Here is a 123,076-nt window from a genome sequence, read left to right as displayed (position 1 = left end):
AGTTATGTGATCTACCCATCTAATCTTCAGCATTCTTCTGTAGCACCACATTTCGAAAGCTTCTATTCTCTTCTTGTCCAAACTATTTACCGTCCATGTTTCACTTCCATACATGGCTACACTCCATACAAATACTTTCAGAAATGACTTCCTGACACCTAAATCTATACTCGATGTTAACAAATTTCTCTTCTTCAGAAACGCTTTTCTTGCCATTGCCAGTCTACATTTTATATCCTCTCTACTTCGACCATCATCAGTTATTTTGCTCCCCAAATAGCAAAACTCCTTTACTACTTTAAGTGTCTCATTTCCTAATCTAATTCCCTCAGCATCACCCGACTTAATTCCACTACATTCCATTATCCTCGTTTTGCTTTTGTTGATGTTCATCTTATATCCTCCTTTCAAGACACTGTCCATTCCGTTCAACTGCACTTCCAGGTCCTTTGCTGTCTCTGACAGAATTACAATGTCATCGGCAAACCTCAAGGTTTTTTTTTCTTCTCCATGGATTTTAATACCTACTCCGAATTTTTCTTTTGTTTACTTTACTGCTTGTTCGATATACAGATTGAATAACATTGGGGAGAGGCTACAACCCTGTCTTACTCCCTTCCCAACCACTGCTTCCCTTTCATGTCCCTCGACTCTTATAACTGCCATCTGGTTTCTGTACAAATTGTAAATAGCCTTTCGCTCCCTGTATTTTACCCCTGCCACCTTTAGAATTTGAAAAAGAGTATTCCAGTCAACATTGTCAAAAGCTTTCTCTAAGTCTACAAATGCTAGAAATTTAGGTTTGCCTTTCCTTAATCTTTCTTCTAAGATACGTCGTAAGGTCAGTAGTGCCTCACGTGTTCCAGTATTTCTACGGAATCCAAACTGATCTTCCCCGAGGTCGGCTTCTACTAGTTTTTCCATTCGTCTGTAAAGAATTCGTGTTAGTATTTTGCAGCTGTGACTTATTAAACTGATTGTTCGGTAATTTTCACATCTGTCAACACCTGCTTTCTTTGGGATTGGAATTATTATATTCTTCTTGAAGTCTGAGGGTATTTCGCCTGTTTCATACATCTTGCTCACCAGATGGTGTACTCTTCACGCAGTATCGTATCTCCCATTTCATCTTCATCTACATCCTCTTTCATTTCCATAATATTTTCCTCAAGTACATCACCCTTGTATAGACCCTCTATATACTCCTTCCACCTTTCTGCTTTCCCTTCTTTGCTTAGAACTGGGTTTCCATCTGAGCTCTTGATGTTCATACAAGTGGTTCTCTTATCTCCAAAGGTCTCTTTAATTTTCCTGTAGGCAGTATCTATCTTACCCCTAGTGAAATAAGCCTCTACATCCTTACATTTGTGCTCTAGCCATCCCTGCTTAGCCATTTTGCACTTCCTGTCGATCTCATTTTTGAGACGTTTGTATTCCTTTTTGCCTGTTTCATTAACTGCATTTTTATATTTTCTCCTTTCATCAATTAAATTCAATATTTCTTCTGTTACCCAAGGATTTCTAAGAGCCCTGGTCTTTTTACCTACTTGATCCTCTGCTGCCTTCACTACTTCATCCCTCAAAGCTACCCATTCTTCTTCTACTGTATTTCTTTCCCCCATTCCTGTCAATTGTTCCCTTATGCTCTCCCTAAAACTCTGTACAACCTCTGGTTCTTTCAGTTTATCCAGGTCCCATCTCCTTAAATTCCCACCTTTTTGCAGTTTCTTCAGTTTTAGTCTACAGGTCATAACCAATAGATTGTGGTCAGAGTCCACATCTGCCCCTGGAAATGTCTTACAATTTAAAACCTGGTTCCTAAATCTCTGTCTTACCATTATATAATCTATCTGATACCTTTTAGTATCTCCAGGGTTCTTCCATGTATACAACCTTCTATCATGAATCTTAAACCAAGTGTTAGCTATAATTAATCTGGATAGGCATTCGAATTCAAATCCAGAGATACGTAAACCGGCGGAATGCGACGCGGCGGTCGGCAACGTCTATATAAGACAAGTATCTGGCGCATTTATTAGGTCGGTTACCGCTGCTACTGTGGCAGATTGTCAAGATTTAAGTGAGTTTGAACGTGGTGTCACAGTCAGCGCACGAGCGATGGGACACAGCATCTACAAGGTAGTGATAAAGTGGGGATCAACGAAACATCAAATTTTTGACACTGCTGCGTCCAGAAAAAGATGCTGCAAGAATGGGACCAACAACGACGGAAGAGAATCTTCAACACGACAGAAGTGCTACCATTCCTAAAATTGCTGCAGATTCCAATACTGGTCACCAACAAGTGTTAGCGCGCAAACCATTCAGCGTAACGTAATTGATATGGGCTTTTGGAGATGAAAGCCAACTCGTGTATCCTTGATGACTGCACGACACAAAGCTTTACGCCTCCCCTGGGTCCATCAACACTGACATTGAACGGTTGATGACTGGAAACATGTTGCCTGGTCGGAACGACTCGCGTTTCGATTTGTATCGAGCGAAAGGACGTGTACGGGTTTGGAGACTCATGTATGGAGACTGCATGTCACCAGGGGACTGTTAAAGATGCTGGAGGCTCTGTAATGGTGTTGGGCGTGTGTAGTGGAAGTGATATGAGACCCCTGATACGTCTAGATACAACTCTTACAGGTGATACGTATGTAAGTATCCTGTCTGGTCACCTGCATCCATTCATGTCCATTGTGCATTCTTACGGACTTGGGCAATTCTGGCAAGACTATGCGACACCCCACACGTCCAGAATTGCTACAGAGTGCCTCCTGGAATACTCCTCTCAGTTTAAACATTTCCGCTGGCCATCAAACTCCCCAGACATGAACGTTATTGTGCATATCTGGGATGCCTTGCAAAGTGCTGTTCAGAAGAGATCTCAACCCCCTCGTACTCTTAAGGATTTATGGACAGCCCTTCAGGATTCATGGTGTCAGTTTCCTCCAGTATTATTTCAGACATTAGTCGACTCCATGTCACGTCGTGTTGCGGCACTTCTGTGTGCTCGCGGCGGCTCTACACGACATTAGGCAGGTGTACAAGTTTCTTTGGTTCTTCAGTGTATGTGCGCTCCACATTGAGAAGGTACTGCTGTATAACCAATGCGGCAGATGCGTGTAGCCCGGAAATCTGAAAGTGCAGAATTATTGGCAGCTGTGACAGAAGGAACATCTTCATTTTTGTAAGATTCATTCGATATTTTTGGATAAACACTGATTTCTGAATGAGTACCTATTAAGAAAAGTGCACCAGACTTTCTGTCCTTGATAAATAATTAAGTGGAGTCCACTGAATTCTTTTCACATTTCAGGCACTATGAAAAACCCTGACGAGTGCCTGCACTTGCTGACACCCATTGCTTGCGTTCGGGTACACACAAAGGCTTGTGTACTGCCTCACTGCATTGGCAAAACTCCTGTGATACCAATACCGTTTTCTGTGTTGCTGGTTGCTCTTGTCTCGAATCCTGTTATTGTCGGGAATCCTCTTCAGCCTAGTCTGACTAGTTTATTCATCAATTGTTTGGTAGATGGCTCTGCCTGTGGGCCTTGTGTCTGTGATGCAGCAATGCGTGCGACAGGGCTCCCTACTGTAGCGGCGGTCGCAATGCGTGTTCCAAGGCCACCCACCGCAACCTCATCCACAGCGGCCCAAGTTGTATTACCCATGCGTACAATCACAACCACATCCTCTTTGTGTACCAGTTTGTCAAGGGAGAGAGCCATAGAAACACAAAGGACACCCTCACGTTTTGTGGCAGTCTTTAAAGACAGAAAATTTTTAAAGGCTGTTCTGATACCAGTTCGGTACCTGCCATTGTACATAACCAGTGAAGCACTTGGGATGGGAAATCACTGAAACACGTTTTACTCTCAATATATTTTGTACCTTTGATTTACGAAGAAGCACAAAAGGCTGGAGTACAGCTTCTTTCAACACATCATAAGACTGTCAGTGTAAAACAGCGTCTAATTGTTCGAGCACATTAACTATAACTACGATATAATCAATGTAAACCCTTTTGTGTCAGATACAAGTTCATGTAATCGAAAAATGGCCTCCACTTGTGTTAATCAGTGTTGCACCCTGGTAGGCCAGAAAGGTGGAATTTTTATGTTGTTTTTTTGTAGTCATTGCTTTAGCCTACACTGGTACTCGGAGCAGTTGTCTGCAGCATGGTGTTGCTGGCGAATGGTAGGTCCTGGCACTCCATTCCACAACTGTAGTTGTGTTGGGATCCGTTGTGCTGCACTACAGATTGAATAGAATGCTAAGTACTGTTCAATATGAGGTCACCATTCCAGGGGAACTCTACATTTACTTGGCTAAGCACATGACTATGATAGTAGTCAACATTTTATTGCATTTACTCTCTGTACATAGAATAATGATACAACGCACACAATAGAAACTAGCTGGCATGGTAGCTCAGCGTGTTCGGTCAGAGAGCTGGGTGGCCTCTGTTATAAAAAAACTGAGTGACAGGATAAACAACGAACTTCAACGGATGTCATGCGACGTTCACTACGACCAAATACAACGAAAAAAAAGTGGTTAGCGCGGGAATGCGATACAGAAGGACACGGTTTTGTGCACGGATGGAGGCAAAAATTTTTTGTCCTCCTCATATATGCAACACGTTCTGAGATTGTTATTCGTGTAAGTTAAGATTTTCTGCAATATTCGTTATTACTTACATGTAAGAGCGCACTTCCTCAGTAATGATTTCGCAATTTCTGTGTGTTGAAAAAACGAAATATGAAATTGCTGTGAGTAAAAAGCCGACAGTGACCTTTATATTTTTTTCTTGTCAGAAATAATTCACCATTTTTTCAGAATATGTAGCGATTTCCGAGTTGCGGTTAGACAGGAATCTACGAGCACAACTTAAATTACTGGGAATGTAACTAGCACCAGTCATCTTCATAATCTTGCTTGTCACAACTGTTTATCTGCGATCGAGTCCTCAACAACAGTAGACAGAGATGAAAGATCTCCGCCATAATATTTTTAGACTATAGCACCATATACGAAACATTTTCATTCCTGAGATGCATGTTATTAACTTCGACGAACTGCAGGAGCTCTTGAAAACGCGTTTCTTCAATTTTGTTTTTAAGACCCAAATCGTTGACGTATCATATATGGAAGTGGGCCGCTAAAGCATTTGGATCTCTAGGAGCGAGTTATAACCACATTCTGTTTATCTTCTTATTCTTTGAAACTCTCAGAATCAATTTTTCGGGTGTTTTTATAGATGTATTAGTACAATGTGGTACTACACACTATTCCTAACTCATTTTCCGAAACGTAAAATCCAAAATACGATGTCAGTGTCAATTAGAATAAGATGACATAATGCTGCATTTACCACAATCTGCGGAATACTGTCAAATACGCTATCGTTGTTATGCGTGGATGGAAACATGCGGTCAAGGAAACTGTAAAAGTTTCTATGCATTTCAGCTGAGAATCATGGAAATGGATATACTGCGCCTGGTACTACTGTTAAGGAGGAGACAATGAAGGCGGGCACGTCAGCTCGATGGGATGTGGCGTCATGCGTTATGGCAATGTAGACGCAATTTTCGGTGCTGGGAAGAATAGCGCGCCTGTGTCGTCTGCTAGCCGCTTTGTGTTCGTGGCGCTGTGCGCACTGCAGTGTGCATGCGCGGATCTGCGCCGCTTGCTTTTGATTGGCTAGCGCGACGCGAACCGACTACAGCGTTTCGGTGCTCTAGGCCCGAACGGTATCGCTACCGAAATGCTACTGAATAATGCAGGAGCTCTAATTCGAGAACTAGGCCGTTCGGTGCTCTTGAGTACCGAAATGATCGGCACAATGGCGTAAAGATACAGAATAGGCACCCCGGTCGTCTGCGCACGCCCGAAGCACCTACATACGGGGGAGAAATCGTATTCCGCCTTCTAGCGATCGCACGCGTGAATCGTGTGCAAGTGGTTCGACTAGACGATACGCGCCGGCGGAAATGGTCCATCATGGGTAATCATGCAAGCTCACACGTCCCGTGCAGAAAGGGCTGAATATCCTATTCTCATGCATATCAAAGTGCTTCGCAGATGCGCGGACGACCAAGTGGGGAGCGCAACTGTCAAACAGCGGGAAGTTCTTTCTGAATTGCTTAATGAAACGTAGTTCGTTCACCTCATAAATAGTTAACGGGTGGAGCATCTGCTATAAGCATTCACTGGAATTAAACGATAAGACGCTTGTATTCGGGAGTTAATGTAAACCTGTGATCCAGATCTATGTGGAACTGATCTTAAAAATATGTTCTTGTTCACTCGCATATTCGCTCGTACATAGCCATAATGTTTTTTTCTCACGAAAGAAAAAAAACGTGAGTTAATCTAGTAAATTAACACTGGCAACACAAAAGCAATATTTCTATTGGTTTGTCCGTGAATTCCAGCTTTTATAGTGAGGTCGTTTACACATGTAAGTAACTTAGTTTCACGTATCTCACACATGTAACTAACTTAGTTTCACATAAACTGCACGAAAACAACTAAATACAGCGTCACAGTGCCCGTTTAAAATACAGGGAAATATAGTAATCATTACCATTCTTGATAATCACGACAAGTAAATTTTAGCCGTCGGAAGTTGACAACCAAAAAATTAGACATGTTGAACAGCCGACTAGACAGGCATTTACCATGTAAACGCTTTTTTGTAGTTGGGCCGTCTGTCGCGTTGAGCGCTGCAATAGATAACGACTTTCTTGTTCCTGTCGAGGTCCCATGTGATTCGGTCTTTACAATGTAATAGGTGTGTGATTAAGGAAGCTGCGTGTGATAGTGTCCTGTACAGCAGACACATGTTCTGAAATTCTGTACGTTATGAGATGAATAAAATATATTTCACATACACAAAGATTACTGTTGTATTAGCGTCAGTTTGTATCTTTGAACTCAGTGTAGCCAACATGTAACACAGTCTGTCAAAATATTTTGACAGTGATAGCGAGCCGTGTTGTGCTTATCATTATAAAAATGAGGGTAGATTGAGATACAGCGAATTATATGCGTTCGTTGACAGACACGTTATGAATTTCGTTGCAGGCAACCATGAAGATCTCAGAACAATTCCGTGTGAATTGTAGATACCTCATTTCTAACAAACAAATTCAACCTAGGTAGTTCCTATTGCTTAATGCGTTTCCAACACCGAGTTTCATTTAGCAGTGAAGAGGAACCAAACAAACATAAAAATTTGGCATAGTCCGTATTGGTGTAACATGAGCAGGAAACGCATCCATGATTATGTGTATATTATAGGTTATAATTAATTCTGATTGTTGAAGAAGCAAATGAGGACGAAGACTTTCGTATTATTCCTGAGCTGTATTGTGATCACAAGTGTTTTTTTGATAGCATTCGGAAGCCAAAGACCTTCTATTCAAACAATAGTGAGTGAAACGCACAAACAATTGAATAACTTGAAGAATTTTAAGGTAGGGATACAATTCCATTATGACAGTTTCTATCAGTAATATCATTGTCAGATGGGAACAGCGTTCTAATGAAAATTTTTCTACCGTTTTATCGCTCATTACTTCCTTTGATCTAATTGAAAAAAAAAACTGAACAGTGGTTATTCCTTTCATACCTTATCACAATTAACACTGAAAAAAGAAGTATAAACCCCTCGCAATGAATGTCCTTAAATACAGTTATAATATAATACTTTATTCTCATAAACAACTGATTCCTAAATGAGCATCTCGACTCGTAGAACAAGTATTACTGTCTGCAAGAGCTACAGTGGTTTTTCTCTCATTAGATTGAGTTAAAATTAGGTAGTCAGCCCTCTAGAACTGTGCCAAAAGTTGTGGCCTGTGGCAAATGAAGATAAGAGAGCAACAGGAGTTGACCACGAATTGCAATTTAGAGAGTGTGTGTGTGTGTGTGTGTTTTTTGGGGGGGGGGGGGGGGCGGAGGTGTAAATTATACTCTGTAAACATTAACATATTTGTGTATGATTTTTGCCTCAGTTAAAGTATTAAGGTAACTGAAGATAGTGGTTGATAGTTAGTTATATGCTATAAGACAGATGAACTGTGGCACAAATAAATTTTACATAAATTCAGTTGGGCATTTATGATTTTAAATATATCACTGTAAACTGCATTTGAATGTCATTCATTATTATTGCTTAAAAGGTTTCTCAGTCTGGAAGGTATCAGGAGCAAATATCTTTAGCTAGAGATTGAAAGGTAATGCGTGCCTGTCATATTTTTGTTTCACTGACAGGTCTGGTGAGAATTTAATTTGCCTTGGTAGTGTTGTGGTCATATATCTCTTGCTGAAGGAATCTGGATTGTCCTTAATGTGAAGGAGTCACAAAAATACATACTTGCTTTAAACAGTCATTCTTCCCAATTTTGTAAATAACAGCCTGCAGTGCTCCTGTCTCCCATACATCATTCTTACTGCCTTCTTTTGCAGTAGTAGCACATCCTTGCAGCCTGATGGCTGTGGAAGAATGGACAATATACAGTTAGCAGATATTAGTCTGTAATTACACTTTTAAATCTCCTCAAGAGTCATACTGCATGTGACTGTTTGTTGCATACATTCTCATAATTTCCACAGTTATTGGGGTCGTGAAAAATAACATATAGAGTGAGAATTTTTTTAAAAAAGTACATGTTCACATACAGTTATTAATTTCATATAGTAGTGCATTGTTTAGGCAGTCAGATTTGCTGCTCCTCTTTCAGAGAATTCATTCAAAGTTTTTGTCATGGATTTGTGTCATATTTCCTTGAAATTCCACCTCTTCAATGCACTGCATTTCATCGGTATTTTTATAACTGAACATTTTAATAACCACTGCTGAAAATCTGTGTCTTGTGTGATGGAGAGTTGACTACTTGGCGTGTCTACATTTTCCTGGGTCAACTGAAGAATAGGATACAACTCATGGGCTTTGAGCAATAATGTCTTATTTTAGTCACCAATATGAATGTGTTATTAAGATACAAATGTAGTGTATGCTTTTTGTCGCTTTTGCCAATTTTGTCATTTGTGTATATGATTTGAATCATACTTTTTTCTGATAGTGAGTCATTCCAACTGCTGTTCCTCTGCAATTTATTGTCATATCTTGTACTGGATAGGTCAACTGGTGAATTATGAAACTTATGACCTATAGTATATGTCAACTGAATACAGGATACATATTTCACGTTTGCTGTTCTTTCTGCCTTCTCTAGTGCTAGTATCATATTCTTCAGCTGATACTAGTACTAGTAAAGGCGAAAAACCAACGTAGCCTACATAAAACTGCATATTTGTCAACTGAGGTACTCCATACCAGTGTTAAGTACGTCACCTTTTTGCTTTCGGTAGTGTTAGTATCCTGTCCTACATTTGACCTATGAAGATCAACTGAAGACTGGATATTGGCCTTTTCTAGTGTGAAAAAGTGATATATCTAACATTACATTTGAAATGTGGTTATACATGATAATGTCCAAAGTCTGTTTTCTCTGTACTACAGTAGTTTGTTACTGAACATTCGTCTGTGCTTTTAAATTCATGTAGTTCATTATCCATGCTAACTTGTGACATCATTGGTCAAAGCTGATGGGTTGTATCCCATCCTTCAGTTTTCCCATTTTCCTTATTGGAAGTGTCGTAATTGTGGATATCACTCCGGTTGCTAAAAGTTTCGTGATTCTTGACATAGTGACCGAGAATTGTCGTTGCTCCTAGATTTGTTAAGATGGGTGTGCAGTGATCTAGTTTCCTGCATGTTTTTGTCCACCTGCTTAATGTTTTGGTTCATAACACTGATTTTTCTGGTACCATATACAGATAAATCAATAAAGGAAGCAGGTATTCAATACAATTGTAGTACTCAGATTCTTGTGCTGATAACCTGAATGACATCAACATTAAGACAGGAATTTTGCTGGGGAGGAGTGAGATTACGTAATACATTCTTAGTTGAATTTTGAGTTAGGGTCGATGCTGAGATGACTCCTTGACAAAATATGCCCAATTCCTTCCCCATCAGAGATAATATGGTGTTAAATTATAACAGAAAAGGACAGCAAAAGTAATAACAATAAACAGTTTTCATTCTAAAGCAACTGACCCAGTGTTGCACTTGGTCTACATATGTTTAAAGTGATGTTTCTTTTCAGTGTGTTGTGGGAGTTAAGTGGAAGACTTCTATTAACTGAAAGGATTTTTAGTTGTGTTGTTCACAGGCAAAATAAAATATACAAGACACTTATCCAGCAAACTCTTTATTCCATGGAAGCAGTAATGCCTTGGTAGGTCGCTGGAGAGTTGGCACCAAATGTGCACACACAAGTCATCTAATTCCCATAACGTTTGGGGAGGAGGACAATGAGTTCTGATTCCACATTCAATCTCATCCCAGATGTGTTTGATCGGGTTCACATCTGGCGAGTTTGGGCCAGCACATCAATTGGAACTCACCACTGTGATCCTTGGACCACTCCATCACACTCCTGACCGTGTGACATGCTGTATTATCTTGTTGAAAAATGCCACTGTCATCAGGAAACTTGATTGTCATGAACAGATGTATGTGTACGACACCTCTTGGCTGTTACAGTGCATTGTGCAAGCTCCACTGGACCCATGGATACCCACACAAATGTTCCCCAGAGCTTAATGGCATCCCTGCTAACTCGTCTCTGTCCTACAGTATAGAGGTCGAGGAGCTGTTTCTCTGGAAGACGACTGATTCGTGCCCCCGTATTGGTATGATGAAGAAGGATCAGGATTTAGCAGACCATGCAGTGTTCTGCCACTGCACCAACACCCAGTTCAGAGAGTCACGTTCATTTCAGACGTAGTTGCTGCTGTGCTGTTAACATAGGAAAAATTCATGCATGGGTCATTGGTTGTGGAGGCCTGTTGTTGGGAGTGTTTGGTGCATAGTGTGTTCACACACACTTGTACTTTGCCCAGCATTAAATTCTGATGTTAATTCCACCACAGTTCACCATCTGTCCTGTTCTACTAGTCTGTCCAGCCTACAGTGCCCGAGATGTGTAATGAGGGTTGGCTGTCCAATCCCACGACGTCTGGATGTGGTTTCACCACATGGTGAAGACAATCAGCATAGCATTCCTCGAATACCTGAAAAGTCATGCAGTTTCCGAAATGCTCGTGCCAAGCCTCCGGCACATCACAATTTGCTCTCACTCAAACTCAGATTGTGCGTCTTCTCCATTCTACATAGGGACAACACACTCACTGATACTACATCTACCATGCGTGTGTCGTGGCTAGCAATCATTCCTCACCAGGTGACGCTGCTGTCCCCTGGATGGGTTTACTGTGATAGTCGGTCGGTGTTCATAATGTTCTGGCAGATCAGTATATATGTGTACACTTGAAAGTAATTTCTATCCATACATATTTAAAATTGCAAATAACAGACTTCATACATTTAAATATTCTTTTGTGAAGTATAAGCAGTGGTACTGTAAAGGTGACCTGAAAGATTATCTAAAAGTTTTGGTCACAGTATTTGCGTTTACATTTCCAGGAAGTTTGTTATAAAATTTAACTCTTATGTGAAAAAGTACTGTTTTGACTCAGGGATGTTTTGATTTGGATCATGTGTAATTTTTTGTTTTATCTTATAATGTGGTCATGAATAACACATTCTTTTTGCAATCTGCTGTCATTGCCTATTGGTTTCCTTAGATGTTCAAGGAGGAATACCAGAGATATTGACAGAATTACACTTGATCCTCTATGTTTATATCTAAGCATGATTCTGGTAGCCTTATTTGCAGTTGCTTTAGAGTTTCTCTAAAATGTCACCCCATATTTAAGATGAGACTGAAACTAGGCATGATATGTACTCTACTGTTTTCTCATACAGCTGGATTTTAGTGAGCAAAGGAGGTGGCAGGTATTGCTCAATTTTGTGCTAAGATGTACACCATGCGTATTCCATTTTATATTGCATTACAACCGTGATCTGAAGAATTTGGTTTCTTTACTTTTACCAAATGGTTTATCATTAATATAAATAGGATGTATATACCCTTGATCAGAGAATTGTGAAATTTTAGTGCAATAGTTTATTATTATTTATTAAAAGTTGACTGTTCTGTGCCTATTTGCTAAGTTGTTTTACGATGGTTAACTTATATAGCTCAACCCTAGACCAAGATATCAATAACCCCCCCCCCCCCACCATCCCTCCCATAACTACAAAAGCTTGTATTCCAATCTCCAGTTAAACCATACAGCTTAACCTCAGACAAGGATACCAACAACATAAGCCACTAGGGTATGGCACCTCTTCATTCAGTGTGCCCTCTACAGCAACATTTCACCTCCACTCCAAAACACACATCATGACTCGATGATGTCACACAATGCATCACAAGTACGTCACAGGTCAAAGGGAACGGGAGGTATCCTATAACCAAGTACATCCTCAACATGTCATCCCACATTGTGACATGCAGGTACTTAGTCATGAACTTTGTTGTCATATCATAGCTAAAAGGTACAAAATACAGCGGTCGTGTGTTTGTTTTTATTTATTTATTTATATTTTTAGCTATTTATTTATTTTTTTATTGTTTTGTGCTTTCACTTATGAAAAAGTCTACTCCCCAGACAAGCGCCTTTGGAACACAATTTACATTTGATACCGACACCTGGACGTGCATGCTCGCTACTCTCTGGTGGGTTCGTGCGTGACTACCATGGAGCGCCAGCCTTTGCAGCCTCTTTCCCCTTCCGTGCTACGTGTCTATCCTGTTGCCATTCTTTTTTCTCCTCCATTGGGGAACATGTCTGGGATGTTTTTGGAAATGCTTTCTACATATTCAGTGGCTGATATCAGAACAGTCTCTCCACTGTTTTTCATTCCTTTTTTTTCTTTCTTTGTTCCCCGTTCCTATCCTTCCTCTGTTTCGGTGTTCGAGGTTCCTCTTTTTCTTCTTCCTCCCTGTGCACTCCTGAAGGCCAGCTCACGCGCCTGACGTGTAACAGGTGCCTGGGAAACGTGTAATTCCCAGCCCTGCATAGGGTTTGCGCGTACCGCTTGATATGGACCAGGCCCAGGGAGGGGTGATTGCCTGAGCTGCTAGCTTTCCAAATTGCCACTTGGTCCCTCTGTCAGGTGTTCGGGAGATGGGACCTGAGGCGTGAACAATTACCTAAGGTGGGTGTGCCCGCTTCAGAGGGGGGTCTCCAGTTGGAAGCAGCACGCCATTGGAGACACGCAATCATGGGGATTTTCTTGCAATGAGCCAATCATCTTCTTCACAGTCAATGTCTAGCAAATGTAAATGGAATGAGGCTAATGATTCAAAGACCCTCCCAGTTACACCACAGTACCACAGTTCCTCGTGGTTTCATGTGCTGAAGATGGTCAGTCCTTTGCTCCAGTAAATCCGTTTCTTATTCAGAAAGGTGTTGATGCAATTGCTGGCCCTGTGAAATCCAGCTGTTGTTTGCAAAATGGCACTTTGCGTTTGGAGACTATTTCCAATTCTCAATTACGACAACTACTTTCAGCTTCGCTCCTTTATGGGTATCCTGTTCGTGTCGAGGCCCATCGCTCACCAAATTCTTCCTGTGGTGTTATTTACACTAGGCTGCTTGATGGTCTGACTAAAGCAGAAATCTGAACATAACCTCTCTGCTCATGGTATCATTGCTGTCCATCAGAAAGATAGAGGCATCCTTAGTGCCTACATGCACACTTTTTTTCACCTTTGATAGAGTGGTGCTTCCATCATAGATCAAAGCATGGTATGAAATTATCACAGTCCGACCGTACATTCCAAACCCAATACGCTGCTACTAGTGTCATCATAGAATTGCACTTGAATGTTCTGTCAACACCCGGCCAAATGTGTAACCTGTGCTAGGGATGCTCACAGGGACAATTGTCTACCTCCTCCCTGTTGCATCAACTGCAATGGCGACCATGCCGCCTCCTCCCAAGATTGTCCTGTGTATCTTGATGAGCAGGCTGCCCAGGAGATCCAGGTGAAGGAAAAACTGCCTTACCCGGTTGCTCACAAGTTGTTGACAGTCAGAAACCATGTGTTCTACCATCTGGCACTTACAGTACTGTTCTCGCTACATCTCACTCTGCAAAGGACGTGGCCACACAGACTTGCAACCTCAAATTAAGCACTGCGGTTGTTAAATTACCCAGCATCATAGTAGCATCCCCGTCTTCTCCTTCAGCTGTGCAACAAGCCACCAGACTTTCGCCTCACGGGTCGAAGTCACCTGCTACACAACTGGCATGCTGGAAAGGACAGAAGAAATACTCCCGCGAACAACCATTTGTCTGCCATGCCATGCGTGGTAACCCATCCTATGCCTCCTCCTTTGATGACTCCTTTGATCGCAAGTATGGGGCACATCCCTCTTCTCTGTTACCTCCCGGACTTCTCTTTCGGCTCTTACTGTGGCCGCCTAACTTCATGTTACCTGCAACTTTCCTGGTGGGTGTAAACCCTTCACTACCTCACCATCTTGGCCTTATTTGCTTTCTAAGGACTCTCCAGCCTCACTCTGGCACCTTCAGTTTCACGACCTTCGCATAGAACTTCATGTAATCTGCTCCGACTCTCTCAGCACCTTCCAAAGCCTCTGTGTGCTGTACATCGTCCATCCCTTAGTGTAACAGGTCTGGGAAAGCTGCCATTTGCTCACTCTGATGTAGCCACTGTGATGTTTATGTGGGTTCCTGGTCAAGTCGGTCTAACAGGAAGTGAGGCCACGTATGCTGCTGTACCTCAGCTTGCTAGTTCTTGTATGCCCTCTGGTGATCTCTGTGTTGCCGTCTGTCAGCAGGTTCTGTTGATTGGGATTGACATGTAGATTTTTGCGCCAAAAACAAAAAAAAAAAAGTTTTTCTGTCCTGGGCTGTGCAGAGCAACAGAGGGAGAATGCCAATGCCTCTGTATATCTTATGGAGCAGGATCCTCCAGGCTCTGCATCCTGTAGCAGTAAGTTTTGAAGGCTGGCACTTGGCAGCTGCCAAAGTTTCACCTCTTCATATTTCCCTCCTCTGCTTTCCTCATTATGAGTCTCCCCCAGTGGAATATTCGCGACCTTCAATCCAACAATCTCCCCGCCCGAGGACGACGTTCCATCTCATGGGGGAGTCATGCTGCTCATCTGGGATGACATGCGTAGTCAACTTGTCTCCCTGACTACCCAGCTTCAAGCTGTTGCAGTCTGCGTTTTCCTTACTCACTTGACCTTTTCCTTTGTACCATTTATGTCTCTCTGTCATTTGGTGTCAACAGAGCAGACTTCCCCCAGTTTATTAGGTAACTTCTCCCTCTGCTTCTCAGTGACTCTAGTGTGCATGATCCACTTAGGAGCTTGCCCAGAACCTGTCAGAGAGATGCCCTCTTGGCTGACCTTCTCAGTCACCTTAACCTCATCTGCCTTAACACAGGAGCGCCCATGTTACTTTCAGATTCTACTTAGACATATTCCCATTTGGACCTCTCCTTCTGGTCTGCCTGGCTTGCCTATCATCTCGAGTGGTCTGTACTGTTTGACATATACTCGAGCGACCATTTCGTGTGTGCTACCTGATTGCTGACTCCTACCCCAAGTACATGCCACCCAAATGGCGGATTTCTAAAGCCAACTGGAGGCTTTACTCCTCCCTAGCAACCGTTGACAAACATTTCCCCAGTTGCAGTGACCAGGTAATATCTTACAAACATTATCCTTACCACCGCAAAGCGTTCCATTCCTCACACTTCTTCTTTGCCGTGCCATGTCCTGGTCTTTTAGTGGCCTGAGGCATGCTGCAACGTAATTTGCGCACGGAGATGTGCTGTCCGCATTTCTAACCGTCATTCTACAATGGCCAACTGCATTCTTTATAAGCAGTTGCATGCGCAGTGTCATCATGTTCTTCAGGATAGCAAGAAAGCTAGCTGGATTTCCTTTACTAGTTCTTTTAATAGTTCCACTTCATCTTCTGTCATGTGAGCCAACCTCTGACGGCTGTCTGGGACCAAGGCTAGCTCCCAGTTTCCAGCCTGACAGTAGCAGATGATGTCATAGTGGACCCTACTACTATCTCCAACACCTTGGGCCACTATTTTGTGCAGATCTTGAGCTCCACCCACTTTCACTCTGCCTTCCTCCATTGGAAACAAATGGAGGACACTCAGGCGGTACTCTTTTCTTCTCAGAATCGCTTGGGAGCTAGGTCATGCTCTTACTTCAGCCCGATCCTCCGCCCCAGGGCCAGATGATGATCACATTCAGATATAGCAGAACCTTCGTCTTGCGGGCGAACACTTTTTCCTTCATACGTACGAGGGCTATCCACAAAGTACATTACGTTTTGGAATTAAAAATAAATAAAGTATTGGAAATTTTTTAAATTATATACCGATGAAAGCCACACTTCAATACTACTTTTCTACATAGTTGCCATTTAAATTAAGGCACTTATCATAGCGATGGACGAGCTTGGAAATTCCTTCGTCATAAAATTCGGCCGCCTGCACCTTCAACCACGTGGTTACCTCTTTTGGGACAGAAAAGGTGTGATTTTTGTGAATTTCCTGGAAAGAGGCACTACAATAAACTCTCAAAGGTATTGCCAAACTCTGCACAACCTCAGAAGAGCAATACAAAACAAGCGCAGGGGAAAGTTGGGCTCAAAGATCTTGCTGATTCACGACAACGCCCGGGCCCACATGGCAAATGCCACTCGTGAAGTTCTCAAATCTTTTAAGTGAGAGTTGTTTCCTCATCCGTCGTACAGTCCCAACCTGGCACCGAGCGACTTCCACTTATTCCCAGCAATGAAGAAGTGGTTGGCTATGCAGCGTTTTGATGACGACCCACAGCTTCAAGAAGAGGTAACCACATGGTTGAAGGCGCAGGCAGCCGAATTTTACGACGAAGGAATTTCCAAGCTCGTCCATCGCTACAATAAGTGCCTTAATTTAAATGGCAACTATGTAGAAAAGTAGTATTTAAGTGTGGCTTTCATCTGTATATAATAAAAAAATTTCCAATACTTTATTTATTTTTAATTCCAAAACGTAATGTACTTTGTGGATAGTCCTCGTACAATTGCTGTGGGCAGAGGGTACATTTCCCAGACACTGGTGTGAAGCTGCTGTCATACCCATGCCTAAGCCCAGCAAGGACAAGCTCCTTCCTTCTAGTTATCACCCCATTTCTGTCACCAGATGTGTTTGCAAGGTGATGGAACATATGATTCATGCCCAGCTGGTATGGTGGCTTGAGTTTTGCAAATTACTAACAGTTGCACAGTGTGGATTTCAAGTGCGCCGTTCTGTGGTGCTTTGTCAATCCATGTCATGAATGGTTTTCTGTGGAAATACCAGTCAGTGGCTGTGTTTTTCGATTTGGAGAAAGCCTACAACACCTGCTGGAGGACTGGTATCCTCTGTACTCATTACACATGAGGCTTCTGCGGCCGCATGCCCTGTTTTCTTGAGCAATTCTTAAAAGACCGAGTTTCCAAGATATGTATGGGTTCTGCCTTGTCGGACACCTTTATCCAGGAAAATGGTGTGTGTGTCTGTTCCGTCCTGTGCGTTGTTCGCTTTGCTGTAACCATTAGCCCTATTATGGCCTGTCTCCCGCTGGACATCTCTGGCTCCCTTTTCTTTGTTGAGTTTGCCATCTATTGCAGGTCTCTATGGACTTGTCTCCTTTGAGCGGCATTTTTAGCGATGTCTCAATCATCTTTGCTAATCCACTGACAAAACCATTCGTATGACTTTCTGGCAGCGCAATTAGTTTCTCCCACCGTCTTTACATCTTGGGCCTATTACTCTTCCATTCGTTGAAACTACAAAATTCCTGGAGCTCATGCTCAATAGGAAATATGTCTTGGCCCTCATATGTGTCTTACCTGGCCTAATCGTCCATCCCGTAGTGCAACGGGTACAGGAAAGCTGTCACTTGCTCACTCTTGATGGAGTCACTATGATGATTATGTAGATTCCTGGTCAGTCGGTCTGACAGAAAGCGAGGCCGCTAATGCTGCTTGTACCTCAGCTAGCTAGTTCTTACATTCCCTCTGATGATCTCTGTGTTGCCGTCTGTCAGCATGTGGTGTCAGTTCGACATCACCATTGGTCCTCCCTTCATGGGAACAAGCTCCAGGGAATTAAGCCTCCCCCATCAGCTTGGATGACCTCCTGTCATCACGAGGAGATAATTTTAGCTAGGTTGTATATTGGGCACTGTCTTTTTAGCCGTCGCCATTTGTTAAGTGATACTCCTCCACCGCTGTGTGCGCTTTGCCCTCAACCTCTAACGGTTCACCATTTTCTGATGGAATGCCCTTTTTTTAACCACTTACATTCTCGTTTGAGTTATCAGCCATTTTACCGAATGACGTGCGGGCTGTCGACTGCGTATTACTTTTTATCCTTCATAGCAATATGGCGAAGGACATTTAATCTTTAGTTTCATCTCTCTGTCATATTGTATGGATCTTTCTCCAAGTCCCTGTTTTTATCTGTCATTCCTTTTTTTGATTGAGGTTAATGTGTAGTTGTTTTTAACTCCTTTTTTTTTTTTTTTTTTCTCTCTTAGTGTTCTACGGTTCTGACATGGGTGCGTATGACCCTTGTTGCTTTTGCACCCTAAAACAAAAACTCACTCACCCCAGACAAGCACCTACAGAAGAGACTTTCTGACACTACACTTTGTTTGATACTGACATGTTTCTCTTTCTTAGAAACATTTCTTTCTTTTTTGCTGTTGCCAGTTTGGATTTTATGTGCTCTATAATTTCTCCACCATCAATTACATATTTTTGTTTGACCCTTGACAGAGCTGATGGAGATACTGATCAAATTGAAATAGTGAGTGCTTGAAAGATAGATGCAAACCATCTCATGAAAGCTTACTTCGTAAGTTTAAGAATCAGCTTTACATGATGAATTAACAAATATTCTACAGTCCCCTATATCTCTCTTCTGTAGGGATTGCAATGATGATTAGTGCTTTAGGGCGCACAGGGATTGCAAAGACAAGATTAGACTGATTACAGTGCACACAAAGGCACTTAAACAGTCATTCCTCCCACAAATTGTATATGAATGGAACGTAAAAATGGAAAAAAGCTGTACTTACTGGTACAATGGAAATGCTTGTCCATTTTGCACTTTGTATCAGTGGCAATTTTAGGCCTCTGTATTACCATATGCCTGCTAGATTTGTTGCACTTGGTGATTCCTTCCTTGGTCCATAAAACTCCATATCTCCTGTGTTGCCCAAGGATTTGTTACCAGTAAGTTCAATCAAATGCTTCGTGAACACAAATGGGAATCCCCCTCGGGAAGATGACATTCTTTTCGCAACACACTGTTGAGGAAATTTAGAGAACTGGCATTTACAATTGACTGCAGAACAATTCTGCTGCCGGCAACGTACATTTCCTGTAAGGATCATGAAGAGAAGAGAGAGAAATTAGGGCTTGTATGGACACATATAGATAGCCATTTTTCTCTTGTTCCATTTACAAGTGGAACAGGAAAGGAGATGATTACTAGCGGTACGAGGTCCCCTCTGCCGTGGCTTTTGGAATATGTACATACATGTAGATTTCTGCTGGACTTTTAACTTTTGCCTATTTGATCCTCTGATGCCTTCACTGTATCATTGCTGAAAGCACTCAGTTTGTCTTCTATTTTATTCCTTTTGCATGTTCCTGTCAGTGACTGCCTGATGCTCTCATCGAAACTCTCAGCAACCTTTGGTTCTTTTGGTTTATCCTTAATTTCATACCTTTCTGCAGTTAAGCTTTACTTTGCCAGTCATAACCAATAAATTATGGCCGGAGTTCACATGTGTCAGTGGAAATGTTTCACAGTTTAAAATACAGTTTCAAAATCTCTCTCTCTTTAATATAATCTATTTGATACCTTCCAGAATCACCAGATCTCTTCCCTACATCCATCCTTCTTACATAATTCTTAAACTAAGTGTTACAAATGATTACATTATGCTCTCCGCAAAATTCTGCTACTTGTTTCCCCTTTCATTCCTCTTGTCCAGTCTGTTTTGTCCCTTCTCTTTTTTTACTATTGAATTCAAATCTCCCATCATAGTTAAAATTTCACCTCCTTAACTATCTGAGTAATTTCTATAGTTTAATTACACATTCTCTCAATCTCTTTCCCTTGCGAAGATAGTTGGCATATAAACTTGTACTGCTAACGTGATGGTGTTAGCTTTGTATTTCTCTTGGCAGTGACAATGCATTCCCTTGTTCATTGTAGCTTACCTGCATTCCTGTTTTTTTAATTCACTATTGGACCTATTCTTTCATTACAGTTATGGTATTAGATTTTTTGATGATAACCTGTTACTCACCTGACCAAAAGCCCTGTTCTTCCTGCTAAACACTAATTTCTGTTGTATCTAACTTCAATATGTCCATGTCCCTTCCTGTATTCTCTAGCCTACCTACTAAATTATGGGATTGTAACATTCTACATTATGACCTGTATAATGCCAGTTTTGTTTTTCCTGATGACAACCTCCTCCTGAGTAATCCCTGCATGAAGGTGTGAATGGGAAACTTGCTTACCGTACCTTCAGAATATTTTACCCAATAGGATGCTATCATTATTAAGCCACACAGTTGAGGTTCATGTCCTTGGGAAGCTTAATGGCTGTAGTTTCCCCTTGCTTAGTTATTTGCAGTAACAAAAGAGTATGGCAATGGTTTCTGATGTCAGAAGGGCAGGTCGGTCAATTATCCAGACTGTTGCCCTTGTAACTACCTTAAAGGCTTCTGACCCACCTCAGGAGCCAAATGGTTGTTTGGCCTCTCTAGAGATACCCCTCAGACATTGTTGCACCTACTGAATGGCTATCTGTATTGTTGAGGCATGCAAGCCATCTCGCTGTGGCAGGGTTGGCGTTCTGGTAGACGAGGGAATGGAAGAAGGTTTATTGGATCAAACAGTAAAATGCTGAAACCCTAGCTAGAAGGTTCCACGTCTGAGTACAAAACCACATATTTAACATAAATATAATGCAACTGCATAAAAACTGTAGTTCTCTTTGTAAGCAACAGTCAAGTTATATTCTGTGTCCCTGTCAAAAGTTTGCAAGTGCTCCTGTTGTTTACGATACAGTAAGCTCATCATTGCAAAATAATGTTTATTTTAAACAATTAAGTGTGAGGTTCTCCACATGAGTGCTAAAAAGAATCTGTTAAAATTTGGTTACATGATAAATCACACCCATTGTTGTTGCAACTGAATGCTTTGTGATTACAATTATGAACAACTTAAATTGGAGCAATTGCATAGAAAATGTTTTGGAGAAAGTTAGCCAAAATATGTGTTCTGTTGGCAGAACACTTAGAAGACGCAAAAAAAGTCTACTAAAGAAATTGCCTGCCCTACACTAATTGTCCATTCTCTTCTGGAGTATTGCTACACAGTGTGTGATCTTTACCAGATAGGACTGACAGAGGACATTGAAATGGATATGATACACAAGTCAGGGAGGTAATCATTAAAACAAAGGCACTTTTCATTGCGATGAGATCTTTTAATGAAGTTTTGTTCACAAACTTTCTCCTACAAATGCGAAATTACTTTTACTTTTATCTTCATACAAAAAATGACCTTCATATTAAAATAAGAGAAGTCAGAGCTTGCACTATGTTGATTTTTGCCACATGCTATTCTAGAGTGGAACATAGAGAAATAGTCTGAAAGTGGTTCCTGACCCCTCTGCTGCCATGTACTTAAGTGTGATCTGCATAGTAGTCAGGTGGGTGTGGATTTATTCTGTCTCTAATGGTTTGGTAATGCTGCAATTACGGTCCTCCTCCCACCTGTACTTTCACTTTGTGCTCTCTTTTCCTGCTTTGACACCAATTTCCGTATCCACTCCCAAAATGTCCATATGTTGATTTCCTATTCAGCCCACGTTAGAGTTCTACTTGTATACAATTGTTGTTAATTGTTTCTCTCACCGAGTACATTAGCTGCCTTTTATTTGTGATCTTTCCAATAACTTGCTGTTTAAAATATATTTGCCTTCATTGCTTGAAATCTCTTATTTGCATGCATTGAGATTATTGTAACTATTTGCTGCCAGTAATTGAACCTGTATGCATCTTTTAAACCAGGTGACACTCTTAATGGTTATTTCATACACGTTTTCCACATTCTTTTGCATTACTCACTCCTGCATGATTAAACAATACTGTCTTATATCTATCAGTTTCTGTGTGTCACTCTCACATTCTTCTTTGAGCAATTGCCCCCCCCCTCCCCCCCCCCCCCCCCCCCACACACACACACCGAAGACTTTAAGAAATAACCTTAGTAACCTTAGTTTTGCAATTTTACACAAGTGTGTGTGTGTGTGTGTGTGTGTGTGTGTGTGTGTGTGTGTCATTTATCTTGGCCACCCTAAATAACTGTTTGTCCTGATGCAAATTACAAAATGTTTCAAGCAAATATTCTTTAGCTGTCAGGGGGACATCAATCAGCATGATTGCCTTCGTTGTAGCTTTGTTTTTTACAAAGATATGAACAGTGGTATGACGTTTTTAAATGGCACCCTGTCTTCCTCTCCTAAAGATTACTCAAAAGTGTATCACAGTGTACCATTCACTGAAACACAATGTTATTAATTACATAACACAACATTAACATTGACGCCCCCAGCACTTAGTGCAGCGTAGGTACTCAGGGTAATGGAACACATCTACATACTGACACTGACAGAGGACAAATGTAAACATAAGTAGAATGCACACCCGTCATTCCGTCAACCATCTTCAGTTGAAGAGTTGTGTGAGTAGAATGTACACCAACGTGGAGAAGGTAGAAATGCTACTTATCTATGGGGAATGTAAGTTAGCAGAACAATAATTGCAATATTGTTTTCTTATGTACAGGTAAATTAAGTATAGTAGTTTAGTCCTTTTAAATACTGTTGTGTAGAGTAGGCATACTCTAAAGGCTGTCCTTTCTACAAACTGCATCGACATAACGTTTCTTTTATTATTGTTGTTGGAGGTAGGCGAAATGCTAATCAGGCAGCGGAACTGTACAGAGGGCAATATCCTGACAAGAACCCACCTTCCCGACGAATGTTTTCTCGTCCTGTTGCGATGCTTCAGGAAACGGGAAGTTCAACCCATGACAACGAAATCGTCGTAGCACTCGCACAGACGAAGCTGCCAAAGTTACGGTTCTTGCTTCCGTTGCTATGAATTGACATGTGAGCACACGGCAGCTTGAACACGAGATTGGCATTCCTAAAACCAGTGTACATCGTATTCTTACACGTCACCGGTTCCATCCTTACCGTGTACACCTACATCAAGAATTGCATAGGAATGATTTCTAGAATTGTGTACAGTTCTGTCAGTGGGCACAGCAGCAAATCCTCGCCAACCCGAACTTCTTCTCCAATGTTCTATTTACCGATGAATGTTCCTTCTCAAACAAAGGACAGATAAATACAAGGAACATGCATTATTGGTCCAGCGAAAACCGACGATGGCTTAGACAGGTGGAATATAAGCGTCAGTGGAGAGTTAACATCTGGTGTGGGATGCTTGGTACTAGAATTATTGGCCCTTAATTCATCAAAACGGCACTGTGTATGCCAACTTCCTTAGACGAATTCTTCCTCCTCTTCTGGATGAAGTGCCACTAAGAAACAGAATGCTTATGTGGTATCACCACGATGGATGTCCAGCACATAATGCCTTGCGTGCACGTCATGTTCTGAACCGAAAGTATCCTGCCAGATGGATTGGTCGAGGGGGAACAGTTAGTTGGCCTGCTAGGTCTTCTGATTTAAATCCTCTGGACTTTTTTCTTTGGGGGATGCATTAAAGATGTTGTCTATTACGATACTCCAACAACTCCAGAGGACACGCAGGAACATATCGTGCTTGCTTGTAATTCTCTTCAGCAGGCAACACTGGAAGAAGTAAATAATTCTTTCATTCAATGAGTGCACCAGTGTATCAGTGTCCTGGGTCACCACTTGTGAGCACCTTTGAACGTTTTACTCCTGGACAATGGTATAGGAGAATCAAAGTCAATTTTGTGTTATGTTTTTACTCGGTTTTAATTTGTTTTCTGACAACTCCTGCAAGTGGACGAGTTTGTGATCACGGGCTCAAAGTCAGTGTTGTGTTATGTAATTAATAACATTGTGTTTCAATGAATGGTACACTGTGATACATTTTTGAATAGGTCTTTAGGAGAGGAAATGAATTACCGAATAAAAAATAGAGGGTGCCATTTAAAAAAGTCATACCACTGTTCATATCTTTGTAAAAAACAAAGCTACAATGAAGGCAATCATGCTGATTGATGTCCTCCTGGCGGCTAAAGAACATTTGCTTGAAACATTTTGTAATTTGCATCTGGACAAACAATTATTTAGTGTGGTCAAGATAAATGGGACACACTGTATATCCCATCCACAGAAAAATCTTCCTTTTCTGCCTCAAAACTGTTTTTGTGTACTGTGTAGCTGTACATTTTAATCAATAATGCTCTTTTTGTTAAAGGAAAACCTTGAAAATGCAGAGTCTATGCGACTTGTTGCTGATGAAAAGTATTTGAATCTTTTGGGATTTACTGAAAGTCCACGTCTATACCCATCAGAAATATGGAAAAACACATCGTTACCTATTGTCGTAACATATGTAAGTTTGTCCAGAAATACTTTTTTTTACTTTGTGCTATTATCTGCGGAATGGTACCTTGCTGTATTAACATCTGGGTGCATTTATTAAATTTTGCCTTCCAGGTTTTAGGAGGACAGGAACAGCAAGGCATAGGTTTCATTCGTAATATAGCACACTTTTTGCCCAACCACACTATACTTGTGTACAATTTGGGTCTTGGATCTTATGGTTTGCAAATGGTAATGTAATAAATTGATTGTGTTTAAATTCTGGCGTCTGGCTGCTGCCACTACTGTACCTCAGTATTGTCAATATTTTGTTATTGTGCCAATTTTTACTTATTAACAGATCCAAGGACACTGTAATAGCAGCCGCTGTACAGTCATTACTTTTGACTACAGTGCATATCCATCTCATGTGGAAGAAGAAAGGCTTTGTGCATTCAGACCATTAATAATTCAGGTAAATTACTGCATTAATAGAATCTTAGTTGTAATGCAACTGTTTCGATAAGAACAGTGTTTTATGTACAGTATTTTATAAACTAAGCAATGAGGTGAATTCGTTAAGTCGGATGATTTTGGTTTCCCTAACTTGTTCCCATGATTGTGAGGAGGGTTCTTTTCTAATGTTGTGTCTAATTTCCTGCCCCTTTTAACTTGTTTCCACGATTGTGAGGAGGATTCTTTTCTAATGTTGTATCTAATTTCCTGCCCCTTTTTCTGTACCCATCTGAGATTGTGTTCCCTCACTAATGACCACAACAACAATATGTTGTTGAATCTTAAACTTTCTTATTATTTTATAATCTGAATGGCCACATTGTAATTTAACTTTTATTTTTGGGAAATTACTAAGTTTAATATTATCATTACAGTGCGCAGTTTTGTTATTGATAGTGGTGAGGTACAATGAGTGTGTGTTTGGTAACAGTGCAAACTGGCCATCCTTTCCAAATTAAATACAAGCATCTCCATGTTGTGTGACCAGTTTTATCAGACAGGACTGCCCACATTGAGATGCCACTCCAAACCTCCCCCCAGGATGTTTGAAATAAGGCCCAGCAGCTGAGAAGATGGTACAGAATTGTGTGGGTGACATCCTGGTGCAAGCCTTTCAATTTTGGGGCTTCGTCTGCTTGCATGCCAGGTTTCTGAAGTGTATGAAGTGTAACTGTTTTACTAAAGGTGGAATGTGCTGAGAAGTCAACTGAGGTGTTCGTTACAGGGTTTTGTGATGCAATGGTGTTGTGATATGTGACTCATTGTGTCTCTGTATTTGAAAGTTGGTGTATGAGTTGAAGGCATTTTAAAGATGATATTGGATTTTATTGGAGACCACAAGCTCGACAACTGCAGTATTAGTATTGTTAACAAGAAAATTGGCAGCATTGGTCATAATAAGTTTGAAATAATGTATTACAGCACATTGATTTTAGTCGCTGTGTGACGATCTTCAGTGCTAAAAATGTAAAGACCTAAAATGAGACATGAAGACCATTTAATGAACATGGGCATAAGGTCACATTGAGCACAATATATTCTGATGTGTGGTTCATACCAAATATTAAGTCTTGTTAGATTAAGCAAATAAAAGCACATATTACAATTTCACCAAGGCGTCAGTACAGAAGAGCAGCTAATGAACAAATTTTGAACTGAGTTTGCAGCTTAAAATCATGTGCAGCAAAGCTTGCTACATGACACATGCACTACAATATCCTCTTTATTCAATTAACACATTACATATGATGTGATTTATTAAAGTCTCATATTGCTGTATATTTTATATTATTTTTATTCTCATTTCTCGGGTTACAAAGTGTCTGTTTTTAATTTTTAATTGGTTTTTACTGTTCTCTTGTATAAAATCTTGGTCCCCACTTTTTTAATAAAATATATTCGGTGTAATGTGTTGTTTGAATAAAGAGTGTACTGCGGTACCTGCGTCATGTGTTGAGCTTTGCTGCATGTGATAGTAAGTTGCAACCTCTGTTTAAAAAATTTGTTTGTTAGCTGCTATGTTCTTCTGTATAGATGCTAAGTTGAAGTTGTAATATGTGCTTTTATTGGAGGAGTCTTCGGGACTTAAATATTTTGTATGTACTCATCAGAACTGTATTGTACTCGATATGCTTATGCTGTGTTTTATTATATGGTCTTCATGTCTGATGTTATGTCTTATACTTCTTTAGCACTGAAGATGGTCACACAAGGACTGAAATTGATGTGCTGTGTAATAAATGAAGTTTGGTGAATTTTGACTGTTGACTGTTGGAAAGTAGTTGAATGTGTTGTAATTCCAAAATTTGGAGGTTGTTGTGTGTTTTTGATATGTAATTGCTGTGAATCCTATTATGAAATATAATGAGGTATTGACCCAATGTGTTAGATGCCATAAATTTGGAAAAAAATCTGTGGCAGATTTAGTTGGTGCTGTTGGGAATGCAAGTTATGGAGATCGATTTGCAGGTGTAAGTGGTTTGAAAAATTAAGGCTTGCTATCTGCAGTATTGTTTATTGACCTGAAATTACTGTTTATCATTCTTCTGTATAGTTGTTTGCACTTGTGTGAGTATCACAGAGCTGAATGAATGTAACTATATAGGTTAATTGGAGATGATCAAATTTTTTTTTTTCAAAATTTCTCATTATTTTATAATTTTACATTTATTGATTTTGTGTTGTTTATGGGTGTCATGGAGATTAAAATTAATGAGAGGTTAATTTTTATTTTTTTTTTACTTGGCTGGCCAACATGAGCTTCAAAAACCCTGAACTTGTGAGAGTACCCTGTTAGTTACATATTGTTTTTTGATTATTTTTAATATTTGTATTATTAGGAAATTATTATCATTATCATTGTTGTGTATTTATTATTGTTGTGTGTATGATGTCATAGGTCATAGTCGACAAATTGGATTTTTATGAGTTGCTTGTGTCACCATTTTAATGACAACATAGATCAGAGCTATGCCCGGTACTGAAAATTTCTGTATTTCTGTAGAGTGTTGTGTGGTGTAATGTTAATTTTTTATATTGCTGTTGTTGATGATGTTGGTGGTGGTAATAGAAGGAAGAGGCTTAAATCCAATGGTGATGCAGAGCTCAACGAATTGTGCTAGTGGGACCACCTAGTGTAATCAGTCAGATGTACACTTGACAGTGCGAAAAATGACCTTGGTTGAAATTTGAATTACCTGCCGTGTAACATAGGAGCCAATCATGTTATGGGGTGCACAGATCTGCTCATAAAAATAAAGAACACTTGGAATTGAGTCATTCTCTGGAACGACTTAACTGGAATATATTGAGATCGAGATACACAGCATCAGATGTTTTTAATATAATGTAATTGAATAGATAAAAACTCTACTCACCAAGCAGTGGCAGGAGAACACACACATAAAAAGAGGTTTTATGCATGCAAGCATTCAGAGACAGTGGCTCCACCTTCTGGCAGAAGATAACAGGAAAATGTGTTGCTAAAGTAATAAAAACTGGACTGTAGAGCAAATGGAAGGAGGTCGTTTGGTCAGATGAATCTCTCTTCACACCATTTCCAATTTCTCAAAGTGTCAAACGTAACAAGGGTCCAGTGATGATTTGGGCAGCCTTATCATGGTATTCCATGTGTGCCCTGGTTGCTCTGCAAGATCACCTTACTGCTGAGAATTATGTGACCATTTTGGCTGATTGGGTCCAACCCATGATACAGTGTTTGTGTCCAATGGTGATGCTGTGTTCCAAGATGACAGGGTCCCCTGTCACATAGATTGCACTATCCAGGACTGGTTTTGTGAGCACTAGGATGAATTGTTGCATCTGCCCAGGTCACCACATTCACCTGATCTCAGTATTATTAAGGTTTTGTGCTGAACTTTGAAGAGAAGTGTGCACAATCGATATCCACTTCCATCATCGTTGCCAGAACTTGTCACTATATTCCTGGAAGAATATATAAGATTCCCTTGGAAACTGTACTGAACCTGTATTTATCCATTTTGAGGTGACTGGAAGTTGTTTTCAGTGCCAGTGGATTTCCTACACGATATTAGACATGGTAATGTCTGTGTTTTTGTTGTTTCCATTTTTTTTTATCCAACCTCTATATTGCCGCACTTTGTGCGAAAATTCTGTGCTTCAGCTTCACTTTCTTGAAAGATAATGTTGAATGCCTCCAATCCATGTATTTTTGTTTTGATTCAGGTGTGGCATGAACCACACGTTTTGCCTCCAGTGACAGTTCAGCTTAAAACATTCACATCTTCATTGCTGTACTGTTGAAGGAAATTCGAAGCACTGGCTATTAGATTGATTTTGTACCAACTGTACAGCATTTTCGGTAGCCAAGGCAAGGACAGCTTTTGGTAGTTAAGCATTCTGTAATAATTTCATAAAGAACAGTTCTTGAAACTTGAGATTTTGTAGACAAGTACAAGATTGGGAACTGTTTTTGAACTTTTGTATTAATTTTCTGCAGCAAGTCTTCAGTGATTACAGATGTTCATCTGCTTCACACATGAACATGATTATTTAGTTATCCATAAATGCGCAAATTCAATTTTTTATCATTCCATTGCTCATGTGCACAGAAAAAATCACAGTTGGTGGGACTATCAATTAACTGATGATTTTAAAAAAGCATAAACAAATATAAACACAGATGAACCTTCCATTACGGTGTCTGAGGGTAACCAATAAAAGCAGCAGCTACTCTGCAATTCAACATAAAGTATGAGAAAGAACTTCTAGCTTTAGCCTATTGTAGCTCACTGGAGTCATTCCTGCTTTCAAATATGGTCATCAAATGCTTGCACAAGACTATTGCTAATATCAGTTACACCTACATCTATACTCTGCAAGCGATGGGTACTTACTTCCGCCCTTTCTTGTTACATTCACAAATGGTGTGTGTGAAAAATTGCTGTAGGTAAATCTCCATATAACATCTAATTTCTCTACTTTTCTCATCGTGATTATTTCGTGAGACATATGTGGGAGGTGGTGATATGTCGGCTGACTGATCTTAAAAAGTAAACTCGAGATTTCAACATAAACCCTGTTCGTGATGCACAACACCTCTATTGTAACATGTGCCAATGGATTCTATCGAGCATCTGCATAAAGCTTTCCCACCGTGTGAACAATCTTGTGACAACCATACCACTCTTCTTTGGATGCTAGGAGATTCCAGTGGCACCAGAGGCATCACAGCTTTTGCCATTGCTGCTGCAACTTCACCGCAGTTTAGGGCAGTGGCCTAAAGGATGTTGACCGTGGCCGACGCAGTTTCTAGCTGTTGCTGGACAGCAGCCAGTTCCCTATCTCTGCACACAACAAACACAGTGCCTATCAATTTCCTACTGTTTTAAAAACTATATGAAATCACAAATATATGTACAAATCAGTGCAAGTCACAGAGGTTGCATAGATTAACTAAATAAATTGGCACTAGCACTTACAGGAGTGGAAAACTAAGCTACAATTAACTCAGTCTACACGAATGATTGAAAAAATACACAATTGTTTGCGGTAAAATAAATAGCACTATTAAAAACAAATAAATACACAGCTACAGTTCAATTTTACTCAGTAGTACTTCAGAAAATTACTAATAAATTGATGTATAGAAACTATATGCTGCTGCTCTTGGACTATGTGCTGTTCTATGACTGGAGCTCTACTGTTGTTGAACATTGTTTACATTTGTGTAATATGGTCTTGCTGGAGACTATCTCCACTATAGGAATCATCATGGATTCTGCAAATAACAATGTTGTGAAACCCAGACTGCTGTGTTGTTTCACAAGACCCGGAAGGCATTATATACTTACAGCCAGGTCAAAGCTGTAATCTTCAACTTCCATAAGGTATTCAGTACAGTCCACACTGTTGTCTAGTGAACAAAATAAGAGCTTACAGAGTGTAGACAATCTCTGTTATTGGATTGAAGAGTTCCTAGCAAATAGAATACAGCACTGACAGCCCAAGTTCAGGATTTTGTTCAAAAACTGAATGCTGCTAGATTTACTATTAGAACAGTATCTGCTATAAGTGAGGGTCCAACTCAAAAAGTAGTCTCCTTTGCTTATTTTATTCACTTCTGGCATACATCATTATATTCTGGGATAACTCTTCTCTTTCACAAAGGATATTTTTGGCTCAGAAATGCGCAGTTTAGGCAATATGTCCTGTAAGTTCGCGAACCTCTTGTCGACCCGTGTTCAGGAATATGGGAATTTTGACACTGACCTCTCAATATTTATTTTCTTTAACACTTAGCGTGCTGCCGACGTAATATTACATCTTCAGAATGAAACAGAATTGTGTGGCCGATATAATATTATGTCTTGGCAGTTACAATGTTTCTCTGTGGATTCAAATGTATATTTACGACTCCTGCGAAGTCTAAGTGGTCTGCAGGCTTCATAGTTTCAACTGCGAGCACTTGATAGAAGCATCGAACTCGGTGGAATACTTTGTGTTTATGAGAGACTTTGTTATTGTATCTTACTTCGTAGACATTGTCTGGCATTGGCAGCCTCTCAGTTTCATTTGTTTTGAGTGTTTTCGTGTTGATTTTCTTTTCGATATGTGCAGTGAACAGGATAAACGTTTGGAGCAAATGATTTATGAAGTTGTTGACGAGTTCCTGCATATGGCGAAATAGGGCTGTCTGATGATGATTCGGATTATACATCATCTGAAAATAGCGGTAAGTCAAGATTTGTTTCAGATTTAGTCACTGCAGATGGTTCTTTTATTAGCTTCCCAGAATTTTATATTATGAATTATGCTCCTGCAAGTACTTCAAGTAATGAATCATATCATGTTTTGCCTTCTACATCTGCGAATACTCACAGTAGAAAAAGAAGTAGAAGTGACTGATGGTGGCTGGACAGATGTTGACAAAATTCCTGACATAGCTGTATACACAGGACCTCAAGGATTGGTACAGAATGTATCTATTAAAGAATAAGTGGATTCTTCAGATATATTCTTCTATTTCTTCAACAATACTCTCATAACAACAATGGAACAGACAAATTGTTATGCCAGGCAAAAACTTGCTAAGCTGTGGTCTGACAATAATCTTCTGCCTAATTCTAGGTGCAAACAGTGGAAAACTGTAACAATTGCAGATATGAAAAAAATCCTTGCTATTTTGCTGCATATGGCAATAACTGAGAGGCCAGACATGAAGAGCCACTGGAGTACTGATCCTGTCGTCAGCTGTAATTTTTGTCCCACTGTTTTGTCAAGAGATAGATTTATAAACATTTTATCTATGTTTCACCTCAATGATAACACAAAGGCAAAAAAGAAAGGTGAACCAGGTTTTGATGCACTTCATAAAGTTAGACCTCTCCATAATTCATTGAGAGAGAAATTCCAAAACTTTTACATTACATATGTAGTATTGTGGACAGTTGGGAATGTGAGTCTCACAGGAAGCATGCAAGGGATAAGTCCCTGCAGTCGCGCTATTCATCTGTGTCCTCGGTGGCTCAGATGGATAGAGCATCTGCCATGTAAGCAGGAGATCCCGGGTTCGAGTCCCGATCGGGGCACACATTTTCAACTGTCCACTTCGAGGTATATCAACAACACCTGTCGGCAGTTGAGGGTTTCAGTTAGTCACCATTTATTTCAGGGAAAAGCTGCATGGTCATCAACAGTATTCTGTTCTTCGAGAACAGTTACTGTTTTCACACAGTAATAACAGTCGGAGGAATTTGTCCCTACAGAGAAAGAGTAGGCTTGGCTTCAAGGTTTATATGGGCAATAAACCAAACAAATATGGTTTGAAGCTGTACATTGTGGCTGAATCAAGACCAGGATATATCTGGAATTTTGATGTATACCATGGAAGAGGTGAGACAGTAGACGATAGTGCTTCTAACGTTGTGAAGCGTTTGACCAATAAGCTTTAAAATAGGCACGAGTTATTCTTGCCTGTCGTAAGAGGCAACTAAAAGGAGTCTCACACCTTTCGGCCTTTATGTGATGATCCCCTGTAGGGTTTGATCACCATTTTTCAAAATTTTCTTGAAGAGCGAGCCAATAGGGGAAGGGCACCTTACATGGTGCATTATGTCCAACGTGCATTGAGATCTTTAGCCCACTTTCTTGTCGTGACATTACAGTCCCACTCATCCTCCATCTCTTGAGCAAGGACACCTTCCTGGGTGCGTTTTCCTCCACCCACTATGCAGTGTTGTTTTCTTCGCCGACGATGGCCGTGGAATTCTTTGCACCTCGTATCCAGCACGGTATCCAGTCTGTTGTGGTGGGGCCGCCATGTACCCTGTTGGTTGTAGCCCCCTGACTACAAAGGGATCACTGGGCTGTTGCCTGCGCCATTAACTCCCCATGTATGGCAAGGAGTAGGTGTACATCACCCTGGGGCATTGGGACTCCCAGCAATGGCCATCCTGCCAGGTGGCCTTTGCTGCAGCTGGGTGGCACCCGTGGGGAGGACCCCTGGTTGGAGTGGATAGCATCAGGGTGGATGACACGTGATGAAGCGTACCACATCATCACTTGCTGGTGATCAAATGCCAGCAGTCTCTAAGTGTTCCAAGTCTCGGTACAATGCAAGGAAGTATGATCGTAAATCATTCCCCTCCCTGGCCCCAACAAGGGAGGAACGCCAAGCTAAAGATGGTAGCAAATCTTATTCACCCAGGTACCTCGTATGTACGAGAGCTGATGGGGACTCCTTGGCTCAATGAAGCCTCAGTTTTTTGTAGAGCATTTAGAGGAGAAGTTTGGAGAGGTGGAGGGCTTGTCCAAAATATGATCAGGGTCAGTCTTGATAAAAACGGCATCCTCTGCCCAGTCCAGGGCATTATTTGTTTGTGACAAGCTGGGGGATGTTTCCGTTACCATCATGCCTCACAAGAGATAAATATGGTCCAGGGTATTGTATTCCACAGGGACCTTCTTTTGCAGTCTTATGACGAGCTGCGCGCCAACTTAGAGCGACAAGGAGTTCATTGCGTCTGGTGCGTACATAGGGGTCTGAGGGATAATCAGGTTGCCACCGGTGCCTTCATCTTGGCCTTCGAGGATGACGCATTACCCGAGAAAGTCAAGGTGATAGTCTACTGCTGTGATGTCAAGCCATATATCCCTCCCCCATTGCGGCGCTTTAAGTGCTGCAAGTTCGGCCATATGTCTTCCCGCTGTACTTCCAGCATCACATGTCGAGATGTCCATCCAATCCCAATACTCCATGTACCCCGCCTCCTATCTGTGTCAGCTGCAGAGACCATGCTCAGCAGACTGCAGGATTTTACAGTGAGAAAGGAAAATCTTCTTCGACTCCTCTCGTCAGACCCTCAGACGTAGTGGATATAGCCTGTTCTGGTGGTAGCAGGTGTTCCTGAGGCGCAGACTGCCTCATTGAGTGTTTCATGCCTTCTCAGTGTCACAGTCATGTCATTCTCCAGTGGAATTGCAGTGATTTTTTTCCTCCACCTGGCTGAGCCACAGCAACTGTTAAGCTTTATACCTCCTTTCTGCATTTCCCTCCAGGAAATATGGTTCCCGGCAATGCAGACTCCTGCCCTTTGCGGCTACAGGGATATTACAAGAACCATAGTGAATATAATAATGTGTCAGGTGATGTTTGCATTTATGTCCTGAACTCGGTATGTAGTGAACCTGTGTCCCTTCAAACTCCTCTTGAAGCCGTGGCTGTCAGGATATGTACAACACAGGAAACAACTGTCTGCAACGTATATCCAGATGGTGTGGTACCCCTGAACATATTGGCTGCACTGTTTGATCAACTCCGTAAACCTTTCCTACTTTTGGGAGATTTTAACACCTATAACCCCCTTGTGGGGTAGCACACATCGTGGCAGAGATGTCGAAAATTTACTGTCCCAATTCGACCTCTGCCTCTTAAATACTGGGGCCGCCACACATTTCTGTGTGGCTCTTGGTAGTTACTTGACCATCGATTTATCAATTTGCAGCTGAGGACTTCTCCCATCTATCCACTGGAGAGCACATGACGACCTGGGTGGTAGTGACCACTTCCCCATCTTCCTGTTACACTCCCGGCGTCTTGCTCACAGATGCCTACCCAGATGGACTTTAAACAAGGCAGACTGTGTTGACTTCACCTCTGCTGTCACTGCTGAATCTCCCCCACATGGTGCCATCAATGTTGTGATTGAGCAGGTCACTACAATGATCATTTTTGCGGCGAAAAACTTGATCCCTCCTTCTATAGGGTACCCCCAGCAAAAGACAGTCCCTTGGTGGTCGCCGGAAGTCGCTGAAGCAATTAAAGAGCATTGACAAGATCTGCAGCAACCTAAGCAGCACCCTTCCTTAGAACAGCTAATAGCCTTTAAGCGGCTCCGTGCACACGTTCACCTGCTTATAAAATGACGGAAATAGGAATGTTGGGAGAGGTACATGTCGACCATTGGGTGCCATGTCACCTTCCCAAGATCAGACGTCTTTTTGGGTACTAGAACTGAACAGGTGTCCCTGGCATTAACATCAATGGTGTGCTCTCTACCAATGCAAACGCGATTGCCAAGCACTTCACTGAGCACTATGCTTGAGCCTCTGCGTCGGAGAACTACCCCCCCCCCCCCCCCCCCCAGCCTTTTGCACCCTCAAACAGTGGATGGAAAGGAAAGTCCTCTCATTCAGTACTCGCCTGTGTGAACCCTCTAACGCTCCATTTACAGAGTGGGAGCTCCTCAGCACCCTTGCACATTGCTCCGACACAGCTCCTGAGCCGGATCGGATCCACAGTCAGATGATTAATAAACATCTCGTCTGATTACAAGCAACATCTCCTTGTCATCTTCAACTGAATCTGGTGCGATGGCGTCTTTCCATAGCAAAGGCAGGAGAGAACCATCATTCCGGTGCTAAAACCTGGTAAAAATCTACCTGATGTGGATAGCTATCGGCCCATCAGCCTCACCAATGTTCTCTGTAAGGTGCTGGGACGTATGGTGTGTCGGCGGTTGAGTTGGGTCCTGGAGTTACGTGACCTACTGACTCCATGGCAGGGCAGCTTCTCCCAGGGTCACATTACCAATTATAATCTTGTGTCCCTTGAGTCTGTCATCTGAACAGCCTTTTCCTGATGCCAACACCTGGTTGCCATCTGTTTGACTTATGTAAAGCACACGACACGACCTGGCGCCATCATATCCTTGCCACATTGTATGAGTGGGGTTTCCGGGGCCTACTCCCGATTTTTATCCGAAACTTCCTGTCGCTTGGTACGTTCCGTGTCCTTTCAGTGCCTTCCATATTCCCCTCGTATTCACGAGAATGGCATAGTCCCCTCGTATTCAGGAGAATGGCATTCTGCAGGGCTCCGTATTGAGTGTATCTCTATTTTTAGTGGCCATTATGGGCCTAACACCAGCTGTTGGGCCGTCAGTCTCCCCTTCTCTGTATGCGGATCACTTCTTCATTACATATTGCTCCGCCAGTACTGGTGTTGCTGAGTGGTGCCTACAGGGAGCGATTCACATGCCGCAGTCATGGGCTCTTGCCCACGGCTTCCAGTTTTCAGCCATGAAGTCATGTGTCGTGCACTTACGGCACCATTGTACCATTCATCCGGAACCGGAACTTTATCTTAATGACGATCCGCTCACTGTAGTGGAGACGTATCGATTCTTAGGTCTGGTTTTCGACGGCCGATTGACTTGGCTACCTCACCTTCATCAGCTTAAGCGGGAGTGCTGGCAGCACCTCATTGCTCTCCGCTGCCTGAACAACACCAACTGGGGTGCAGATCGCTCTACGCTGCTGCAGCTCTACAGAGTTCTTGTTCAATCCCGCCTTGACTATGGGAGTCTGGTTTATGGTTTGGCGGCGCCCTCAGTGTTGCATTTACTCGACCCAGTGCACCACTGTGATATTCGCCTAGCGACGGGAACTTTTAGAAACAGTCCGGTGACCAGTGTCTCGGTGGAGGCCGGAGCCCCTCCATTGCGGATCCAACATGCACAACTGCTCACCAATTATGTTGCACACGTTAGTAGTTCTCCTGAGCATCCGAATTACCGTCTCCTTTTCGCACCTGCGGCAGTTCATCTTCCGCATTGGCTGCCCAGATCACGGCTCACGATTGAGTTTGGCCTTCTTCTGAACTGGAGTCCTTCCCTTTACCACCTCTACTTGAGGTCCATTTATGCACACCTCCATGGTCTACACCTCGGCCGAAGCTTCATCTGGACCTTTTTGCATGGCTCTAAGAACTCCGTTAACCCCACTGCTCTCCGCAGTCACGTCCTCTTGATTCTTGATGTGTTCCAGGTCTCTGAAGTTGTTTACACCAATGGCTCAATGGCTGATGGTAATGTTGGCTTCGCCAATGTTCACAGAGGCCATATTGAACAGCATTCCTTGCCCACTGGCTGCAGTGTATTCACTGCAGAGCTGTGGCCATATCTCGTGCACTTCAGTACGTCCGTTCCTGTTCTGGTGAGTTGTTTCTTCTCTGTTTTGACTCTCTGAGCAGCTTACGAGATATCGACCAGTGCTACCCTCGCCATCCTTTAGTGGTGAACTTCCAGAAGTCCGTCTCTGCCCAGGAACGCTCCAGTCATTCATTGGTGTTTGTATGGACCCCAGAACATGTCGGAATCCCAGGCAATGAACTTGCTGACAGGCTGGCCAAACAAGCTACGTGGAAACCACTCCTGGAGATGGGCATGTCTGAAACTGACCCATGTTCTGTCTTACACCTCAAGGTTTCTCGGCTTTGGGAGATAGAGTGGCATAACAGTATGCACAACGAACTGTGTGTCATTAAGGAGACTGTGAATGTGTGTAAGTCTTCCATGAGGGCTTCTCGCAGGGAATCAGTTGTCCTTTGTCGACTCTGCATTGGCCATACGTGGCTCACACGTGGTTATCTCCTCCGTCACGATGACCCACCTCAGTGTCACTGTGGCTCCCAAATGACAGTCGTCCACCTCTTGCTGGACTGCCCACTTTTAGCCGCTCTGCGGCTGACTTTTAACTTTCCCAGGTCCCTACCTTTGGTGTTGGGTGATAATGCCTCAACGGCAGCTTTAGTTTTATGTTTTATTCGTGAAGGTGGGTTTTATCATTTTATTTGAGTTTTAGCACATGTCCTTTGTCCCTGTGTGTCCTCCACCCTAGGGCTTTTAGGGTGGAGGTTTTAATATGTTGCAGAGTGGATGGCTTCTCCTTTTTTATTCTCATGGTCAGCCAGCCATGGTAATCTGCTTTCTTCTCTTTAATCTCTTCTCCCTGTTTCTTGCATCTCTTTGTGGTTTTCTTGGCCTGTTTTGTCCATTGTAGTGTTTATTGTCCTTCTATTGTTCTTCTGGATCTTCCTGTCTCCTATTATTGTGCCGTACATCATCTTTGTTTTCTTATTTCCCTTGGGTAATTGTTCTACTGGGAACAAGGGACTGATGACCTCACAGTTTGGTCCCTCCCCCCCTTCCCCCGCCCCCATCCCACCCTTTTAAACCAACCAATAAGCTTCTGGGTAAACGGCACACTGTGTATGTTGATCGTTTCTACACAAATGTTCAATCAGCTGAAGGTAATACTGGTCTTGTTGGGGGCAGTGATGAAAAACAGGAAGGACTTCCAAAACTGCTAAAAGAGATCAAAGCTGAAAAAAGGAGAACAGGTCTTCCGTTGCAAAGGGAATGTGCTCGCCTTGTGCTGGAAAGGTAAGAGATATCTGGATGATCAGCACAAGGCACACAGGTAAACTGCAGAGTGTCAGAACAAGAAGAGCAATGGAGGAACTGAAACCTGCAGCAATTGTTGACTACAGTAAAAAAAAAAAAAAAAAAAAAAAAAAAAAGCTGGCTTGGACCTATTTGATCAGTGACTATCGTATGGGGCTCTAGATCACAAGACTGTGAAGTGGTGGAGGAAACTAGCTGTACATTGCATAATAATGGCAGTACCAAATGCCTCCATACTGCATAACATAATCAAAAAGAAAAAAAAGAACTTGCCACTTCTCAGTCTATTCTAGAAGTATGTGCAGGATTGGTGTTGTTTGCTGGGGATTCGACAGAGTGCTTTCCACGTGGATCATCAAAATTAGCACAACTCTCAGAAAAGCAGTTCCCTAATCATGTCAACATTCCAGTAGGGAAGAAAAAAGGGCAATGGAGGTGTGTGGTGTGTAGCGAAAAGGAGAAATGTTCAACATCATCCTGGAAGAAAGGACACTTCATATGAGTGCACTGAATGTAATGTTGGGTTGTGTATCCCCCCTGCTTGAAAGTTTATCACACTGTTGTCCACTATGAATGCTAAATCGTGTACTTAACTTATGCTTATTGTTGTTTTTCTTTATTTCAAATGTTTTGTAAATATTTTTAGAGGGTAATAACATGTTTCATTGTATATAACAGTACTGTAATTCTTTTTCAATTTTTTTCCAGTGGTAAATATCACTGACTTGAAATTTCATTGGTCCCTTCAAATTTTAAATTATTGACCCCAGAATTCCAAGAATTAGCAGCTTTCACTCAGTTAATGCTAGGCAAAAATCAAATCTGCAGTTGGATCACACCTTCCTTGACTCTTGTGCAGAAAGGCATGCAGCATTCTGTAACATCCATTACAGGTTCATTTACCAGGTGTGAAAGCATCACACAGATGTTCATCCAACTGGAGTGGCAAATGCTACTGGAGAGTCATTGTGCATCACGGTGTGGTTTACTATTAAAATTCCGAGAACTTGCATTCCGTGAAGAATCAGTTGATATGTTGCTTCCTCCTACATATATCTCATCTAACAGAAAGATCATGAAGGTAAAACCAGAGAGATTAAAATTCATACACAGGTATTTGCAATGGGTCAAACTGGTCAAGTTCGAGGAGGATGAGAATTTGTTGTGAGAAAGTTATATATATTAATTGAAAAAAGTAAAATGTGAGATTCATCGGTATAATGTTAGTGGAAAGCCTGAGCCATGTACAGCAGATAAAGTTCAGTAACTGGTGAAACATATGAAGCCAATAGATTCGAATGAAACACAGGGAAACAATGGAAGGCAATCTGCTGTGACACAGCCATATGTGAGCTGGATTTCAGCATATAGGTAGAAAGATTAGAGTTCACAATTCCATTGAGATTAAGGAAATTAGAAATTCTGCACTAGGTCTGTTGAACAAGGATGGGGGATGGAACCGCAACCTTCTTATGAGGGCAGTGCAGTAAGTATCTGTGCTTGAAGGCAGATGGCACTGCCAACACCAGTTGGTGTTTGCATTTTATGCTGCAATCTTTTAGACACCACATATTAAAATGACTGTGATTCACAGGTCAGTTTGGATTTAAAGCCATTCCACTAAGTTGTGCTATGTATTTTTGCCAGTTGGAGAAAGTGCAATATTGTTTGGTGTTTAATATTTTTGGTTTTGTATGGGAAAAGTATGACAAGATAAAAGCGAAATTGAATGCTTTTATGGCTACCCTTCACTGTCAGCGACAAGAGTTAAACATCATTTCAACAAATTTAACTGTGGCCTCATTATCAGTTTTTGATGAGGATTGTCTAGGACACTTGGCAGATGTACCTGCTGAAGAAATCAGTAATGTAATCCAAAACATGATTCTCACTGATTATCGAATGAAAGTGTACAAAATAGAAGTGGCCATAGATGTGTTGATATATTATGTGACTGGGTGCTGATAAAACAAATCACTGAGTATTGGGTTCTGTGATTGCTGACAACAAGCAGGCGCAGCTTTCAACTGCAGAGCTTTGTTTGCAGCAATTTGAGTGACATCTGCAGGACTTTTGTGTTAAGTTGTCACTGTCATAGTAGCTGTATTCCACATTTATTGTCCAAATCAAGCAACAATCAAAGCAGTTGTTAGCTTCATGTGAATCTGCCTTAAAGAAGGTGAAGACTATCCCTTCAGGCAGAAAAATTATGGTGATATTTTTTGGGATGTGAAGAGTGTCGTACATAGACTTTTTAGAAAAAGGAAAAACTACCATTGTTCAAGGCTAGAATGAGACACTGGACAGCTTAGAAAAAAAAGTGTTTCACTTTGACATTGTGCTAACACATTGGTCTCAAGTTGTTGCCACAAAACTGCATGAATTGTGTTGTGAAATGTTGGCACATCCACCCCATCTCCCACAGTCATCTGACCTGGGTCCTTATGACTTTCTCTTCTTCTTCTTCTTCTTCCCAAACATAAAAGAATGCCTTGCAGGTAAAAAAGTTGTGCTCAGATGAAGTGGTCATCATTGAGAGAGAGGCGCCTTTTGATTAGCTTGACAATTACAAATTTTTGGAAGTGTTAAAAAAGTAGATGGCCATTGGCAAAGTGTAGACCCTTAAACAGGGACTGTATTGAAAAACAATTTGTTTTGGAAAAAATGACGCCTTCACTCTTGTCCTGGGTTCTTACAGAACCAGATTCTGTCTGAACACAAAGCTGAAGGCAGCTGGCAGGAATAATGTTGTGTGTAAATTCTAAACAAGAACCTGGGAAGCATAACAAGAATCTGTGAGGACGTCTACACTAGTGTTGCGTTGCTGTACATCCCCCATATGGTACTGATCCCACTTTACTAAAGCAGTTGTTGTGCAACTATCATTGAGATGTACTAAGTATTACAAGCAATATGTGGCCTGCACTGTTGGAGAAGTTGTGTCTCACTGCAGTTTGATATGAAGTAGCAGCCAGAAAAGAGAAAACTAAAGCAACTCTATCATAAATTGTTCATTTAGTTACCAGAAAGCACTTTCACAATTGAAGGCAAAAAGGAATTTCACTAATAAATGCAAAGAACTCGTAGCTAATGGTACTAGAAATGTGGTATGCTAGATCCCAGCTCATTGAAATTTGGATCATACTAGGAAGACTCCCCTGTGGCCCCACAGATGAATGGAATAGCTCCAAGTCACTCAACTGAGTCTACCAATAGCAGGCATTGTCTGTGGGGGGAGGGGGGGGGGTGTTAAAACTGAGTTTTCGAAAACTTAGTTTTACAAGTTGCACTTTGTATTTTTTATTATGTTTGGTTTTGCTCTTCAAATGAACAAGGGTATCATCTGAAGATGCACTTTAAACTTGGCTGACAGTGGCTAGGATTGCCTTTACAGTTGGCTGACAGCTCTAAAGATTAATTTGCCTGTACTATAGTACTTAAACTTATGTTTAAAGTGCAGTAGTAAATGATGACATTGACGGCGCCAAAAATGAAAGTGACAGTCAGTTTCATCTATGGTGCTGTCAGTGTCATCATTTACTACTGTACTTTAAACATAAGTTTAAGTACTAAGGTACAGCCAAATTAATTTTCAGAGCTGTCAGCCAATTGTAAAGGCTAGATAACACTGTCAGCCAACTATAAACTGCATCTTCTGACGATGCCTTTGTTCATTTGAAGAGCAAATCTGGTCATAATGAAAAATGCAAATTGCGACTTGCGGCTGTTTTTGAAAACTCAACTGATTCTGTTCCAGTATCAAAGGAGTAGGACTAATGACCAGAGGTGGCCTTTCAGTGTGGAGTCTATTCAGTGGAATAAGGGTCAGAGCAGACCTGGAGGACTTAGCAAAACCTATGATCAGTGCACACGCGAAATTGACAAGTTCTGTTTTGCAGTTGTTAAGTATTTGTAATGTTTATATTTTGTCTGTAGTTAAGATGTGTACATATATAGGGTGGTCCATTGATAATGACTGGGCCAAATATCTCATGAAATAAGCGTCAAATGAAAAAACTACAAAGAACAAAGCTTGTCTAGCCTGAAGGGGAAAACCAGATGGCGCTATGGTTGGTCCGCTAGATGGTGCTGCCATAGGTCAAACGGATGTCAACAGCATTTTTTTAAATAGGAACCCCCATTTTTTAATTACATATTCATGTTGTACGTAAAGAAATATGAATGTTTTAGTTGGACCACTTTATTTGCTTTGTGATAGATGGTGTTGTAATAGTCACAAACATATGGCTCACAATTTTAGACGAACAGTTGGTAACAGGCAGGGTTTCTAAATTAAAATATAGAACATAGGTATGTTTGAACATTTTATTTCCGCTGTTCCAATGTGATACATGTACCTTTGTGAACTTATCACTTCTGAGAACGCATGCTGTTGCAGCGTGATTACCTGAAAATACCACATTAATGCAATAAATGCTCAAAATGATGTCCGTCAATCTCAGTGCATTTGGTAATACATGTAACGACATTCCTCTCAACAGCGAGTAGTTCGCCTTCCGTAATGCCCGCACATGCATTGACAATGCGCTGACGCATATTGTCAGGCTTTGTCGGTGGATCACGATAGCAACTATCATTCAACTTTCCCCACAGAAAGAAATCTGGGCATGTCAGATCGGGTGAACGTGCGGGCCATGGTATGGCGCTTCGACGACCAATCCACCTGCCATGAAATATGCTATTCAGTACCGCTTCAACCGCATGCGAGCTGTGTGCCAGACATCCATCATGTTGGAGGTACATTGCCATTCTGTCATGCAGTGAAACATCTTTTTGTAACATCAGTAGAATATTATGTAGGAAATCAGCATACATTGCACCATTTAGATTGCCATCGATAAAATAAGGGCCAGTTATCCTTCCTCCCATAATGCTGAACCATACATTAACCCGCCTAGGTCGCTGATGTTCCACGTGTCGCAGCCATCGTGGATTTTCCATTGCCCAATAGTGCATATTATGCCAGTTTACGTTACCGCTGTTGGTGAATGACGCTTTGTTGCTAAATAGAACGCGTGCAAAAAATCTGTCATCGTCCCGTGATTTCTATTGTGCCAAGTGGCAGAACTGTTCACAACGTTCCAAGTCGTCACCATGCAATTCCTGGTGCATAGAATTATGGCACGGGTGCAGTTGATGTTGATGTAGCATTCTCAACATCGATGTTTTTGAGATTCCCGATTCTTGCGCAATTTGTCTGCTACTGATGTGTGGATTACTTGGTCATCATCATTTGTTGCAGATTGTGGTTGACGTTTCACATGTGGCTAACACTTCCTGTTTCCTTAAATAACATAACTATCCAGCGAATGGTCCTGGCTGTTGGATGATGTCGTCCAGGGTACTGAGCATCATACATAGCACACGCCTGTTGGGCATTTTGATCACAATAGCCATACATCAACACAATATTGACCTTTTCTGCAATTGGTAAACGGTCCATTTTAACACGGGTAATGTATCACGAAGCAAATACCGTCCGCACTGTCGGAATGTTATGTGATACCACGTACTTATACGTTTGTGATTATTACAGCGCTATCTATCACAAAGCGAAAAAAGTGGTCCAACTAAAACACTGATATTTCTTTACGTACTACACGAATATGTAATAAAAAATGGGGGTTCCTATTTAAATAAACCGGTTGATATCCATTCGACCTATGGCAGCGCCATCTAGCAGGCCAACCATAGTGCCATCTGGTTTCCCCCTTCAAGCTAGACGAGTTTCGTTCTTTGTAGTTTTTTCGCTTGTTGCTTATTTCGTGAGCTATTTAGCCCGGTCACTGTCAATGGACCATCCTGTATATTGCTTTTGGTAGGATACATAAATGTAAATGTAGCCTCATTCACAGTAAAGGAAATTGTGCACATGTGCAAGGAGTGTTACCAACATTTGTGCTCCATTTGTAATCTGATGCAGGACGCCCTGAACAAAGCCGGTGGCGTTTTGTTTCTGGAGAATGACCAGCGCCTGGTAACGAGTCGCATTGAGCCACTCCTGCAGGCAGCCCTGAAGGGCGGCGCTGTCTTGAGCTGGGCCACGCACCACGCCACTTCTTCGCTCACACATCCCAAGATGTTTGACTACTTTCGCACGACTGCAGAAAACTTCCTGTTCCTGCGCATGGTGGAGATGAGTAGGCTGCTGCTGTACAACACGGCGGAAGTGCACAGGGAGCTGATGCTGCCGTGGGTGCAGTGTGCCCTAACACAGGACTGCATTCACCCAATTGGTAAGCATGTCACAGGGTTAATCCTTCTGCACAAAACTGATGTTGCCCCTGTTGCATTTTTACTTCTAACATTGTCTGCAGCTGTGGAAAATCTGTTATTTTATGAGCTGCACCTCTCACTGAGACATCCTGCTTAATTTAAGCTCTGAAGTTGACTTTTTTTCTTATAATTGTTTAATTATATTATGGTGTTTAAAAGTGTGATCCCCTGCTGTTATGGTCTTCAGTTCGAAGATCGGTTTGATGCAGCTCTCCACATTAGCCTTCATCTGCAAGTGTCCACAAAGCAGCAGTACATTTAAAGGAAAGATATTTACATCATTGTCAAAGATATTAACTGATCTATTTGGCAAAAACTGGTAGATTTAAATTTACAGATTTTTATGTTAAATCTTCAAAATTATTCTAAACATATAAGATATAACTAACTATGTTTGAAATAATGAATTTTAATGGTTACAGTTTTATATGAGAGCATTTAAATTTATAAAATGAAATTACCAATACCCCACAGTGTTGAAGAATTCTGGATATGTCTCAGTCTTGATTACATCATACAGTCTACTGATACAATCTTCAGCGTTCTTCAGTAATGCCACATTTCAAAAGCTGCTGTCCTCATTTTGTTTGCACTGTTCAGCATTTACCTTTCACAATGATATAAGTTGCATTTTAGGCAAATACTTTCAGCAAACACTTCCTAAAACTTAAATTCATTTTAGAGGCCAACATATTGTTCATTTTCAGGAAATATTTTCTAGTTGTTGCCAGTCTGAATGTTATATCCTCTTTACTTATTGATTTCATCCATCATAAACAATGTTTTTTGAAAGCAGCAACTGTGTCGATAATGATTTAAATAGTAACGTACTGCTCCAGTTATGATTTTCAGGCGTGACATCTTTCAAGAATTTATTCCTGTTTTAGTGCTGTAGTAGTTTACTTAGCTACTGAGTATTGTGTTTTATTTGAATCATTCTTTACTTCTATTAGTGTCAGTTATTTTTCTCCCCAGATAGTAAAACTGGTTTATTACTGTCAGTTTCTCGTTTCCTAATCAGATTTCTGAAGCATTGACTGATTTAATTTGACTATGCTGCATATCCTTATTTTATTTTTCTTGATTTTAAGCTTATAACATCTTTTCATGACATTATCTGTTACATTTAAGTGATCTTTTAAGTTATTTGCCTTCTGTGGTAGAACTAGAAAGCCTTCGACAAAAGTTCAAGTTTTTATTTCTTCTCCTGATGCCATAACTCTTTTTCTACATTTATTCCACTATACGAACTGAATAACATGTGGAATAAGCCACAAGTCCATCTAACTCCCTTCTCAGTTTCTGCCTCCTTATCACGTCCTTTTACTTATACAAATGTGGTCTGAATTCCATACAATTTGTAGGTAACTTTTGCACTCTGTATTTTACACTGCTACCTTCAAAATTTCAAATATTGTGTTCTAGGCAACACTTTCAAAAGTTTTCTCTAAATCTGCCTCACTGATATGTGATGTGGTGGAACCACAACACACAAAATTAATTACTGTACAATCTCATGGTATGTAGTGATTAGTATAATCAGTTCATGGGTTGTCAGCATTAGTGCATGATAAAAGTATAAATGGATTTTTCATGTGGGATGCAGGACATCATAGGAGACAGGGGAGCTGGCATTTAAATCTTTCCAATTTTCTCACTTGTGGAGCATTCAGTAGAAAGTTAGTGCTGAGTGCTGATGTAGGATTCAAGCCTGGAACCCTGTCTTTGGCAGACAGTGCTGTTACCAACTGGTCTCTAAAAGTTTCAAAGCAGTGCACACACAATTGCGGAGTGAAAGATTCATTCTGTTTGAGAACACCCAGATACAAGTGTCCAGTTTGTTTACAAAGAAGAGAATGAGGGTTCTCTAATCTAAATTGACGGAAGTCTGTAGAGGTCAGTCGACTTCAGCCCACTCATGTTTTCTGTCTGTTTGCTGCCAGTCTCTGTGATCTAATTCAGAACTTTGCATATGTAGTCGTTCTGAAGTGAGTGTTGTGCTTTGTTGCACATTAATACATCTGTTGATGAGTGACAAAGTGGTTCCTGGGCCATCACTGGCAGTGCTGGACACACTTTCCACTCACCTGAGTAAGGAAAGTGATAGTACTTTACAGAGTGGGGCAAGAAAATGAATGTTGTGAGTGAGAGAGCAAAAGTAGAGATTTGTCCCACCTTCTCTTGGCTGATAGGGCTACATAGAAGCAAGCTTCAGTACTGTGAAAAGAATTCAGAAATCTTACAAAGATAATTCTGGGAAACCACGATAAATATCTGTCAAAAACAAGTACATTCAATTCAAATTATTCAGTTTGGAAGTGCTTTGAAGCAGCCTCCCCCTGTGTCTGAATTACTTCAGAGTTGTAACTTTGTTTCTGTGTGTAAAATTACCATTACTGATTGCAGGAATTCCTGGTTCTGTTTCCCTTGCATGGAGTCTTCTGAAACCACATGTGCAGTTGTGTAGGTTAGTGTCTCAGGTATTATAACGCAATCCAAATGTTTACTCTGATGGGCAGTCAATTATGAGTGATAAACCAAAAATAATTTCCTGTGATCCATTACATGACGACAACAGAAAAAGCAATGGCTATTACTGCCACAATGCGAGTTTTACTTTGGCTCTTTTTAATTTTGAATTGTTCATGGGAAATGATTTGGGATTAGTAGCAACAAACACCATTATTCCACATGAAACCATCAATTTCAGACTATGTGCTGAAAGTCGCTGGGCAGAGCTCGCTTCATCTTCTCCCTGCACCCCCCTCATAATTCTATTTTCTTCTTGTGAACAGCCTGTGTGTACTCTGCAAGCCACCATAAGGTGCATGGCAGAGGATAGCTTATGCCACTATTAGTTATTTCCTTCCCTGTTCTACTCGCAAATAGAGCAAGGGAAAAACAGCAGTATGTATGCCTTCTTATGATCCCTAGTTTTTCTTATCTTGTCTTTGCGGTCCTCATATGAAATGTATGTTGGTGCCAGTGAAATCATTTTGCAATCAGCTGCAAATGCTGTTCTCCAAATTTTCTCAGTAGTGTTTCACAGAAAGAACTCATATTTCCTCCAGAATTCCCATTTGAGTTCACAAAGCAGTTCCGTAATACGTGATGATTGAACCTGCTGATTACAAATGTAGCAATTTGCCTCCAAATTGTGTTGATGTCTTGCTCGAACTTGACTTGTTTGGGATCCAAAATAATTGAGCAGTACTCAAGAATGGGTTACATTACTGTTCTATACACTGTCTCCTTCACAGGTGAATTGTACTTCCCTAAAATTCTCCAAATAAACCAAAGTCAACCATTCACCTTACCTACTTCTGTCCTTATGTGCTCATTCCATTTATATCACTTTGCGGTCCTACACTTGGATACTCAATCAGTTTGACTGTCTCAAGCAGCACACCACTAATAGTGTATTCAAAGATTACAGGATTGTTTTTCCTGTTCGTCTGTATTGACTTACATTTTTCCACATTTAGAACAAGCTGCCGTTCACCACACAAAATAAAAAATCTGTCTGAGACATCCTGTACCCTTCGACACTCACTCAACAATGATACTTTCCAATATACTACAGCATCATCAGTGAACATTTGCATAGTGGTGCTCATTATATCCGTCAAATCAGTTGTACGTATAGAAAAGAAGAGTGGTCCTATCAAACGTCCCTGCTTCACAGTATTTAAGCATCACCAAGGGATATAGCTTATTTCATGAACAAGATGCTAGAAGAAGTAGAAAACATTTAACGGTTTATCACTCAGTAGTTCATATACAAGTATGTCCAAAATACGTAATTATAAAATTTCTGAAACTAAGGATATACATGTGCATTTTCAACTTTTCGCAGTGTAATGAATAGTCCATTAAACTTCAGACGTGCAGACGCGCAAACAATATTTCTTTCACTGATATTTCGGCTGCGTATCATCCAGCCATTCTCAGAGTGAGTCGCAGGACTGACAAGGTGCCAAGTGCGGCCTTATATCCTCCACCACAGCTCTACGTGCCTGCGAGTTACAGACGCTGGTGGGCAGTAAAGAGATACGCTTACACATGTGCCACCTGTGGCAAAGGCATATGGACGTTCGATTCGCTTATTGATGTATGTTCGGTGGTGATGACATAACGATGACTTCTCTGCAGTTGAATTATTCCAAGAGCTGGATTCCATGCTTTGTCCAAATTAAAACCATTATCTCTATTTATTATTGTTAAATCTTCAAATTTAATACATATTTCAGACAACACTGAGTAAGTTGACCTGTATACAAGTCGGCATTCAATTAAACACTGAGTCTCAGTCTAGCAGCCACTGCTCAGCTGGCCGCTTAGGTGGCGCAGCTGCTGCATGGCTGGCAGACAGCGCCGCACGTAGAGGATGTGCGTACTTGCGCGGCGGCACTTTGAATAATCGGCGAGTCACAACACTTTTCCTCCCTTTGAAATTGTTGCACTGGTCTTGATGGAGGTGTCCTGGAGATGGCTAACGTCCATAGGCGTTGTTTGACTCGCCGTAAAGTCTCGAGGAGGAGGCTTCCCGTACGGACGGAAGTGTCCCCGATGATAACGGGTCTTGATGACAGGAGACGTAGGGGTCGAATCTGCTGGGGCCCCATGCACCAATCTGCCCATTGCAGCAAGTCCAGTTGATCTGACAGGAGACGTGGGCGATGTGTCGGTGTCCGTTGGAGGAGGAGGCGAGTAGATTTGCTCTGACAGAGGATGGTCATCCGGTTCCTGCATGGGCACATCTCCTGGTGGCGTCCGTTCTTGTGCTGGCATCACGATGACGGTGAGAGGGCTGCGTTGTGAGTATTGAGAGATGCCAAGATCCCGAGCATCAGGTAGAGCCAAAGGTTGTGTGGCGGCATTCGGAACAGGCGTTGATGGCACCCGAGGCCGAAGCTGGTCCGAATGACGCACTGCAACACCCGTGTCCGTCTGGATTTCATACAGGTGTCTGCCACGGTGTTGTAAGATGCGGCCCGGGCTCCATTTTGGCTGCCTGCCATATCCCTGTACCCAGACGAGGTCGGCGGCGGTGAACCAGCCAAGTGAAGGCACCCGCGGCCGTGAGGTGGGAGGCCGCAGAAGATGAAGTAGCGTGCGGGGCTGTCAGCCATGTAAGAGCTCAGCTAGGCTGTGATTGCCCATGGGGGTGAAACGGTAAGACGCCAGGAACTGGAGAAGCGCATCATCAGCAGCAGAAGAAGTCAGAAGTTTCCGCATCTGAGCCTTAAATGTGCGGACCAGTCGTTCAGCCTCACCGTTGGATTGGGGATGGAACAGCGGGTTCGTGACATGCGTAACGCCGTGACAAGCACAAAAATCCGCAAAGTCGGAAGAGGCAAATTGCGGACCATTATCAGTAACAAGAGTAGAGGGGAGGCCTTCCAAAGAAAAAATGCGGGCGAGAGCACTGGTGGTTGCCGCAGTGGTAGGTGACATGCAACGGACAATGAAAGGAAAGTTAGAATAGGTGTCAATTACGAGGAGCCAATAAGTACCTAAAAAGGGTCCCGCAAAGTCAGCATGAATGCGCTCCCAGGGCTTCTCAGGCGAAGGCCATGGTGACAAAGATGACTTCGGGGCAGCGGCCTGTGACGCACAAGGGCTGCAGGCAGCGACCATGTGTGCGATTTCAGAGTCGATGCCAGGCCAGTACACATGACGGCGCGCCAGAGATTTTGTGCGAGACACACCCCAGTGCCCCTGGTGAAGGAGGCGCAAGACCGAAGCACGCAAAGACGCAGGTACCACAACACGCGGCGAAGCATTGTCAGTGGAGAGGAGGATAACACCATCCCTAGCCGTGAGGCGGTAGCGCAAAGTGTAGTAGTTCCGCAACGGATCAGAAGTCTTAGCGGACGGGTGATCTGGCCAACCCTTCTGAATACAGCGTAAAACCCGGGAGAGGGTAGGGTCAGAACCTGTAGCAGCCGCCAGCCTGTCCCAAGTGATGGGGAACCCGTCCACAACCCGCTGCTCGGCAACATTCAGGTGGAAACACAAAAGTTCGTCCCTTTCGAATGCCTGATCAGGACCCATGGGAAGGCGAGACAAAGCATCAGCATTCGCATGTTGAGTCGTTGGCCGGAAATGAATCTCATAATTGAAACGGGACAAGTAAAGAGCCCAACACTGGAGGCGGTGTGCAGCCTTGTCGGGAAGTGATGTTGATGGATGAAACAAGGAAACAAGTGGTTTGTGATCAGTAACAAGATGAAATTTTGAGCCATAGATAAAAACACCAAACTTATGAAGGGCATAAATGATGGCCAAAGCTTCTTTCTCAATTTGAGAATACTTCTGTTGGGCATCCGTGAGCGTTTTGGAGGCATAAGCGATGGGTTGTTCCGAACCGTCAGAAAAACGGTGCGCAAGGACTGCACCGACCCCGTATTGAGAGGCGTCTGTGGCAAGAACAAGATGTTGGCCAGGTCGATAAGTAGCCAGGCACGGGGCCTGTTTCAGCAGAGTCTTTAATTTCCGGAAAGCCGCGTCACATGACGCGGACCAGTGAAAAGGCTCGTTTTTATGCAACAGGCGATGCAACGGCTGAGCCACCGACGCCGCAGGCAGTAAAAACTTGTGATAGTATGCTATTTTCCCCAAGAAAGCCTGCAGTTCCTTAACAGATGTAGGGCGAGGAAGGGCATCAATCGCAGCAACAGTGTGTTGAAGCGGACGAATACCATCCCGAGTGTGTTGAAACCCCAAGTACGTGATAGATGCCTGAAAAAATTGGGACATCTGAAGATTACACTTAAGACCGGCAGTCTGTAAGACATTAAAAAGTGTGCGGAGATTTTGAAGATGTTCTTCAGTGGTGGAGCCAGTGACAACAATGTCGTCCATGTAATTGATACACCCCGGGACAGGGAGCAATAATTGTTCCAAGAATCGCTGAAAGAGAGCAGGGGCGCTAGCAACCACGAATGGCAAGCGTTGGTATTGATAGAGGCCGAAAGGCGTGTTAAGGACCAGAAACTGCCGGGAAGCAGCGTCGAGAGGAAGTTGATGATAAGCTTCTGACAGGTCAATTTTAGAAAAATACTGTCCTCCAGCGAGTTTAGTGAACAGTTCTTCAGGACGGGGCATAGGGTAAGTGTCGATGAGGCATTGAGCATTTACAGTGGCTTTGAAATCGTCACAGAGACGAATATCACCATTGGGCTTAGCAACGACAACGACAGGAGAGGACCACTCACTGGAAGTGACAGGAAGCAAGACCCCTGAAGCAGTGAGACGATCCAACTCCCATTTTACCCGATCACGAAGGGCCACAGGAATGGGCCGAGCCCGAAAAAACTTAGGCCGAGCAGTGGGTTTGAGCGTGATATGAGCTTCAAAGTCGTTTGCACAGCCTAACCCAGGAGAAAAAAAGGGACGAAAATGTCGTCGACAAGGAATCCAGTTGAGCATAAGGAATAGCGTCAGAGACAATATTGACAGAGTCATCTATGGAGAACCCAAAAACGCGAAAGGCATCGAAACCAAAAAGATTTTCTGCGTTGCTCTGGTTGACCACAAATATGGGAACCGTGCGAACGACGGACTTGTAAGATACCTCAGCATTAAACTGTCCCAAGAGAGAAATCTTCTGTTTATTGTACGTCCGTAATTGCCGAGTGACAGGGGACAGGAGTGGAGAACCCAGCTGAAGATACGTCTGAGAATTAATTTTAGTGGCAGCAGAACCGGTATCCACTTGCATGCGAACATCTCGACCAAGGATTTGGACAGTGAGGAATAACTTCCCTGAAAGGGAGGAAGTGCAATTGACAGACAACACAGAATCAGAATCAGCATCATGTTCATGAACATCATGTATATGGTCGGATTTACAAACGGAAGACACATGATCTTTCTTTTTGCAATTGTGACACACAGCCCAACGTTGGGGACAATCCTCGCGTGAATGTTTCGTAAAACACCGCGGACATGAAGGAAGTTGCCGGGGATTTTGCTGCAGTTTCTTAGTGGGTTGTTAACGGCTAGGCTGAGGCTGCGCGTGGGAGCGCACTGCAGCCACGTCGGCCGGCGGGGACGCGCCGCACGCGTCGTCAACAGTGCACAGAGGTTGTATTTCCCCAACATCACCCCACGCTTCTATTTGCGCCCCAGCGGCGCGAGAAATTTTTTAAAGACTGCGCAATGGAGAGTACTTCATCTAGAGTCGGATTCGCCAACTGAAGGGCACGTTGCCGAACTTCTTTGTCGGGCGCCGACTAGATAATAGCATCCCGTACCATGGAATCGGCATAGGATTCTTTGTGAACGTCAGTAACAAATTGACACTTTCGACTGAGGCCGTGAAGTTCAGCAGCCCAAGCGCGATTGGACTGATTTGGTTGTTTTTGACAACGATAAAAGGCAACACGAGAGTCTACCACATGCGTTTGCTTTTGAAAATAGACAGACAGAAGGGAGCACATTTCAGCAAAGGACAAAGACGCAGGATCCTTCAAAGGAGCCAATTGCGACAACAACCGATACATTTGAGGTGAAATCCAGGAAAAGGAACAGAGACTTACATGGTTGTTCGTCCGTGACATGAAATGCCAAGAAGTGCAGTCGAAGACGTTTTTCATAATCAGACCAGTCTTCCGCCGTCTCATCGTAAGGTGGAAAAGGAGGTACAGCCAACGACGAGAAACGCCCCGCATTTGACGCCGCGACAAAATCGCGAATTGCCGCTGTTAGAAGCGTTTGCTGTTCAAGGAGATTTTGCAAGAGCTGCTCGACAGTAGCCATGGAACCCTGTGAGTCAACAGTGAAAAGGAAAAATCCACTACCTCGTCGCCAATTGTTAAATCTTCAAATTTAATGCATATTTCGGACAACACAACAACACATATGAGTCACTGAGTAAGTTGACCTGTGTACAATTCGGCATTCGATTAAACACTGAGTCTCAGTCTAGCGGCCGCTGCTCAGCTGGCCGCTTAGGTGGCCCAGCTGCTGCATGGCTGGCAGACAGCGCTGCATGTAGAGGACGTGCGTACTTGCGCGGCAGCGCTTTGAATAATCGGCGAGTCACAACAATTATATTATTAGCTAATCTAATCTGTATAGCTTCCTCGAAGACAGAATCTGAAAAGGAAGAGGTGGATGTTAGAATCTTCACATCACTGTTATTTGTGGAATGCCCTGTATCAATACAATGTTCGGGCACAGCTGACTTGTCTGGCTGTGATAAGGTGTTCCACACATCTTGCATGAACTGTGCATGTTGTTTGACCTATGTATGACTTCCCACAATTTCTGCAAGGAGTCTGATACACACCTGCCTTACAAAACAATAAATCCTCCTTTACAGAGCCGAGTAAAGCTGCAGTCTTTGTGTGAGGCCAGAAGATTACCTTAACACAGTGTTTCTTGAGAATACGATCTATCTTCAAGGAAAGAGCACCCACATAGGACAAAAGTGCACTTGATCTGAAGGAATTACTATCTTCTTCCCATTACATACCTGCATTCTAGGTTTTACATTGAGTACTCTATGAATTTGTTGTGGAGAAAATCCATTTGCTTTAAAAATGCTCTTGAGGTATATGAGCTCTTCTTGCAAATTATCTTTGTCAGATATACAGTGCGCCCTATGCACTAAGGTCATAAGGACACCTATTCTCCGTGAAGGGTGAAGGCAGTTATCAGCATGTAGATACAGATTTCTATGTGTAGATTTATGTTATACGGTGTGTCCTAATGTGCCATAAACTCCTAAAGTTCACAAGATGGGTAAGGATTAGTGTCTAGAATCTCTGTCTATGAGGCCTATAACGAGCACTATTGTTTCACCAATGTATTTTTCTGCCAAATATTTAGCTTCCTTATTAAAACCAATGGTAGGAAAATGTAGTCACCACATTCATAATTCTATGGATTTTATTCAGAGACTCAGCAATGTCAGGCTAAATAGTACAGATGTGCTCGTTAGTTTTGACGTGATATCACTACATACCAAAGTACCTTTAAAGGACTCTTTTATCTCTTATCGGCCAACATTTTGATAAGAACATGACGGCCTTATTTCAACATGTCACCTTATTTTCATTTTAATGGCGAATTTTTTGAGCAGATTGATGAAGTTGCTGTGGGAGGCCCCCTCTCCCCTCTGGTAGCTAATTTATTCGTGGAAGACTTCGAGGGCAAGTCAGTGGACTTAGCAAGATTTAAACCAACGGTCTTCTGAAGGTACGTGGATGATACGTGTGTAGTATGGCCATGCGGCATGGATGAATAATATTGATTTCTCGAGCATTTGAATTCTGTCCATGCTAGTATCAGATGTTGTTCGGTATAAAGTTGATGGGACATTAGGACATTCCGTATATCGTAAATCCTTATATATAAAATTATTGTGTCACAGTGTTAGTTGCCATACTCCTCCGAAATGGTTCAATCGATTCTGATGAAATTTTACATGTATGTTTGGTAGGTCTGAGAACTGGTTTGCAATCTTATTTTTCATACCCCTAAGTGATAAGGGTGGTCCACCCCAAAAAAAAATTTTATTATTTTTTGGACAGAACTTTTTATTTTTCATGATGTGGCATTAAAAAATACACACAACCCTAAATTTTCACCCTTCTACCACCAACCCCTCTTTTTTAATAGCGATTTTAGTAATTTAAGTAAGGTGCTCTCTCCTCGAAGGTAGGCCGTATTCTCGAGAAACACTGTGATAAGGTGATCTTTTGGCTTCCCACGAAGACTGCAGCTTTACTTGACTCTGTAAAGGAGGATTTATTGCTTTGTAAAGTGAGTGTGTATCAGATTCCTTGTGGAAATTGTGAGAAGTCATACATAGGTCAAACAACACGCACAGTTCATGAGAGATGGGTGGAACAACGGAGATACACACGCTTATCACAGCCAGACAAGTCAACTGTGGCCAAACATTGTATTGATACTGGGCATTCCATGAACTACAGTTATGTGAATATTCTAACATCCACCTCTCCTTTTTCGGATTCTGTCTTCAAGAAAGCTATAGAGATTAGATTAGCCAATAATTTAATGAATGGAAATAATGGTTTTAATTAGGACATGCAGAGAGGTTGTCATGGTTTCGTCACCGCTGAACATACATCAGTAAGTGAATCGAATGTATGTACACCTTCGCCACAGGCAGCACATTTGTAAGTGTATCTCTTTGCTGCCAACCAGGGTCTGTAACACACAGGCATGTACCGCCGCGGTGGAGCATATAAAGCCGTGCTTGGCTACTTGTCGTCAGTCTTCTGACTCACTCTGAGGATTGCCAGACAATACTCGAACGAAATATCAGTGAAAGAAATTTCGTTGGCTTGACTGCATGCCCGAAAATAATGGACTAAGGTTACATATTTTAAGAGTTAACAGAATCTCCTGTATATGACTGCACCAAGCTGCCACATATGCATGACATGGTATGTTTTCTATGAGGCAGTTCAAGCATCTTATTGGCAGTTGAATGCATTAGTGAGAAAGAAGGGTGGAAGAATGCTGTGTTAAATGGCAGGCTAAATTGTATCGAAAGCACTTGCCTGTAGCGGGTGCTGTCGGTGTCAGTTCTACTCGTTTTGGTGTAGTAATCAGTGGCAGGATGATAAATGGTACCCAACACAAACTGCTGCTAATTACATTTTTCACTGGAAAATACAGATGTGTTCATTTTCTTTTACAATGTGCCTAGCAGCGGGTTAACTTTTATTGAGCTTTTTATGGATTTGAAAGCTTATTAGCTACTTAAATATGTATTGGCCCCCTTACAGGTCTCACAGGCAGTAATTTGGGTATATGGGATATTATTTGTGTACAAATGCAGTAACTTTTGCTTGCAGAGAGATTTTATCAAGTGGTATGTTGTGCACCATTTTATTCACAACGTGGCTCGGTTTCCGAGTTGGTGGTTAACTTCTGTCTTGATAACACACTTAAAATTGCTGCGACTGAACTGGGCAGCAGTATTCTTTACAGTCAGGATTCTCACCGATTCTTAGCAGTTCTTTTGCAATTTGGCCCGATTTTCCACTCGGTGGTTAGCTTGTAACCTCGTAGTGCATATGAAATCGTCGGAGAATCACATTCTGCCATGTCATCTTAAGTACCTGTGAACCCTCGCTTTACCCACTATGAACATCAACACAGAGAATGCAACACTATGTGCCACAGATTCTGCAGTTTTACCGAGTTGTCAGCCGTCGCTGATCCTTGCCACGAATTTAGACTTCAGTATCCAATTTATTGAGTGTATATCGTCACCTGCAAGAGATTCACCAACCAGAGCAGCACCAGTGGATGGGCCTTATTAAGTGCGAATAGCAAATCTTCTCAACTGCAGCTGTACAAGGGGAGTTCCTTTCCTAAAGCTTGTACATTTGACTAGAAATGATGTGAAATTTTGAGTGCATGTATGTGTATTGGAAGTGCAATTTCTTTTTCTATTGTTCGTGCAATTCTCTTCAGTTTGCATCACACAGTGCTGCTGTGACAAAACGAAACAAGATGGCTGCTGTGTTGAGTAATGTGGCCGTGTACCCAGTGATGTGTCTTTTGCATCTGTGAGGGAAATGTTGAATGTGTGTGGGGCCAATGTGTGACAGCATGTCACGCTATGAGAAAGTGTAGGAGGCCGTCCCCTTATGATCAGATAGCACCAACAAGCAGCACATCAGTGCAAAGGTGGAAGCTTTGGTGTTGTCTGATAAGCGCATTACCATCCAGGCAATTGTCAGAGAGATTGATATTATTGCAGAATTAATGGGCAATATCCTTCACATGACAAGTGCCAACCCAATAAGTTCCTCATTAGGTAACGATCATTTCAAGGGAGTGGATCGTGGCATCTGATATGGAAATATTGTGAAAGTGCGAGGACAAGGAATATGAGTTTTTCAGGTATCTGATCACAATAAATGGCTGTTGAGTGCACCATAATTACTCAGAGCAGGTTGAGTTAGTTAGTTTTCTGTATGTCCCTTGTACCATAATTGCAATCTCTCACTAGGATGTGTAACAGTTCAGTTTTACAGTTACAGCAAACTGACTCATTTTACAGTTACAGCAAACTGACTCAGACAAAAATATAACGTCATGCTGGAGATTTGCATGAGCTTTTCAGATATCTGTTTTTATATGTAAACAGATAAATATATATAGTGATTTATAGTGGATTTAAAATTAGTTGCGACTTTTGACAGTTTGAATGTTGGGTAGCACAGTTGCCAGCGGGTGCTGAACGCGGAACCTGTCGAGCTCGCTTGACTGCCTGAACAGCAAGCCGTGCAAGCCGGCATACCTATAATCTTTCTCAAACGGTTTTAAAGGAACTATTCGGGAATAAACTCTGATTCTTGCAAACTTTACAACTTTATTCATGAGCTTCATGATGAACTGCCTATCATTTCATTGATGGTCATAGTTAATGTGATATTTCGATATCAGAGAAACTACTGTGCCAAATTATTAGAGTTTGTAGCAAAAAATATGGGTAGCCATCAATTTGCAGTTGTCGCATGTTGGATCATACATAGCTTCGTATGAAATTTAGATAACGTATTGAATTATTCTTTAAACTTAGAAGGATATCGCTATCTCTCTCCAGTGTCGAGAAAATGGAATGTACGTAAAGGGCTCTGTCACAAACAAACATGGGAGTGAAAAAGCCAGAATAAAATATTAATAAATCTCTCGTATCTCATAAACGATCTGAGATACCGAAACAAGTTTTTGGCAAATGATACTGTGCAAAGAGGAGAATATTTTGACATGTGAGTGATATGCGAAACCTCTATCTAACATGATATTCAAGCAACTACAGTTTTTTTGGTGAAATAATGTTACATTTAAAGACCATCAATAGCTGGTGAAATGAGATTTGCTGTGAGTTTTGCAACAGTATAAGTGAAGAAGTTGCAAGTTTATTTTGATACTGAGTACTGTTTTAGGATTCTGTCACAATTTCAACTGCATTACACGAATACATATCTCAGCCACTTTACTTGTCACCTAGGCTCATATATTCTCAGTCGGATTTAAATGAGCATGACGTGGAGGAAGCCTGATTAAACTATGCCCTTTAGCATCAGCCAGTTCGTCGACCTAGTAGTGTAGAGATTTTAGCTTGTACAAAAGTTCTGTTAACTCTGCCTTACACAAGTTATGATCACGTTTAATTAACAGGGCATTTCTTTGTACCCAGTACAAAATATTCGCTTTTCTCCGTGCATTGTTGAAGCTTTATCTATCACATCGGACTTAGTATGGCGCATTGCTCATTACTATTGTCGAATTCGGAGGAATATTATGCAGAACAACATTATCTTCACACCCAGTGTACGGGTTCTTGGACAACCACCTTTATTCAGATGTGCTGCACTGTGTTATATTAATGCGACGCAAACACAAAACACTAGTTCAATATGTGATTACTGCAGAACATTTCAGCACCAGAAAATATCACTTTACAACAAGAGCTAATATGCGTAGGTGCATTTAATGCACAGCATGACATTGTAGTGTTTATCCACAGTGTGGCAACAGGGCTGCTTTACCCATCAAACTGCTCGCAGCGTAAAGCTGGCTCGCCATTGGTGTTACCTGGGCAGAGGCATCATGTGCTCTCTGGAGAGGCAAGCATCAAAAGTTGCAACTAATTTTAACTGAATTATGTACGTAACTATTTGCAATATCTCTTCTTTCTCATAAAACACACACTTCCTTCTATGATATAGAAGAAGTTGTCAAGCAGATATACTTTCAGAAATGAATGAAAGTAGCATACAGTGGAAACATCCAGATTTTGCTCCAATGAAGAAGGAAAAGAAACAGCCTTGTTTTCGAAGAAGGTTATGCTGTCTGCCATCTAGATTGTTGAAGAGTTACCGTCACATACTATATAATAAAGGTATAGGTCATCATGTTACAGTATTACTGAAATCCTCTGACTAGAGATCAAGCATACTGGTTGCAAAGAGTGTGCAACACCTGCATGTCAATACACCCGCTCGTACTGCTCAAGGAACGGTAACGCTTGTTCACATGTAGACTTTGGTATCTCACCACATTCAACCTGTTCACTGGGTCTAGCAACCATAGATCACTTCCTCTTTTCGAAACTGAAGGAATCGCTGTGAGGACAACACTTCATGAGAAGTGATGAGTTGGCTGCTGCAGTGAGAACCATTTTTCAGAGTTAAACTCCGGAGGACTACCAGCAATTGTACCATACAACAAGTTGTACATTTTTAGAGAAAGTATGTAAACTTGCAGAAATCTTATGTAAAGAATGACTAATGAAAGGGCCAAAGTTGTTTTTAAACTGCAATCTCAGATTTTCTCAGCGCGATTGGTTAATAATGTGCTTCTGGATGTTCTGCCAAGTTGTGGTTTCCATTCTACGCACAATATTTTAACAGCTGATCCAGCCAGCTCCTTCAGGTGCTGCGAGTTTTGCTGTTATGTATACCGCTGCCTGAACTCCAACCAGAATGTGATCTACACTCATGCTGCTGTTTGTAGCAGAGTACGATTCTCGACACCTGCCATGCCCTCTGATGCTCCTTTGTTTTTCAGAGCTTGCACTGATATATTTCTTGAAACACAACTTCTCCCAGTGTTTTCAGACTAGTGAATGTGATGACTGGTTAGATTTTAATAAAGTAAGTTCCTGAGCCAAAGTGTTATTTATTAGAATTTCTATTTTCTTTATTGTGATAGGCCACTTAATTATGATGTGTCTGATTTGCTTGGTTGTTTTAGTTGGGTATGTCGCTGATGTTCCTTGTTTCCTCCTCGACTGTCCTTATAGTCTGTCCTATGTAAGACATGCCACATTCACATGGAATACACACACACCTGGCTTTTGGAGACAGATTGTATCTAACATTACAATGAATATTTTTTATCTTAGTTGAAGGAAGCAAAATGCACTGGATGCCATGTTTCTGTAGGAGGCTGCTGATCTTTCCAGGCATTGGGCAAGCATAAGGTAGATAAACAATTTTTAGCATCTCTTCCTTGGTCTCTGTCTCAACCTCAGCCTCTTCCTCAGAAGTTCTTGATTTTGACTTCACTGCCTGTTCAGTTTGATGATATGAGTATGCATTCCTTCAGAACATAAGTCTTAGGTGTAATTCTTGGGCAAGGTTCTCCTTATCTGAAAGTGTTCAAGCTCTGTGACCAGAGTCATTAGCACTGAATTTCTCTCTGACGGAGGGTGACTGCTGGAGCTGTGGAGATAAAGGTCAGTGTGTGTAAGTTTTATACATACATTGTGACCCAGGGATCTGTCCTTTCTTCTCTTAACTAACACGTTGAGGAAATGTAGTTGACCTTCTTTCTCAAGTTCAAGTGTGAAGTTTACATTTTGGTAGATGGAGTTTAAATTTTCTGAAACTCTTGAAGCTTTTCCACTCGTGTGGCCACACTACGATCATGTCTGCCACATAGCAATAGAAATGTGTTGTTTTAACTAAGTGGATTCCAGTGCCTTTTCTTCAAAGTGTTCCATGTATAAGTTAACCATGGTGGGTGGTAACAAACTACTTGTTGCCAAGCCAGTGGATAGTTCATAAAATTTTCTGTCAAATAGGAAATAACTAGATGTAAAAATGTGACTGAAAAGTTTTGTATAAGAGTCGTCAAACATTTTCACGATCAGTTCCAAGTAATCAAAAAGTGAAACTCTCATATAAATGGGAAGACTGTATCGAAACTGACCATAATATCTTTATCTTAGAGATGCAATTGACTTAGGTGGTACGCAGTCAGTGGAGTTGCAGATGTGGTGTTCATACTTCCCCACATATTCGCTGAGAATGTGTTTTAGGTATTTTGCCATCCGATGTGTAGGTGTGCCAACATGACTAACTATTGATCTTAGAGAAATTCTTTCCTTTTGTGCCTTAGTGATGCTGCAGATGTTTTAAGATCCTTAATGATGATATGTGGCAAGCCTGACTTACTGAGAAGACTCGTGATCTCCCTTTCGCCTTTATCTGTTGGGACACATCTATATGACTGTATGCAATGTTATTCAAAAGATTGAAAATGTTTTTATTGAGTCCACACTTGACATGAAGACCATAACATTGTCTTTGTCGGCTGGTGTAACTGCAGTTTCATTGTCCTCCTACAGATTTCTCAGTACTACTCTTTCTCCCTTGGAGATGCTTGAACGCGAAGGTTGATGCTTGAACGCGAAGGTTGATGCTTGAATGCGAAGGTTGATGCTTGAACGTGAAGGTTTTGTGCGGAACCTCTTCTGCTGCTTCCGGTGCGAGAGAATCTAGGAGGGTTGTCCATTAAGTCCTTAGAAAAAGATAGAAAAACAGATTGTCAGGAATTGTACTTTCTTAACATAATCCCCTTTTAACTGTGTACACTTTTCCAAGTGTTGCTCCAACTTTTAAGCCATTCAGAAATTAGGATTTCAGAAGATTTTTGAAATAGACATCTGTTTAGGCAATGACATCCTTGTTCACTGTGAACAGTTGACAGTTAGGTCATTTTTTCAAGTTTGAAAACACAAAGAAATCACTGGGCATCAATTCCAGTGAATACAGTGGCTGTTGCAATAATTCAGTCTTTTATTCCACAATTTTGGGCATCGAAACTGCACAGGTGTGTACCCGTGCACTGTGGCCTTTCCTTTTTCCAGTGAGGATACTTTCTGTGATATGTTCGCTCAACCAGTACATTAATGATGCATAATAATGCCCAGTTAGTGTTTGTCCATTCATCAAGTAATTGATGTAGGTGATTCCACGTTCATCCCAAAAAACTGTTGCCATCACCTTGCAGCCAATTTCACCATATTTGCCTTTTTGGAGCCTGTTTGCTTTCAAAACCCCACTGTTTTGGTTGTTCCTTAATCTCTGTAGTATAGTTGTGTATCCGTGTTTCATTCACAGCTGTGTATCAGGTGCCAGAACCACAGCAGCATTTCAATGGAAAAGTTCCCAAACAGCCTCACCGTTGATCACACGATTGCCTTTATTCTCTGCTGAAAGCAAATGTTGCCGAGATTTTTTTCACACCCAATTTTTTGTGCAAAATTGTAACAGTGTCTCTTGCAATGTGCCTGTGAGTTCAACTACTTCTCAGACTTTGATTTGTCAGTCACTCTAAACCACATCACGTAATTTGTCAGTCATTTTGAGGGTGGTCAGTTCCACCAGATACCTGAACACGGTTCATCTTTTGTGGATGTAAGGCCACATTCCAACTCATTTACCCAATGTAAACAGTTGCAAATACAGGAGCAGAGGTGCCATGAACTTCATCTAACTCAGCTTTGATTTGTTTTTGGCATTAAGCCTTTTTAATAGAAGTGGTCAATCACGGCTCAAAACTCACTATTTTCCATGTCGCACAATAAACACAAGCTTGTTGCTTCAGTCTACTGGGACAATGAAACCATGTGATGCATAAGGCTGCACCTTTACCACCCCTCTAGCAACAGTTGACATTTACTACCAGCAAACTGTTTTGATATTATGAGCACAATCACTTGGATTTTCTAAGGACTTATTGAATGACCTCGTACAACTGTTCCATGGTGTTAATATAATCTGATATTGATAGCACTTTTGGGTTCTGTATCTGAATTGGTAAAAACGGAACCCTTATAGGATCACTTAGTCAGTGTGACCTTTTCCTTAGGAAGGGAAAGAGGTATCAAGTTAAAATTGATGTCACATACTAAGGTGTACTCTCACTTGGCTGTGTAAAAAATTTAAGCTTCTAAATCAATTCAATAAAAAAATATGGCCATTTGTGTCACACATTTTGATACTTGCACTCATCAAGAACCTATAGGGTACTTTTCGTTGATCTAGAATCATGAAATTTGATAAGAAGCAAGGTTTAATACTAGAAGTAAAGGAAAAAATCCAAAACATATCACCTTTTGTTGTTGTTGCTGTTGCTGCTTGTGATGATGATGATGATGATGATGTTGATATTGTCCCTCTGTCTGTCCATCCAGCCAACTGTCTGTCCATCTATATGCTCTGGAACAGGTATAAGTATCAAGTTGAAATTTGTCTCTCATACTAAGCTCTACTATCCGTTGGGGCAGTGTAAATAATTCAAGCTTCAAAGTCAATGCAATCAAAAGGTACAGCCATTTGGGTATGTCACATACACTCCTGGAAATTGAAATAAGAACACCGTGAATTCATTGTCCCAGGAAGGGGAAACTTTATTGACACATTCCTGGGGTCAGATACATCACATGATCACACTGACAGAACCACAGGCACATAGACACAGGCAACAGAGCATGCACAATGTCGGCACTAGTACAGTGTATATCCACCTTTCGCAGCAATGCAGGCTGCTATTCTCCCATGGAGACGATCGTAGAGATGCTGGATGTAGTCCTGTGGAACGGCTTGCCATGCCATTTCCACCTGGCGCCTCAGTTGGACCAGCGTTCGTGCTGGACGTGCAGACCGCGTGAGACGACGCTTCATCCAGTCCCAAACATGCTCAATGGGGGACAGATCCGGAGATCTTGCTGGCCAGGGTAGTTGACTTACACCTTCTAGAGCACGTTGGGTGGCACGGGATACATGCGGACGTGCATTGTCCTGTTGGAACAGCAAGTTCCCTTGCCGGTCTAGGAATGGTAGAACGATGGGTTCGATGACGGTTTGGATGTACCGTGCACTATTCAGTGTCCCCTCGACGATCACCAGTGGTGTACGGCCAGTGTAGGAGATCGCTCCCCACACCATGATGCCGGGTGTTGGCCCTGTGTGCCTCGGTCGTATGCAGTCCTGATTGTGGCGCTCACCTGCACGGCGCCAAACACGCATACGACCATCATTGGCACCAAGGCAGAAGCGACTCTCATCGCTGAAGACGACACGTCTCCATTCGTCCCTCCATTCACGCCTGTCGCGACACCACTGGAGGCGGGCTGCACGATGTTGGGGCGTGAGCGGAAGACGGCCTAACGGTGTGCGGGACCGTAGCCCAGCTTCATGGAGACGGTTGCGAATGGTCCTCGCCGATACCCCAGGAGCAACAGTGTCCCTAATTTGCTGGGAAGTGGCGGTGCGGTCCCCTACGGCACTGCGTAGGATCCTACGGTCTTGGCGTGCATCCGTGCGTCGCTGCGGTCCGGTCCCAGGTCGACGGGCACGTGCACCTTCCGCCGACCACTGGCGACAACATCGATGTACTGTGGAGACCTCACGCCCCACGTGTTGAGCAATTCGGCGGTACGTCCACCCGGCCTCCCGCATGCCCACTATACGCCCTCGCTCAAAGTCCGTCAACTGCACATACGGTTCACGTCCACGCTGTCGCGGCATGCTACCAGTGTTAAAGACTGCGATGGAGCTCCGTATGCCACGGCAAACTGGCTGACACTGACGGCAGCGGTGCACAAATGCTGCGCAGCTAGCGCCATTCGACGGCCAACACTGCGGTTCCTGGTGTGTCCGCTGTGCCGTGCGTGTGATCATTGCTTGTACAGCCCTCTCGCAGTGTCCGGAGCAAGTATGGTGGGTCTGACACACCGGTGTCAATGTGTTCTATTTTCCATTTCCAGGAGTGTATTTTGATACTCACAAACTCACTCATCAGAAACTGGTGGTCTATCACAGGATTGAACCTCAGTCTAACTGCTGACATCTTTCTTCATTTTAACCTAGCCTTCTTTTCTCAATGATGCAAGGAGTTGCCAGAAGCAACACTTGCTTCAGATTCCATGCTAAATTTTAGGCCCCCTTTTTGCAGTTGGATAACTGTGGTAGGTTAGGGACAAGCAAGTCGCCGAAGTGGCACCCTGTAGAAAGATTTGCAGCAGCCCTGTGAGCCACACAAAATTACACAAAATTATTATTATTATTATTATTATTATTATTATTATCATCAGCAGAGTGCAAGTCCTATTTGCACTTTTCTGATATTTTGGAATGGGTGCAAAATTAGGCCTTTAACAAGGATCATCATTGTTTCCTTGTCCAAATGTTTGTCAGTGAGATTAATTACAGTATGGCTCTTTGGATCTTGTCTTGGCTTTTTGCACAAGTGATCGAATTTTGCTTCCTGGCATGCAGATGTTTCCAACTGCATTCCCAAGAATGTGCAGTGTTGAGTCGACATGTAAAGGCGAAGGTGAAGAAGCTCTTCAGAAGTAACTTCTAGCATTTGTTGGGTGTCACGAATTTTCTCTCACGCAATAGCCAGACTTCCGTAGTGTATAATCCTATTTGCCACTGGCATGTTAACGTGAGGTTTGACTTTAACCAACATAGGTACAACTCGTTCATCTTGACACCTTGTTAGGAAGGTCAACATACTGAGAAGTCAGCCATTTTTTTGGTGGAGCTTATCCAACTCGTGTGTTCTGGAACATCATCTACCTGTAGAGCGAAGTGGTGGATCCTTATGTTTTCTCTGCACCATTGATTAATAGTGTCCTTCCAGGTGTTCTCCTGAGTTGTTTTGATTTTATGCACAATACTTTGGCAACTGACTGAGCTTCATTCTTCAGGTACTGTGAGCTTGCTGTTTCGAGTACTTGCTGCCTGGGTACCAAACAGATTGTGAACTGTTGTCGGTCTCATGCCACTGTTTATAGTGGAGTTCTTTTTCAGAGCTTGCGCTTTACATGTTAGGTAAGAGAAGAATGGGCAAATCCCTGGGTCACAGTGTATATAGAAAACTTATGCACACTGATCTATCTTCACGCATCGAGTTATCACCATCTGTTACAAAGAAATTTGGTGCTCTGTACTAATAGAGCTTGACCACTTTCAGATATGGGGAGCCTCTCGAAAGAATTGCAACACTTATGAATATTGTTCAAAAGGAGTGGGTACTTGTGTCATCAAATTGAACAAGTGAAGCAGTCAGAATCAAGAACGCCTGAGGTAAGAGCAGAGACTGAGATTGAGGAAGAGGAGCCAAAAATTGCTTACCTACCATATGCTCACACAAGATCTGGAAAGATATGTGTGGCAGACTATTGGAACAGCTGAGGAGAGATGCTAGGAGCACCAGTGACATACGTGACTGAAAAAACCAAGCAGATCACCTCTCATTGAGCACTGCCTCAGAAAACCTATAAACAGGAATGGCAGTTTCAGTTTAATTAACCTCTTGGGGTTCAGCACTCAGTTCATTAGAGCATCCGTGGCCATCACATCCACCAAAGCTGGAAAAGGCCAAGAGAATTTGCATTCACAGAATATCACTGCAGGCTCTGACAAATGAAAGAGCATCAAAGGGAGTCAAACTGCTGTAAATACAGGGTTGCCACAGGTTCTGGAAATCAGGGAGTATCAGGAACTTTCAAACACATCAGGTAAATTTGGGAGGGGGGGAACTGGAGAAATCTCATTGTGTCTCAATGGATGAAATGGTTGTCTGCTGAGGTGTCGTGCATCGTCACTGCGTGGATGCAGCAGAGTACATGCTTTTCCCTTCCTACCCCCCCCCCCCTCCTCCGCCCCCCCCCCCCCCCCCCAGTTTGCAGTCTGTGCTGCCACCATGTCTTGCCACTAGCCTAGCAGCTGCTGATGAGAGGCAGGAGGCACGAAGAGTGATTTGCTTGGATCTGATTCTGAGATTAGACACAGTGGCCGGAGACAGTGGTCGTGAGTGCATGAGTTGTATGAGAGTGATTATGTGACTGTGTGTGTGCTCTCGTTTTATGAAATAAGTTATGACTGAAAATTTAATTGTGAGAGTGTGATTGTCTTTTCTATATGCCTGTCTGTGGCTTGGCAATCATCTTCACAGTGAGTTGCTACCTATCCTCATTATTATTGATTCTCAGAGTATTCGTGCAAGTTTGTTGCATGGATTGATCACCATGGTCTAATTCCATCGCCATGCTGTCTGCGGCTCGTGAATAGTGGGCCACATGACTGGATGTTTGCGATAGGCCAAAACTGCAGTCCATTTCTGTGGGTATCTGTAATGGATCAGGCGTACCAATCTGAAGCCACTCAGTTCCCACTAATGTTTAGGCCCTGCCCGTCGGATGTAGTCTCGCCGATATGCCCGCAGGCCAGGTCTGTTTGTGTGTGAAATAATCCCAGCGGATTTTCATGGTTTATACAAGGACCCAGGACTGGGGTGCTCCTCGGCAGGACAGAGGCCACAGCCAATGGATTTCAGGAATTACGACTGTCTCACCACAAGTACATTGTACAGTGTGGTGTTTTATAGACATTTTATTTGTTGTAGTACATTTTGGCACTTAAAAAGTAGTTTGTGTGTTAGAAAGTATGGATGTTGGCAATTTGTACACTATATACTCATATATTTCTCTAAAGAAAAATCACAAGACACCTGTAAAATAATAGATATAACGCAGTGGTTAGTAACCGACAATAACGAACATAGTAGAACCGGATTTTATTTGCGTCACCTATAGTGTTGGTTTACACAATTCTTCCCCACCTAATACACTTCTTTCAAGAGGCCTTCATTTTTCTGATGTTATTTCTGAAATGTTTCTGGAATATTTTAAGTCTGTCTTGCAACTCCAAGGAAGTGTGTATTTTTGTCACCAAATGTGTTTCTTTTTATTGGATTAAAATAACATCAGGGGTCTTAATGAAACACACATACCATTTGCAGCTGCAAAGACTTACCCTTGAGATCTCAAAATTTGTTAGGGAAAAATTCTAAGGCTTGTCTGGAAATCAGGGAATTTCACTTGAGGAAACTTGCGGCAATCCTGAAACAGTGGCATGAGACTGCCAGTAGTTTACAATCTGGTTGGACACTATGATTTTTAAATTACTCAACACTACAAACCGTACCAAACACACTTTGTACTAAATCATTTTGGACAGCAGGTTTAGACCTTTCCCCGCCCTTCCTCTCTCTCACACACACACAAACTGCTATTTGTCTGTAATTTTAATCTTACACGTGTCATATCCTATTTAGTATTCCGCATAAGTTTGATACTGCTTTCTGTTTACTTCATATTGTTGCAGTTTTGACAAACAGTACTACAAGCAGGGTTTGCAGCACAAAACTTTTTTTTTGTTGTTTCAGGAGCGCAGTCGGCAGGCTGCCGGTTCAACAAGAAGCCTCAGTACCGTTACACGGGCTGCCATCGGTATGACGGATCAGCTTTCAACATTGTTTTAGGGCTTCATTTCCACTTTGATGAATCTTGCTACATCTATCAAGGGCATGATGTTTTCTTTAGAAAAGCAACACTAGACACTGAAGTAAGTGTTGCAGATTCAAACACTACAGATACAATGTCTGGTGCATAAGGAGATAAAACAGACACAATTATCGAGAATTTCCTCCACATTTGTGGCTGCTCTACTGCCTTGTCCTTTGTTGCTACACTTTTAGTCATATAAAAATTACACATTGTGATCAGCACAAAGTTTGTATTGAACCCAGTGGTCATAAGCATGTGCCACATCTTTGCCGTTTAAGTTGCAATGTCCTTCTGTGATGCATCTCACTGAAGGGGTCCACATTATGTGTAAACAATATATTGCTTTAAAAGACTGAAGAGAACATCAGCGGGAGTTGATGTCTATACTTGAAGTATTAATATGATAAAAGACTAATTTGCAGGTATATATTTACTGCGTATCACCTGAACATTTTTTCTGTAATTGCTCACATACCCTGAAAAATTATGTCAAAGCAGAAATGTCTCCTCTGCACATAATAGGATAAAGTTAAACAATATATTCCCAAGAATAAATTGTAATTAATGTTATGAACTATGATACAGTCAAAATTTCAGATTACTTATATGTGTTTAAATGACGAGTCTATTTCTAGCTGCATTCTTGAATTTTGTAAACTTTAAATTTATATTACACCTGTGTGACATCTTAAGATGTGGTTAAAGAATGCAATTATTTGATGTGGCTGTAGTTCCTGCAAAATTATGTTCTGGTCAGAAATGTGTTTTATTAAATGGAGGTAATGAGATACGATTATCACTAGAATATAAGATGTTAACAAATGTTTTCACTTGCAAAATTATATAAAATTATGTATATATTCTAAATCATTGCTTGCAGTTATATAGGGCATCAAATATTGTTACTACCAAATAGTTCTCATTGAGGGAACAGAAGAACTACAGGTCATACCCAAATTGTTACAGTGTTAAGAATTGTAAATGTATTTCGGAGTTGTTTTTTGATGCTGCTCCATTTCAGAGTAATCCATTACTTTCAAGATAAGCCATGTAATAAAAAAGAAAAACTGTTAAATAACCTCGTGCGTAATTTGTTGAGAGCAAAATTATGTGCTGTGAACATGTACTTTAGTACACTTCCAGTGTCTTTGTTGTGCCTGTTATATTTATTTAATGATTATTTTTTTTGGATTATAAATGCTCTCTGCCCTTTCTACATGACATTTATGTAAAGTAAATGAGAAGTTGCAGATATTCCTGCTATCTACATCCATTCTCAGTTTTGGAATTATGTGTTGTGAGAGTACAGTTTGATGTCACTTTCTGTCAGATATATGTGTAGTATGTTTGCTGAAGCCTACTGCATTGCTTTTTGTGGCTTTGAGACCATAAAACAATTTTAATGAAATTTAATGGTGTCATGTCATACACAGTAATTTTGAAACCTGCTTCCTGTATCCATAATGAAGACAGAACTAAGCTAGTAATAAATAATGGCTTATTAGTACACCATACAGGAAACTTAGCTTGTTGGTTGATCACAGAAGAGACGGACTATGAATCTGAATGTATATCTGGCTGCTACTTCCATTTTTCGGGCAATTATTACGACTCTTCTGAACCATGGACCTTGCCGTTGGTGGGGAGGCTTGCGAGCAGGAGTATGTTTAATAATGAATAAAAAAATAGGAACGCGGGTAAGCTACTACAAACAGCATAGTGAACGCATTACTGTGGCCAAGATAGACACGAAGCCCACGCCTACTACAGTAGTACAAGTTTATATGCCAACTAGCTCTGCAGATGACGAAGAAATTGAAGAAACATATGATGAAATAAAAGCAATTATTCAGATAGTGAATCATCATCATCATCATCATCATCATCATCATTTAAGACTGATTATGCCTTTCAGCGTTCAGTCTGGAGCATAGCCCCCCTTATACAGTTCCTCCATGATCCCCTATTCAGTGCTAACATTGATGCCTCTTCTGATGTTAAACCTATTACTTCAAAATCATTCTTAACCGAATCCAGGTACCTTCTCCTCGGTCTGCCCCGACTCCTCCTACCCTCTACTGCTGAATCCATGAGTCTCTTGGGTAACCTTGCTTCTCCCATGCGTGTAACATGACCGCACCATCTAAGCCTGTTCGCCCTGACTGCTACATCTATAGAGTTCATTCCCAGTTTTTCTCTGATTTCCTCATTGTGGACACCCTCCTGCCATTGTTCCCATCTACTAGTACCTGCAATCATCCTAGCTACTTTCATATCCGTAACCTCAACCTTGTTGATAAGGTAACCTGAATCTACCCAGCTTTCGCTCCCATACAACAAAGTTGGTCGAAAGATTGAACGGTGCACAGATAACTTAGTCTTGGTACTGACTTCCTTCTTGCAGAAGAGAGTAGATCGTAGCTGAGCGCTCACTACATTAGCTTTGCTACACCTCTCTTCCAGTTCTTTCACTATGTTGCCATCCTGTGAGAATATGCATCCTAAGTACTTGAAACCGTCCAACTGTTCTAACTTTGTTCCTCCTATTTGGCACTCAATCCGTTTATATTTCTTTCCCACTGACATTACTTTCGTTTTGGAGATGCTAATCTTCATACCATAGTCCTTACATTTCTGATCTAGCTCTGAAATATTACTTTGCAAACTTTCAATCGAATCTGCCATCACAACTAAGTCATCCGCATATGCAAGACTGCTTATTTTGTGTTCACATATCTTAATCTCACCCAGCCAGTCTATTGTTTTCAACATATGATCCATCAATAATATGAACAACAGTGGAGACAGGTTGCAGCCTTGTCTTACCCCTGAAACTACTCTGAACCATGAACTCGATTTACCGTCAACTCTAACTGCTGCCTGACTATCGATGTAAAGACATTTAATTGCTTGCAAAAGTTTGCCTCGTATTCCATAATCTTGTAGAACAGACAATAACTTCCTCCTAGGAACCCGGTCATATGCCTTTTCTAGATCTATAAAGCATAGATACAATTCCCTGTTCCACTTGTAACACTTCTCCATTATTTGCCGTAAGCTAAAGATCTGGTCCTGACAACCTCTAAGAGGCCTAAACCCACACTGATTTTCATCCAATTGGTCCTCAACTAATACTCGCATTTTCCTTTCAACAATACCTGAGAAGATTTTACCCACAACGCTGATTAAAGAGATACCTCTGTAGTTGTTACAATCTTTTCTGTTTCCATGTTTAAAGATTGGTGTGATTACTGCTTTTGTCCAGTCTGATGGAACCTGTCCCGACTCCCAGGCCATTTCAATTATCCTGTGTAGCCATTTAAGACCTGACATTCCACTGTATTTGATGAGTTCCGACTTAATTTCATCCACCCCAGCCGCTTTATTGCACTGCAATCTATTGACCATTTTTTCCACTTCCTCAAATGTGATCCTATTTCCATCATCATTCCTATCCCATTCTACCTCGAAATCTGAAACATTACTGATCGTATTTTCACCTACATTGAGCAACTCTTCAAAATATTCCCTCCATCTTCCCAAGGCATCCACAGGATTCACCAGCAGTTTTCCTGACCTGTCCAAAATACTTGTCATTTCCTTCTTACCTCCCTTTTGAAGACTGCTAATTACACTCCAGAATGGTTTTCCAGCAGCTTGACCCATAGTCTTCAACCTGTTTCCAAAGTCTTCCCACGATTTCTTCTTGGATGCTGCAATTATCTGTTTGGCTTTGTTTCTTTCTTCAACATAACTTTCTCTGTCTACCTGGGTTCTGGTATGTAGCCATTTTTGATACGCCTCCTTTTTCCTTTTACAGGCTCAGATAGTGAAGGGAGACGAAAATTTAATAGTCATGGGTGACTGGAATTCGGTAGTACGAAAAGGGAGAGAAGGAAACGTAGTAGGTGAATATGGATTGGGGCTAAGAAATGAAAGAGGAAGCCACCTGGTAGAATTTTGCACAGAGCACAACTTAATCATAGCTAATACTTTGTTCAAGAATCATAAAAGAAGGGTTTATACATGGAAGAAGCCTGGAGATACTGACAGGTTTCAGATAGATTATATAATGGTAAGACAGAGATTTAGGAACCAGGTTTTAAATTGTAAGACATTTCCTGGGACAGATGTGGACTCTGACCACAGTCTATTGGTTATGAACTGTAGATTAAAACTGAAGAAACTGCAAAAAGGTGGGAATTTAAGGAGATGGGACCTGGATAATCTGACTAAACCAGAGGTTGTACAGAGTTTCGGGGAGAGCATAAGGGAACAATTGACAGGAATGGGGGAAAGAAATACCGTAGAAGAAGAACGGGTAGCTCTGAGGGATGAAGTAGTGAAGGCAGCAGAGGATCAAGTAGGTAAAAAGACAAGGGCTAGTAGAAATCCTTGGGTAACAGAAGAAATATTGAATTTAATTGATGAAAGGAGAAAATATAAAAATGAAGTAAATGAAGCAGGCAAAAAGGAATACAAACATCTCAAAAATGAGATCGACAGGAAGTGCAAAATGGCTAAGCAGGAATGGCTAGAGGACAAATGTAAGGATGTAGAGGCATATCTCACTAGGGGTAAAATAGATACTGCCTACAGAAAAATTAAAGAGACCTTTGGAGAAAAGAGAACCACTTATATGAATATCAAGAGCTCAGATGGAAACCCAGTTCTAAGCAAAGAAGGGAAAGCAGAAAGGTGGAAGGAGTATATGGAGGGTCTCTACAAGGGCGATGTACTTGAGGAAAATATTATGTAAATGGAAGTGGATGTAGATGAAGATGAAATGGGAGATATGATACTGCGTGAAGAGTTTGACAGAGCCCTGAAAGACCCAAGTCGAAAAAAGGCCCCGGGAGTAGATAACATTCCATTAGAACTACTGGCAGCCTTGGGAGAGCCAGTCCTGACAAAACTCTACCGTCTGGTGAGCAAGGTGTATGAGACAGCCGAAATACCCTCAGACTTCAAGAAGAATATAATAATTCCAATCCCAAAGAAAGCAGGTGTTGACAGATGTGAAAATTACTGAACTATCAGTTTAATAAGTCACGGCTGCAAAATACTAACGCGAATTCTTTACAGACGAATGGAAAAACTGGTAGAAGCCGACCTCGGGGAAGATCAGTTTGGATTCCGTAGAAATATTGGAACATGTGAGGCAATACTGACTTAATCTTGGAAGCTAGATTAAGGAAAGGCAAACCTACGTTTCTAGCATTTGTAGACTTAGAGAAAGCTTTTGGAAATGTTGACTGGAATGCTCTCTTGTCAGATTCTGAAGGTGGCAGGGGTAAAATACAGGGAGCAAAAAGCTATTTACAATTTGTACAGAAACCAAATGGCAGTTATAAGAGATGAGGGGCATGAAAGGGAAGCAGTGGTTGGGAAGGGAGTGAGACAGGGTTGTAGCCTCTCCCTGATGTTATTCAGTCTGTATATTGAGCAAGCAGTAAAGGAAACAAAACAAAAATTAGGAGTGGGTATTAAAATCCATGGGGAAGAAATAAAAACCTTGAGGTTTGCCGATGACATTGTAATTCTGTCAGAGACAGCAAAGGACTTGGAAGAGCAGTTGAACGGAATGGATAGTGTCTTTCAAGGAGGATATAAGATGAACATCAACAAAAGCAAAATGAGGATAATGGAATCTAGTCGTATTAAGTCGGGAGATGCGGAGGGTATTAGATTAGGAAATGAGACACTTACAGTAGTAAAGGAGTTTTGCTATTTGGCGAGCAAAATAACTGATGATGGTCGAAGTAGAGAGGATATAAAATGTAGACTGGCAATGGCGAGGAAAGCGTTTCTGAAGAAGAGAAATTTGTTAACATCGAGTATAGATTTAAGTGTCAGGAAATCGTTTCTGAAAGTATTTGTATGGAGTGTAGCCATGTATGGAAGTGAAACATGGACGATAAATAGTTTGGACAAGAAGAGAATAGAAGCTTTCGAATTGTGGTGCTACAGAAGAATGCTGAAGATTAGATGGGTAGATCACATAACTAATGAGGAGGTATTGAATAGGATTGGGGAGAAGAGAAGTTTGTGGCACAACTGGACTAGAAGAAGGGTTCGATTGGTAGGACATGTTCTGAGGCATCAAGGAATCACCAATTTAGTATTGGAGGGCAGCGTGGAGGGTAAAAATCGTAGAGGGAGACCAAGAGATGAATACACTAAGCAGATTCAGAAGGATGTAGGTTGTAGTAGGTACTGGGAGATGAAGAAGCTTGCACAGGATAGATTAGCATGGATAGCTGCATCAAACCAGTCTCAGGACTGAAGACGACAACAACAACATTATGACATTTGCAATTGGTAATGGTTGTTGCAAGTGAAAAATAGCAAGTTCCACTATGGTTTGTATCCATATTAAAATGTAGGTAACTATATCAGAATGCAAGTTATCTTGACAAATTTCGATCATGGAAGTCTTCTCAGGTTATCAGCTGAGTCAAATCGTCATTCTGTGACAGTGTTTTGACAAGTTTCCCCACTCATCATCTTCAGGTGAAGTGTTGGGTTCATGTCCAGTTTGTATCTTTATACATGCTACACTGCAGGCCCCTCTGCCTCATCTGCAATGGCGGGCCATTTACACACCTCAAGAAGGGGTGTCGCAGATGTTGGTTGTGGGACTCCTGCCGTATTTCAGGGTCCTGGCGTCTTATCCTGGTGCTGCCTGGCTATTCCATCCACTGCCTTCGCCACTTTCACATCGGAGCACTCTTGATATATTCCTGCTAACACTACATCCCATGCAGAACTCAGTTGGAAACTCCTATCCCAGCTGACAAGATCATGAACCTGTATCTCCACTGCCTCTTTGATGATCCAGTCCTAGAACCCGTTTGTCTGGCACAACACCTCTGCCTGTTCAAAATCAAACATATTACCTTCATTGAGGCTGTGCTGTGCCAGCACAGATTTATCCATTTGGCCGAGGTGAGTGCTTCTCCCATGTTCTGAGCGGTGCTGTAAAATACACCATTGCATCTGGCCGAATATATTGCCTGTCGTGTTCGCAAATGATGCTGTAGACTCTAGGTGCCCATAGTCTTAGTTTGTCTTTCATTGAGCCAAGCATGTTTTTGAATTTAGCTCTTTAGCGGAAAGCGGTTTTTAAGTTGTTGTTCAATATCCTGGCAATCTTGGCCATGGGCAGCACAGCATATGGAAGGAATGCCAGACACTTTGTCTTCTTTCGGATCGTCATCATTCTTCTTCTTCCTTGGCTTATCTGGATCTCAGAGTAGCCTTTCTTGCAAAGTATTTCTCTCACATGCTGGAAACCCGTGGGTAGACTCGCATTGTGCTGGATGGCGACAGCTGTTGGCATTTAGGTACAGAGGTACAGGTCTGCATCACAGAACAATGCCTTGCCTCAGCTTATAGCATGAGAAGACTTGATCATCAGTGTAGGTAAATGGTTAGGTAAATATAGTCTCAGGCCAGAGGAAGAAATAGAGCAGAGCCTGTGAACACTTAACCTTATTTTAGGCAGCAGTGTAAATAAAAGACCAGACTATATCAGAGAGAAGTATCGTGATACATCACATGTACAAGACTAATATGATGTGAGAAGCATATTATGAAAAAAACAGTGGAAGTGACACTTGGCATCAGAGGAAACTACAAATCTAAACATGAAATCATTGTGTAGAAAGTACTCTAACAGACATAACAACTGAAATCTCCATTTTAAACAACCTGCTATGTCGCTGCCCAAGAATATATACCATGTAAAAGCAAAAGACTAAAAATCAACTTCAGAATGTAGTGCCGCATTGTGCCAGAACAGGAAATGTGGAAGGGTGAGGAATGAAGAATTTGGTCAAAGTCTATGCATCTATCAATATATGTAAGCATATTGGTTGGGACAGAAAAATATCGTTCTATTTTAGGCCCAAGTTCGGTGTTATTTTTTGCCAAAATCGATGTTACTTGTGCCAGAGTCAGCATTATTGTTTGCTGGGTACAATGCTACTTTTTCACACTAAGCACCATTTTGTTGCTAAATTCTCAGTTACTTTATTTTGTCTATTTTGGTGTTATTTTTCTTTAATTTCAGTGCTTTTTTTGCCAATTTAGTCAATTTCTGTGTTATTTTTTCTGGTTTATGTTTTATTTTATTTTTTTGCAAAATTCAGAGTTGTTTTTTTTGTGAAATTTGGTATATTTTTTGCCAAATTTGGCATTATTTTTTGTCAACTTCAGTGTTACTTCTTGCCAGATTCATTGTGTTTATTGCCTATTGCCAAATTCAATAGTTTTTACCAATTTCACTGTTCAGGGATCATGCTTTTTGTTACTGACGCCCCCTGTAAATTTTCTGCAAGAAGCTCAGATCCCCTCCCCCCTCTTATTCAGGTGTGGTCCGTCGGCAGCAGCCTGGTCAATCAATCAGCTGTCAATCAGACAAGGATTGACCATTGTATTAGGATGTTTTTATAGACCACCAGCATCCTCAACAAATGTCGTAGAATGTTTCAGGGAAAGTCATGAGTACATAGGAAATAAATATCCAAATTATCCATTAGTTGTAGGTGGAGGCTTTAATCTGGCATCCATTGACTGGGAAAATTATGCCTTTATCACAGGGGGCAGAAGCAAAGACTCATGTGAAGTTATTCTAGGAGTGCTCTCAACATACAGCCTTGAGCAGTTGGTTAGAAAACCAACTCTAGATGGGAACATATTAGATATCTAGGTGACAAACAGACCTGATCTTTTTGAGGAAGTTAATCTAGCAGACGGTATTAGCGACCATAATGTCGCTGTGGCTTCTATGTCAGTGGAAGTTGCAGCATAGAGTTTTCTTGTTTGGGAAAGCAAATAAAAGTGTCATTAATGAATATCTTCATAGTTAGCTCCAAGCATTCACCGCGGGACACAAAGATATTGAGCATCTTTGGTCAGAATTTAAAGGTATTGCCCACCACGTGATAAAAGGTTGGTGCCTAGCAAAAACATAGCGGAGGGAAAAGATCCACCTTGGTACAACAAACATATTAGGAAGTTACCGTATTTACTCGAATCTAAGCCGCACTTTTTTTCCAGTTTTCGTAATCCAAAAAACCGCCTGCGGCTTAGAATCGAGTGCAAAGCAAGCAGAAGTTATGAAAATGTCGGTACATGCCGCCACAACTAACTTCTGCCGCCAAATATATGTAGCGCTACGCAGGCATGTTTTGTAGGCACAAGGATAAATACTGGCGCCAAAATCTCAGCGTCAGTAAATAAATTTAAAAAAAAAGTGGAAGACGAGCTTTTTTTCCTCCGCCGCGAGTTTCGACCACTGCATTTTCATACAGTATCCAACGAAGTAAATACAAATTCCGTATTGTTCATCTTCGAATGTAGCACAATTTCAGTGTACTACGAAAATCTGACTGGCAAGACTGTTTGGGATGTTTGTCAATATGGCCAACTCTACGTTCTGAATTTTTTCCTATCTGTGAGAAGAGATGGTTGCTAATAGGAACCTGATGAAATTTGAATCATATACAGTATTCTCTTCACCATAAGAATTATACGAATATAAACATTTTGCCATGTATTCTTTCGTGTTTGCTGCTATCTCATTTAAATCCTGTCTGCCTAATAAACTACGAAACTAGAGTGAGACAACAGCAAACGCGGAAGAATATACGTATCGTGTCATGTTTATATTCGTATTATTCTTATGCCTAATAGTGATACAGTCAGAAATGAAGCACGGCAAGTGACTAGATTTTTAAAACTAAAATGACCAATTTCTGTGCAGAATTTGATGTAATAAAGAAGCGACCGCAAAGATTTTCAAACGGAGAAATATTTTCGCCTAACTTTCGTTCAGAACATGTTCTGTCATACGCAGTCTATTATTTGATTCTTGTTGATCACTATCAAAGAAAGCAGCAGTGTAAGTAACAACAAATTGTGATCTCTTGCCATTGTTTCGCTAATGAGACGATTCCTCTTTTTTTTTTTTAATTGTACGTGGCGGTAGCGCGCACAAAAGCAAGCCGTGCTGCGAGCCGCGACAGGCCGTAAACACGCACTATCAGAATGCGACAAACAATGCATGACACAGTGCAGTAATGCATTTTCAGCTTAAGAGTGACGCAAACACCTATAACAAAGAAAACGGCAATTATCAGATCAAAGCAAAATAAGCAATCGATTCAAACCAGACGAAGCACGTGAAAAAGGAAAGGCACCCGTATAAATACGGACGGAGCGCCTGACGCATAGCAATGGCTACGTGGTAAAGCTTAACTGCTAAGCTTAGACTCGAACCAAACTACTGTAGCTGTATCGTCATTCATTCGACCTAAATTGTGTCTCATATTACAATGGACAAACTTTGTTTAGATTTAGAGGTGCGGCCTAAAACTTTTCTCTCCCCTTGAATTTCGAGTCTCAAATTTCAGGTGCGGCTTAGATTCGGGAAATTTTTTTTTTCCTTTATTTCGAGTCTCATTTTTCAGGTGCGGCTTAGATTCGAGTGCGGCTTAGATTCGAGTAAATACGGTACTGAGAAAACAGAGAATTTTACACAGTCGTTTTCAACATAGTCACCCTGCCCCTCCAACAAACAGAAATTATGCAAAATGAAAGCAGCTGCCAAAAGGTGGATGAGAGATTCTTTTAATGAAATTGAAAGCAATATCTTATCTGCAGATTCTAAAAATAACCCCGAAAAATTTTAGTCGTACATATACTCTATGAACGCTACAAATAATTCAATACCTTCTCTTGCTGACAGTACAGGTAAAGTAACGGATGATGATAAACAGAAGGCTGAAATTCTAAACCTAGCTTTCAAAAACTCGTTTGTGGTAGAGGACTGCAGCACCATTCCCCCTTTCAATTATCGAACAAACGCAAGGATGGCTGACATAGTGGGTATTGTATCTGGGATTGTAAAACAGTTAAGATCCTTAGATGCCAGGAAGACATCTGGCCCAGATGGTATCCCCGTAAGATTATATGTTGACTATACTACGAATATAGCACCATTCTTATCCATCATCTATCAGAGATCACTGGAACAGCGGAATGTTCCACGGGACTGGAAGAAGGCACAGGTCATAGCAATCTATAAAAAGGGTAGAAAATCGGATGCAAATAATTACCGGCCAATTTCACTGACATCGATTTGTTGTAGAATAATGGAACATATTTTGTGTTCAGACATAATGACCTTTGTAGCCTCTGAAAAGCTCATCTGCAGAAACCAGCACGGTTTCAGGAAACAGCAGTCATGCGAGACAAAGCTGGCCTTCTTTGTGCATGATATACAACAGGTTCTAGATACCGGCTCCCAGGTTGATGCCATATTTCTCAGCTTGCGAAACGCATTCAACTCAGTTCCGCACTATTGCTTGCTACAAAAAATGTGCACTTAGGGTCTATCCGATGACACATGCGGTTGGATAGAAAGTTTTCTAACAGACAGAGAGCAGTATCTCGTCCTGAATGGCGTGACTTCAACAGAAACAAGTGTAACTTCAGGTGTGCCCCAGGGCAGCATAATAGGTCCGCTGCTTTTTATGATTTACATAAATGATCTGGTTGATAGTATTGACAGTGGCATTAGACTGTTTGCTGATGATGCAGTACCGGTAGTCTACAGAAAAGTAGTATCACATGAAAGTTCTGAACAAATCCCCGATGAGGATTTGCAAAAAATAAATACATGGTGCAATGACTGGCAGTTATCTCTCAATATTAGTAAGTGTAACCTACAGCATATAACAAGGCAAAAATCTCCATTAATGTATGAGTACAAAATAAATTCCCAGTCTTTGGAAGTGGCAACATCCGTTAAGTATCAGGGTGTGACTCTTTGAAATGATCTCAAATACACTCCTGGAAATTGAAATAAGAACACCGTGAATTCATTGTCCCAGGAAGGGGAAACTTTATTGACACATTCCTGGGGTCAGATACATCACATGATCACACTGACAGAACCACAGGCACATAGACACAGGCAACAGAGCATGCACAATGTCGGCACTAGTACAGTGTATATCCACCTTTCGCAGCAATGCAGGCTGCTATTCTCCCATGGAGACGATCGTAGAGATGCTGGATGTAGTCCTGTGGAACGGCTTGCCATGCCATTTCCACCTGGCGCCTCAGTTGGACCAGCGTTCGTGCTGGACGTGCAGACCGCGTGAGACGACGCTTCATCCAGTCCCAAACATGCTCAATGGGGGACAGATCCGGAGATCTTGCTGGCCAGGGTAGTTGACTTACACCTTCTAGAGCACGTTGGGTGGCACGGGATACATGCGGACGTGCATTGTCCTGTTGGAACAGCAAGTTCCCTTGCCGGTCTAGGAATGGTAGAACGATGGGTTCGATGACGGTTTGGATGTACCGTGCACTATTCAGTGTCCCCTCGACGATCACCAGTGGTGTACGGCCAGTGTAGGAGATCGCTCCCCACACCATGATGCCGGGTGTTGGCCCTGTGTGCCTCGGTCGTATGCAGTCCTGATTGTGGCGCTCACCTGCACGGCGCCAAACACGCATACGACCATCATTGGCACCAAGGCAGAAGCGACTCTCATCGCTGAAGACGACACGTCTCCATTCATCCCTCCATTCACGCCTGTCGCGACACCACTGGAGGCGGGCTGCACGATGTTGGGGCGTGAGCGGAAGACGGCCTAACGGTGTGCGGGACCGTAGCCCAGCTTCATGGAGACGGTTGCGAATGGTCCTCGCCGATACCCCAGGAGCAACAGTGTCCCTAATTTGCTGGGAAGTGGCGGTGCGGTCCCCTACGGCACTGCGTAGGATCCTACGGTCTTGGCGTGCATCCGTGCGTCGCTGCGGTCCGGTCCCAGGTCGACGGGCACGTGCACCTTCCGCCGACCACTGGCGACAACATCGATGTACTGTGGAGACCTCACGCCCCACGTGTTGAGCAATTCGGCGGTACGTCCACCCGGCCTCCCGCATGCCCACTATACGCCCTCGCTCAAAGTCCGTCAACTACACATACGGTTCACGTCCACGCTGTCGCGGCATGCTACCAGTGTTAAAGACTGCGATGGAGCTCCGTATGCCACGGCAAACTGGCTGACACTGACGGCGGCGGTGCACAAATGCTGCGCAGCTAGCGCCATTCGACGGCCAACACCGCGGTTCCTGGTGTGTCCGCTGTGCCGTGCGTGTGATCATTGCTTGTACAGCCCTCTCGCAGTGTCCGGAGCAAGTATGGTGGGTCTGACACACCGGTGACAATGTGTTCTTTTTTCCATTTCCAGGAGTGTAGATTGATCAGATTACACAAGTAAGAGGTAGGGCAAACTCTAGATTGTGGTTTATTGGTAGAATCCTGAAGTAATGCAGCCCTTCAACAAAGGAAATTGCTTACAATACGTTAGTTCATCCAGTCTTAGAGTAGTGTTCGTCTGTATGGGACCCTTACCAGTTGGGTCTGATTCAAGAGATTGAGAAATTCCAAAGAAGAGCGGCAAGATTCATGACTGTTACATTTAGCCATCACGAGAATGTTACAAATCTCATTGAAAGTTTGAAGTGGGACACACTTGCAGATAGACAACGCACTAAGAGAAGGGGCTCCTCACTAAATTCCGAAATCTGATCCTCACCGAGGATGTAGAGCATATATTATTACCACCAACTTTCAAATTGCACAATGATCACCATTCAAAGATAGGGAAATTAGAGCTCGTACTGAGGCGTTCAGACAGTTGTTTTTCCCTCGCGCGATCCGCGAGTGGTACAGAGGGGGGGAGAAATATGACTTTAGCAGGAATTGTGCCCTCTGCCGCACACCGCTTGGTGGCTAGTGGAGTATATATGTAGATGTAGATCAAGGTCAATTCAGTCTTCACACGGCTAACAGAAGGGCTGGTCATGGTGCTATACCCCCACAAAACTCATACTTACGTGCATAGTTGCTACTCCTCTTTTATCTAGGTCACTCTAGTACTGTAATATCTGCTATAGTCGGGCTGTTCCCTGCTTCACTTACTGTGACAAACTGATCATCTTTGTCAAAATTCTTACACAAATCCCCTTTGCCTTCAATCATGTGGCTTCACAGTACTTGTGACATGGTACCCCATTCCTAATTTGTCCTGTACCATGTGGCCTACACCCCTTCCAAGGCTATTACTTAGCAGCAAGACTCTTTTCTTCCAACTTTCTTTTGTACTAACCTACACTTAATTTCTTTGTTAGAAGTCTGTGCACTCTACAGTTACCTAGGCCTGGGTGAGGCGTTTCCACTTGTACTTCAGGTAGTAAGTCAAATTTATTACATACTGTAAAGTCAGATGCAGTTGAAGAGCCTCCTGTTCAATGATTCTCTTGTCTTTTTTGCAGAGCCTACAGTTCCGTGGGAGTGCCTTGTTGATTCCCCATTCCATTCCCCACTACAGTTGCCTCAGTGAAATTCCAACCCACAGTCTACACAGACCGCTCTCTGTCTGACTACCCTATGGTGACATCTGTGCTTATCACACATGCAAAACAGGTTACATGTTCAAAAATAGAATTAAATTACTTGATTTTCTTTATTTATGAGCGAAAAAAATGTGGCGTACAGGCTAGTATTTCTAGCATACAATGTAAAAAGTTAATTATTTTCACTTATAAAAGAACTCTGCAGTCATTTAACTGCAGTATCTGTTAATTAACAAATTCACACTAGAATGTACCTTTTAACCACTACTTGAGATTAGACGATTTTTATTATCAGCAGAATGCAGCCTACTATGTGTGATGCGATTTTATGTGATCGCTTAAATACGAAACCTCACACAACAAAAGCTTTAGTTTTTTTCAGATGAAAGATTCTTAGAGGAAGAAAGTTACATATAAAATATGCTTCACACAATCACTTTACCGTATGATAATTGGCTATTTGTTACTAACAACACAAACACAGCTACAGAAGGGCACCAGTGCTGCCAACATTCTCCTTCAAGATTGTCTCTCCTTGTTCTTAGAATATGTGTCTCTTCCAGCTTGGGTTATGAATGTCTTTCCTCAGCCTATCCCACTCTGCTCTCTGAGAAATGAACTATTGTTACTTACAAAAGCTAGTCTAGTGTGTGCACTTTTGTGTGTGTCTTTTGGCAGTATTGAAATTTTGCCATCTGAAAGTAAGTCCTTGCCAGCAATTCTATTTCCTAATTTATATGACAGTGTAATAACTACAAATAGCATAAACTGAACCAGATCAGTAATTTAGAAAACCACTGATAAGTAAAAATAGTGTAAAAAAAGGGGGAGAATAGGACAGGACCAAAAATATTCCCACATGTGGATCTGAGGTTAGAATAGGCCCGAGGTATTCCTGCCTGTTGTAAGAGGCGACTAAAAGGAGTCTCACATGTTTTGGATTTTTGTGATGGTCCCCTGTAGGGTTTGATCCCCATTTTTCAAAATTTTCCTGAAGAGCGAGCCAGTTGGGGAAGGGCGCCTTACATGGTGCATAGTGTCGCATCCTTCGTTGACGTGGATCTGCGCTTCCCCTCATTCTCCAGCTGTTGGGCGAGGTCATCCTCGTGGGTGCGTTTTCCTCCATGCTCTGTGCAGTATCGCTTTCTCCACTATCGACCATAATGGACTTCCTTAGCTTGTTTGCACCTGATATCCAGCATGGTAGCCAGTCCGTTGTGGTGGCGTCGCCATGTAACCTGTTTGTTGTAGCCCCCTGACCACACAGGGATTGCTCTGCTGATGCCTGCGCCGTTAGCTCCTCACATATGCCAAGGAGTAGATGTTCGTCACCCTGGGGCATCGGGACTCCCGACAATGACCATCCTGCCAGGTGGCCTTTGCTGCAGCTGGGTGGCTCCCGTGGGAAGGGCCGCTGTTCGGAGTGGGTGGCATCAGGGCAGATGACAGGCCATTTAACTCGTACATCATCTCTTGCTGGTGGTCAAACACTTGCCGTCTCTAAGCGGTATAACTTCAATGCTAAGAAATGTGACCCCAAATCCCCCCCCCCCAATCCCCCCTCCCCCCCCCCCCCTTGTCAATGAACCTCAGTTTTTTTGTGGAGCATTTAGAGGACAAGTTTGGGGACATGGAGGGCTTGTCCAAAATGAGGTCAGTGTCGGTCTTGATCAAAACAGCATCCTCTGCCCCGTCATGGGCACTACTCGCGTGTGACAAGCTGGGGGATGTCTGTTTCCATCCTGCCCCATAAGAGCTTAAATATAGTCCAGGGTATCATGTTTCACAGGACCTCCTTTTGCAGTCTGATGATGAGCTGCATGCCAATTTAGAGCGACCAGGTGTTCATTTCGCCCGGTGCGTCCACTTGGGTCCGAGGGATAATCAGGTTGCCACCGGTGCCTTCATCTTGGCCTTCGAGGGTGACACATTGCTGAGAAGGTCAAGGTGATAGTCTACTGCTGTGACATAAAGCCATACATCCCTTCCCTGATGCGGTGCTTTAAGTGCCGGAAGCTCAGCTATACGTCTTCCCTCTGTACTACCCTCCCCCAACCATCAGGGACTTCAGTCCCCACTTCTGAGCCAGAGAAGTATAAATCTTCTTTGGCTCCTCTCACCAGGAAGGGATCCCTTGGGTCACACCCTTCTCAGGTTCCTACCAGTGGCAAAGCTGACACCTGCCAGTGGCTGAAGCAACCACAAGTAGCTGGTCATAGGACTTCACGGTCCTCCTCAGTCCCTGAGACTGAATCGGTGAAGCCCTCCCAGCTGGACAAACCTAAGGACCAGCGAGAGAAACCTAAAACGAAAAAGCCCCCCCCAAGAACCAAGCCACTTGGTGGCATCCACACCACCACTACCTACAAGCTCTGTGTCTGAGGATGAGGTGGAGATTCTGACGTCCACTGAGGACCTAGATCTTACTGGGCCCTCAGATACAATGGATGTTGATAGCATAGGTACTCATCTGGTCGCAGCAGGTGACCCTGAGGCGTAGACTGCCTCATTGAGTGTTTCATGCCTTCCCAGTCTCACAATCATGTAATCCTCCAGTGGAATTGTGGCAGTTTTTTCCAGCACCTGGATGAGCTATGGCAACTGTTAAGCTTTACACCTGCTCTCTGCATTGCCCTCTAGGAAACCAGGTTCCCGTCAATGCGGACCCCTGCCCTGTGCGGCTATAAGGGATATTACAGGAGCCATAGCGACTATAATAGTGTGTCACATGGAGTTTGTATCTATGTCCTGAACTCAGTATGTAGTGCTCCTGTGCCTCTTCAAACCCCTGTTGAAGCTGTGGCTGTCAGGATAAGGACAACACAGGAAATAACTGTCTGAGATGCATATCTTCCTCCAGATGGTTCAGTACCCCTGAACGTATTGGGTGCACTGATTGATCAACTCCCTAAATCTTTCCTACTTTTGGGAGATTTTGATGCGCATAACCCCTTGAGGGGTGGTGCCATGCTTACTGGCCAAGGTAGGGAGGTCGAAAATTTACTGTCCCAACTCGACCTCTGCCTCTTAAATGCAGGTGCCCTGACACATTTCAGTGTGGCACATGGCACATATTCAGCCATTGATATCTTGGTTTGCAGCACTGGCATCTCCCATCTATCCACTGGAGAGCACATGATGACCTATGTGGTAGTGACCACTTCCCCATCTTCCTGTCACTCCCCCGGCATCATGTCTACAGATGTGTACCCAGATAGCCTTTAAACAAGGCAGACTGGGAAGCCTTAACCTCTGCTGTCACTGCTGGATCTCCCCCACATGGTGCCATTGATGTTGTCATTGAGCAGGTCACTGCAACAATCGTCTGTGCGGCGTAAAACGCGATCCCTCGTTCTTTAGGGTGCCCCCGGCGAAAGACGGTCCCTTGGTGGTCACCAGAAGTGACTGAGGCAATTATAGAGCGTCAGCAAGCACTACAGAGCACCTAATAGTCTTTAAGTGTTGCTTGCTCACATTCACCATCTTATAAAAGACTGAAACAGGAGTGTTGGGAGAGGTATGTGTCTACCATTGGGTGCCATACGTCACCTTCCCAAGTCTGGATGAAAATCGAATATCTTTTTGGGTGCCAGACCGCAACAGGTGTCCCTGGCATTAACATCAATGTCGTGTTATCTACTGACGCAACTGCGATTGATGAGTGCTTTGCTGAGCACTATTCTCGAGCCTCTGTGACGGAGAACTACCCCCCAGCCTTTCACACCCTCAAACGGCGGATGGAAAGGAAAATCCTCTTGTTCACTACACGCCGTATTGAACCCTATAATGCCCTATTTACAGAGTGGGAGCTTCTCAGCACCCTTGCACTTTGCACCGACACAGCTCCTGGGCGTCCGCCGCTCGTGGTCTCGCGGTAGCGTTCTCGCTTCCCGAGCACGGGGTCCCAGGTTCAATTCCCGGCGGGGTCAGGGATTTTCACCTGCCTCGAGATGACTGGGTGTTTGTGTTGTCCTCATCATTTCATCTTCATCCAGGAAAGTGGCGAAATTTGACTGAGCAAAGATTGGATAATTGTACGGGCGCTGATGACCACGCAGTTGAGCGCCCCACAAACCAAACATCATCATCATCATCACAGCTCCTGGGCTGGATCGGGTCCACAGTCAGATGATGAAACATCTCTCGTCTGACTACAAGCATACAACACGACTTGGCGACATAATGTCGTTGCCACATTGTATGAGTGGGGTCTCCGGGGTCTGCTCCCGATTTTTATCCAAATCTTCCTGTCGCTCCGTACTTCCATGTCCAAGTCAGTGCCTCCCATGGTTCCCCCCATATTCAGGAGAATGGCACTCCACAAGGCTCCATATTGAGTGTATCTCTATTTTTAGTGGCTATTAACGGTGTAGGAACAGCTGTAGAGCTATCAGCCTCACCTTCTCTGTATGCGGATGATTTCTCCATTTCGTACTGTTCCTCCAGTACTGGTGTTGCTGAGAGGTGCCTACAGGGAGCCTTTCACAAGGCACAGTCATGGGCTCGATCCCAAGGCTTCTGGTTTTCAGCTGTGAAGTCGTGTGTCTTGCATTTCTGTTGCCGTCATACCATTCATCCAGAACCAGAACTTTACCTTAATGACGATCCACTCACTGTAGTGCAGACATATCAATTCTTAGGACTGGTTTTCGGTGTGCGATTGACTTGGCTACCTCAACTTTGTCAGCTTAAGCAGAAGTGCTGGCAGCACCTCAATGCCCTCCGCTGCCTGGGCAACACCAACTGGAATGCAGACCGCTTTACACTGCTGCAGCTCTACAGAGCCCTTGTTCAATCCCGCCATGACTATGAGGGTCTGGTTTATGGTTTGGCGGCACCCTCAGCATTGTGTTTACTCAACCCAGTGCACCACTGTGGTGTTCGCCTAGCGTTGGGAGCTTTTAGAACGAGTCCGGTGACCAGTGTCCTGGTGGAGGCCTGAATCCCTCCATTGAAAGTTAGGCATGCGCAACTGCTCGCCATTTATGTTGCACATGTTCATAGTTCTCCTGTACATCCAAATAACTGTTTCTTTTCTCCAACCACCGCAGTTCATCTCCCGCATCGTCAGCCCAGGTCAGGGCTTAAGATTGCAGTTCGTGTCTGGTCCCTTCTGTCTGAACTGGAGTCTTTCCCATTACCACCTCTCCTCGAGGTCCATTCATGTTCATCTCCATGGAGTACACCTAGGCACCAGATTCTTCTGGACCTTTCGCATGGCCCTAAGGATTCCGTGAACCCTGTGGCTCTCAGCTATCGCTTCCTCTCAATTCTGGACATGTACCGAGGCCATGAAGTGGTTTACACCTATGACTCATGGTCACCTAGGCTTTGCGTATGTTCATGGAGGACATATTGAAAATCACTCCTTGCCAGATGGCTGCAGTATTTTCACTGCAGAGCTGAGAGCCATATCTCGTGCTCTTGAGCTCATCTGCTCATGCCCTGGCGAGTCATTTCTCCTGTGTACCGACTCCTTGAGCAGCCTACAAGCTATCGACCAGTGCTTCGCTCGCCATCCTTTGGTAGCATCCATTCAGGAGTCCATTTATGCCCTGGAATGGTCCCGTCATTCAGTGGCGTTTGCGTGGACCCCAGGATACGTCTGAATCCCAGGCAACGAACTTGCCGACAAGCTGGCCAAACAGGCTAAGCAGAAACCGCATCTCCAAAAGTGCCCTGTGTTTCGTCTTACGCTGCAGGGTCGTTCGGCTTTGGGAGACGGAATGGCATAACAGTACGCACAACAAACTGCATGTCATTAAGGAAACTATGAATGTATAGAAGACTTCCATGTTGTTCTCTTGCAGGGAATCAGTTGTCCTCTGCCAGCTCCACATTGGCTATACAGGACTAACGCATGGTTACCTTCTCCGTCGCTGTGGCTGACAAATGACGGTTGTCCACCTTTTGCTGGACTGCCCACTTTTAGCCGCTCTGCAGTGAACTTTTAACTTTCCCAGCACCCTGTCTTCGGTATTGGGCAATAATGCCTCAACAGCAACTTTAGTTTTATGTTTTATTTATGAGGGTGGGTTTTATCATTTGATCTGAGTTTTAGCACATGGGTCAGTCCACGTCAAAGGGACCAATATTAAAAAGTGTTCCTACTCGACCACTTCCAAATCAAATGAAATTAGGTGTGGAGGTTCTACATGGTCTTTTATGGTTATATACCAAATTTCAGTTCAGTATCTTCAGTGGTTGAATTCTTAGGGGCTTTTAAAGAGAGGCTACTCACCTCCGCATCATGTACGGAGGCACAAATGTGCCAACTTTGCTAGGCTTTTGTAAAAGTTCTAGCAAACATTTGGTCATTTGCTTTAATATATGTAGACAACTTCTTATGCTGAATCACACCATGGCAAAAATTAGGGATTTAGCCATACCTAAATATGGATACAAGCCTCTAAAGTGGCTAAAAATTCGTCGCACTATTCTGAGAGCCAGGGTTTGACCGACCACTACTACTTTTTGTGCAAGCCAATCACGCCAAAACTTCAGATGGCTACTCCTACCTATGATGTCTATAAATCAATCAAATTTAATTATCGCTGGATGCCCATATGAAAAGATATGCATATGCAAAGTTGGCCAAAATTTTCTACTTGCAAATTTTAGGGTATTTTTGGGGGGGGGGGGGGGGCGCCAATATCTCAACTGTGTCTTTTTCAATCCTCGTTTTCTTTCCACAGCTGGATAGAGGAATAGAGCATCTTTTAAGCTTTCAAAGCTATATTGTTTAATTTCTGGATCTTTCATATTCATGAGTAAGAATACCTATCAAAAGTAGGGAAAATGGATTACTGATAAGTACAAAAATTAATACAGTTTGAAGTGTAAATCAAAAAAATGTGTGATTGAAGTGTCTTTTAATACAATAAGATTTTCCTGTGTTTTAGGGAAAGTAACTACACGAATAAGAAGTGTTTTTACATTATTTTACACTGAAGAATATAAATATAATAAAACCTCAGAAAGTGCCCTGAAGATTATAAAATCTAGAAGATAATAATGGAATGCTATGTTACTGTAGAAGGTTTTAGCTCTACAATGCATTGTCACTTGGCTGCCATTGGTATTTTAAAGCACCAGTAGTTTTTTAAGGCTCTATCCTTATAGCAGTGATATACATTGCTGAATCACCACTTTCAGTTGCTGCTTTCATTATTGGCAATTTTCACAGTGTCAGTCTTTTGTGTGGTGTAATCTTTGATGTTGACACTGTACAATCTTAGTGTTGAGTACTGAGTGTTTGAATCAGTGATTATTGTTGTAGCTGAAAGTAAGCACTAAAACAATATGGTTTGATAGCCTAATTTGTATATTTTATATAAAAGCAACACTGAATATTGTCTGAAGACATCACCATTTTATCATTGCAAAAGGGAACTACAGTTAGTTAAGGAAATGTCACCAATTGACCAGGAGCTGCTTCAGTGCAAGTCTGGGCTTGATTTTACTGAAGATGCCCAAATTTGTACCAGAATGCCTTGCTGACGACAAAATTTCAATTCCACAGAATTTCTGCAACCCATTTGGCAAAGAAAAAATAACCAAGAAGGCCTGACATCAGTAAACACTGCAATGGCTGATAGGTTGCAGTTACTGACTAATAAAGTTTTTAAACCTGGTCTGAAAATTTGTACCAAATGTTGACACGAAATGCCCAAAAAGAATCATCCCGCAAGGATAAGCAAGAATCACCATCCACTGAAGCCATGGGTGTTGTTGATGCTTGCTTTACTGCTATAGTTCAATTCATTTATCTTGGCGGCTCGCGCATGCCCGCCTAGACGCGGGAGATTGCTGCGTTGCCAGTTGCACATGACGCACGCACCAAGAGAAGCATCGCCATAGTATAGCATAGTTTGCACGCTTACATTTAGGGGGGAGCGCGCAGTTCATGAAGTAAAGCCACCACGGCCGCAGTAACCCTTTCGCTGCTACAAAGACGTGCTCCCTGCATTCCGCGCTGTGGGCGATTTTGTCACTGCACTGCTCGCCTGTGCAGACACACTGTGTTCCGACTGCTTTGACACTCTTTATCATTCGATTCCACAAAAACTATTTGGCTCAAAAATTAGATTTTTACCTATCTTCTTGACTGATACCTTCCCCGCATAAATGACTTAATTTTGTTTCGATGTTCAACGCAGTTATTATGCAGCATTAAATACAGTAAACCATTGCACGAAATTTTGAAGAGTTTGCAGAAGTTAAGTCCATAGAGTATACTTTCCGGATGGTCGATTTTAGTTGCCACAATGTTGAGAATGAAATGTGGACAAGATACCTATATATTTAATTTAATTTAAGTACCACATAAGTGTCGTATGTAATATTGAGAAATATTCCACCTTTCGCGACTGTAACGAAAGTTTTACTTACACTGGGCACGTTTGGCTTTATTTTAAAGCACTTCAATCAATCAAAAGGAAGTAGACAAAATACATTAAACAAAACTGTGGACTTACAAAAACATTAGGACTTGAATATTCCGTCTGTCAGTGAAGTGCTCAGAGCTATATCAAATATAATTTTGTGTGTGGCACACACAAACAGCATTTATTTGCTAAAACACTGATGAGCCAACACAAACGTTGAATATTGTGCTACCGCAGCACAAAACTACGAAAGGTGACTTGGCAATGGAGGACACAAAATACAGTCCTCTTATGATGCTTCAAAAGAGAGAAACGCGTCTGGTCTAAATAAGTCGCTTATTACAGTTGCAGAAGAGGGATATATTTCAATACCATTGGTAAAACTGCGACTGTGGAACAAAAACAAGAAACAGAACATGAATACCATTGTGTATGTGCCGTAGCTTTCACCGATGGAAGTGCTTTAAAATAAAGCCAAACGCGCCCTGGGTAAATAAAACTTTTATTACAGTCGCGAAAGACGGAATATTTCTCAATATTACATACGACACCTATGTGGTACTTAAATTAAATGAGATATTGTTATACAGTAAATATTATATGAAATTTAGGTATCTTGTCCACATTTCATCCTCAACATTGTGGCAACTAAAATCGACCATACGGAAAGTATACGCTATGGACTTTTACCTCTGCAAACTCTTCAAAATTTCGTGCAATTGTTTACTACATTTAATGCTGCACATCAAAACAAAATTAAGTCATTTATGGGGGGAAGGTATCAGTCAAGAAGACGTGTAAAAATCAAATTTTTTGGCCCAATAGTTTTTGTGAAATCGAATGATAAGTGTGTCAAAGCAGTGGGAACACCATGTGTCTGCACAGGCGAGAAGTGCAGTGATGACAAAATCGCGCACAGCGCGGAATGCGGGGAGCACATGTCAGCAGCAGCGAAAAAGTTGATGAAGAGGCAAAGCACTCGAAATTTCATTCAAACGAATAAAATTCGTGAAGTAAGGCACTCCAATATTGTTTTAAAATAAAGAGAATATTAAGCACCGCACAAGGTTTGAACTCATAATCTTTCGCTTAGCAGCCGAACACCTTAACCGTTCCGCCACCTCAGCTCATCAAACAGTGTAACACCATAAGGAGTCTAACACTCACGCAACTACTTATAAACACTGTTGGTATGACAATGAATTACTCACGTTTCGTCGAAGTACAATAGGAAATAAACAATTACCGCTGTTCTTTATTGCGAAAAAGCAGTTCGTGAGATTGAAACAAACACCTTTCCTTGCTATCACCTGAATTAGGAGTCTTATTGCTTGTTTGGTTTAATTAATTAATAGAATATGAAGCAGTTGGTATAAAGAATGCTTTTTCCAAACATTCTATAAAAGAAAGTCTGCTATCAAGACATTGCTTTTGTTCTATTACTTTATTTATCACTGAACGTTTCTAGAACTGAAGACACTCGTCCGTGCTCTGCACTGCAGTCGAGATCTGGCAACGTCGTTCTCTGTTCATTGGTTGACTGTGTTTTGTGACGTCAGATGCGCAGAACGAACCTAAACTCGGCCGCCAAGATATATGACGCGCACTATAACACTTCATTGTCATCGCTTGGAGAATCACTACTAAAGCTTCAGGATCAGCGAAAGGGATTCAATGGATACATAAAGTGCCCAAGGCAGAATTACTAAGGTAATTGCTACAGCTACATCTTAATTGAACAACTTAAGATTAAACTTCAGATTTCAAGCAGTAGCAGGAAAGTTCAAATTTTGACCCCGGCCCCAAATAGCTGCACTGCAGAAAAAATGGCTATAGAATTTGCTGTTTCAACCAAGATGGTGAAGAAGGCTAGGAAACTAAAGATGGGATTTTGGCAACACCTGCAAATCGAAAAGGGGGAAAAGCTCATTGATGAAATAAAACAAAATGTCCTCACTTTCTTTGAAGATGATGATGTTTTCTCGTTTATGCCCAGACAAAAAGGATTGTGTTGCAGTCAGAATAAATGGGGAAAGATTCACAAGGAGAAATGCGTGCTCCTTTGTAACCTTAAAGAAATATTCATTGCTTATTGTAAGCAATATGAAAATGAACTAAGCTTCTCAAAATTTTGTGAGCTCAGGCCAAAATGGTGTAGTAGAGCTGATGCTTCTGGATCACATTCAGTATCAATATGTGCAACTCGTCAAAATCTGAAATTAATGTTGGCTTCAGCAACATACATTCATGATGATTACAAAGATTTGATGAAAAAAGTGGTTGCATCTTGGAATCAAAAAATTCCATGCTCCAACATTGTGAGGAACGTCCATGAGAAATGTGACTAGAGGCTTTTCTTGAAGACTCTTTTAAAGACTATAACCCTGAAGAAACAATGGAATACAAGCAATGGGTCCATGCTGTCAGAGACTCATTGGAGACTTGCTGGAGAACTGTTGAAGATTTCATGGAGGCATTGATTTTGAAAATTAGAAGTTTAAGAAGCCATCACTTTGTGTCAGAACACCAAAGTTTATAACTTAAGCAGCTAAAAAGAAATCTTGCAGAAAATGAATTAGGTATATTGATAGATTTTGCTGAGAATTATTCATTTGTTGTTCAGGATTCCATTGGGAGAAATTGAAAAAATCCACCCAGATCAAGAAAAAAGGTTTACCATGCGACATACAGTATGTGGAACAAGAGGAAATCAATTAATTGTAATCAGCTCAGAGTAAGCAGAATTTCCAATGATGCTACAGCATTCACAGTTAACGCCTTCAAAGCAGATGAAGAAATTCCAGCAGTCTCACTTCCAAGTTTACAACCAGGACAGTATGTTACCTGTATGGATGGCAATTTTTGGTGGGTTGGAAACGTGAAGTTTCACATGCAGTCATGCTCGTTCCTTCCACTGTCCGACTGCTAAAGATACCTTCTAGATTCCTGAGCAACATATCTTCATGACTTTAGAAGCCCCATCAACATCATCACCAGGAAGAAAACACAGTTATCTGCAATCTGTTATTGACAAAATTGTAGAAGCGCTTAACGAAAAATGGAACTGACTCTTTAGTATTTTTGATCTGCAAATTTGCTGTGTTTTGTACTACACTTGCTTTTATGTCATGTGTTAAATTAATGTTTGAAATTGACTTATACACTCGAATAAAAATAATTAATTATGGGACTTAATGAGCAAAATATTTGACTTTTCAATCTTTTATTAAAAATCTTTATAAAATAATAACTTTTGAAACATATTCTTACTCATCAAACTGAGAGATACAGAAATTAAACAAGCTTTCTTTGAAAGCTTAAAGCATGCTTTTTCCAGCTGTGGCAAGAAAAAGAGGATTGAAAAAGAAACAGTTGAGATATTGCTACCCCCCCTCCCCCCCCCTGCGCCCCCCCCCCACACCCAATAATATCCTAAAATTTGCAAGTAGAAAATTTTGGCCAACTTTGCAGATGCATATCTTTTCATATGGGCATCCAGTGCTAATTAAATTTGATTGATATATAGACATCATAGGAAGGAGTAGCCATCTGAAGTTTTGGCGTGATTGGCTTGCACAAGAAGTAGTAGTGGTCAGTCAAATCCTGGCTCTCAGAATAGTGTGACGAATTTTTAGCCACTTTAGAGGTTTGTATCCATATTTAGGTATGGTTAAATCCCTAATTTTTGCCATGGTGTGATTCAGCATAAAAAGTTGTCTAGGTATATTAAATCAAATGACCAAATGTTTGCTAGAACTTTTAAAAAAGCCTAGCAAAGTTGGCACATTTGTGCCTTCGTACATGAAGCGGAGGTGAGTAACATCTCTTTAAAAGCCCCTAAGAATTCAACCACTGAAGATACTGCACTGAAATTTGGTATATAATCATCACAGACCATGTTGAACCTTCACACCAAATTTCATTAGATTTGGAGATGGTCTAGTGGGGACCCCTGGTGCCCTTGATGTGGAATGACCCACATGTCCTTTGTCCCTCTGTATCTTCCACCCTAGGGCTTTTAGGGTGGAGGTTTTAATGTGTTGCAGTTTGGCTGGCTTCTCCATTTTATTCTCATGGTCAGCCAGCCATGATAATCTGCTCTCTTGTTTTGACCTCTTCTACATGTTTCTCACGTCTCCCTGTGGTTTTCTTGTCTGATTTTTTTCCATTTTTAGTGTTTGTTGCCCTTCTGTCATTCATGTGGTTTGTATGTCTCGATTATTTTACTCGCACCCTTGTGGAATTATTTTACTCAGAACGAGGGACCGATGACCTAGCAGTTTGGTCCCTCCCCCCTCTTTTAAACCAACCAAAAATATTTTTTAATTTTATTTATAATGATATAAAGAGCCAGGCGCATTGTATGCTCATTAAAAAAGTCATTGCTTATAACAATGAGAAAGTACAAATTGGAATGTCAAGTGCCTGAATAAAGCAAGAAAATCAGTAAAACAAATGGAATGTGTATATATGTAATAGGTGCTCAGATCATGCAGTGAAAGGCTGAACATCAAAGTCATAGTATGCGTCTTGAACTGTGCTACAAAACACAACTAAAAAAGTAGGGGATGTAGTCTTACACCAATGCTAAAAAGACCCACAATAAAATGCATTAACATGATAAAAACAAATGTATTGTCGCCAAATGCACATTTTTTTTTTTTTCTTATGGCAAAAAATCGAGAAGCCTGTCATTAAAGGGTGGGAAGAGAAAATAATAATAATAATAATAATAATAATTATTATTATTATTATTATTATTATTTCTGCTAAAATCACTATCACATTTATAAGAAGGTCGATTCTTTATTGTGATGCAAATAAATTTAAATTTTCTCAAGGACATCTATTGATAGAATGTAGTAGATGATTATTGTCTCTAAGGTAGCAAACAAACAGACACAAATTACTAGGATACAGGTGTTGACTAGAATGTATTAATGTTGCAACCTATCTGCCCAATGTAGTAATCTTTCTAAAACCCACATATTAACTAGGAGAGACCAGCTTTATTATGTTACATATATTTACTTCCCTACCTGGATTGACATAGACAGACTGTTATAATGTCAAGTTGAACAAATATATTTCTAGGACGACACAATACATGTAAGTCACAGATCAAGTAAACAAAGTAAGACGTGTGTACACTGTAACAGTCAAATCAGCACTGAGTCCAAGTCTAGTGGCCGCTGGCTGGCTGGCCACTTAGGTGGCGTGGCTGCTGCATGGCTGGCAGACAGCGCCGCATGTAGACGCGCGTAACTGCGCGGCGGCACTTTGAAAGATCGGCGAGTCACAACACTTTTCCCCCCTTTGAAATTTTTACACTGGTCTTGATGGAGGTGGCCTGTAGATTGCTAACATCCATAGGTGTTGTTTGCCTGGCCATAAAGTCTCGAGGAGGAGGCTTCCCGTATGGACGGAAGTGTCCCCGATGATAACGAGTCGAGATGACAGGAGACATGGGGGTCGAAACTGCTGGGGCCCCGTGCCTCAATCTGCCCATTGCGGCAAGTCCGGTTGTTATAACAGGAGACATGGGCGATGTGTCGGCGTCCGTAGGAGAAGGAGGCGAGTAGAGTTGCTCCGACAGATGATGGTCATCTGGTTCCTGCATGGGCACGTCTCCTGGTGGCGTCAGTTCTTGTGCTGGCATGATGGTGAGAGGACCGCGTTGTGAGTAATGAGAGATTCCAAGATCCTGAGCATCAGGTAGAGCCGAAGCTGGTGTAGCGGCATTCGGAACAGGCGTTGCCGGCACATGAGGCCGAAGCTGGTCCGAATGACGCACTGCAACACCCGTGTCCATCTGGATTTCATACAGACGTCGGCCATGGTGTCGTAAGGACTCCATTTTGGCTGCCTGCCATATTCCCATACCCATACAAGGTCGCCAGTAGTGAACTGGCCAAGCAAAGGCACCCGCGGCCATGAGGTGGAAGGCCGCAGAAGATGAAGTAGCGTGCAGGGCTGTCGGCCATCTAAGAGCTCAGACAGGATGTGGTCGCCCATGGGGGTGAAACGATAAGAAGCCAGAAATTGGAGAATCGCATCATCAGCAGCAGAAGAAGTCAGGAGTTTCCTCATCTGAGCCTTAAATGTGCGGACCAGTCGTTCAGCCTCACCGTTGGATTGTGGATGGAACGGAGGGACCGTGACATGCATGACGCCATGATGGGCACAGAAATTCGCAAAATTGGAAGAGGCAAATTGCGGACCATTATCAGTAACAAGGGTAGAGGGAAGGCCTTCCAAAGAGAAAATGCGAGCTAGAGCATTGGTGGTTGCCGCGGTGGTAGGTGATGTGCAACGGACAATGAAAGGAAAGTTAGAGTAGGCGTCAATAACGAGAAGCCAATAAGTACCTAAAAAGGTCCCACGAAGTCAGCATGAATACGCTCCCAGGCTTCTCAGGCGAAGGCCACAGTGACAAAGATGACTTCGGGGCGGCGGCCTGTGACGCACAAGGGCCGCAGGCAGCGACCATGTGTGCGATTTCAGAGTCGATGCCGGGCCAGTACACATGACGGCATGCCAGAGATTTTGTGCGAGAGACACCCCAGTGCCCTTGGTGAAGGAGGTGCAAGACCGAAGCACGCAAAGACGCAGGTACCACAACACGCGGCGAAGCATTGTCGGTGGAAAGGAGGATACCACCATCTGTAGCCATGAGGTGGTAACGCAAAGCGTAGTAGTTCCGCACTGGATCAGAAGTCTTAGCGGACGGATGATCTGGCCAACCCTTCTGAATACTGCGGGAAAACCCGGGAGAGGGTAGGGTCAGAACCCGTAGCAGCCGACTGCCGGTCCCCGGTGAAGGGGAACCAGTCCACAACCCGCTGCTCGGCAACATCCAGGTGGAAACACAAACGTTCGTCCCTATCAAATGCCAGATCAGGACCCATGGGAAGACGAGACAGTGCATTAGCATTCGCATGTTGAGCCATCAGCCGGAAATGAATCTCACAATTGAAACGAGACAAGTAAAGAGCCCTACACTTTAGGCGGTGTGCAGCCTTGTCGGGAAACGACGTTGATGGATGAAACAAGGAAACAAGTGGTTTGTGGTCCATAACAAGATGAAATTTGGATCCATAGAGAAAAACACCAAACTTATGAAGATCATAAATAATGGCCAAAGCTTCTGTTTCAATTTGAGAATATTTTCGTTGGACATCTGTGAGTGTTTTGGAGGCATAAGCAATGGGTTGCTCATAACCGTCAGAAAAATGGTGCGCAAGGACAGCACTGACCCCATATTGAGAGGCGTCTGTGGCAAGAACAAGATGTTGGCCAGGTCGATAAGTAGCCAGGCACGGGGCCTGTTTTCGCATAGTCTTCAATTTCTGGAAAGCCGCATCGCATGATGCGGACCAGTGAAAGGGCACGTTTCTATGCAACAGGCGATGCAACGGCTGAGCCACCGAAGCTGCAGATGGTAAAAACCTGTGATAGTATGCTATTTTCCCCAAGAAGGCCTGCAGTTCATTAACAGATGTAGAGCGAGGAAGGGCATCGATAGCAGCGACAGTTTGCTGAAGTGAACGAATACCATCCCGAGAGAATTGAAACCCCAAGTACATGATAGATGCCTGAAAAAATTTTGATTTCTGAAGATTACACTTAAGACCGACAGTCTGTATGACATGAAAAAGTGTGCGGAGATTTTGAAGATGTTCGTCAGTGGTGGAGCCAGTGACAACAATGTCGTCCATGTAATTTATACACCCAGGGACAGTGAGCAGTAATTGTTCCAAGAATCGCTGAAAGAGAGCAGGGGCCCTGGCAACCCTGAATGGCAATCTTTGGTGCTGATAGAGGCCGAAAGGCATGTTAAGGACCAGAAACTGCCGGGAAGCAGCGTCGAGAGGAAGTTAATGATAAGCTTCTGACAGGTTAAGTTTAGAAAAATACTGGCCTCCAGCAAGTTTAGTGAACAATTCTTCAGGTCGAGGCATAGGGTAAGTGTCGATGAGGCATTGAGCATTTACAGAGGCTTTGAAATCACCACAGAGATAAATATCACCGTTGGGCTTAGCAACGACAACGACAGGAGAGGACCACTCACTGGAAGTGACAGGAAGTAAGACCCCTGAAGCAGTGAGACGATCCAGCTCCCGTTTGACCCGATCACTAAGGGCCACAGGAATGGGCCGAGCCCGAAAAACTTAGGCCGAGCAGTGGGTTTGAGCATGATATGAGCTTCAAAGTCGTTTGTACAGCCTAACCCAGGAGAAAAAAGGGACAAAAATGTCGTCGACAAGGAATCCAATTGAGCATAAGGAATAGCATCAGAAACGATATTGACAGAGTCATCTATGGAGAACCCAAAAACGCAAAAGGCATCGAAATCAAAAAGATTCTCCACATTACTATGGTTGACCACAAATATGGGAACAGTGCAAATGACAGATTTGTAAGATACCTCAGCATTAAATTGTCCCAAGGGAGAAATCTTCTATTTATTGTACGTCCGTAATTGCCTAGTGACAGGTGATAGGATTGGAGAACCCAACTGAAGATGCGTCTGAGAATTGATGATAGTGGCAGCAGAACCAGTATCCACCTGCATGTGAACATCCTGACCAAGGATTTGGACAGTGAGGAATAAGTTCCCTGAAAGGGAAGAAGTACCATTGACAGACAACACAGAAGCAGCATCAGCGTCACGTTCATGAATGTCAGGTATGCGGTCGGATTTGCAAACGGAGGACACATGACCCTTCTTTTTGCATTTGTAACACACGGCCCAACGTTGGAGACAATCCTTCCGTGAATGTTTTGTAAAAATCGCGACATGAAGGAAGTTGCCGTGGGTTTTGCTGCAGGGTCTTAGAGGTTTGTTTACGATTAGGCCGAGGCTGCGCTTGGGAGCGCACTGCGGCCACGTCGGCCGGCTGGGACACGTCGCACGCTTCGTCAACAGTGCACAGAGGTTGTACTTCCCCAACATCACCCCATCCCTCTATTTGCACTCCAGCGGCACGAGAAATTTCAAAAGACTGAGGGATGGATAGGACTTCATCTAGAGTCGGATTTGCCAACTGAAGGGCACGTTGCCTAACTTCTTTGTCTGGCGCCGACCGGATAATAGCATCCCGTACCATGGAATCAGCGTAGGATTCTTTGTGAACATCAGTAACAAATTGACACTTTCGACTGAGGCCGTAAAGTTCAGCAGCCCAAGCACGATAGGATTGATTGGTTGTTTTTGACAATGATGAAAGGCAACACGAGAGACTACCACATGCGTATGCTTTTGAAAATATACGGACAGAAGTGAGCACATCACAGCAAAGGACAAAGACGCAGGATCTTTCAAAGGAGCCAATTGCGACAATAAGGAAGGAAGTTGCCGTGGGTTTTGCTGCAGGGTCTTAGAGGTTTGTTTACGATTAGGCCGAGGCTGCGCTTGGGAGCGCACTGCGGCCACGTCGGCCGGCTGGGACACGTCGCACACTTCGTCAACAGTGCACAGAGGTTGTACTTCCCCAACATCACCCCATCCCTCTATTTGCACTCCAGCGGCACGAGAAATTTCAAAAGACTGAGGGATAGAAACAGAGACTTACATGTTTGGTTGTCTGCAACATGAAATGCCAAGAAGTGCTGTCGAAGACATTTTTCGTAATCAGACCATTCTTCCGCCGTCTCGTCATAAGGAGGAAAATGAGGTAGAGACAACGACAAGAGACGCCCCGCATTGGATGCCGCAACGAAATCACGAATCGCAGATGTGAGAAGCGTTTGCTGTTCGATGAGACCGTGCAATAGTTGCTCTAAAGTAGCCATGGAAACCTGTGGGTCAACGATGAAAAAGAAAAATTCACTACCTCTTCACTAATTGTTATAACGTCAAGTTGAACAAATATATTTCTAGGACGACACAATACATGTAAGTCACAGATCAAGTAAACAAAGTAAGACATGTATACACTGTAACAGTCAAATCAGCACTGAGTCCGAGGCTAGCGGCCGCTGGCTGGCTGGCCACTTAGGTGGTGCGGCTGCTGCATGGCTGGCAGACAGCGCCGCATGTAGAGGATGTGCATAACTGTGCGGCGGCACTTTGAAAGATCCGCAAGTCACAACACAGATCTGGCTTTTTATTTGTACACAACTTGAACATTTGCCTTCTTAAATGTCTTTAGAAGATTATCATGGAATGTACGATAATAAGTAAGAGATACCTTTTTTTTGAGCCATGGGCTGCTCATTCGTGGTTTCTGCTGCACAAATAGAATGGAACAGTTTCCATGTATATCTGGCTCTAGAGGCAATAACTTGACCAACCTGAATAATGATATCAATTTCACACTGGTCATGCCTTAGATTTAATTTTGATAAAATGTCTAATATAGCACAAAAATGGTATGTTGTGTGCATCATATTATAACAGGAGATACAACTACATTGGGGGAAAAAAAAAGAAAAAGAAAAAAAAAACACAGTGGCAAGGCTCCCTTATTTTGGTTTTAATATTCTGCTATTCCAAAACAAATTTTGTTTATGAAAATAACCTTCAAACTGAAGTTGTACATTATTTTTACTTTAATTATCATTACAGGTTAACAATCCAATAGAAACTAAAATAGTGTTTTCTTATAATCTCAAACACACACACACAACACACTGGTTGCTGAGTCCATACTGCGAGCAGCTTCGCATAATGGGAGCAGCAATCAGGTGGTGGAGGTAAGGAGGAGGCTGTGGCGGGGTGGGGAGGGGAGGGGTGGGATGGAGGACAGTAAAGTGCTGCTTGTGGGAGCATACAGGGATGAGATAGAGAGTGTAGGGCAGCTAGGTGCAGTCAGAAGGCTCAACAGAGGGTAGGGGTTAGTGCAAAAGGAGACTGTGCATGAATTAGTGGAGCAGAGGGCTGTGTAGTGCTGCAATGGGAACAGGGAAGGAGCTACATGGGTAAAGACAATGACTAACAAATGTTGAAACCAGGAGGGTTGTGGGAATGTAGGATATATTGCAGGGAGAGTTCCCATTTGCACAATTCACAAAAGCTGGCGTTGGTGGGAAGGATCACAATGGCACAGGTTGTGAAGCATCATCGAAATAAAGAACATGATGTTGGGGACGTGCTCAGCAACTTGATGGTTAAGCTGTTCCTTGACCACAGTTTGTCAGTGGACATTCATGTGGACAGACAGCTTGTTGGCTGTCATGCCCACATCAAATGCAAAACAATGGTTGCAGCTTAGCTTGTAGATCACTTGACTGATTTCACAGGTAGCCCTGCATTTGATGTGATAGGTGACATTCATGACTGTACTGGAGTAGCTGGTTGTGGGAGGATGTGTGGGACAGGTCTTGCATCTAGGTCTATTACAGGGATATGAGACATGGGGCAAGGGGGTTGGGAGCAGGGGTTGTTATGTATGGACAAAGATATTGTGTAAATTGGGTGAGCAGCAGAATACCTCTGTGTGAGGGGTGGGAAATATAGTGAGTAGGACATTCCTCATTTGAGGGCACAATGCGAGGTAGTCCAAACCCTGGTGGAGAATGTGATTCAGTTGCTCCAGTCCTGGGTTGTACTGAGTCACGAGTCCTTGTGGTCGGATGTTGGGACTTTGGGAGGTGGTGGGCGAGTGGAGACAGAAGGCACGAGAGATCAGTTTTTGTAAAAGTTTGGGGAGGGGTGGGGGTGGATAATTACAGTCTGTGAAGGCCTCAGTGAGACCCCTGGTATATTTCAAGATGGACCACAGGTGGCTAGGCTGTATGGAAGGTACATCTTGGTATGGAATGGGTGGCAGATTTCTAAGTGGAGGTATTGTTGGTGGTTGGTTGGTTTGATATGGACAGAGGCACTGATCTAGTCATCTTTGAACTTGAGGTCAATTCGAAGAAGGTGGAATGTTTGGTTACTTAAGACCAAAATGAACTGAATGGGGCAGAAGGTATTGAGGTTCTGGAGGAACGTGAATAGGCAGTCCTCGTCCTGTATCCAGATCACAAAGGTGTCATCAATGGATCTCAACCAGATGAGGGGTTTGGGATTCTGGGTGTGTAGGAAGGATTCCTCTAGATGGTCATTGAAGAGGATGGGACAGGGTGGTGCCATGTGGGTGCCCACAGCAGTACCCCAGATATTTTCGTAGGTGATGCCTTCAGTGGAGAAGTAATTGTGAATGAGGATATAGTTGGTTATGGCGACCAGGAAGGAATTTGTAGGTGTGGAATCAATTGGACTGTGGGGAAAGTAGTGTTCAATAGCAGTGTAAAGAAAGGTGGTCTTGATAGAGACAAACAGGACACCATGTGGTAAAGGAACAGGAACTGTGGAGACTTGGTGGTGGAAATGGTTGGTTTCTTTTATATACATTATATGATCAAAAGTATCCAGACACCCCCAAAAACATATGTTTTCCATATTAGGTGCATTGTGCTGCCACCTACTGCCAGGTACTCCATATCAGCGACCTCAGTAGTCATTAGAAATCATGAGAGAATGGGTGCTCCGCTGAACTGATAGACTTCGAACGTGGTCAGGTGATTGGGTGTCACTTGCGTCGTACGTCTGTCTGCGAGATTTCCACACTCCTAAACATCCCTAGGTCCACTATTTATGATGTGATAGTAAAGTGGAAACGTGAAGGGACACATACAGCACAAAAGCATACAAGTCGACCTTGTCCGTTGACTGACAGAGACTGCAGACAGTTGAAGAGGGTCGTATTGTGTAATAGGCAGACATCTATCCAGACCATCACACAGGAATTTCAAACTGCATCAGGATCCACTGCAAGTACTATGACAATTAAGCAGGAGGGGAGAAAACTTGGATTTCATGGTCGAGCGGCTGCTCATAAGCCACACATCATGCTGGTAAATGCCAAACGACACCTTGCTTGTTGTAAGGAGCATAAACATTGGATGACTGAACAGTGAAAAACCGTTGTGTGGAGTGACGAATCACTGTACACAATGTGGTGATCTGATGGCAGGGTGTGGGTGTGGCGAATGCCCTGTGAACATCATCTGCCAGTGTGTGTAGTGCCAACAGTAAAATTCGGAGGCGGTGGTGTTATGGTGTGGTCATGTTTTTCATGGAAGGGGCTTGCACCCCTTGTTGTTTTGCATGGAACTATCACAGCACGGGCCTACATTGATGTTTTAAGCACCTTGTTGCTTCCCACTGGTGAAGAGCAACTTGGGGATAGTGATTGCATCTTTCAACTCAATCGAGCACCTGTTCATAATGCATTGCCTGTGGCAGAGTGGTTACACAACAATAATATTCCTGTAGTGGACTGGCCTGCACATAGTCCTGACCTGAATCCTATAGAACACCTTTGGGATGTTTTGGAATGCCAGCTTCATGCCAGGCCTCATTGACCGACATCAGTACCTCTCCTCAGTGTAGCACTATGTGAAGAATGGCCTGACATTCCCCAAGAAACTTTCCAGCAAGTGATTGAACGTATGCCTGCGAGAGTGTAAACTGTCCTCAAGGCTAAGGGTGGACCAACACCATACTGAATTCCAGCATAACTAATGGAGGGTGCCACGAACTTGTAAGTCATTTTCAGCCAGGTGTTCCGGATACTTTTGATCACATAGTGTAGAAGGGTAGGTTGTGAGTAATAGGCTGAAGGTACGGGTCTACAAGAGCAGAGATTCTCTCAGTGGGGCACAGTAACCAGCCACAATGGGGCATTATGGGTGGTTGGGTTTATGGACTGTAGGAAGTATATGAAAGACAGGAGTGCGGGGAGTGGTAGGGGTGAGGAGAGAGATGGACCCCAGGGAGAGGTTCTGGGATAGGCCAAAGGATTAGAGGAGAGATTAGAGATCTGCTGGATTTCTAGAACAGGGTCACTGTGGCAGCCTTTGTCAGCAGGTAGGATTATAAGATCAGGACCAGTTTTTAGGTGATTGATTGTGGTTCTTTCTGTGGATGTAAGGTTAGGTTGCAAGTTGAGGGATTTGGGGAATGATGGTGAGGCAAGGTTCAAGGTTAAGAAAATTGGGAAAGTTAACAGGGGCTGTTTTGAGGGTAGTGGGGGTAGATCATGATTGGATGGACAAGTGAACAGAGTCGGGTTGAGTTCAGCATTGTTCTTTGGTTGAGTCTGATTGGTAGGGTTGGTGGTGAAAACGTGTTTCCACAGTAGGACAAGGAGAAGGAGAGAATGTCTTTAACAAGTCCCGCATGATTAAATTTGGGAGTGGGGCATAAGGTGAGGCCTTTGGAAAGGACTTATACTTCTGAGGCTTTTGGAGGAAAGTTTCATGACTGTGTTTTGAGTCCATATAGATTTTGTATGGTGGTGGGAGGGAGTTTTTGAGGGAGGGTAAATGTAAGTCTTTGAGGGAGGGTTTGTCAGCTATGAGGGGACGTGGGGGAGGTTTGGAGGTTGTTGTAGAGGTGGTGGGTAGTGGTAGTCGAAGGCAGGAGTAGGAAGTGAACAGGGCGGACAGTTTTTTGAAGTGGCATTGTGCATGTTGCTTTGTGGAGAGCAAGAGCTTCAATGTGTGTTATGGGATCCACAAATTTGCGGCTGCATAGCAGGAAATTTTATGGATGGAGAGGAGGTATTGCAAGGATGTTTGTTCCTGATTGATATGGTTTTGCAGGGCTGTGTTGGTGAGGGTTAAGGATTGGCAGAATCTGAGGTGACTGTGGAAGGAGGGGTGGCAGCCATAGATGGGTAATTTGATGGTAATACCATTTGAGGGGATTCCACTAGCCAAGCAACAATGTAGGAACAGTATGTGGGACTGGGTTCTGCCTAGGGACAGGGAAACTTTTCTGTATTGATACAGATGAAGGGACCAAGGATCCGTGGTGAAGGATAAAAACACACATAAATATGTAAATAACGTAGAAACACATCCGAAAAGATGCGCAAAAATACACCCACACATGGAACAAATCACAAAAAGGATAAAACAGTTGAAGCATGGGGAAAGATGATGAAATCAGAGGGAATAGACCGATAGTGAAAGACAAAAACCAACTGAAACAGGTGTGAAGACAAAATGAGATCAAAGATAAAATAAATAAAAAGATAATGTGGGTTGCAGGACTGTGGGTGGAAGAAGGGGGATGGTGAATGTGACTAGATTAGGTGAAGTTAGTAGGTATGTACTGGAAGAGAGAGGAGAAGCAGTGGGGGAGGTTCTGATAGGATGAGATACATGTTCGTGTTGCACAGTAAGGTACGGGAAATAACACACGAATGTGCGAGGCTGACATGGAAAGAGTGAACAATTGAAGGTCTAGGATTAATGATATAATCAGTGGGAGTAATGTGGGAAGTGGGATGCTGCACCAGCAATCAGCGCAGTATTATAGCCGTCTGTTGTGCACAGCCAAGGCAGTTCATACAATGTGGCTTGTAAGTAGAACATGCAGTGCAGTTCGTAAGGCAACAAGTGAAACACAGAAAAGAAGAGTCTGTGTGTCGGCACACTAACTAAATAAACCCACGACAAAAGTTCACACTTTCTTAATGAAAATATGGCAACATGCCGACCATTTGCTTGACTAGTTTTTGTATTAATTTTTGGATACCTTTCTTTAATTCCTCCCGTAAACAACAGATGTGCATTTGATCAGTTGGTCGTAAGCAGACAGTATTAGTGGACATACATTCATAGTGTGTCAGTGTTGCCCTGTCACAAATCACAGAGGAGCAGCATCTCTAAATAAAGTGTTCAAGACATGCTCTACAATGTTCTGAAGTACAGAAAAGTGTGTGCAAGGTTTGCCTCACACTCCTTGGCTGCAGAATGAAAACAATTACACGTGGACATCTGCCACAACTTGAACTGAAATGCAAAATGCGGACAATTCTCTTCTGGAAAAAATTGTCATGGGTGCTGAGACTAGGTGCTATCAATTCAAACCTCTCACAAAGTGATAAAGTGCAGAAGTTCACATGAAGGTTCAATGCTTTGATGACACAACTGATGTCAAAGCCATTGTGACACACAAGTTGAATAATGTCCGCAAGAAGAACTTTTCTGACAGTTTCACATGCCTATATGAACATTCTGTGCATTGTACTCAAGTGGAGGGAGATGTGTAAAAGATCCGAAGAATTAAAACCACCATCTGAACTATTTACTAATTTTTTTTATTAATTTTTGTATTGACAGTGTATGATTTCAGTTTGTGTTTGAAACTGATTTTATTTTCTGTTAAATTCTTTGCAAAGTGATTAAAGATTTTTATGGCTGAATACCTCACTCCTTTTTGTGCCACACCAAGGCTGATTGATGGACAGTGTGCCCTTGTATTAACTTCATGAAGGTTGCCCTTTTTTTAACTCTGGTTGATTATTGAGAACAAACTTCATAAAACAGTGCACAGGCTTCTGTGCAACGATCAATTTCTTCCTCATTTAATATTTGCCCCAGAATATGATGTCATAAGACATTAATGACTGAAAATAGAAGATATTAGTCAGTGTTTTGATATTTTCATTTCCATTGTGTGGTTCTATCTGTAATACAAACTTTATGGAGATTAGACATTTAAGATCTGTAAGCAAGCATCAGTTGAATGAGAGTTTGGAAAGTAACTTCTTTCATTGATGTATTACACTTTCTTATATTCTTTCAGTGAACTTCAGTTTTGTATCTGGATTACCTTAAATTATATTTATGTTAACATTTCACTTCAAATTGCTCCAGATGGATATCCTGAAGTGACGAATAATTGTGACTGATTCCAGTGAGTAACTGATGTGGCATAATCAAATGATGTGAGGTTATTTTACATTTTTATGTACGTTTGTTTGTACTGAGGGTCAGGTGTCAGGCTTCTGGTATTTCCCTGTGTACAACTATACTGTCAGCAAAAAGTCTCTGAAAGCTACTGACATTTACTGTTAATCAGTAACAGTCCTTTTAAAAAAAAACTCAACATCATGCTTGCCATCAACTATATGTTTATTACAGTTTCCATGATTGCAACTTTGAGCATCGGTCACTTTCAACAAAGCAGTTGTCAACATTAATAAAATGGACAAAAAGGATGTGAGCCTTTTGACTTAAGTTAGCATTTGTTGCTTACACCTCCTTTCCATCCATTTCATTAATGTTGACAACTGCCATATTTTCAGCACCTCTAAATGACACAAGATTGAAAATGCGATCATGGAAATTGTGCAATATATGGTTGGTGGTGAATATGATGTCATTTAAAAACTACAGTCACACCGTAATCCTAAAACAAACAATTCTGTTTCATAAGAAGCCCCTACTCCAATCACATGCATACATAGCTTGTTATTCTGTAACCATGTACATTGTTTTGTAGGCCATATTGTGTCCAAGGCTTTGCCAAAGTATGAAGTGACCAGGTTCTTGAGGTGCAATTAAGCCTGTTGACCAGTGTGAGAGGGAGACTTTGATGTGACTGAAGTCCCAGAGGTAGACTCAACAGGATAGGAAAATTTATAAGAAAATTTCCTTCTTAAAAGCATATATGAGAGGTCTTCAATAAGTAATGCAACACATTTTTTTTTCCTCAGCCAATATCTCTTGAAAAAATGCTGAATTTCAGACAGGTGGCAGCACTATATGTATCCTTCAAAATGGCACCTGTAATGGAGATACATACCAAGGGGAGAGCTGTCATTGAGTTTCTTTTGGCAGAAAATCAGAGCTTTGCATATATTCATAGGCGCTTGGCAGAATGTCTACGGATACCTGGCAATGAACAAAAGCATGATGAGTTGTTGGGTGAGGCATCTATCATTGTCGCAACAAGATCGCTCAGACCTGTCTGATCTCCTGCATGCCGGCTGGCTGCAAACAGCTGTGGCTTTTGCAGTGTTGGAACGTGTGGACATACTCTTTCGAGGTGATCAAACACCTCACCACCTAATAGAACACCATAAAGAGCAATGACAGACCATCTGTGCAGAATTGTTTGTGCGTTACGAGGCTGATCTTGACAATTTTTTGTTGAACATCGTCAGGGCGATGAAACATGAGTTCTTGTAAGGAAGGTTGCTACTCACCATATAGCAGAGATGCTGATAGGCACAACCAAAAGACTCTCACAATTAAAGCTTTCGGCCATTAAGGCCTTCGTCAACAAAACACACTGTGAGCAGCAGCACCAGTGCATGATGGGATTTTCCATTGTTTGATTCTTGTAAGGATCCTATTGATTTTTTATTACTCTTGCATATCTAGATTTCAACTATAAATAGACATCTTCACTGTATTTGGGTAGGTTACAATCCTACAAATCCTGGATTATAGATCACTCAAATCCACTGAAGATGGCTATTTATAGCTGAAGTGTAGATATGTGAGAATAATAAAAAAACCAATGGTATCTGATTTTTGTATTCCTATCCTTCCTTATAATAATATACAGTCATTATGCACAATGGTTCTGCATGGAGTCAAGGCTGGTGAAACATAACTTCACACTGGAAACAAAACGGCAATCCATGGAGCCATACCCTCAGCTGGTAAAGTCATGGCAACAGTTTAGTGGGACTCTGAAGACAGATATTCTGTTTGATGTCATCCCTCATGGTGCAATGATCAACTGAAGCACACTGTGCTGCCCTCAGGAAATTGAAGAATAGGCTTCAGCCTGTTTGGTCACCACAAAATGCAAACAAACTTTTCCATTTCCATGACAATGCAGGGCCTCCCACAAGTCTGTGCACCCAAGAAGAGCTCACAAATCTTCATTGGACTGTTGTTCCTCATCCACCCTACAGCCCAGATCTCGCAACTACCAACTTTTATCTGTTTGGCCCAATGAAGGATGCACTCTATGAAAAGCAGTATGTGGGTGATGGAGAGATTACTGATACACCAAGATGTTGGCTCTGAATCAACCACTAGACTGGTATCGAGCAGGTTAGGTGCCATAAGGCTATCACATTGAACACAGAATATGTTGAAAAATGGATTTATATAGCCAAAAGAATGGGGAATATTACTATGTACTGGAATCCTGAATAAAACCAACCTGCTTTCAGAAAAAAAGTAATGCATTACTTATTGAACGCCCCTCGTAAATTACTAAGACATTATTTGAGATAGAATACTCACTGTCCTATACTGAGTTGCCTTGAGTGTGAAAAGCAGAGTCTAAAAGTAATAGTCTATCACTGTTTCATGGACTTGGAATAAAATCATAAGTAAACCTACCAAACAGAAAGAGCAACAAAAAGGGCCAAGCCCCATGTAGATGCTGTGATCAAAACAGTCTCTACCTGCCAGAATTCTATCTAAAGACTAAATTACAGGCCCTATCAGTAATGTTGATATGCAGCAGGATTTTGGAACATATATAGTGTTTCAACATTATGAATTACCTCGAAGAAAATGGGCTATTGACACACAGTCAGCACGAATTTAGAAAACATCGTTCTTGTAAAGCACAACTGGCTCTTTATTCGCATGAAGTGTTGAGTGCTATCGACAAGGGATTTCAAATTGATTCTGTATTTTTGTATTCTGGAAGGCTTTTGACAGTGTACCACACAAGCAGCTTGTTGTGACTGCTTGCCTATGGAATATTGTCTCAGTTATGTGACTGGACTCGTGATTTCTGTCACAGAGATCACAGTTCATAGTAACTGATGGAAAGTCATAGAGTACAACAAAAGGGATTTTTGGCGTTCCCCAAGGCAGTGTTATAGGCCCTTTGCTTTTCCTTATCTATATAAACGATTTGGAAGACAATCTGAGCAGCTGTCAGGTTGTTTGCAGATGATGCTGTTGTTTATCGGCAAGTAAAGTCATCGGAAGATCAAAACAAATTGCAAAACGATTTAGAAAGGATATATGTATGGTGCAAAAATTGGCAATTGACCCTAAATAATGAAAAGTTTGAGGTCATCCACGTGAGTGCTAAAAGGAATCCATTAAACTTCACTTACTCGATATATCAGTCAAATCTAAAGGCTACAAATTCAAATAAATACCTAGGAATTACAATTACGAACAACTTAAATTGGAAGGAACACACAGAAAATGTTGTGGTGAAGGCCAACCAAAGACTGCGTTTTATTGGCAGGACGCTTAGGAAATGTAACAGATCTACTAAGGAGACTACCTACACTATGCTTGTCCATCCTATTTTAGAGTACTGCTGTGCAGTGTGGGATTCTTACCAGGTAGGATTGATGGAGTACATTGAAAAAGTTCAACAAAGGGCAGCACGTTTTGTATTATGACGAAATAGGGGAGAGAGTGTCAAGGACACGATACAGGATTTGGGATGGACATCATTGAGGCAAAGGCATTTTTCGCTGTGGAGGAATCTTCTCATGAAATTCCAATTAACAGCTTACTCCTACAATTGTGAAAATATTTTGTTGACGCTGACCTTGATAGAAAGAAATGATCACCATGATAAAATAAGAGAAATTAGAGCTTGTACGGAAAGATATAGGTGTTCGTTCTTTCCGTGCGCTATATGAGATTGGAATAATAGAGAGTTACGAAGGTGGTTCGATGAACCCTCTGCCAGGCACTTAAATGTGATTTGCAGAGTATCCATGTAAATGTACTTGTAGATGTAGATGAGTACCCCTCTCTCCAGTTTTGTTGCCATACCTTTCCTTGTGGAGGGAGAAAGATTCCTTTGATTGGTGGTTGGTGTCATTTTGATGCATCTCTCTACCTAGTGCTTCCATTATTTGCTTAAAATAGTAAAAATGAACATATAAGAAATCATAGAAATGTTATTGTGCCATGCTATAAAGTACTTTCCAATATTCTTTAAGTCCACTGTTGTATTCAGTGAGTAGAAATATAAATTCTATGGGTTTTCCATCCCTAGAGCTAGCTACATGCAACCAAATGTGAGAAAACGATGGTTCTCTCACATTATTACCACAACATCGTAACATTTGTTTTGTGCATTGTCTATAGTGATACTAAATGCTGATCATACTGGAAATTCAATGTTTTGAACTGAAATAGCAGTTGGGTAGATATGAATGGAATCCATGGAATAAATGCTGTTTTTTCCTGTATCTTTTCCTGATATTACCTTTGCATGAATTATATTATTTGGTATCTGTTCAAGATCATTTCTTGTTTTGAATTTTTAAATGAATACCATCACCTTCTTAATTTCTTACTGCTTAAGTGTCTCTTTCAAAGAACCAACTTGAAGCAACTTTGAACAATGTTTTGAAACTCTTTTTATCTATTAATTCATTTGGGCCATTGGCAGTGTTACATAAACCATTTGTAAGTTCAATTTAACAGTTACACAATCAACTGCATGAGTGACTTTACTAATTTGTAAGAGTTTTGAAACAAAATATTTTGCTTCTTGGAAATTTGGACTATCATCTTTCTTCTTAATTGTATTTCCCTCACTCGAGACCAGAGAAATGATTTCTTCAAACATGCATTTGCTGGAGTTGATTTTGGAATAACTGGAAGTGTGCCGAGAGTATCCAGAATGTGTAAGTAATGCAACTCCCGTTAGTTCCAGACTACCTTAGAAATTTAGAAAATTCTTGAATCTTCTGGAAGATTCTACAACATTCTAGAAAGAACATTCTGGCCAGTCTCAGCCACATTGGTACTTTATTCCAAGCCGCTTCACCATCTCCCTATAAGAAGTCCACTGGTGCGGTGCCCTATTTTGACACACATGCTTAACCCCTACAGTTCCAAACCAAACCTTCCTTATGGATGGGTGATGGAGGGCTGCCATTCCATATAACCCACATGGGACTGCAGGATTGTGTGGCTGAGCTATAGCGGTGTGCACAGATAAACAATGCTTACATTTATTAGCTTGTCATTAGTAAAGGCCCATACCTTCATAACTGACCTCTGCAGTTCCAAAACCAATCCTTCTTCAGGAGTGAGGAATGAAGGACACTTTTATTATGTTCTAGCCATCCTGTCTGGCTTCGCACAGATAGTGTTAACCATCTATGGCCAGATGACTTGTTTGTGGCTTAGAGTACTTTGTTTGCAGGTCACTGTGTAGTGTTATGAATAAATTTCAGAGAACAATGTTAAGTAACTGAAGATCATTATTTTCATATAACTTACATGATGCAAGCAGCCCATGGTAGGATAGTTGTCCAGAGGTACATACGTTTGTATGTCATCTCATGGCAGTGATGAGTGCACATCGTGATTTAAGTTATATGTTTACAACGAATTTTGGGTGTATGTGTCTGTGATTGATTCAATATTTATTGAAGGCTGGCTAAGGTGGCACAAATAAAAGAAAAAATAAGAAGAAACACCCATGATGTACAGGTTTAACTCATGTTAGATTACTCCTCTTGTGAAGAATAATAGACACTGAGATGCATTTTTGAGACTCATTGCCATGATTCTTTGTCATGAAGTCTTTACAGCAGACTTCTACCCTCTGTCATGAAAAGAATAGTATACATATCTAGGTTCAATTTGAGGAGATCATCTGCTGTGCTGCTAAAAGAATGTACTGTTTGTAAACAAAGCAAAATTGCTGAAGCAGTTTACTTGTAGCTTAAAAAATAAAACGCCACATATTTTGGATTCACATGCTTTTTCACTAGACAATTGTTCTCGAAGGAGTGGAGGAAAACTATTGATTTGTTCTAGTTGTAAGTGAGGTGGTTATCTTTTCATCACTGGTCATATTTAGTACAATACTTCTGCCCACTGTTTGAAGAATTTGCAGTGAATTAAGAGTGTGATTGTGGATCTGAGTAAACAGACATTGGTGCCTGAAATTGTCATCATATTTTGAAATGCATATCTTCTCGTCCTTGAGAGGTGAATTCTAGGGTGAGGGGTGAAGTGAAAAGATGTGACCCAGCCAGGATTTGATCCCATAAGCAATTATCAGCGACACATTCTACCACTAGATCACAACACCAGATCCTAATTAGCACATGTTTCCTGTGTTCTCAAGATACTGCTGCTCTCTTGAGTTATGGCAGCTATTTGCTAGGTGGCAATGGCATAGTTTTCACAACTTAACTTCAATACTCTCTCTCTCTCTCTCTCTCTCTCTCTCTCTCTCTGTCTGTCTGAAGAGCCAAAGAAATTGGTAAACTTGCCTAATATTGTGTAGGGCCCTGCAAGCATGCAGAACTGCCGCAACACAATGTGGCATGGACTCGACTACTGACTGAAGTAGTGCTGGATGGAATTGACACCATGAATCCTGCAGGGCTGTCCATAAATCTGTAAGAGTTTGAGGGGCTGGAGATCTCTTCTGAACAGAATGTGCAAGGCATCCCAGATATGCTAAATAATGTTCATGTCTCCATTGTCTGGGGAGTTTGGTGGCCAGTGGAAGTGTTTAAACTCACAAGCGTGTTCCTGGAGCCCCTCAGTAGCAATTCTAGACGTTTGGGGTGTCACATTGTCCTGCTGGAATTGCCCAAGTCTGTCAGAATGCACAATGGTCATGAATGGATGCAGATGATCAGACAGGATGCTTACGTACATGTCACCTGCCAGACTCATATGTAGACTTATCAGGTGTCCCATATCACTACAACTGCACATGCCTCATGCCATTACACAGCCTCCAACAGCTTCACCAGCCCCTGGTGACATGTTGGGTGCATGGATTCATGAGGTTGTCTTCATACTCCTACACGTCCATCTGCTCAATAAAATTTGATACAGGACTCATCTGATCTGGCAACATGTTTCCAGTCGTCAACAGTCCAGTGTTGGTGTTGATGGGCTCAGGCAAGACATAAAGCTTTGTATTGTGCAGTCATCAAGGGTACACAAGTGGGCCTATGGCTCCAAAAGCCCATATGAATGGTGTTTTGTTGAATGGTTTGCACACTGACACGTGCTGATGGCCCAGCATTGAAAGCTGCAGCAATTTGCCGAAGGGTTGCAGTTCTGTCCCATTGAATGATTCTCTTCAGTCATTGTTGGTCCCGTTCTTGCAGGATATTTTTCCAGCCACAGCGATGTTGGAGATTTGATGTTTTACTGGATTCCTGATGTTCACGGTATCCAAGTCATCGTAGTTGAACACATCAAATGTACCAAATATTTACAACAAATTGACACATATGATATTGGTTTTTGCCCTCTTTATCTGTTCTCTGGCCCTTCCTAAAATGTTACTGTAACCTGAGCTAGTCAAGACACACTTTATTGATCCACAAATGAAATCAAATATAGTGTTTCAAGAAGTATTAGCTGATTTCACAACACTATGTCTTCTACAGGAGAAAAGATAGAAACCTGAGATGAATTTTAATTTATTGAAACTAAAAGCTCACCTAAGTGCCAGTCATGTCCACATTTGTCACAGCTAGCTCATCCGTTCACTCATTACCTAGCGTCTGTCAAATCAACATGGTGGTAGTGTGGGCTGTATACATCGTAGGTGTGTTCATTAATCAGTGTGCTCGAGGAGTATGGTGAAAAAAAAAAAGTTCTTTTCTGTCCTGAAGTGAAAATATGGGCAGTAAGCAGTCATTTACATCCACTATAACTATAATAAATTTTTATTCCATTTTAGGGCTCCAGCTCAAAATATCACTTCGTCCTTCGTGAAATCTTCCATAGAATAGTAGCATCTTTCAATTAGAAAATCATGTAACTTGCTCCCTCCTACGTATATCTCGCAAAGAGACCACGAGGATAAAATCAGAGAGATTAGAGCCCACACAGAAGCATACCGACAATCCTTCTTTCCACGAACAATACGAGACTGGAATAGAAGGGAGAACCGATAGAGGTACTCAAGGTACCCTCCGCCACACTCCGTCAGGTGGCTTGCGAAGTATGGATGTAGATGTAGATGTAGACTGCAGTGTAGATTTTAGAACGGATTCTGATAGGAAAAACGATCTGGAAACCTTATTTGGATCGTACAATTTGATCTCAGTAATTAACGTTCCAACTCGGATGGATAAAGACAATAGGACCCTAACTGATAATGTTTACTTTGATGAAGCTCAAAGCAAGAAAATAACTGTTTACCCAGACAAATGCTCTCTCTGATCACAATACGCAGTTAGTTAGGATAAATAAGATAATGCCTTACAGTACGGATAATCCTCAGTGGAAATCAGAATAATTAATGACTCCAGGACAAATTTTTTTAAGAATAGTTTATATGACATGACATGGGATGTAACTTATAATGAACCAAATGCTAACATAAAATTTAATCTGTCCCATGATAAATTCATATCATTATTTGAAAGTAACTTTCTGCATAATATTATCAGGAAGGACACTAAACTGCCATGTAAAAAAACCATGGATCATTAGAGGGGATTGAGGTATCTTGTGAAAGGAAAGGGAAACGCATCTCTTGGCAAGAACAAGTAGGGATCCTGCACACTACAAAAACTACTCAAAATTACTAAGAAAGCTTATTAAAAATCAAGGAACCTGCACATAAGTTCAGAAATCAGTACTTCTCCAACACCAGACTTAAGGCTATATGGAATGTAGTGAAATGAGACAGAACAGCCAGCCACAGAATGGGGCAACAGCGTTACTGAACTGAATCAAAGGGCTATAGATGATGAGTCACAGGTAGCAAAGGCATTTAGTAATCATTTCTTAAATATAGTAGTAAGCATAGGGACAAACAGTTCAAGAGCAAAATCGCAGCAGTATGTTGAAAGTGTAACTTTCAACAAATTCAGTCATATGAATATATCACCAAATTCTCCTTCTGAAATTAAGGAAATTATCCATTCTCTCAAGAATAAAAGCTCATCTGGTTTCGATGGTGTTTCCAATAGAGTACTAAAAATTTGTTCTGATGTAATAAGCCCAGTCTTATCTGAAACATGTAATGCATCACTAACTCAAGGCATTTTCCAGAGATACTGAAATATGTCATAGTTAAAACCCTCTTTAAGAAAGGTGATACGAGAGATGTCAATAACTACTGGCTTGTTTCACTGCTGACATCATTTTCCAAAATTTTTGAGAAGGTGATATGCTCTAATACAGTATCTCACATTAGCAATAATAGTACCCTTTGCAAATCACAATTTCGTTTCAGAAGGGTTTCTATACTGAGAATGCCATTTACACATTTACTCAGCAGATTGTACAAGCATTAAATAATAAAATTGTGCCAGTTTGTGTTTTCTGTGACCATTCTAAGGAATTTGACTGCATGAATCATAGTATTCTTCTAGGTAAATTGACATTTTATGGGATTGATGGTGTATCCAACCAATGGATAATGTCATATCTAACCAAAAGGAAAAATGACATTCATTACACCACATTAAGGTTGTCTTTAGTGCAAAAAGGAGTGCACAATGCTTCAACAAAATTTTTTTATCACTTACCCAATGATGATAAACATCTGACAGACAGCAAAATAAAATTTGATAAAAAACTGAAAAAGTTTCTCCTTGATAACTCCTTCTATTCCATAGAAGAATATCTAATACTTAATGTGTAAAAGGTGGTGTGTAGGAATTACTAACTCACATTTGTATATCTCTTCTTTTTTTTTCTTTTTGGGAAAAGAACCTTAGAGATGTTCAGAATATAACTGTATGTGCAAACTAATTTGCGGATTTGAATGTAAAATGACTTGTTCCACATCATTATGATCAATTGCGCAAAATGATCCATGGAACATGTAACTAACTAACTAACTAACTAACTAACTGCACCTGTCCTGTTGTATGTTCATCTTCTCTAAATATGTTGTTATTCTTTTTCAAAACCAACAGCATCATAGACTCTTATCTTGTGAAATCCTAAAAATGATTCCTTTATTTCAAACTTCTTCCAATCTGGTTTGCTTAAACCTAGTGCAAATATCTTACAACAACAGCAAGTTGGTCCTTTCTGATAAACTGGAGGTTGAGCATACATTATGTGAAAAGAATGGCTGTTGTTTAATTGCACCGATGATCTGCTCTAAGACATAATCATTTAGTAGTTGTACCATCTCATTTTGAAGCCTCAAACATTTAGTTTTTTTTTTATCTGAAAGATGTGTCTTCAGAAGGGGATTGTAAGTAGAGAGGAAGCCTTTTATATTTAAGAAACTGGAACTCTGTTTCTCTATTTCAGATTCACAATGGCTGCAGAAAGCAATTTGAGAGAGTTAATGTCCATGTCACATCCAGCAGTCTAAAAATTATATCTTTCATTTGATAATGCTCTCCATCAAAAAGTGTATTAATGGTTTTACCATGTTTCCATGTGCTGTAAGTGATAAGTGTATTTAAATGTATTGCATACATTATTTTCTTGCTTGGACTTTGCAAATCATTAAATTTGTCCATCATGCCATGTATTTTCTCCAGATCCAAACAACCAGCAAGCTGCACATATAATTTTAAGCAGGGATGTAGCATAGTGAACATTGTTCAATTTTCTGACCTGTTTTAGAGTAATTATTCTAAAAATTGCAGCTGAATTATCTTTTGGTCTTAGTATCTCTATGGAAAGGACTCTGAAGCTTGCATGGCCTGCTGTATTTTCTGGGTCTTCATTCAGTTTACCTTGGAACAATCCTCTTATCATTTTCAATGCGATGAATTTTTTGAATGATTTCGTGAAGCCTTCAGCTGCCATTTTCTTCATTTCCTGTACAATTCCAGCCTTAGCAACAACTGCTCAAAAGTAGTGCGCTCCTAAATTAGCGTGACCACCTCGAACTAATTTATGAGCATAACATGATATCATAGGAGTAACGACGTATGTGACATAATCTGTTACCAATCGTACAGGAAATAAAGAAAATGGCAGCTGAAGGCTTCAAGAAATCATTCAAAAAATCCTCTATCAGTTCTAAAAGGCACATTTTGCTGATTATCCTGAAGCTGAGGAGGACAATCTGTTGGTGGTGAATTGGCATCTATTGCTGGTGATCTGTTTTCAAATTGTGCAGCACAGAATTGACATTCCCTTTCACAGCTCGTACCATTCCCTCTACGAACTTGTAGTACATATCTACGAGGGTAATCCAAGAAGTAAGGTCTCCTATTTTTTTATAAGTACATAGACCTGTTTATTTCTACAGTGTTTATATCAGTTTACAGCTTGAACATTTAACTATTTTTTTGTCATAATCACCATTTCTGTCGATGCATTTTAATAAATGCTGTGGCAGTTTTTGTATGTCCATGTCATACCAGCTCACCGCCATGCTGTTCAGAAAGCTATGAACCTCTTCTTTCACCTCGTCATTGGAGCTGAATCGCTTTCCGGCCAAATGTTCTTTTAACCTAGGGAACTGGGTGCCAAGTCAGGACTATAGGGTTGGTGGGTGATTATGTTCCACTGAAACTGTTGCAGGAGAGCAACGGTTTTCCGAGCGATGTGTGGGCGAGCGTTGTCTTGGAGAATGTGTACGCCCTTGCTCAACATTCCTCTTCTCTGGTTCTGAATTGCCATTTTAGTTTTTTCAGAGTCTCACCGTACCTGTTAGTGTAAATTGTGGTCCCAGCGATTCAACTCCGACGACGAGGTGAAAGAAGAGGTTCATAACTTTCTGAACAACATGGCGGTGAGCTGGTATTACATGAGCATACAAAAACTGCCACAGCGCCTACAAAAATGCATCAACAGAACTGGTGATTATGTCGAAAAATACCTAAATGTTCAAGCTGTAAACTGATGTAAACCACTGTAGAAATACAGGTCTATGTACTTATAAAAAATAGGAGACCTTACTTTTGGGATTACCCTCATATTCTCAGCAAGTAACTATTCATTGGAAGACTGTATTTATCTTGAAACTTCCTGGCATATTAAAACTGTATGCCGAATCGCGAACTTGGGTCCTTTGCCTTTCATGGACAAGTGCTCTACCAACTGAGCTACCCAAGCATGACTCATGCCCCGTCCTCACAGCTTTACTTCCACCATTACCTTCTCTCCTACTTCTCCTACTTTCCAAACTTCACAGAAGCTCTCCTGCAAACCTTGCAGAACTAGCACTCCTGGAAGAAAGGATATTGTGGAGATATGGCTTAGCCACAGCCTGGGAGATGTTTCCAGAATGAGAATTTCACTCTGCAGTGGAGTGTGCGCTGATATGTATTTATCTTCATTGTCTTTTTAGCTTCTTCATCTCAGCATGCTTTTGATTTTTTTCTTTTGGCCTATTTCTAGACATGTGGTTTTAACTTAATATAAATATTTATGGGCAGTCATTACAAGAAAAGTCAGCAATATGTTTTACATTACTGTACACACAGCTTAGGTGGAGAAGAAATAAACTGCATTACACATATAACTGATGTACACAATAATGTAATGTGTGAGTCACTTTCTATCAGCAGTCTACTTTAAAAAAAAATTCAATTGGATAGATGAAAAATATACTCACCGAGCAGCAGCAGCAGAATACACACATAAAATACCGTTATAACTGAAGCTTTCAGAGTCAGTGACTCCTTTAGGCAGACGAGTTGAAGGGGAAGGAAGAGGGTGAAGAAAAAGGACTGCAGAGGTCTAGGAAAAGGGGTAGAATTTGAGAAAGTCACCCAGAACTGTGGGGCAGGGGAGACTTACTGCACAGGATGGGAAGGAAACCAAGGGGGACCAAAAGCTTCAATGACAACTATCTTTTATGTGTGTGTTCTGCCACTGTTTGGTGAGTAGATTTTTTATCTATCCAATTAAAAAAAATTAAGGGATTGTTAGTAGGAGAGCCTATTGTTCCAACACTAGCTGAAAGAAAAACACACTGGGGGAGGTAGTGTATTCTTGAGCGCTAGCAAGTGTGTTGGCCAGTGCTTGCGTAGAAAAGCAGTACTGGTCGATTCTGTGCACCACACCTATTGAGGCTATAGCATTCTTGCTAACATTGAACAAGAAAAAGTACAAAATGCTCATTGGCACACTTCTGTTTACTTCTCCTTAAAGAGTTTATATGGCTAAACAGAACATAAGAAAACATTTTAAAATAAATCATTAAATTCAGTTTGGGGCTCCAAAATACAGGACTGCCTTAGTACAGTCATCCCCCCAACCATGACTATGGGGCTGTTATTTACATCATTGCATTCATTGTGTTTTGTCAATGGAACGCCGAATATCTCAACATATAATAATACTGTTTTCTCCAAAAGTTCTGTTCACAGTAACAATGGCAAAATCTAAGGTGTGCATCCATGCAAATAGAGTTTTATGGTTCATATAATCTAAGGCCTTGGCAAGGTCACAGTATAAAGAGGACTTTTTTTTATGTTTACAGCAGGAGACTCAACCAATATTCGAAGAAGAAACTGTTAACATACGGTTGACAACTACATTAATTTAAAAGCAAGATTAAATCTTTAGGTAGGAATTTTTAATAGTTATTCCTCCAAGATAAAATGAAAGACAATAAATGGAAAAAGTAAGTACAAATTGTACGTTGCTGAAACATACAGAGAGCCACTCCAAATATTTGATGCAGAGAGAGATTAGGTGTAGGAATTGAGGTTAAATACACGCATTAATGCAAATAGAATAAATGTAGATGTAGAGACTTCATATCCATAAATGTACTCTGATTTCACTACTTGATGTTGTCTCACATAAATGACCAACCAGAGCCACAAAAGGGGTTTTTGAAAGCTGTGATTTTTACTGACAATATGATCATTTTGAATTAGGACCCAAAGTCAATCACATCATATACAGCAAAGAAGATAATGGGACAAGTTTTAACTGGTTCAAAGCGAACAGCTTAACTCTTAGTTACATGAAAATTGATGTTAATACATCACTGGAGAGTCCTGGAGGGAATACAGATGATGGAAGGAGTAAAGGTGACCACTCACCATAATTTGAGGCACTGGGCAAACAAGACTGGAATCTTAGCTAAGCTTTTGGACAGTATTCTCCTTCAGAGTTATCTTGCCCCAGCACTCCACTAAGACTGATAATGCCCATTTGTGTGTGTTTCTGATAGTTAGCTTTAAGTAGGACATTGTCCAAAGCTCAGCAATGATTTCAATATTCTAGAATGAATTTTCAGTCTGCAGTGGAGTGGGTGTTGACTTGGAACTTCCTAGCAGATTAAAACGGTGTGCCAGATGAGGTCTCAACCCTGGAACCTTGGCTTTTTACAGGCTAGTGCTCTAGCACATTATTAGCTGTGAGGGTGGATGTGAGTTGTGCTTGGATAGCTCAGTCGGTGGAGCACATGCTTATGAAGAGTAAAGGTCACAGGTTTGAGTCCTAGACTGGTACACAGTTTTAACCTGCAAGGAAGTTTTGACGTCTGTCTTGTTTATGAGTCTTTTGACTGCTCAGTGCCTCAAATATACTGTTAGTGGCTACCTTTACCCCTTCCATTATTAGTAAAAACCAATATCTCCATTTTTAACCCACAAGAGAGAGTCACATTTTAGGGAGGAGAAAATACAGTCAGTCTGGCACAACACACACAAAATCATATAGGCATTGGG

The 123,076-nt window shown here is 41.9% G+C and overlaps 1 protein-coding gene across 1 annotated transcript; it reads left to right on the top strand.

Annotated features, from left to right (window-relative positions):
• Positions 1–6,947: 6,947 nt before the first annotated feature.
• Positions 6,948–70,317, top strand: LOC126175131 (uncharacterized). Its single transcript, XM_049921684.1, has 6 exons — positions 6,948–7,493; positions 24,605–24,742; positions 24,847–24,963; positions 25,073–25,186; positions 44,398–44,710; positions 68,784–70,317. Exons 1-6 carry the CDS (start codon positions 7,350–7,352, stop codon positions 69,008–69,010), a joined length of 1,053 nt encoding a protein of 350 aa, XP_049777641.1. The 5' UTR covers positions 6,948–7,349; the 3' UTR covers positions 69,011–70,317.
• The last annotated feature ends 52,759 nt before the right edge of the window (positions 70,318–123,076 follow it).

Source organism: Schistocerca cancellata, chromosome 3 (genome assembly GCF_023864275.1).
Source record: "Schistocerca cancellata isolate TAMUIC-IGC-003103 chromosome 3, iqSchCanc2.1, whole genome shotgun sequence".
In the NCBI taxonomy this organism is placed as follows: Eukaryota; Metazoa; Arthropoda; class Insecta; order Orthoptera; family Acrididae; genus Schistocerca; species Schistocerca cancellata.
This window is presented reverse-complemented; position numbering and strand designations above follow the sequence as displayed.

What these genes read in the sequence shown, in the direction of transcription:
- LOC126175131 (XM_049921684.1), top strand. Translation starts at nt 7,350, where the DNA reads ATGAGGACGAAGACTTTCGTATTATTCCTGAGCTGTATTGTGATCACA. An exon ending in ATAACTTGAAGAATTTTAAG is followed by an intron (nt 7,494 to 24,604) that starts GTAGGGATACAA and finishes TTTTTGTTAAAG; the next exon opens with GAAAACCTTGAAAATGCAGA. An exon ending in TCAGACCATTAATAATTCAG is followed by an intron (nt 25,187 to 44,397) that starts GTAAATTACTGC and finishes AATCTGATGCAG; the next exon opens with GACGCCCTGAACAAAGCCGG.